The sequence below is a fragment of the Artemia franciscana genome, chromosome 10 (assembly GCF_032884065.1).
Source record: "Artemia franciscana chromosome 10, ASM3288406v1, whole genome shotgun sequence".
NCBI classification, from domain to species: Eukaryota; Metazoa; Arthropoda; class Branchiopoda; order Anostraca; family Artemiidae; genus Artemia; species Artemia franciscana.
In genome coordinates this window covers 9,120,918-9,265,096 of record NC_088872.1, presented here as the reverse complement: position 1 = coordinate 9,265,096, position 144,179 = coordinate 9,120,918, and the positions used below count along the sequence as shown (strand labels likewise).

The 144,179-nt window shown below is 34.2% G+C and overlaps 2 protein-coding genes across 3 annotated transcripts; one reads left to right on the top strand and one right to left on the bottom strand.

Moving 5' to 3' along the window:
• Positions 1-23,149: 23,149 nt before the first annotated feature.
• On the bottom strand, positions 23,150-68,976 carry LOC136031748 (phosphatidylinositol 3,4,5-trisphosphate 3-phosphatase and dual-specificity protein phosphatase PTEN-like). Its single transcript, XM_065711476.1, has 11 exons — positions 68,902-68,976; positions 61,732-61,832; positions 56,197-56,326; positions 52,296-52,470; positions 46,671-46,778; positions 43,585-43,729; positions 39,832-39,989; positions 33,174-33,391; positions 30,642-30,783; positions 28,173-28,458; positions 23,150-23,847 (listed from the first exon to the last, which is right to left on the bottom strand). The coding sequence occupies exons 2-11, from the start codon at positions 61,808-61,810 to the stop codon at positions 23,768-23,770; spliced, it is 1,521 nt and encodes a 506-aa protein (XP_065567548.1). The 5' UTR covers positions 61,811-61,832; positions 68,902-68,976; the 3' UTR covers positions 23,150-23,767.
• Positions 68,977-73,397: 4,421 nt separating this feature from the next.
• LOC136031747 (alkylglycerol monooxygenase-like) lies at positions 73,398-138,168 on the top strand. 2 transcript variants are annotated; one of them, XM_065711475.1, is made up of 10 exons: positions 73,398-73,419; positions 91,770-91,888; positions 94,929-95,056; positions 99,419-99,576; positions 112,723-112,826; positions 117,002-117,164; positions 118,419-118,570; positions 127,085-127,219; positions 131,642-131,755; positions 137,803-138,168. In XM_065711475.1, the coding sequence occupies exons 2-10, from the start codon at positions 91,778-91,780 to the stop codon at positions 138,064-138,066; spliced, it is 1,329 nt and encodes a 442-aa protein (XP_065567547.1). In that variant the 5' UTR covers positions 73,398-73,419; positions 91,770-91,777; the 3' UTR covers positions 138,067-138,168. The 2 variants fall into 2 exon arrangements, with proteins under 2 accessions (XP_065567547.1, XP_065567546.1); XM_065711474.1 differs by lacking the exon at positions 73,398-73,419 and adding an exon at positions 73,438-73,527.
• The last annotated feature ends 6,011 nt before the right edge of the window (positions 138,169-144,179 follow it).

Sequence of the window (144,179 nt, the reverse complement as noted above, 5' to 3'; positions counted from 1 at the left end):
GAAGATTTTAAAGGGAACTCGGAGACTCAAAGAGACTCGAGACAATACATTAATTTAAACTCTTTACTGATGTTCTTTTATCAATTCAAATAAACTCATACTCGTTAATTAATTCGAAGGAAGTACATAATGATTGTTCATGAATATGATTGTTTGAAGCGGTTAAGCGGGAATTTACACAACTAATTCATCTTTAAAAAATTTAGAATCGATTGTTAATGAAAAAAAAAAACCTTCAGGTACAGTTATGCAACTTTTGAAAGTAGAAAAGCCAAAAAAGGAACATTGGTAAAAAATGAATAGAAAATAAGCCAAAAGTATGGCAGCAAACAGCTTTAGAAATTCCAATTATCTTTGAGAGTCGAAAAATTGTAAATGTTTGAATTTTGGACACCGTCTTCAAACATGACTCATTAGTTATCCTTATTTACTTTCAGTTTATCGCGGGAGCACTAACCAGGATGTAGCATTGGCCTAAAATCATTTTTTGAACTTTTTCAAAAAATGAAAAAGCCTCCCCCCAGTGATTTTTCAAATCACTTTCAATTTTGAAATAGCCCCCCTCCAAAAAAATTACAAAATCATCTTTTTCAGTTATAATTTGACCTAAGATGAGTCCAGTGAGCGAAAGATATGATTATTTTAACGTCTTTGACACTTGTGACTTCATTTAAGTTTTGGTTTTGCTGACTTAGTTGACTTAATCAAACAAACACATTCCTGTTAGCAGGAGGTTTCTTCTGGGGCCCATTCTTCACTAGTCCAAATCATTACTCATTTTGTCGGGGTTCATTTTATAATTGTGTTTAAACTAAGAAATTGCATTAACCGGAAGAAGAACAGGAAGTGCCCATGAACAGGTGATATAATCAGAGTCAAAATTCAGAGTCAAAGAGTTGGAGTTTTAGTATTTTTCTGAATGGAGTTGGAGTCGGCATGTTGAATATGCGTGAAGTCCGAATCAGTCATAACTTATAAAATCTAACTGAAGGAAGCTTTAAAACCAGGTTATGGACCTGGAGTCGGAGAGTCGGAGCTTTAGAAAATTTTTGCTGAATGGAGTGTGGTTGGAGTCGGCATATTGAGAATAATTGGAGCTGGAGTCAGTTATAACTTACAAACGACTCCCAAGCTAAGAATTTTCGATTCATTTATTTGAATAATACTCCACGTACACATCCTTCCGAAGTTCTATAGTACAACTATTATTCAAATTTGTTGCAAAACTTTGTCTAATATATAAATAGCAAGGCAAAATCTGGATTCTTAAGAAGAAAAACCAAAATTTTTTTAACGAATATTCCCTTTGATCACCAATAAAAAAAACTTGAACCGAATACGAATTAATTTAAAAAAACGACTTTTTCAACAAAGAAGTTTTTCAAACGAAAGCGAAGGGAACAGAAATAAGGCAAAGCAGTTTTATGTAATTGTAATGGTAATTCTAGCCATTTCTAAGCAGAAATGATAATTCAGGTGCAAGACGAACATAAATCACATAATATGCAGACGAACATAATATCAATGAATAAATGAAACCGAAAACGTAAAGAAATTACAGTAATTAGAAGTTAAACTTAAAAAAACGGAAACTACCACAAACACTAGAATTTCAGGAGCGAATCAAACAGTTCATGGTAACGAGCTGACAGTAAGGAGCGACCCGGCTACATAGTAACCGAAACTCTAAAAACGGAATTTTGATACCAATAGATACATTAAAAGAATTGGATTTTCTTGTTGATTTTGAATAAATAAGTTTCATCAAGTTCAGTCTTACACATCAAAAAATACGAGCCTGAGCTAAATCGATATTTTTATTTTCGATGTTCGATATATCGATTTCGATACCTCTGGTCAGTTTTTGCTCTGATTAACTTTAGGTTTCCCAAAATTTAATAGCAAAAAAATGTAATTAAGGGGTATTTTCCACAATGTTTTCAAAATTTTCAATAAAATACAAAAAACTTACATTATATGAATGAATATTAATAAGATCCTGATTTGGAATTATTCGGGCTCAGGATAAAAAAAATTAGATACTGGCGATTTTTGGATCACTTTTCACGCCAAAATTTCTTTTTGTATTTTAAAAATCTCCTTACTCAACGACTCTTTTGTTTCAGGAGTTTTTCTTAAATAATTGAGAAAAAGTTACAATTAGCGTAAAAAACGAGGTATTCAGAGAAGGGACCCACTCCTCATACACGAGACAATTTTGGTTCCTTTTAACTTTGGATGTTGCTCCTTACTTTTAGTTGGATTTTTACTCTACTTAATTATTTTTCAAATAATTCCGGAAAATCACCGTTTCTTTGTGTGTCTGACTCTGTGTGTGTGCGTGTTTTTTGTCTCTCTATCAGCGTGCCTGATCGTGTGTTTACCTGTCTGTGTGCATCTGAGTGTGTGTTTGTGTCACTCTGGCGTCAACTGCCAGGAGTCCTCAGAAGAAATGCTATTGGGAAGTTTCCTTCAAGTTTAAACAATCGGTTCTAGTGTAAACCGATATTTTCACCAGGAATTGCCTGAAAAATGTTTTATCTCCGATAAAGCACGCCAGAGGGTTCCGTGTGCCACGGTGGAGCCAACTGACAATATATACCACGAGGGTTGGCTTGAGAAAACACGAGGTGATGGATTGAAAGCATGATTTTTATCATGAAAATATTTGAAAAATGCCTTCGGAATGATGAAGGTGCCGTGTGCTACCCATAGTTTACCACGGTTGCATGAACTACCATGGGGGCATCACGTTGGGGTGGATTGCTAAAACACAACCCAATGGATTTATAGCGTAGTTTTTATCAAAAATGTCTGATAGTGTCATAGGAATGATAATATGTATCTTAGAGAAGTCACAGGCCATCCATAGTGTGCCACGGTGGCGTGAATTGACATGGTGTATCACGAGGGGGTGGCTTGAGAAAACACGAACCGACGGATTTAAAGCATGATTTTTATCATGAAAGTATCTGAAAAATGTTTTAAGAATGATAATACGTATCACGGGGATGTCACGAACCAGCCAAATATTGTCATGGTGGCGTGAATATGCAGTCTTTTGGCTCAAGAATCGTGGAATTTTCATTGAAACGTCTCAGAAATATCTCTTAATATGGCTTGAATTTACTTCTTATACCAGCCCCCTGGAATTGCTTGCTAGGGTTTCCGCCTTTCTTTACTTGACGCTTTTTTGCTTCAATTTTTTATCCCTTATCAGATTTTTCACCTTTTGGCTTTCCGTTTGTTGATTTTTGTCTACTTTTTCTACGATTTCAAAATTTTATGATGCTTGTCATAACTGGCAGTCAGGAATACAGTCGTCAGTCAATGGAACGTGGCATTTTCATAAAACCTCTCAGAAATATATCTTAATATGGCTTAAATTTACCCTTCCCCTCTCCCTTGAATTGGTTGCTAGGGTAGGTAACCCACACTTAAGTTGCTTATATTTTACCCTTTATCAACTTTTTCACGTTTTTTTTCAGTTTGTTGAGTTTTAACTGCTTACTTTTGTGATGATGATTGTGATGCTTAGCAATCAGGAATGCAGTCTCGGCCCAAAGAAACAAGGCATTTTTATTAAAAGGTCTCGGAAATATATCTTTATATGGCTTAAATTTAGCTCTAATAAACACCCCTCCTCTGGAAGTGGTTTCTAGGGTTCCCATCTTTCTTTAATTCCCACATTTTTTCTTATATTTCATGCTTTATATCAGCCTTTTTCATGTTTTGTTTTTCTGTTCGTTGAGTTTTAACTGCTTTATTCCGTGATTTCGTGATTTTATAATGTGTTTTTATTAATAAAACTCGTCTGTACAAAAAATGCATGTGACATTTACGCAATGAAATATCTAAAGCCAATTCTATGTAACACGTCCATGATTCAAAACTTAACTTAGCCTGTCTAGGTCACATTAGAACTTTAATACAACGTGGCTAGCAGGTGCACGTAATAGATCAATAGTCAATAGCACTGAGATGGAAACACGCGATCCATTTAATCCTTCTACGAACTGCAGCGAATTCTCTGGGCGGGGAAAGAACTTGTCAGGTAGAAGGTATTTCCCAAATCCAAATATTAAAAAACATTATGGTCCAGCTGTCTAAGGCTCAGGTCTGGTCATTGAAGAAATGTATGGTCTTGCATTCGATTTCTAAAGCGGAAAAAAATCTTCAAAAAACCCCCCTTAAAGCCTCATGTAATACCCCACGTCTGCGCCGTCATTACACAAAATCCCACGTGTGCGCCTCATTACGTAACACTCAGGAGTGCGTCACCATTATGTAATACGCCACGTGTGTGGCTTTTACACTCAAAGAGAAATTACAGACTGGGACACCGGGACACAGGGGATTTTCGATTAGCAATCACCATCAACAAAGCTCAAAGGCAATCATTAGAATAATGAGGTATAGATCTGAATACGGATTGTTTTTCCCATGGACAATTATATGTTGCATGTTCAAGAGTCGGTAAACCTGACAATCTATTTATAGGCACAGACAATGGGACAGCGAAGAATGTTGTATATTCGCAAGATTTAAGTATATAAGGCTTTGTATATGACGTCATTATAAGATGACACTATAAAACGGGACACCGTCCCGTTTTATAGTTTTATAGGCATATATAAGAAACGTCATTATAACGTCATTATAAGATGACACTATAAAACGGGACACCGGGACACAAATGACGACCGGGACACAGGGAATATAAATGACGACCGGGACACTCAAAGAGAAATTACAGACTGGGACACCGGGACACAAATGACGACCGGGACACCGGGAATATAAATGGACACAGGGAATATAAATGATAACCGCGACACTCAAAGAGAAATTAGAGACCGGGACACCGGGACACAAATGACGACCGGGACACAGGGAATATAAATGACGACCGGGACACAGGAAATATGAATGACGACCGGGACACAGGGATACAACTACAACGGGGGCACCGGGGGGCACAGGGAGGATATATAAATGAGGACGGGGACACAGGGAATGTTCGATTAGCAATCACCACCAACAAAACTCAAGGGCAATCATTAGAATAATGAGGTATAGATCTGAATACGGATTGTTTTTCCCATGGACAATTATATGTTGCATGTTCAAGAGTCGGTAAACTTGACAATCTATTTATATGCACAGACAATGGGACAGCGAAGAATGTTGTATATTCGCAAGTTTTACGTAGTTAAAAACACACACACACACACACACACACACACACACACACACACATATATATATATATATATATATATATATATATATATATATATATATATATATATATATATATCTAAATGACGACGGGGACACAGGGAATGTTCGATTAGCAATCACCATCAACAAAGCTCAAGGGCAATCATTAGAATAATGAGGTATAGATCTGAATACGGATTGTTTTTCTCATGGACAATTATGTGTTAAATGTTCAAGAGTCGGTAATCCTAACAATATATTTATATGCACAGACAATGGGGCAGCGAAGAATGTTGTATATTCGCAAGTTTTACGTAGTTAAAAACATATATAAATATATCTATCTATATTCACAGGTGGGACACAGGGACACAACTACAATGGCGCGTAACGACTTACGCGCGGGGGGGGGGAGAAGCGCCTCCCCAACAGCTAGTATATATATACATATATATATATATATATATATATATATATATATATATATATATATATATATATATATATATATATATATATATATAATGAAAAAGATTCTTATATACCTTGGGCTACTTCTCGAAATGCACGAATACCGATATCATAAGTAGAAAACTAATCTTCGTTATCCAATTTATTATAACCTTCGATTTAATTTCCAAATAATTCTTTTTCCTGGTCTAAGAAAATTTGCACTGGTTAAAAAAACAAAACAAAAAACAACAAAACACGAGAGATCTTTTACTCTAAAGACCAACAAACAAAAAATAATCTCTATAATTAAAAAGATTCAAGATTGTAATAAACAATTTATGAGACTAATGAAAATAAGACAGACACTTCTCATGATGACAAACTGGACTGAACAGATCTGGTAATCAGTTAGGATGCATTTTTAAAACTTCAGATTTTTATATTAAGAAAACCTAAAGTTGTACAGCAACAGCTGCTAAAACCATGAAACGAAACACAGAGTTTCAAAACATCCAAAGAGGAATATTTAAATGAAAGTAGATGAAGCTGATGAAACAGAAAAATGAAAAGAAGATAATGCTGACGACCGAAAATGAAGAAGAAGCGGATATTTCTGGTCGATATTCCCGGTGCATATTTGACATCATACGAAGACAAGAAAGATCAAGGACTGGATTGTTTTTATTGTTGTCAAACACGACAATTATTTTTATTGTCACTTATTAGTGTTTCTCCATTCCTTTCCCTTCCTTTGTTCGTTACTAAAGCTGGACATTGGCCAAAAACATATCTACCATTTTTTTTTAATTTACTGGTCTTACCCCTTTTTGGATGTTCTAAAAATTTAGAACATTTTTCATAATTGGTCAATTCGATTATAAGAATTAAGTGACAGTGGAAAATTAAGCAAGGGAACGAAAACATGACTTATTTCGATAATTGCATTTTGTCCGGACTTTTTTCCACGATATCAAATCTTCTTTAGATAATTATAATTTTACACTCCAACTCTAACAGTTAAGCACAAAAGCTTCAACATGAGCATTATTAGCAATAATATCAATATTTACATTTAAATAAAGTACAATGATGATTACTCTAACTATGTTCTGCTGTAAGTTCGGAGGAGTTAACAGTTCCCTGCCTTCTACATTTTCTATTTAAGCTGGACTATTGCTCATTCCCGGAAATATAAAACATTTGAAACTATTTATAATTACAAAGGGCAAAGCCAAAATCCAATACAGTAAAGTAAAAGCATTCAAAAAAGAAGAAAGAAAAGTGTAGAGCTGAAAACAACAAAAAATGAAGAAAAAGCATATATGTTGGGCTATTTATAAATAAACCAGGTAAACAAAAATCCAAACAGGGTAAAGCCGATCTCAAATACAGAAAAAAGAATACCAATGCAAAATCATTAATCCCTAGACCAAACAAATTAGGAAACTGAAGAGAAGCAAATCCTTGGTGGTTTAACCTGGACGCAAGGGTGTCACTAGGATTTTTGTTCGAGGGTGGGGGGAGGGGTTTGGGATACGAAAAACTTTACAAAAAGCAATAAATATTTGTCTTATATATTTCATTACTTTTTTACGAGCCAAGCAAAAATTTCGTGGGGAGGAGGAGTCCGACCAGGTAACCCCCTTGGATACAGGCCTTCATGGACGCATTAATAATTAAAAGATACTACCACCACTAACAGTGCAGTATTGTACGGAAGAGTTAGAAACATTCTAGGAAACATCTACGAATATCATGATCCCAAATAATAGTCAGATTAAAATATATATTATCTATATATTATTTCAATTCAAAGGTGTGTCTTTAGTGGTATCTCCCCTGTGACTTTAAGCGGCCAGCCCCCCCCCCTACTCTTTTCTTTAATAGTGGTTTAAGATTATGAAGAGGTTTTAACAGCGATTTTACCAATGCTACCATCTGCATAACCAATGTCATAGGTGGCGTTATTGTTAAATACGGTCATAGATGGTGATATGTTTCTTTTCCAACGATACATTTTCATATTCTCAGCAGTTTTGCATTGATTTTATGAAGTTTATATCTGATGTAGGAATCAAACATGAGATCAATTATTAACTATGGTAAAAGAACAACACGTTATTCGACCGAGCCAATAAGTCATTGATGATATTATGTTCTTAGAAATACATTCTAAGACAACCAATATATTGTTTCGGGGACACTGGCCAACTGATGTTAAGCATTATTAAATCGTAAAAAGTTAACTGTGCAATCGATTTCACAATTGGGTTTTTGGTGTTATCAGTGATTTATTTCCAGGCACCTTTTTTGGCGTCATCCCGAGAATGTGCAAACCATGATAATTTGAGATGCTTTCTTGACAGACAATGTCTTTAAATGGTTAATGAAACTTGCTTCGATCGCTAATAACTGTAAGGACTGCAACCGGCCAGGTATTTATGTAATGTAATGGTCCTGAGCATATTGGTTTCCATTACCGAAGCTTGCGCATGAATTCCAGTCCCTAAATTCCCCTCCAGGAACCCATGTCCCTCTCCAGAGCCCCAATGACCCCCCCCCCCAATTTTTTGGAACTGAAATTTTTTCAACTTTTTTTCAACACAATCTTTTTTGGACAGAATTTTTTGTGACGTAGAATTTTTCGGGACTTAGTATTTTCTTGGGACGTAGATTTCTCTTGGGACTTCGAATTATTTTGGAACATATATTTTTTGGACTTAAGATTTTTTTTTGAAAATGCATCCTGGTTTCCGAGAATTTCTTGGCATGTTACCGAAAATTTCAAAAATGATGCGTTATATGTAATTGCATAGTCATTCATGTTGTTAGTGAAATGATACAATACATCCTGTGACAGCCCTCACATCTGGCCTTCTGAGATAAACAATTGAGTCAACATTATTTTTACTTTCTAAACAGTTTTTTATTGATTTTATGAAATTTTGGGACTTTTTTGGACTTATAATTTTTGAGATACTGAGGATTTCATGGTAGATTCTGGGATTTCAAGAATGGCGCGTTATTTGATATTGCTCAGTATGCATTCGTGCATGCTTACTGAGTCCATAGAACCTAACTCAGAAACATGCCATGATATTCTCGAAAACCAGGATGTTTATTCTTGGAACGATGCCAAAAAAGATGTTAGCAACTCCGATAGTACATCGGAGGGTTTTCTGCGCGCACGCTTACTGAGCCCGAACCAACCTAACTCAAAATCCGTCAACATAATGTGACTTAAGTGAAAAATTGGTCGTAGTGTCATCTATAACTATAACTTAAAATCCTTGTTCTTTAATTAGCGCCAAGGAAAACTCCTTATAAGCTAAAAATATTGCTGACTCAGTTGTTATCTCAAAAGACAAGACGCGACAAGACAAGAGGGCTGTCACAGGATGTACTACATTGTTTCACTGATAACATTGATGATTACGCAATACCAGGTAGCACCATCCACGAAATTCTCGGAAGCATGCCAAGAAATTCTCCGTGTCCCAAAATAATTCCAAGTACCCAAAAAATTTTGAGTCCAAAAAAATCGTAAATTTCATAAAATCAGTGGAAAACTGTTTAGAAGCTGTTACAGGATGTATTGTTTAGTTTCACTGACAGCATAAATGATTACGCAATACTAGATAACGTATCATTCTTGAATTTTCTTTTAACTAATTTTGAGTTAGGTTCGTTTGGGCTCAGTAAGCGTGCGCGCACGCTTACTGAGCCCAAAAGAACCTAACTCAAAATCAGTTAACATAATGTCACCTAAGTCAAAAATCAGTTGTGGTGTCATCTACAACTTAAAATTTTCGTCTTTTAATGAGCTCCAAAGAAAACTCGCTAGAAGCTAAAAATGCTGTTGACTTAGAAGTTATCTCAAAAGACCAGATGTGAGGCTTGTCAGAGGATTTATTGTCCAAAAGTCCCAAAAACCATAAATTTCGTAAAATCAATGGAAAACTGTTTAAAAGGTAAAAATATTGATGACTCAGTTGTTATCTCAGAAAGCTGTCACGGAATGGGGATGTCTTGTATTGTTTCACTAACAAAATGAATGATTACGCAAGACCAAATAACGGATCATTCTTGAAATTCTCGGTAAAATGCCAAGAAATTTTCGGAAACCAGGATGCATATTCATGGAATGATGTCAAAAAAAGGTATTAACAACTCCAATAGTACATCGGAGTATGTGCTGCCACAGTATCTGTGTCCAAAAAATTCTACGTCGAAAAATTATATGTCCCAAAATAATTCTTTAAATTCTCAGGATAATTCTCGCCGAGAAATTCTCGGAAACATGCCAGGAAATTCTAGAAAACCAGAATACATATTGTTAGAATGATGCCAAAAAAGGTGTTAGCAACTCCAATAGTACATCGGAGTATGGTCTGCCACAGTATCTGTGTCTCAAAAGACCAGATGTAAGGGCTATCACAGCATGTATTCTATTGTTTCACTGAAAACAGGAATAATTCCACAATACCTGATAAAGCATCGTTCTTGAAATTTTCAGAAACATATCAAGAACTTCTTGACGCCCAAAAATAATTCCCCATGCCCCCCCCCAAAAAAAAATTTAAGTTCAAAAAAATTTAAGTCCAAAATAATTCAAATTTCCAAGAAAAGTCTACGTCCGAAGAAAATTCTAAGTCCCCAAAAATTCTGCGCAAGCTCCGCTAATGGAATACCGATGTGCTCAGGACCATTACATTACAAAAATGATACCTGCCCGGTTGTAGTCATTACAATTTTTAGAGATCGAAATAAGTTTCATTAACCATCAAAAGAATATGTCTGTTAAGAATATATCTCAAATTATCGTGGTATGCATATTCTCGTAATGACGTCAAAAAAGTGCACTGAAACAAATCACTGATAACAATTACCAAAAATCCAATTGTATAATCGATTGCGCAGTTAACTTGTTACGATATAGTGACACTTAAAATCAGTTGGCCAGCGTCCCAGAAACAACGCATTGATTATCTTAGAATGTATTTCTAAGAACATAATATCATCGATGACTTATTCGCTCATTCGAGTAACGAGTCGTTCTTTAACCATAGGAAATGATGAGTTTCACGCTCGATTCCTATATCAGATTTAAATTTCATAAAATCAATGAAAAACTCCTTTGGAAGCTAAAAATATATCGTAGGAAAAGAAAAGAAATGACTATCTACGAATAGTTAACAACAACACCATCTATGATTTTGGTTATGTAGATGACAGCATTGGTGGAATCGCTGTTAAACCTTTTTCGTTATCTTAAACCACTATAGAAGAAAAGAGTAGGAGGGACTGGCCGCTTAAAGTCACAAGGGGGGTACTACTGTCTTTGTTTATAATTTTTCGTTTTTATACTTTTGAACTAACCATAACTCATAACTAACGGGGTTTCTCGTTGCAATCTGGGTATGCTTTTTTCGGGTAATCAGTAAAGCATCGATGTTTTAGCATTTTACGAGCATAGAGAAAAACCACAAGTTTACTTGAATTTGATTTTTAAATTAACCATGACTCATGATGGGTTTTAGTGTACATAATTGTGCAAGTTATTAAAGAAAAGTGTAAACAAATATAACCATCGTGCCATTTTTGAAAATAGAATCGGGTTTATGATTTCGCTTGGCAACATTAGATAGCTTTTTCCTTTTCAATATAATGATCAAATGCATTCAAAAAAGCTACACTAGGTTCGGCATTGGACCACACCATGTCTTTTCTTCAAGTTTATTAAATGATGATGACCGCAAACAGAAACAATATAATTTTAACATATTATTTTTCAATGAAAGAAAAAATAAAATCAAAAAAATTTGTACGATAAGAGTTGCTCGGCTATTAAACTAGTGCTTCCCGTTATAAAAAAAAATAAACAAAAAACAGATAATAACATAGACGGTACTGTTCATGTTTGAATTATGATGTATTAATCATCTCGTGAGCAGAGAAAATGTTCAAGACACTTTTTGGCGTTTGCTACATATTTAAGCATAATACAAAATACTAGTCTGAATAGAACTAAAAAAGGAAAGTGACAAAGATGCACGCCCGGTTTTTATTATAATTTACCAGTCCTCTTGGTAAATTATCACGGAATAATTCAGAATTATAACATACGTCAGTTTTTATAACACTTATGTATTGGAAGATTCAACTATGACATTAATCCAATTGCTCTCTTATACAAACACAAACACAAAGTTTCTCCTATTCCGGTGTATTGATCCTTATTCTAGGGAATTCTATCACAAACACCCAAATCTATGGGGTAATCAAGTGCTAGGGCAATATGTTAAGGTAAAACAAAGTGTAGAATGATTCAAATCTGCTTCAGCCAAATTTAAAATCTTCAAAGCGTCAGAAGTCAAAACGTTCTGTCACTTCCAGTATAAAGCCCTTATTTCCCAGAATTTTGGGAATTTTTAAGATGTTTGCTTATGTGTTTTAACATAGGCAATGTGTTGAAGGAAAGTGTAGCATGGAATTTGTCAGACTAGTTTCAGACACTTTTAGAATCCAAATACTAAAGCGTATTTTCAAGGATTCCCATGTGAAGCTGCAGATTTAAGAGTCAATCTACTGTATATATATATACAAGAATCAAAATTAAAAACCAGGCTCATTAAGATCAGACGATTCAATAGGGTACAGACTATAGAGTTTTTTCGGTCTTTTAAATTCCCAACGCTATGTGAACAGTTCGTTTCGCTAATTTGGTATGATTGTTCGCAACTTTGAATTGAGTTCGTAATTGCGACATCAGAATTAGCTCTTAAAGTTTAAGGGGCTGGATCAAGGGGGGATGGGAATTTGAAGCTTGCCCCTATTAGTCCTCTTAATAATGTCCTTTTAGATCCTAGTTCTAGTCAAAATTTGTTTTGACATAGCCTACAAATATCCAGAATTGAATAAAAAAAAATTTATTCAGCGTCCAACATTTTGAAACCTGAAAAGAAAATTTTTTAGAAGAAACCGAAAAATCCCAAAGCCTCCCAGTGGAAATCTTGTGATTCACCCTATTCCTCATTTTCATAATTTCTAGTCAAGTTCCTCCATTTTGGTCAACCATCTGGGGCCTAATTGGGGCGGAAGTCGTAAGGAAGCATTTAATGGAAATTGGAACTTATGGGGAGGTGTGAAGTGGTATGCTGATTTGGGAGGAGGAGGAGCATGCCTAGCATTGTAAGCACCAGGGGTTCGGTACTGCAGTGAGTTGTTAGTAGTAATAGTAGTCAAAAATCCTCATGACCTGGGATACATAAATCCCGAATCGAAAGTTATTACTACTTTTGGTTTGACTTTTCAAAACCTTGCAAAAAAGAAAAAAAATCTCAAATTCCCACGCTAAAACTTCCCTGGTTTAGGAGAAAATTTTCCTTAAGTGGACACACTGAGGCGAAAACAAAAAGAGAAGTTGGTAAACTGGATGCTTAACATTTGGGTACAAAAAGACGCAATCGATGAAATCGGAATCTAATTAAATTGGAAACATTCCAAAAACAAGTCGTCATTCGAAATTTTTAAGATTGATTCTTCGCGTCACTGAAGAATAGTACTTTATATGGTATAGCAATTCTATTCTGTTTAGAAGATTGAGTGCTGATGTATTATACTTTATATATTATGGGTACTTTATGTATTATACGAAACAAACCCGAGAACTTGTATCGCGAACATGAGACATTACCCTTTTTTCCCGTGTTAATACCAGACAATTGGCTTCAGGGGAAAATACATTGTCGCTACATTTTGATTAAATATTTAGTAAGTGTTTTGGTTAGGTTAGATTAGTTTACTTATTTGATATAATTCTAGCTGCAGTTTTCACAGCTGAAACTAAATGTCTGGTTTTAACACCGTGGAAAACGGGTAATGTCTTATGCTCACAACACAAGTTTTCGAGTCTGTTTCTCGTATAATACCTAAGTACAAAAAATCATAAGGACTCGGATAGGACCAACGTGAAATTTTGCTACGTTAAAAATCAGCTCTGAGACAATTAGTTAATAAAAAATTCAACTGTTATATTGAAATAAATTCTTAACTGCAAACAATCAAACCTCTCCCCCCCCCCAAAGATAAATCTGATATTTTATTGTATTTAATTTGGTAATTGAAATAGCTTGTTTTTTAAGAGAATATTAAAAAGAGAGTAAAATTCAGCAGGTTTTAACTACCAAGAGGGTCCTGGGGGGAGGGAGCATTTAAAAATAACGTGTCCGTAATATGTAAAAGGCTTTTTAACTCGTCCTGTTTTGAAAATTGTACTTACTCAGATGAGTACAAACATTGAAAACTCAATAGCGAATGGTTAGAAAAGAGGAAAAAAGTGATGTTCAATCTAAATAACAAACAAATAATGTTCTATAAAAGATCTAAAGCCGAACTGGCCAGCTATGACAAAACAAAGAAATGAATCTGAAAATGAATAATTGACAGCATCAAACGGTAACCATACAATTATGTCGCATTTAGTTTTGTAAATATTTTTATTTAAATTATTTCAGTTTTGGATTCTAGTTGCTTCATTGTTTTTTTTTATGCTGAAGACGAGTCGTTATATACAGGTGAAATATTCGTTTGATTTCTGTTCTCTTATTTCCTTTGCTGGCCATAGACCTGTTTGTCACTTTGGGGCTCATTTCTTTGTTTTGAAATATTGTTCTACATAACAAACAAATAATGCTCTCAAAAATATGTCCTGCATAATAAATAATCATTTTTTTGGAAGTAAAAAAAGTGTACCGTAAAGGCTCAAGTAGACGATACGAATTTACAGGCTATAAGCTGGCTTTTCCACAACCTGCTCGTAAAGTAGTCTAGTGTACTCGATGCATTCGCTCCGTTAGTTGCTATATATATATATATATATATATATATATATATATATATATATATATATATATATATATATATATATATATATATATATATATATATATATATATATATATATATATGCTAGGTAGTCTTTTTTAGTTTTGTAAATATTTTTATTTATATTATTTCAGTTTTGGATTTTAGTTGCTTCATTGTTTTTTTTTTTTATGCTGAAGACGAGTCGTTATATGCTGAAATATTCGTTTGATTTCTGTTCTCTTATTTCCTTTGCTGGCCATAGACCTGTTTGTCACTTTGGGGCTCATTTCTTTGTTTTGAAATATTGTTCTACATAACAAACAAATAATGTTCTCAAAAATATGTCCTGCATAATAAATAAACATTTTTTTGGAAGTCAAAAAAGTGTACCGTAAATGCTCAAGTAGACGATACGAATTTACAGGCTATAAGCTGGCTTTTCCACAACCTGCTCGTAAAGTAGTCTAGTGTACTCGATGCATTCGCTCCGTTAGCTGCTTCTAAAAAATACTCAGGAAAAGGTTGAACTGCCACCGACTTGCCGGCTTTTGAAAGAGCTACCTTGTACACTAGCCACGTGTACTTAGATTAGTGTGTGCACGAGTTGCTCGTATAGTAATACATTCTAGTGGATTTAAGATTTCGACTGCCGGCTTTTGAAAGAGCTAGCTTGTACACTAGCCACGTGTACTTAGATTAGTGTGTGCACGAGTTGTTCGTATAGATAATACATTATAGTGGATTTAGGATTTCGACTGCCGGCTTTTGAAAGAGCTAGCTTGTACACTAGCCACGTGTACTTAGATTAGTGTGTGTACGAGTTGCCCGTATGGTAATACATTATAGTGAATTTAAGGACAATAGCCGTAACAGCAGACGACGACACGAAGTTTCAACATGCCAACAAGTTGTCCAACTGAGTAAGTGGGAAGTTTTGTGTGTACTCGAATACTAGCGTAATCATCGGTATGTTGGAAGCCGGCTTGTACGCTTGTAAACTCGCCTCATAAACTTAAGCCCTGAAATCTTCAGTTCACAGCATTTCGATGCTGATGATAAATAGTGTTGAAATTCTTATATTACAAAAAATGGGCTTTTTCACGACATTTTATTTTTAATGATATAATTTTAGTAACATTTACTGTCATTTTTTTACGTACGTCGTATAGCTCTCGATTGATGCTCAGGTAGTTTCGCAAAATAGGAAAGTTCTTTAAAATGCTATTGAGATTCGTACGGAAAATTACAAAACGACTATTTTTTAACCAAAAATCGTTTTCGATTCAAGTTTCTCAAGTCTATGTCTAAATTATTACAGTCAAAATAGCTTGTTTTTTTTTTTTACAACATACTTCACTCACTGCCATGGGAAAATCGCCAAACGGTATACGTTCTCGGACATTGTAAAAAGAGATTTTAATCAAACTCTACTCGAAAGAAAATACAAAGACGACACTGTCTTTCCTGTATACTAAAATTTAAAAGGAATGGGAAATTTTTGTGAAAAAAAAAATCTTGGATTAAAATAAAAATCGAGGCGAAGATTTTGGCTACATGACTCAGTTTCTTTTTGTTTGCCTTTCTTTTATTTCATCATTATTGGTCATATAGCTGAAAAAGTAGCTTCGGTTTTATTTAAATGACTTTCTCTACAAAAAACTCCTTTTCACATAACTTCTTGGTTTTTATATTTTCAAATCTAAAATAGTTACCCTTGAATATTTTTAGGGTACAGCCCGGTGAAAATAGGCCCAGATAAAAAAAAAGTTTCCCGGCAATTTAAGACACATTAAATGACCATGAAGTGAAAACCCGTTTAAATAGCTGAACTCAGCTATTAAAAGTCTTCAGCAGATAAACGCGAACAAAGAAAAGCTTCACTCCATTTTCAAAACGTAATATATGCCATTGAATAGAAAACCCTTTTCAAAAGAGGAGCAGGCAAAAGTTGAACTCTGCTTCAGAAAGCACTGCACTTGGGGGTAAAAAAAAAGCTCCCTTCCATTAAAGAAATAAAATAACTGCTACTGAATTTTTCAAAATCAGAAAAGGCAAAAGCTGAACTCAGATTCTGAAAGCAGTCTGCAGTAAGGAGTAAAAAAAATTACTCCTTCTATTTTTAAAACAAATTAACTGCTATTGAATCGTAAACCCTTTTCGAAAGCAGAAAGGGCAACAGCTAAACTCAGCGTTAGAAAGCACTCAGCAATTAGGCGTGGACAAAAAAAAAACTCCCCTCTATTTTTCAGACGCATTAAATGCTCTTGTAAAACCCTTTCCAAAAGACGAACGAGCTAAAGCTGCACCCAGCTTTTGAAATCCCTCTGCAGATAGGCGCGAGCAAAGAAAAGCTTCCCTCCATTTTTAGGATGTATTATATGCTACTGAATTACAAAACCTTTTCAAAAGATGAACAGTCAAAATGTCCTTAGTCGTGAACGAACTGACAAGCTCGAGACTTATTAAAGGTTGTTGAATTGAAAACCTCTTTTCAAAAGGCGAACAGGCAAAATCTGAATAATTGATAGAAAAAAGCACGAAAAAAACGTACAACTTAAAAAGATTAATTATTGATTCTTGAATGTTAAATGCTTATGAGACTTTCCATTTAAATATCCTATTTAAAGATAAATATAGAAAACTGACAAATTCAGCTTTCTAAAAACGCAGTTAGAAAAGGGAGTGTAAGGCATACAACAAAAGACAATCAAAATAATTCCAAAAACACAAATTAAGCACACTTTAATGAAAGTTATCTATAATCGAAAAAATCCACCGGTAATAAGCCATAGTGTGACACAATATATGCCTTATATGCCTTTCATATAATACCAACAATATTACAATTTACGACACCCATACAAATTTCGATTGTCAATTTCACTTCTATAACTTCAAGCTGCCTACAGAAGATGAACTAGTTTTACGAAGAAACTTGAATGACACAGATTAATCTAGTCACATTTAACGCTTAAAAACGGACTTTTTTCTCACAATGGAAAACAAAAAAAAACTATATTCACACAAATTTGTTTGGCAAATAAAATATTTACAAAAATATATTTCGTTGCGAAGAATCTATTTTTGCAAATGCTTCCACCAACTTGACTAGATGTTTAAAATATGCCTTTAAAAAAGCCCGGGAATAAGTCACCTCTAAGAGCCGCTTTTTGTGGCTTTTAGACCAAAAGTTTGCTTCTTCTCAGCTTTCTAAATTTTAAGATAATTTCCAAAATCCTAAAAACATATTCTTATGCTTGCCCAAATTATTTTTAACTGGTTAAAAAGATATTAACAAAATGTATCTATTTTGTTCCCGTTTAACGGAAGTAATTTTAGTCTCGCAAAGCTTGCCATCTACTTTGACTAGTCGATGGCAGTTCTGATATTCCCGGCAAAATGAAATTGCTAACTTAGTTCCAGAACTAAATTAATGTTAATGACAATTAATTATTTACGCTCCTATACAGCGGATAGACTAAAATCACAAGCAATTTCCATTACTGTAAGTAATAAGTATTTTAGGGGCTAAATTTGTAATAATCTGTAATTTTTGGGCATAGGGTGATAACAAATAAGTAATTATAATTAAGTTATCGAGTACACGTTTAGTCAGTGAATCGAGTCCGCAATGTTTTTAAAGGAAGCCTTAGTTTTCAATGAATATCATTCGGGTAATTTTATAGTTAATTATTCTCATGTTTAAGCAAATTGGTTTTACCTGCTATATAAAGAATTCGTCAAATGTATTTATTTCTATTATAACAAAACTTAGAGGTAAACAGCCATTATAAGTCTAACAAGAATAGTTGCAATCGATGGTGGTAACAGGGAGGCAGACCTATATATCTCCTTTTGCTTACTTCAAAAGCTTTAGGAAACCATTGTTGGTGGTAGTGAAGAAAAATCAGAAAGAGGTCAGCGAAAGTCACGCTGCCTCCAACATATTATAAATTATTACTTCTATAGGCGCTGCTTAGCTGGAGTTGGGTCAATTTGCTTATTTAGGAAATTTTGTTAATAAACACAATTTTGTTTAACCATATTCTAATTCTACAAAAAAATTTTGTACATGATGACATCTATTTTCCCAACTCACCTAAAATCTTTTGAAATATATGCTGAACGTTAACCTCGAGAAACACCTTGTTTGAAAAGGTAGCATTGATAGTAGCCTCCCTAAATGGTCAAATACACATATCTTAGGGTACCGAATCTGGGCTCCTGTATTATATGTATTGAGGACCCGTACTTGGCATTCAAAGTCCTCCAGCAACAACAGTGTACATATAATGAAAAACACATTCCTGGTATTTCAGCTTACTTCAAAGTCAGCAATTTCATCTTCTTCTAACAACTTTACAGACATAGCGTCTTCAATCTAAAAATAAGTATTCAATACGGGTGTAATTTACCCCCTTGTCAAGGTAGGGACTGCTAAAAAATTCCGACTCATTTTGTATGTTTTTGACGCTGCCTTCAAGGCTGTGTCCGGGCGAGGGGTTAACGGGTTTGAAACTCCCCTCGGAAATTTTTGTGCGAAAACATACAAACAAATTTTTGATGCATTTCGCAGTTTTTTAGTATCCCCCTCCCTCTCGAACAAAAATCCTGGATATGCTATGGCCTGCCTTTATTACTTTTGAAAAGTTGACTTGAACACAACAGAACATTTTTGATTCTAGATTTGCGGAAACACTTACTATAAAAATTTAAGCTCATGCAGCCACAGTTAACATACTTATTGGTGTCTAGTCTAAAAAAAAAAAAAAAAATCTTTTAGCCTCCAAATTCTTCAATTTGAAGTATTCTACGAAGAAAACGCTGCGTCTGTCAAGCCCCAAGATGTTTTCGAACAGTCACTTCAATTTCAGTGTTTATGATCTTGGATACAAAGGGATTTTAGCTTTTGGTTTCACACTTTGGCAGAAATTTTTAAACTTGATATAAAAAAAAAAAAAAAAAAAAAAAAAAAAAAAAAAAAAAAAAAAAAAAAAAAAAAAAAAAAAAAAAACTGAAGATGACATGACCTAGAACTGGTAAATTGGTTGCTTGAGGTTCAGTTGACGGGTAGTTCTTTCATATCTAGAGGCGAGTCTAAAAACATCCATCCTCAATTAAAAGTACCCTTTATTAATCTGAAATTCCGGATAAGAGGGATGGAAGTTAGTGCCGAGAACACAAAAAAAAAAAAAAAAAAAAAAAAAAATCTTGTATACATGAATCGAATCGAGGTCAAAAACTCGATCTTCTGTAATATTTTGGCATTGCAAGCAGAATACACAGTGATTCGGACACCGTACGTTAATCAAGGCGGTAAATATAAATGCAATATATGCAGACAAGGACAACTAAGAGCAGAACATGAAATCTAAAAATCGCATTGGAAACATGAACAAAAAATGTAATCCGTTTGGCTCCTGAATGACACTTACATTGTTTAATCTTAATCTGTCTATTTTCCTCTTTTACATTCGTTTTTCATACAACTAAGCTTTTTGGTACAAATTTAGCTTAACGCTTAGTTTTTGGTAGGAGTTGAGTTTCGTTCCGGCGGCCTGATTTCACGTCCAAGTGAACAATGAAAAAATAAATATGAAAAAGTCTTTTAAACTGAAAGTAAGGAGCAGCATTAAAACTTAAAACGAACAGAGATTATTACGCATATGAGGGGTTCATCTCCTTCCTAAATACCTCGCTCTTTACGCTAAAATATTTTAAATAGCTAAAGTATTAAGTAGCTTTTTACTGTTCAATAAAGTAAATTGAGAGAAAGTCAAACTTTAGCGTAAAGAGCGGGGCGTTGAGAAGGGAACAGCCCCTTTCATACATGGAGTAATTTCTGTTCGTTTTAAGTTTTAATGTTGCCCCTTACTTTCAGTTAAAAAAAAAGTTTTTTTTAATTTAATTTTCTTCTTAGATTTGGCAACCACTATTACCAAAAACTACATTTGGTTTTTTTTTTTTTCATTGAAAATTGAGTTCCAGATTTTGCTAATTTTCTAAGATATATATGCTTGCGGCGTTTTCTACTTCAGCAATTCGAATAATTAGATTTCATCACTATCCTTTGTACTTAAAAAAAAAAAAAAGTTTTCGAACAGTCACTTTAATTTTAGCATTTATCATCTTGAATATCAAGGGAATTTAGCTTTTGGTTTCATGTTTTGGCAAAAATTTTAAATCTGATATTCTAAAAACAACAACAAGAACTTATTGGCGCCTAATCCAAAAACAAACATTCTTCTTTTAATCTCTAAATTCGTCAATTAGAAGAATTCTATCAAGAAAACACAACGTCTGTCCAACCCTAAAATGTTTCCGAACAGTCACTTTAATGTCAACGTTTATTACCTTTAATATCAAGGGATTTTAGGGAACGGTCACTTTAATTTCAGCGTTTATGATCTTGAATATCAAAGGATTTTAGTTTTTGGTTTCATGTTTTGGCAGAAATTTTAAACCTGATGTTTAAAAAAAAGTATATGCATATGGGACCCAGAGATCGAATCACGCAGCAGGAATGCACTGCAGGGCCGACGCAGGGACCTTATTAGTCAAGAAGCGTCGTTAATTCTTAAATAATAATAATAATATGTATATGCAAGAACGCTAGATGGCAAGGGATTTTTCATGGTAAGGATGGTAAAGTGATGACAGAATTTTCCGAAGTCCATAATCTTGCTATTGGAACAATTCATGGTAGAAGCTTGAATAGAATTTAAAAAATCTACGATGTAGTAGAACTAAGACCGCATTGGCTAAACATGACACAAGAAAAAACATATAAAAAGAGAAAAGCTTTCAGTCCATAAAAAAAAGAAAACAATGCGAATATTTCAGCAATGACCTCTGCTCAGCCGTCTTCAGTGCAAAAACAGAAGAAGGAAGAATATAAGATCAAGAACAAATTGCACATGAGGACGAACTGTTTTTTGTATTGAAGACGGCTGAGCAGGGGTATTGGCTGGAAACACTAGCTGAGTGTGTCCTCGTTTATTTGCCCTACGCTTTTTCTCGCGGTAATTATTTTAAGAAAAAAAAACAAAACAAAAAAAACTCAAAACAAATTGACCACGTTCCAGTACAGTCGCCACATAGATGAATTACCATTAATCCCTCGTTTCTTCACCATCATGACTGGTAGTAGTATGTAAGCATGACGGCACTAGACCATCAAGGTTTAAACCGGCAGTGCTGATCTGTTTCGTGGCCCTTCAGTCAGGAAGTGCAATGAGGGATTGGGGCCAGCCATCGTGTGCTTTCGCACACCCTTCCTGCTTACCTTCCCAAGATTTGTCTAGGTACCCATTTAGAGCTTGGTCGACCCTGGCTGAGCTTACAGAGTCACGCCACTGAACCCCGTCCAAAACTAAATAACTGGTCACGCCAGTGATCGAACTCGTGCCCCTAGGGCAAAAGATTCTGAATCTAGCGCGCCAACCACTTAGCCAGTACGGCTCACTGGTAGCACAATTTAAATTTTTTTATACAATTTTAAATTTAAATTTCTATAATCAATTTATCTAACTAGATACACATTTTTACGTGCCGAAGATAACGAGCTTTCTTCCCAATGTTCGCTGTATAACGATCTAAAATTTTGCAATTACCAATCATCTTGATGAAATGGGAGGAGGGGACTAAATCAAATCAATCTGCTAGGGACACTGATCTCGTCTAGGTTTAATTTATACCAAGCTGCACCGCCTTACGCAGTCATCTTTACACTATATTAAAATTTAGCGGAACCGTTGTTAGCCAGATGAGACACATCTCGAGTATTTTAGAGCCAGATAAATATTAAATAGACTTGAATAAAGTATTTTTTATCATTTGAAAAGATTTTGAACCAATAACGGATTTTTTCGGTGTTTTTGTTATTAATAACAAATGAAGTCTTTAGGATAAGCCCAACATTGTACATAACTATAATCAGTGGCAGAATAAAAAGATGTTTAGGGTTTATAATTTGGCTGTCCAGAATCAACACATAATAAGTGGCAAAACCAGTCATAAGCAACTAAGGTGGCAGTCTACCAAAACCGAGTTACTGTCATGATATTACTAAATATTTCCTGGCACGTGGACTAGCGCAGTCAAAATTCCTTCTACAGCAAAAAGACACGGCAGCTCTTTGAAATTGAAAATCTAGTCTTAAAACTATAAAACTAAAGCCCCGTCTTCATTGTGGCTTTCTCAGCAAACTCAGTTGAGTAAAAACAGCTTTTTGTACACCAGATTTGACTTTTGCTAAAAACTATAAAAAAAAAAAAAAAAAAAAAAAAAAAAAAAAAAAAAAAAAAAAAAAAAAAAAAAACACTTGAAGTGCGCCTGATTTGCTTTTAGACCCTTAAAAAGCATCAATGGAGACTGGAACTGTCAGAAAGTTAAAAAGCACAGGTGACTTCACCCGAAAAAGCCATACTGAATATAAAGCTAAATTTTCCGCTTTAAAAAAGCAAATCGTGCTAAATCCCTGAACCATCTTTCAAATTCATGCTCAAAGTCAAATTTCACCAATTGCTTCTTTTTTTAACGGATGTTAATATAGTTGAATTATAAGAAAACGTAGCCTTGATAGTTTTTGTTTAACACCAATCAATCACAATAGTTCAATTTTTTACTTTCACTGATTTTAGGATAATCATAGAAATAACAACAAGTCAATACAGATTGTACGCACGGGGAGAATAGTTTTTCGGGCCTACTCCTCCTTGAAACCGCGCGATTTATGCGTGTATAACCGCGTATATTGTCCATGCAATTCACCGAATTACGCGCTTATTTCCAATATCTACCTCACGACTTCAACAAAAATAAGTTCCAGCATACGTCCTTGAGCAGTAGGTTATCTGTGTTGGTGACGAATCCTTATGATCATGCAAAACGGTTGTCCACCTTCAACAGGTTCTATTCCTGAGTTTTATCACTTTCGGAAAACATGCGCTTCATATGTACATCTGAATCAAAATCATAAAAAAATACCAATTACATCTTTCATTTTAGACCACCGAATTGTCTATTCACCTTAATTGACAACGTAGCTTGTGTACTCTCACCCTACTTAATAGGAACCTTAGCTTACACAATAGGTGGTTTATTCGTCCATTCAGAGTTGCTACTACCAAATAACACAAATTACGAATTGCTAAAGCCAACATACTTGGTCTACTGTGCAACACTACACCGCAGGAAGAAGGTAAAGCATAGGAAGGAAGTCTCAGGAAGGTTCGATTGTCGTCACAGACGATTCGGAAAGAGCCCGATAACGAACTTGGCTTGGCTGGTCCGAGTCATTCGCTGCGAAAAGAAAATAAAAGAAGCTAAAAGTTATGTCCACCTTTTTAAGAGAAAAAGCAAAGCTGTGCAATACAGAAATATAACGCTAAGCTCTGACAGATATTGATTTTTGCATCGCCTACCCGATTTCAAATCGCCCGATTAGAAAATATTTTCATGAAAAAAAGAAGAAAATTAGATCCGCTTTTGTTTCGGAGAATTAAAAAACACGGTCGTTAGACGGTTAAAAGTGAATTTAAAATAAATGAAGTTTACTGTTTCTCCATTGGCAAAAATGTACTATGCTCTTTTTTAAACAGGCATAAAAAAAAAAAAAAAATCCAGAATCCCTTTAAAATTTTTTTGGAATTCACACAACGACGTCACATGAATGCTTTCGCTTGACAAAATTTACTGTCTTCTCAATTAAATATAGCAGTATTATACAGTAATATAAATATTACTATAACACTACCAACAACTTCACTGGAATGCAAATCTCGGCAAAACACAGTCAGGGACAATCCCCCCCCCCCCCCCCGAAAAAAATTGTGAAGAAACATTAATGTCCGCTTTTGTTTCTTCATTTAATACTCGGTCAATGTAGGTGATCCTTGTAATGCGTCTAAAATATTAGCTTCAAATGCGGATTCCCAATAAACCGGACCCCTCCCCCTGAAAAAAATTTAATCCGCTTTTGTTTCGGAATAGAGTTGGATGATTTTTTCTCCGATCGGCAAATAAATTCAAACGACAATTGGAGTCTACAGGATTAAAAGTAGTTCCAATAGGTCTTAACATAAGAGCTTGGGTGACACTCCTTCCCATCAAATAGATATAGTATCCATAGCAACTTTGACCAGGATACTGGACCGCGAGCTTCTTGCAGATGGTGGTGAATGTACTGCAGCCAGCAGTTTTAAACTGACACAAATGAACCACTTATTACTATTTTAAATAATATTACGGGGGTACTTGCTAATCACAAGAAGTTGGGAAGAAGTCATAAGGAAGAATTTAAAGGAGATTCATGGGAAGGAATAAAGAGTGAAGCAAAGAACAGATTGGAGGAGAGAGAGCGTGCACGGCTGTGCTACCTCAGGCAGCTTGGTGACCCAGTGAGTTGTTACTAGTATTTTTTTTTCGCCAATAAATATGTATTTTTGATATGTATACATATATTTTTTTTTAACGTAGCTAATTTTTGAATCCACATCCACTTATTCAGGAATCAAAACACGGTCACGACTATTTGGCGTCACACGGCTGTTTTCGGTTCGTCACACGGTTGTTTTTGCTTAACATAATTTACAGTCTTCTGTCAGAGCAGTCGTTTGACGCCACACGGTTGTTTTCGTTCGTCTAACGGTTATCTTTGGCTTGGCAAAAATTAAATTATTCTCTCAGAACTTAGCTTAAATACCAATTCTACTAGTCATAGAGATAAAAACGGACCAGAGGCAAGATTCTCACTAGATGTTGTCACTTATCCCATTGTGCCATAACAAAAATCTATTCCGAATATATAGCGTGAACTAAATTAAAGGCGAAATCCGATGAAGAAATTTTGCAGAATCCGGCCTCCATTCTTTTTTCAACCTTTATGATTACTATAATTCTACAACTAGATTTACCGGAAAGCAAATTTTGACCAATCAAACAGTCAGGCACATGTTGACGTTGACATGCTAGTGACCAAGTTTAACGAGAACACAACCTAAATTACTCGGGGTCATTCGGTAAAAGAAATAAACAGACGATTTTAGACTATGAAATATTGGAAAAAAGGCGAAACGAGAACAAGAAAAAAATAAGAGGAAAATGGTTTATTTTAACACATGTTATTAACTGTATGTTTATCTAGATTTTATATCTAAAAAGATGTAAAAGTCTACGTGCAAGGTCTACTTTAGCTGCATACAAACATATTTCGGGTTTTGCGTTACTCCTTACTTTTTGGCACCACAATCGTCGCTTCCCAACTCACCTACAGTTACAATTCAGTAGGTCTGAATATTTAATTTTGTCAATATTAACCTTGTTTCTTTTCAAAATGACGACACCCAAGGGGAGGGGAAAGGATAGCTGACCAGGCATTACGATTGTTTACTCTTTTTAAGCAAAAGCCTGTGAACAACCATTCTAAATTTCGAGATAAAGGTCATATACATACCAGAAGCCAGGGGATAGGGAAGGACCCCTCCCCCATAGACGGATCGAAAAGATCACTTTCACACGGAAAAATAACAGCCAAAAGTAGCTTTTTAATTAGACGTTTTTGGAAAAAATGACCATCTCCAAAAAAAATGGGGTATACTGTATCAATTATGTTTCGAGACAGACAATTTTACTAGATTTCTTGAAAACATCCAACACATTTAACCAAAACCACAAACTTTTACACCAACCACCAAATACCAACTGTCACAACACTATAAAAGTGAAACTATCAAATTCTAAATCCTTCACGCTGACAGTGCATGCGCCTGAGAAGTTCATTTACCAAGCAAGGTTGCGTTCACAATGTTTAGCACACATACTATTTAAACATCTTAATTATATACTCAAAAACACAGGGTATGCATCAAAGATTCATTTTCCTCCAGGAAAATGTTGGTAAAACACAACTAAGCAGCATACTTATACTACATATACTTATTAATCAGCCGTCCTACTCTTTTTAGATAATAATGCCCCCCCCCCTGGTATCCTTGATAAATCTCCCAAAGTTGCCATCTCTGGTTTTAAATTAATAACCAAAAACTAGTTTTGAGAAAGCTATCAACGTAGTCAGGGGACTGGCATTGAACTTCACAGTCCCTACTAACCGTACTGATCTTCGTTTGGTGGCCCGTCAATCAGGAATTCCAATGGGGCCTGGGGGTCAACCACCCTCAACTTTCTAGCAAAACCTTGTTTACCTTCCCCAAACTTTTCCGGGCAGCCATTGAGAGCTGGGGCGACTCTGGCTGAGTTTACAGAGTCACACCGCTGACCACAATTCCAAAATTAACCAGCAAATCCTGAATCTAATCCCTGTCATTGGACAAAAGATTCCAAGTTTAGTGTGCCAACCACTCGGCTAGGAGCGATTTGGTTCTAAACACCGAGAGCGTGGAGATTTCGGGACTTGATTCCCTCTTTTCTCACATCAAAGGAGTTAAATGACAGGCACTAACCTGTTTTTACAAATACTAAAAACTTCAAAAATTAAAAAAACTTCAAAAAAATCAAAAACTGTTTGGCTCCGGGCAAAAGAGGATATACGTGTGAGGATCTTTCCACGAAGGAATTTTTCATGGGGGAAAATTTTCCATGGAGGGGATCGCGATTTTCTAGCATTACTTAAAAAACAATCAAAAATTAAATTAAAATAAAACAAGCTTTTTCAACTGAAAGTAAGGAGCAACATTAAAACTTAAAACGAACATAAATTATTACGTATGTGAGGGGAGTTGCTCCCTCGTCGATACCTCACTCTTTACGCTATTATTTTTCAGTACTTTTAAAAGAGCTATTCATTATAATTAAACGGTCTTTGTGATTCAAGTTTCGTTCATAAAGAACTGGTGCAAAATTCGAACTTTAGCGTAACAGGGGGCATTAACAAGGAGACAACTTCCCTCGTATACGTAATAGTTTCTGCTCCTTTAAAGTTTTATTGTTGCTACTTACTTTCAGTTGAAAAAAATTGTTTTTTATTAATTAATAATGAAGACAAGTGACCACTGACTCTCCTTGCATTTTTCCCATTTGATTGTTTCTACCGACTAATTGGAATTACTTAATAATATCTAGTCCTTACAAATTCTTCTTTGGCTCAGAGTGAAAAAAAAAACCTTACGAAATAAAATGAAAGTCACATAAAAGTAAAAATAAACAAAATATAAGTAGCATAAAAAGTAACTTAAAAGGTAAAAATTAAAAGAACATTTCTAATAAATCCGAAGAGAAAAAAAACTTTTATCACTAATCTCTCTGACTGCTTTGGTAAAACAAAGAAAAGATCTAAACGGAGATATGGCTTTAGTAAGTCTAATATTGATATTTTTTGGACGATTTTCTGAATGATTTCCTCCCCAGAAACAGTGGCAACCTTTGCAGTTATGTCTAATCCAACATTAAGCATTCTCATTGAAGCATACATCTACTTTATTCGGCTTTGTCTATTTGACATAAGAGCAAAAAAAGAAAGAAAAGAAACAAACATAAAATTTGGCCAACAAAAGACGCCTCCCACCCCCAACTCCAATTCACTATGCTACATTTAGTTCTATATTTAAAATTTAAGATATCGCTACTGAGACAAAGTAAATTTCCCCAGAGCCATAGAAGATAGTGCATACCTGAGTCCCAGCCTCCTCCTTCGCTTTCAGACTCTACTGTGGAGCTTGAGTCGGATAATTCTTGGCAGTTGCAAGCTCCATCTGAGTATTCTTGAAGAAAACATACGGGCCCACAGGTAATTCTAGCTTGGGGAGAACTGCTCAGGCTTGTTGGTGACAGGGGAGGACGGAGTTCTTTCAGGTTTGAATTGATGGCGTGACCCGAAAGGGCCCGGGTGCGTCTATAACCAACATTGCTACTTTGAGCGCTGTTATTATTCGACGGCTTTGCAAATATACATATCACCTGAAACGACGGATCTATCATAGCATATGCTAAAGAAGATTTTAGAAATATTAATGACGATAATTTATGACGACATTTTCTAGTTCAAACAAACTTGAAACAAAACAAGTTGACTCATAAGACCTGTCGAAAGAAGACTGTGGTAATCCAAAGGTGGTACGCCACACAGCATTAATGTTACCAAGGTAAATGTAAAAAATACGGCAATTCCTGCTGGTAGTGCTGATTTCCGTTTCATGGCCCTTAGCCCTATAATATCCAAGTCTAAATATACACAGAAGAGAAAGCTAAGAAGAGGGAGAGAAAAATAAAGGAGATTGATAGAGAGAGGGAAGGGGAACAAAACGAAAACAAAAATGATTTAATTTATAGGCATGATAAACATGGAAAAATTATAAAAGGAGAAAACTCACCAATGTTTAACAATCCATCAGAAAAAATAAATGAATAACACTTCTTTAGCATCAAATGTTAAATCATTTCATTCCTTATATTTTTCATTAGGTATTAAATTGAACACTTTGTTTCTACAACAATAAAGAATAATGTAAGAAAAAACTCTGTCTGGAAAAATTTTAAAAACCACTATAAATTTACACAAAAGCAGTCAAGAAACAGGTTTAATTCCAGAAAAATTATTTAATTAATTGAATTTAAAGTTTTATTATGAGATTTTTAATTTCCTCTTTCTTCTAACAATTTAAAGTTAAAGAACAAGTCAAAAATTGGACAAGATTTCCACTAGATTAAAAATTTGTTTAAGAATGTTCTCGGAAAATATATTCTCAAAACTCTGGTTAATCCAGCAGAGGACATATCTCCAGGGACCACCAGGGCAACTTTATAATTGTAACTGATACCCTTAAAAAGATTTTGGTTTTTCCCTGTGGCTTACAAAACTTGACGATTATTAGTGAAATTCTCTAGCAATTTGAAACGTTGTAAAAGACAACTTCAAAGAATTCAGCAAAAAGGTAAAAAAAAATCCAAAGAATACAAATTAAAACTTGTAATTTTTCTCATTCAAGAAGTAACTATGGACGGCTTTTATGTTCTATAGTTTTTGTATTACATTTATGTACTTGTCTTGAGGTGTAAGTGTTGTTTTAAGATTTTCCCATTTTTAATTTATCAATATTTGACGAGTTTCTGTGAACTGGTGACACCAATTTTTTTTATTTAGTAATTGTTTTTCTAACTAAAAAACCAAAAACCGTTAGTGACGCAGTCAGTAATAACTGGAACAGCAGAAAAAGATCCATAGCTTTAAGCTAAAACATGATTGGGACTTTGACCTCGAACTTAAAATAATTGACCTAGATGAATTCAGATACTATAACGGAGGATTTTATATCTTACTTAATTTTACTTAATTTATCTTCAATTAAAGCGAATTCCTCCATAAAGAACACATGCACGGAAGTCGCTTGGAATAGAACTGTATATATTTTTTCATATTCCTAAAAAAATACTTTGGGAAATGGTTTTCCAAACGAAGTGTATTCCAGATAAATCTTAGTGGGATTCTTCCCCCCCCCCCCTATCACCAAGCACAATTAAAACTATTAAAGCAAGAAGAGCTATAATTTTGGGAAAATGAAACACCCTTTGCAAATAGTTGCAAAGCTGAAAGTCAAATGAGCAGAAGATTAAAACCATTAACCATTGTTAAAACGATTCAAACTCTTTTGAAATATTGGAAACAAGAAATTATTCTTCCCCTGAGAGATCGTAATAACGATACTGACTCTATTTTGGTTTATAAGGTTCTTAATTGTAAGGTGCGTGGTGCCAAAGGAGACATCATACCTGTTGGATTACAATGTTTTGTTGTTGCACTGGAGGTAATTTACAACCCCATCGGACAAGCTATTTAGTTCTCAGGGTGGCCGTTAAACAGATTTTGTATTTCTTTATTTGATTTTAAGAAATTTATATCTCTATTAAGTAAAATATTTTAATTAAAAGCATAAGATTAAAACCATTAACCTTTAGCAAAACGATTCAACCTAAAACTATCTTTTTTAGATATTGGAAACAAGAAATTATTGTTCTCCTAAGAGATCACAATAACGATACTGACTCTATTTAGGTTTATAAGGTTCTTATTTTGGTTTTAATAAATTTCACTCTCTATTAAGCTATATATAAAGTCTACCTTGCCTTTTGACTAATGGTCTTACCTTAAAATTTGCACCAAATCTACTATGCTTGTCTTTGAAAACTTTATCCAGGTCACAAGTTACAAACTCCATTTTTAACCTTGGTCCCCGGGTAGGTTCATTACTTGAATTAGCTGGTAGCGATGCAATCATCGTTGAAGATCTAAATAGAAGGAAACGAGATTAGTGGAATAAAAAATCCCTATCAGAAAATAGCTGACGCTAAGAACTCTTTACGGGAAATAAACATGACTTTGTCACCTTTCCTATGAAGAGGTTTAATCGAAGTTTTCCTAAAATTTGTAACATGAGAGTTTAGGGACGGGGGAGGGACAAAATATACTTTTGTAAAACTGAGGGAAGGGAGGAGGGAATTTTATGTTCTTTCCAATGAAAACACAAAAAAAACACATTTTTTTTTAACGAAAATACCCTCCAAACAATGTGTTTTTCAAAATAAAGGGGGGAGGGGGGAAGGTGGGCCACCTGGGTAACGTTTCTTTCATCCCAAATAGACACCACAGTTTACTAATCCCCTGTGGCTGCCAGATGGAAACAACCACGCGACCGCCCAAGAACAAGATGGTTAGATAGTTTGCATCACTTCCTAAGCAAGACAAGAATAAGACATGAACATACACCCGCGGCGGCTCTAGGTCCGGCCTACTAGAGAAAGATGGCATCTGCTCTCTCCACGCTGGCGCCAAGTCAGCAGGAGAATTAAGTAAATTAAGTAAGTAAGTTAGCTAATTTGCTCCTTTTTTAAATTCCTATAAGTGATCCTCAGTATCTTATCTCTAACTTCGTTGCCACGATATTTCCCATTTACCACTCCATCAACAAATGAATACACTTGGCACGAGCTCTGCTCCCTACCAAAGGAAAAACGTAAAATTTTGCAAATTATTGGCATTTATAATAAAGAGCCTTGAACCTTCAATGAAGCCTTATTATTTTTCGATCCTTTTAGTATTGTCTCTTCTTCGTACTGTCATTCCTTTGTTATCTCTTACTTGCCAAATAAACTTTAATTCACTTCCAAATTGTTGAAATTCGTTTTATTTCTTAATCATTTCCTTCAGCTTTATCACGATTCAAACGCTTACAATACCAATTCTCAAGAAATCTCTAATCATTAAAAAAGTATAAAATACAAACTGAAAATACCTGTAACTTTGATAAAATAATACAGCTGTTTTTTTCGACTAATAAATACACAGAAAAAAACAAAACAAATACAACCATACATTTTGGCCAAATCGTATTTTTATTAATTACCTTCTCGATCCACAATTCCCTGTAGGAACCTTAATTATGTTTCCTTTCATAAGTCGCCTACATCAAGAAAAGAAGCGACAGTATATTCAACAACAGATTTTTTTTTTCCAAAGGAACCCCAAGGCCATCCGACCACCAAACAGTGCAAAAATGATGTAGGTTTTACCTAGGTATGGGTGGGATGGATTATGTTGAACACAAAAAAGCAACAATTAGATACCGTACTTTTTAGCTATTCAGTGACAATAAAGTCTTTTGTAAATTTGTAGCAGAAAATCCTCGTAGCAAGACCCTGGAAACTGCCCTCAGAATATAAGTTTTTTCTTATACCTTCTCGCCTAATTATGCCTCGACAGATTTCAAATTTTACCTTTTAATGACTTTTTAAATAATGAAGATCATTGCAGGTTTAATTATGTGGTTTATCTGTAATTTCTAGTTTTTCTTTCACAGATTAAAGTAATCCATCGGTGTGTTCCAATTTAAAAGCATGAAAAGAACAAGAACTCGGTAATGAACAATTGATTCGATCTACTATTTTTATATACTATTTATTCTCCTCCCCCCTTACCAAAAATAGTATTTATTTACCAATGACAAAAAATTGCCAAACCAAAACTTAAACACGTTCAAAATTAAAAGGCACATTCAAAAACTTTACAATGAAAATACATGAAAATAATCCTTCGATGTATATATATATATATATATATATATATATATATATATATATATATATATATATATACCTCACCATGAATGCTCAATGTTCGTGAATGTCAACACTCACCGGTGAAAGTCCGAAGTATCTTTTTTTCTCCTTGGATTTAGTCAGCGTTGCCAGTCAACTTTTTCAATTTAATGCATGGTTTGATGGCGACAGGTTAGGTTAGATTAGGTTTGGTTAGTTTAAGTTTTTAACCCACTTCTGACATCTAATTTAACCTTTCCTAACATATGCTAACCTAATCTAACTTTACTTTTACCATCATAGCTTGCATTAGACTGAAAAAGCTGACTTGTAAAGCTAATTGAATCCAAGCAGAGAAAAAGGAATTTCGGACATGCACCAGTGAATGTCGACACTAACCAGATTTGAGCATTAAGAATATTAAGAACATTTATTATTTTATTAGAATATTAACTCATCCAATCAATATTTGAATCTGCCCGGAACTAAAAAGCACATTCAACAGCTTCACGGTGAAATTACATGAAAATAATCCCCTTATATATACCAAATTAATTAATTAATAAAAACAAAAAAAAACAGACCTTTGGGCAAAGAATCGATTTCCAAGAATGGTAGGGGTCATGGTTGGCTGGTGACTTGAGCCCCTATTACTACGAGAGTCTGCAGGGTGGGCAGTTCCAAAGGCAGGTACACGAGTAGCACTTCCATCTATAACAACTATTGAGGAATCTGAAGGTAAAGGAGCATCCAAAACTGTATCAACAAATGCCGTATTAAACCAAAAATGAAATAACGTCTCCTTAAAATAAAAAACAATTCATTGACAACACTGCGCTACTCGTGTTAAAGTCATTCGTCCACTCGTAATAAAGTCATTCATTGACAACACTGTAGTATACACTGAAAGCGAAGATCTTCGAATATAATAGACCCCAAAATACCGATACTTAAGGCAATATCCGTAAATTTTCCTTTGTGGACGAAATACACATTATGCACAGACCTTAGAAGAGACGCAGCGACGCCAATTGGGAGGGGAGGGCAGGGAAACATTCTTTCCTGATATTTTTGCGCTCACGTAGATTTCAAAAATACATTCTTTGTTTTGGAATTTTCATTGAAAACTACCTTTTTTACTATTGATCATCGAAAATAATACTCCTCCCCCTAGACTTTGAAAAATATACTTTGCCCACACACCCCCATTTTCCAGAATTGGCGCCACCGAAAAAATACAAATAATAGAATACCCATAAAGTAAATAACTGGGAAGACCGCACATTCATTGCATCAGACAAAAAAAAGAGAGAAAAAAAGAAGACAACAAAATGAGGATACTTCAAAGACAGTGAATTTCGGATGCAGATTAACTGCATATTTCGACTATATATTTAATAGCCATCCTCAGCAAAACAAAATAGTAGAACAAAAGTAAAATTCAACTTGTGACAAAAATTCTAAAAATAAAATCAACAATAGCTTCATTTATCTATAAAGGTTCAGCTAAAGCTATTAGCTTAAATTTCGTCATTGCATTACTTAGACTCAGAAGCGGTTTTAGGGGAGGGGCAGAGTTTTTGTTGCACCGAGTGCAAAAATTTTAGGGGGCGCTAAATTTGAAATAATAATCTAATTGTGATGATCATTTTGTAATTTTTGAAATATTTGAAATTCTTGAAATAAAGTAGATGGTGCCGATAATATATGAAAATAATTAATAAATAAGTGATAGATAAATTATTAACTAATTTATAGAATAGAAATAAATTAAAAACTAAGAAAATAATTAAATAATAATAATAATTAAATCATTTAAATAAATTAAAGACAGGGGGCGCTAATCAAGATTTTGCCCCGGGCACAAGAGAGGTCATAACCGCCACTGCTTAGACTTAAGTCTTCCCACGACGGCTGGCGCACAAGGTGACAACAATGCCTCCCCAAGACGACCTCTCCAGTGTTGCAGACCGTACATTTTTCGCTGATACCTGAACTGCACAGCATTACCCTCCATAAATCGGCCTAGCTTTACCTTTGATGTCTACGCTGTCGGGTACTAAAAGAGAATCAGCAACAAACATAGGGAGAAGATGAAGATGAAATCGTAATTTGGCATTGCCGGGAAAATTTCAGTAGAATACATTTCAATAGGAAAATTAAATATTAAATTATTATTATAACTTAATATTACATTTATATATCACGTAAATAATTTATATATTTATATAAATATATATTAAATAGATAAATTTCATTAATATTAAATATAATATATATTACAAATAATAAATATATATAATATTATAATATAGATATATATATTATTGTATATTATTTATAATAATAATTAAATATAATAAATATATTATAATATAAATATTAAAGACCTATATTAAATAATTTTATATTTTTATATTATATATTTTAATATATTTAATATAATATTAAAAATTATTAAATACTAAATTAAATATTTAAAAAAACATTTTAATAAAATACATTTTAATTAGAAAAATTTCAATAGAAAGAATTAAAAGATGTTTCTTCTAAAAATAAAAACGGTAATCATTTGTATTTCTATGTCAGCTTATTCAAGTCTTTGGAATAGCAAATTTCAGTAAAATAAATAATTTCCCAATAGAATAGCTTTTTCAAATTTTCACATCTAATGACAATGATTTATTACATTCTCCCAATCTTGAATACTTGAATAGTCATCTCTACATTTTTGGACTCGAAATTTTTAGAAATTTACTTCTCAAATTTTAGTGGTTGATGTCCTACCTCCAAAAAAAAAGAGATAGACATGAGAATGTAATATCAATAAGAATTATACACCGCCATATGTAAATTTTCTGAGCAATGGGAGGAGGGGGCAAAGGGTGTCAAACAGAAAAAAAAATCATTAGGCACTACGAAAAATTAAGGAAGCAATAAAACCATAGCCACAATTCAGGTGTTGAACTACGTTCAAATTGTAGCATCCAAGGAGCTGGACTCGTTGGAGAGGATTTAGTCTAGAGCCTTAGTAGCAGTATTTAGGTAGCACAAGGTTCCTTATCTGGAGTTGCTTCATGATTTTTTATGGGATTGCTAAAAGACTTTTTTTTTCTGGGGTTACTTAAGGACCTTAAGCTTGAAGTTGTATCCGACCGCTGTCAGAAGCTCCACTAAACTTTTCATTTATACTTTCTAACCACCCTTTTCATCGACATACCTTTCCCCCTTTTATCATTCCTTTATACCCAGGCTCCCTTACCTAGTGGTAAGGGAGTAAGTGGTAAGGGAGTGGTTCTTTAAAAGTACAGCCAATTGTCACGCAACATGTGAGTTATGAGCAGAGTTTCGTTTCCACTTTTTTACAATATTATAATTCCGAAATATGAGCGTAATTATGTCATATATTTTTGAATTTAATATTGTATAGACGGAATGGGCTTTTTTTCATTTTTTTTTCTTTGTAGATAAAGTATTGCGACAAAAAAAGTTTTGGCTTATTGCCGGTTTTATGTTTTTTTTTTGGTTTTTAAATCGAAAGAATTTAGATTTAATGGTCAAAATTGTAATTATATTTATTAAATACTTCATGTTGCAGTTTGAATGGCAATATATTTAACTATAATTTTGGTATCAAACAAATTTCACAAAAACAAATCATTTCTTTACAAGAAGCGGCAAGTAGATTAAATTTCTCCATCAGTTTGCCTCTCAAAGAAGAAGTAGAAGACAGGAAAAGACATAAGTATTTAGCATACAATTGCCTACCTTGACAATTGATTTGTGCTTGAGTACAATTTTGACGTCCCGTGATAGTACAATGGGACAAGTGAAAATGAAAAAAAATTATCTAACACATATTTAACTATATTTAACATACATAACATAGTTAACATATTTAACTATAATTTTGGTGTAAAACAAATTTCACAAAAAATCATTTCTTTACAAGAAGCGCCAACTGGATCAAATTTCTGCATCAGTTTGCGTCTTAAAGAAGAAGTAGAAGACAGGAAAAGACAAAAGTATTTAGCATACTATCGCCTACCTTGACAATTGATTTTTGCTTGAGTACAATTTTGACGTACCGTGATAGTACAATGGGACAAGTGAAAAAGAAGAAAATTATTCGATACATATTTAACTATATTTAACGTATATAACATAGTTAACATATTTAACTATAATTTTGATGTAAAACAAATTTCACAAAAAAAGAGAGAAAAAAAGAAGACAACAAAATGAGGATACTTCAAAGACAGTGAATTTCGGATGCAGATTAACTGCATATTTCGACTATATATTTAATAGCCATCCTCAGCAAAACAAAATAGTAGAACAAAAGTAAAATTCAACTTGTGACAAAAATTCTAAAAATAAAATCAACAATAGCTTCATTTATCTATAAAGGTTCAGCTAAAGCTATTAGCTTAAATTTCGTCATTGCATTACTTAGACTCAGAAGCGGTTTTAGGGGAGGGGCAGAGTTTTTGTTGCACCGAGTGCAAAAATTTTAGGGGGCGCTAAATTTGAAATAATAATCTAATTGTGATGATCATTTTGTAATTTTTGAAATATTTGAAATTCTTGAAATAAAGTAGATGGTGCCGATAATATATGAAAATAATTAATAAATAAGTGATAGATAAATTATTAACTAATTTATAGAATAGAAATAAATTAAAAACTAAGAAAATAATTAAATAATAATAATAATTAAATCATTTAAATAAATTAAAGACAGGGGGCGCTAATCAAGATTTTGCCCCGGGCACAAGAGAGGTCATAACCGCCACTGCTTAGACTTAAGTCTTCCCACGACGGCTGGCGCACAAGGTGACAACAATGCCTCCCCAAGACGACCTCTCCAGTGTTGCAGACCGTACATTTTTCGCTGATACCTGAACTGCACAGCATTACCCTCCATAAATCGGCCTAGCTTTACCTTTGATGTCTACGCTGTCGGGTACTAAAAGAGAATCAGCAACAAACATAGGGAGAAGATGAAGATGAAATCGTAATTTGGCATTGCCGGGAAAATTTCAGTAGAATACATTTCAATAGGAAAATTAAATATTAAATTATTATTATAACTTAATATTACATTTATATATCACGTAAATAATTTATATATTTATATAAATATATATTAAATAGATAAATTTCATTAATATTAAATATAATATATATTACAAATAATAAATATATATAATATTATAATATAGATATATATATTATTGTATATTATTTATAATAATAATTAAATATAATAAATATATTATAATATAAATATTAAAGACCTATATTAAATAATTTTATATTTTTATATTATATATTTTAATATATTTAATATAATATTAAAAATTATTAAATACTAAATTAAATATTTAAAAAAACATTTTAATAAAATACATTTTAATTAGAAAAATTTCAATAGAAAGAATTAAAAGATGTTTCTTCTAAAAATAAAAACGGTAATCATTTGTATTTCTATGTCAGCTTATTCAAGTCTTTGGAATAGCAAATTTCAGTAAAATAAATAATTTCCCAATAGAATAGCTTTTTCAAATTTTCACATCTAATGACAATGATTTATTACATTCTCCCAATCTTGAATACTTGAATAGTCATCTCTACATTTTTGGACTCGAAATTTTTAGAAATTTACTTCTCAAATTTTAGTGGTTGATGTCCTACCTCCAAAAAAAAAGAGATAGACATGAGAATGTAATATCAATAAGAATTATACACCGCCATATGTAAATTTTCTGAGCAATGGGAGGAGGGGGCAAAGGGTGTCAAACAGAAAAAAAAATCATTAGGCACTACGAAAAATTAAGGAAGCAATAAAACCATAGCCACAATTCAGGTGTTGAACTACGTTCAAATTGTAGCATCCAAGGAGCTGGACTCGTTGGAGAGGATTTAGTCTAGAGCCTTAGTAGCAGTATTTAGGTAGCACAAGGTTCCTTATCTGGAGTTGCTTCATGATTTTTTATGGGATTGCTAAAAGACTTTTTTTTTCTGGGGTTACTTAAGGACCTTAAGCTTGAAGTTGTATCCGACCGCTGTCAGAAGCTCCACTAAACTTTTCATTTATACTTTCTAACCACCCTTTTCATCGACATACCTTTCCCCCTTTTATCATTCCTTTATACCCAGGCTCCCTTACCTAGTGGTAAGGGAGTAAGTGGTAAGGGAGTGGTTCTTTAAAAGTACAGCCAATTGTCACGCAACATGTGAGTTATGAGCAGAGTTTCGTTTCCACTTTTTTACAATATTATAATTCCGAAATATGAGCGTAATTATGTCATATATTTTTGAATTTAATATTGTATAGACGGAATGGGCTTTTTTTCATTTTTTTTTCTTTGTAGATAAAGTATTGCGACAAAAAAAGTTTTGGCTTATTGCCGGTTTTATGTTTTTTTTTTGGTTTTTAAATCGAAAGAATTTAGATTTAATGGTCAAAATTGTAATTATATTTATTAAATACTTCATGTTGCAGTTTGAATGGCAATATATTTAACTATAATTTTGGTATCAAACAAATTTCACAAAAACAAATCATTTCTTTACAAGAAGCGGCAAGTAGATTAAATTTCTCCATCAGTTTGCCTCTCAAAGAAGAAGTAGAAGACAGGAAAAGACATAAGTATTTAGCATACAATTGCCTACCTTGACAATTGATTTGTGCTTGAGTACAATTTTGACGTCCCGTGATAGTACAATGGGACAAGTGAAAATGAAAAAAAATTATCTAACACATATTTAACTATATTTAACATACATAACATAGTTAACATATTTAACTATAATTTTGGTGTAAAACAAATTTCACAAAAAATCATTTCTTTACAAGAAGCGCCAACTGGATCAAATTTCTGCATCAGTTTGCGTCTTAAAGAAGAAGTAGAAGACAGGAAAAGACAAAAGTATTTAGCATACTATCGCCTACCTTGACAATTGATTTTTGCTTGAGTACAATTTTGACGTACCGTGATAGTACAATGGGACAAGTGAAAAAGAAGAAAATTATTCGATACATATTTAACTATATTTAACGTATATAACATAGTTAACATATTTAACTATAATTTTGATGTAAAACAAATTTCACAAAAAAAAAAATCATTTCTTTACAAGAAGCGGCAACTAGATCAAATTTCTGTACCAGTTTGTGTCTCAAAGAAGAAGTAGAAGACAGGACAAGACATAAGTATTTAGCCTACAATTGCCTACCTTGACAATTGATTTGTGCTTGAGTACAATTTTGACATCCCCTGATAGTACAATGGGACAAGTGAAAATGAACTTTACACCAGTTGCTCCTTTCCTAACTTCACTGGGAACGGTTGTATGTCTCCGATTTTCATTCTCATAAACAATCACTTGAGGAGCTAAACAGGAAAGATTAATTTGATGAAAAAACTTAGAAAATGCCCTATAAATACTACTTCTCAATTTTATTGAAGTCCAGACATAGACCAGTAATTATAAACGCAAGATTATTAGGGTTACCACTTTGATACCTCTATTGATTAACTATCCCCAACCTAATGATTGTTGGAGATAGTGATCGTCGGAATTGTTGAAAAAGTGATTTTCCTATACTACTTCACAATTTTATTGAAGTCTAGAAATAAGAAAGGTAATTATAAAGATTATTTAGATAAAAGATTATTCAGGGTTACCACTTTGCTACCTCTATTGATTTACTATCTCCAACCTAGTGATTGTTGAAATTGTAGGAAAAACTGATTTTCCTATGCTACTTCACAATTTTATTGAAGTCTAGACTTAAGAAAAGTAATTATAAACACATTATTATTTAGGGTTACCACTTTACTACCCCAATTGATTTTCTATCTCCAACGTATTTCAAGAACTTATCACAACATCTTAGTATTTTTGTAGAACTAATATTACAAATATACAAATTACTTAAAAGAAAGAAAAAAGATAAAATAAAAGAATGTAGCTACATTTAAAATTAGCTATTCTGCTATGATAATCAGCAAAATTCTCAAATTCACATCTGCTACATGTTGGTAGAGAAACTCAATAGCATCTACAGTGTATAAAGGGTTAATTGAGCTGGAGGAAAGCCTTTGGAGGGTAGAGCTAATCACACCTGCCTAGCAAAGAAAGATCGATTCCGATCAGATCAAGAACCTTAAAAACTAAATAAAACCACCCCAATGCTTCCTTTTTTGGGGAGGGGGGATAGAATACCCTGCACATGTTTTAAACAGCTTAGGATGGTCATTGAAATAAGGAAAATCCAAAATCCAGTAAAAATTTTCAATAGAACCGGGTAAAATAAGGCTAAATGAAATTTCGGACCTCCCACTGTACAAATTAAAGATACCTATATTTCATTCCGTTCTTTAAGAAACAACAACCCGACTTCTTTTTGTGTGCTTTTTTTCTATTTCTTTTGTCTTGTTTTTCATTTCCGGTGTTTATTCTTCTGGACGCTTAGTGATTTTATTTCTTGGCTCTGTTTTGACAGAGAATTTAAATAAGAACAACCCTGATGATGACATGACAGAAGACCCGTCGAAATATTGCTTAATTCGCCAATTGATGACTTTTTCGTTTTCGATGTCTATTCTTCTGTACGCTTAGTGATTTCATTTTTGGCTCCTGTTTTGGCAGAGAATTTAAACCAAAACAAGCCTGAAATTGACATGACAAAAGACCCGTCGAAATACCGCTTAATTCACCACTTGACGCCTTTTTCCTTTTCGGTGCTTATTCTTCTGGACGCTTAGTGATTTCATTTCTTGGATCCTCTTTTGGCAGAGGAGAATTTAAATCAAAACAAGTCTCATGATGACACAACATAAAACCCGTCGAAATATTGCTTAATTCGCCACTTGATACCTCATAATCAATGAACCACTGTTTCCCAATTGTCTGATACATAGAATTTAGACGACAAGAAAACAATTGAATATCTCATAATGAAACTTGTGCCCATGAGAGTTCTAAACAATATCAGGTTTCTCTGCTGATTTTATCCACAGTTGGTGTTAATATAAGGTGAGTTTCTACCGTCCTAGACTAAATTTTTAGTACTAACTTTATTAATAATTGAGTTTCCAGGAGCAAACACGCAATATGTTAATACAAATTTAGAATAAGATTCCCTAACAATTCGAAACACTGCTGATAGTTTTTGAGCACCAAATTAAAATAAAATCGAACAATAAAAATAAAAGTTGCGAATTCCTTCATTTAAGGAACACCCATGCTTACCGTCTTTTCAATTTTTTTTTTTACATTTTATACCTATTCTGACGTTCGAGTCTAAATTCGAAGTAATTGTTAAAACTTCAAAAAAAAAAAAAAAAAAATTCAGCCTAATTAACTTCATAATTTCCAAATTTCCAGGCTAAGTAAAATATTTCCGTCGAATATTATTAACAAATTTTTGCTAGCTGTTAGATCTCTTCCTCCAAGATAACAACCAAGAAAACCTAAGAATATTTTTTTTTTAATTTGTTCTGAAAAACATAATTACACCTGTTTCATCATCATTTTCGATATTTCGAATATATCATTTCGATATTATTTCCAAAGACATTTCTAAGATAAAGAAAATAAAGTGCAAGTTTTTAGCCAAAGCCTTGCAAGTTTTTCTAAATTTTTCATTGTTAGAAATTTTTTCTGAGAAACTCTTAATCCGCTTGTGCTTTCGTAAATTCTGTGAATAGTTTTTGCGTAAATTATTAAATTCTAAATCTGTATTTTACTATTTCTCAAAAGAAGGGTGAAATAAGGCCTTAAAATAAGGCTGTAAAAATAGGCCCCTATTAAAAATAAAATAAGTCCTAAGGCCTTATAATAAGGCCTTAAAATGAGGCTGTAAAAATAGGCACCTATTGAAAATAAAATAAGGCCTAAGGCCTTATAATAAGGCTTTTATATATAATAAATAAGACTGTAAAAATAGGCCCCTATTAAAAATTAAAATAATTTTGTTTAATAAAAAAAATTAAATAAATAATATAAAATATTATTATATATAATAAATAAGGCCTTAAAATAAGGCTGTAACAATAGGCCTAAAAATTCTAAAGATCATTTTTAAGTTCAAAACTAAGAACCAAGTGCTCAATCTGTAATTAATAACCGGTCAAATCGGGAGGGTCACCCCCCTACTTGTTTGCAGGCATAGCATACAAAATAAAAATTTAAATTATGGAAAAAAGCACTACAAAATATAAACGTTTAGTTTTTCAGTTCTTTTTTCTTTTTTAGTTTTCTTTTTTCTTTTTTCAGTTTTCTTTTTTTAGTTTTATTTTTTAGTTTTACTTTTTTTCTTTTTTAGTTTTTTTTTTCCTAGTTTTTTAGATTTTTCAGTTTTTTCCTTTTAGTTTTTTACCTTTTTTAGTATCTTTTTTTAGCATTCTTTTTCTTCTTTATTTTTCAGTGTTTTTTCCCTTTTTTTACAGAAGATAGTTTAACAGACGGACATACAGACACTACATTTATATATATATATATATATGTATATATATATATATATATATATATATATAAATGTAGTGTATATAAACATATAATGTATATAAATATATATATATATATATATATATATATATATATATATATATATATATATATATATATATATATATATATATATATATATATGTACTAGCTGTTGGTGCGGCGCTTCGCGCCGCACTCTCCTCAACAGATCAGCGCAGAGAATGAACGAAAATAGCGTCCTCCCTCGTTCTATAAAATCATACATTTTTTTTTTAATATGACTTATTTTCCTAGGGGTATTAAGCCCCCTCCCCTTCCCGCTCGCCTCCGAAATGATTGGATGTTTCCTCGTCTGCTTAAGTTGATTAGACAAGCTAAATTTTATACGATTATAGAAAACAACTTCAATAATAACTTCCATTACTTTTAGACCAGCCTTAGACCAGAAAAGTATGAGATTAAGGAATCAAATTAAACTTAAAGAGGACTTACCAAAAACTCCTGTCACAATAGCAGGTAAACATGGCAGAAATATCTCTTGTAGTTCAAGAGCAACTGGCTGATAGGAACAATTCCGCTGCACTTTTAGCTGCTCAAAGTACTTCACATACCGTCGCTGTGAAGGTATGGTAACTCCCTGAAACAACAGATAAATACCAATTTAATAAAAGGAGTAGAACATGCGAAAATAGCAACAAATACAACACTAAAAAATGATTTAAAACAAATACAGAAAGAAGCAATTTTTACAAATAGGATAAGAGCTAGCAACGGCCAATTCAATATAACATTGTGCCAAGTCAAAATTTTTAAAAACTTTGCAATTCTCCTTCATTGTCTTACAATGCTTTTCACTAGTATAGTTTTTAAGCGAAATAAAGGTATTCACGTTCTATATTTTTGGGCAAAGAGCTAAAAAAAAAGTTTTTTATTGTTATTTGCTCTCTAGAGGATGCCTATATTTCTATCTTTACTGTTGGATCTCCATTAATCAAGCTACCACGGCTACACCACTGAAGTCCGATGAAGGGCTTAAGAATATACTACTATGTTCTGCTATGTTTAGCCAGGTTCATTATATAAAAATGGAGAACAATCAAAGGAAACATGGAAAACTAATTAGTAGAAACATGCTGCATATCATAAAGAAACGATTTCACTTTTCGATGTCTTCTTTCAGTTTTTTTTTTTTATATATATAAAGTATAACAGTTCAAAATAGGGATGAAACCTTTTAATCGACAGTGAACAGATACAAAATTTTTTAACTGGATATTTTGAACACATATAAAGTGTTCATCATCAGCAGTAACACTTTTGGAGTTTTACTGCTTTTAGTTTTAAGTTTTACTGTTTTACTGCTGATGATGATGAACACTGAATATGTGTCCGAAATATCCAGTTAAAATTTTTTATATCTGTTCACTGTCGATTAAAAGGTTTCATTCCTATTTTGAACTGTTATACTTTCGTCATGGAAAGGCAGTGTGGTCTTCGGAATTATTTATCTTTATGTATGCTAAGGCTATATCTGGGACTATCAGGGGGGGGGGGGTGTCAAAATTACAAATATGATATTTGAAAAGATCATAAAATAAAGAATCTAATGCCACTAATTTTGATTTATTAAGATGTTTTCTTGTGTGGAACTACCAATCCAGGATGTCGGGCAACCAAGGTCAGCACTCTTTGGAGGGGGTGGGGCGAAGAAATCATTGAGACTCCGCATCAATTCCTGAAAGTTTTGTTCACCTAACTCAACTACTTTCCAGGGTAGTGAAAAACCCATCATCTTGAATTTTATCAGATACAGTATTGAGATTTTGAAGGTAGCCTAGGCTATATTTCTTTTCTTGCTTTCTACTTAAATTATAAATAATAATAATTTATTTATGCCCTCACTAAATAAATGAACGTATACAGAGGAGTATAGGAAATAAAAAAAAATTAAAAACTAGAAAACAACACATCTGAGGAAAAGTTCAATTACAAAATCCATAACAAAAGGCCCAGTTTTGCTAAGGTATTACTCTAGTCCAAATAAAATATTTCTTCACTGTTTATCACATGTCATGTCTTCTTTGTTAAAATGGGTTTGTTGTATTTTTAAGCCAAAAGATACTACCAAATTATGGCAATAGCGCTGTTTAAATGCCTCGTATTGTCGAACTGCCTCTTATTATTGTTTATATATATATATATTGCTCCGTCCTTTTCAATTTCTTGTAGACGGGTTTTCAATAAATAAATAAATAAGTAAGAGTTTCAGTTTTTAGTGTTTTCTTTCCGGTTTTTGTACATCCTAGGGTATCTGGGACCATGAGGGTCTATTTATCACAAAAGACAAACAAATTGTTGTAATAGAATTACTGACACAAAAATATTGTTTAAAATATGGATGGCAATGGAAAGAAACGTGATAATGTAATTAGTACTGCACATTATAAAGCAAGAGTTTCACTTTTTAGTATTTTCTTTTCACTTTTCGTATATCCTAGGGTATATGGGACCATGAGGGTCTGTCTATCACAAAAGACAAACAAATTGTTGTAATAGAATTACTGACACAAAAATATTGTTTACAATATGGATGGCATTGGAAAGAAACGTGATAATGTAATTAGTACTGCACATTATAAAGTAAGAGTCTCACTTTTTAGTATTTTCTTTTCACTTTTCGCATACCCTAAGGTATATAGGACCATGGGGGAGTAGGGCGCATTATAAGGGTAGCCTAATGACCATTACATGAAAAAAACAGTATGAAATAAGGAATATAATGGTACTTCTTTTATTTTATTAACATATATCCTTCAGAAGATCCATAACACTCTATCATTACCAAGGACTGAATATTACCAAGGACAAAAGTTTACCACTATAACATCTTTAAGAACATACCGCTGAAAGGTACATAACTGCTGTTTTCTGAGGTTCATTATCAAAATCTAGACCTTATTCAGTGTTATTTCTGTATGTTTAGTATTTTTGCGTTTTTGGTATATTTTCAGTACGTTTAGTGTATTTTTTTGTGTCTTTCTGTATGTATGCATCTTTTATTTAACTTTTCCAGCAAAAGAGGGAGAAACAATAATTAACGAAAAGAAGGACAAAAAAATGCACTAAACACACTAAAAATATACGAAAAATACAAAAAACACTTTACATACCGAAAGAACACCAAACAAGGTCTAGATTTTGATAATGAACTTGAGAAAACAGCAGCTGGAAAAACGATATAAATCATCTGCAAAATTTCAAAAATTTTGCGTTGAGTTTACGAATGAAAAGCAGAAACTACAGATTATGCAGTTTGTGCAGAATCTAAAGTTATAATAAAGTGAAATTATTTTTAAGCCTTACAATAAGAAAAAGCATCGCTCCCTAACAGAAGGAGCACCAAAACTCAAAAAACAACTATGTGCCTCCTTTAAAAGAAAGCAATGAAGACAAAAAAAAAAAAAAAAACAGCATGCCTCTACTAACGGAAAGCAACGATGAAAAGCAAAACTAAAGACATACTTCCTTAAATAGAAAGCAAAAAAAAGGAAACAAGCGCATACTAACGACTTAAATACCTTTCTATCAGAAGTCCTAGCTTTACCATAAAATTCCATTGCATCTTCTGCAGTTTTACATATTCCACTAAAAAGAAGGTAACAACTGATCATCAAACCCGTGCGACCCTATAAAAAAAGGAAATAAGTCATAAAATGTGAGTAAGTCAAAAATGAAGAGCCAAGACACATGTGGTTAGGAGACATGCGACTGCGACACCGAACATGTGAGCGAGTCAATGAAGATCAACCTGGACAGTGAGAATTAAAACGTGTCGAAACTGAAAATGATAGCGATGGTGATTGGGTTTGTAATTTTCACATGGATAAGGTCATCAATGCCTACTATACCTTGGTAAAAAAAAAAAAAAAAAAAAAAAAAAAAAAAAAAAAAAAAAAAAAAAAAAAAAAAAAAAAAAAAAAGGTTCGGTGATACGTATTTCATAATGACAAAATTATAGGACAACTATGAAAATAATTATAGGACAATAATGAGACAATAGGACAAATTATATAAAAGGATACCTTCGCGGTTTGGGCCCCTTCTCCAAATACCATATATCACCCCCGTCCAAACAAGCTGTAAAATCGTTCCTGAAGCAAACAGCTGGTGTTATTCAAGGGGTATGTCTCGCATTAGGGAGAAGGACAGCCTCAACAAGCTTTGGGACATGGCTGATATTGTTAAGTGAGAAAACCCGTTCCCCCATTCAGTAGCAGACTTGTTCGTCTAGACGACCATAGCTACCATGCTCTCGATGCCACGATCAAGCAGACAAGAGCTGCTGATCAATATTTTATTTAAAATCTTCCGTCTTGTTGATGAGTTAATAACTCAGACTTGATGGTTTTTCTAAAACTAAAGTAACATTTTTGGCAGTATTTGCAGCAGCAACAATAACAATAACGAGAATATTCTGATTGTCTTGACAATTATCTTTTTTAACAGTATAAAACATTTGAAACTCAGTTGAATAGAAACTTGTTTTCACCTTGACTCAAATGTTTTTCTTCTTATCCAAAAAAAGAAACAAAAGAAAAAAAAATTAATATCTTGTTGCCCCAACTAAGTAACTGTTTGACTAGCCCTGTGTGTGTTTTACAAAAAAAAAAAAAAAAAAAAAAAAAAAAAAAAAAAAAAAAAAAAAAAAAAAAAAAAACAAGAGCTAAGAGCCAAGAGATCATATGGTATGAGCTCTAACAAAATTCTATGAATCAATAGATTGATTTAAAAAGGAAAATAACAGGCTTAATGCCGGTCAAGATTTAAAATAAGAGCTCTGAGTCACAAAGTTCTTCTAAATATCAAAATTCATTAAGATCCGATCATCCACTCGTAAGTTATAAATACTTAATTTTTTCTAATTTTTCTCTCCCTTTTGCCCCCCCCCCCAGATGGTCGAATGTGGGAAAACGACTTTATCAAGTCAGATTGTGCAGCTCCCTGACACGCCTACCAATTTTCATCGCCCTAGCACGTCCAGAAGCACCGAACTCGCCAAATCACTGAGCCCCTCCCCCCAACTCCCCCAAAGAGAGCGAATCCAGTACGTTTCTGTCAATCACGTATCAAGGACATTTGTTTATTCTATCCACCAAGCTTCATCCCGATTCCTCCACTCCAAGTATTTTTCCAAGATTTCCCCCTCCAATTCCCCCCAATGTCAAAAGATCTGGTCGGGATTTGAAATAAGAGCTCTGAGACATGAATTCCTTCTAAAAATCAAATTTCATTACGATCCGATCATCTATTCGTAAGATATAAATACTCCAATTTTCTTGTTTTCCAAGAATTCCGGTTTCCCCCTCCAACTCCCTCGAATTTCACAGGATCTGGTCGGAATTTGAAATTAGAACTTTAAAGCACAAGATCCTTCTAAATATCAAATTTCATTAAGATTTGGTCACCCTTTCGTAAGTTACAAATCCCTCAATTTTCAATATTACCCCCCCCCCCCCCAATTCCACCAAAGAGAGCAGATCCGGTCAAGTTATGTCAGTCACGTATCTTAGACAGGTTTCTATTCTTCCCATCCAGTTCCATCCTGATCTCACCGCTTTAAGTATTTTCTAAGATTTCCGGTCCCCCCAACTGCCCTCCCCCCCGATTACGCTTGATCCGGTTGAGATTTAAAATAAGATATCTGAGTTACGGGGTCCTTCTAAATATGAAGTTTCATGAAGATCCGATCACTCCTTCGTAAGTTAAAAATACGTCATTTTTTGTTATTTTTTAGAATTACTCCTCCGCCCCCCCCCCCCGCAATTGAGCGGATCCGTTCCAATTATGTAAATCACTTATGCAAGACTTCTGCTTATTTTTCCAACCAAGTTTCATCCCAATCCCTCCAATCTAAGCGTTTTCCATCATTTTAGGTTTCCCCATCCCAAACTTCCCCCAATGTCACCAGATCCGGTCAGGATTTAAAATAAGAGCTTTGAGACACGATATCCTTCTAAATATCAAATTTCATGGAGATCCAATCACCCGTTCGTAAGTTAAAAATACCTCATTTTTTCTAATTTTTCAGAATTAACCCCCCCCCCCCCAACTACCCCAAAGAGAGCGGATCCGTTCTGGTTATGTCAATCATGTATCTAGGACTCGTGTTTTTTTCCCACCAAGTTTCATCCCGATCCCTCCACTCTGAGTGTTTTCCAAGTTTTAGGTTTCCCCCTCCCAATTCCCCCCCAATGTCACCAGATTTTGTCGGGTTTAAAATAAGAGCTCTGAGCCACGATATCCTTCTAAATATCAAATTTCATTGAGATCCGATCACCCGTCCGTAAGTTAGAAATACCTCATTTTTTTAATTTTTCGGAAATACCCCCCCCCCCCCCCTACTACCCCAAAGAGAGCGGATCCGTTCCGTTTATGTCAATCATCTATCTAGGACTTGTGTTTATTTTTCCCACCATGTTTCATCCCGATTCTTCCACTCTAAGTGTTTTCCAAGTTTTAGGTTTCTCCCTCCCAACTCCCCGCCCCCGTCACCAGATCCGGTCGGGATTTAAAATAAGAGCTCTAGGACACGATATCCTTCTAAACATCAAATTTCATTGAGATCCGATCACCCGTTCGTAAGTTGAAAATACCTCATTTTTTCTAATTTTTAAGAATTACTCCCCCCCCCCAACTACCCCAAAGAGAGCGAATCAGTTCCAATTATGTCAATCATGTATCTGGGACTTGCGCTTATTTTTCCCATCAAGTTTCATCCCGATCCCTCCACTCTAAGTGTTTTCCAAGATTTTAGGTTCCCCCCTTCAACTCCCCCCAATGTCATCAGATCCGGTTGGGATTTAAAACAAGAGCTCTGAGACACAATATCATTCCAAACATCAAATTTCATTGAGATCCAATCACCCGGTCATAAGTTAAAAATACTTCATTTTTTCTATTTTTTCCGAATTAACCGGCCCCCCACTCCCTCCCCCCCAGATGGTCAAATCGGGAAATCGACAATTTCCAATTTAATTTGGTCCGGTCCCTGATATGCTTGCCAAATTTCATCGTCCTAGCTTACCTGGAAGTGCCTAAAGTAGCAAAGCCGGGACTTTAGGTTTTCCCCCTCCAACTCCCCCCAATGTCATCAGATCCGGTCGGGATTTAAAATAAGAGCTCTGAGACACAATATCATTCCAAACATCAAATTTCATTAAGATCCAATCACCCGCTCATAAGTTAAAAATACTTCATTTTTTCTATTCTTTGCAAATTAACCGGCCCCCCACTCCCCCCCAGATGGTCAAATCGGGAAAACGACTATTTCTAATTCAATCTGGTCCGGTCCCTGATACGCTTGCCAAATTTCATCGTCCTAGCTTACCTGGAAGTGCCTAAAGTAGCAAAACCGGGACCGACAGACAGACCGACAGAATTGGCGATTGCTATATGTCACTTGGTTAATACCAAGTGCCATAAAAACTCATTTTACAGGGTTCTTCTTCTTCTTCTTTTTGATATTTAAAGTGGCATTCATGTTTCACCAATTGCAAGAGAAGAACGGTCTGTCAAAGCATGATACGGCCTGCTTGGCCCAATGGTGCAGCCTGTCAAGCGTTCTTAGTAAGTAAAAAAAAAAAAAAAAAAAAAAAAAAAAAAAAAAAAAAAAAAAAAAACCTGGGACCTGAGTTTGAATTTGATGCTATTGCCTGTCAAAGCTTTTAATTTGTGGCAGTCTCCCTGCCAGGGACAGTATGTCAAAAATATTGTTATTATGTTTAGTAACAATAAGGAGCTTACACATGACGTGTGATTGTCACACCAAATAAATAATATAACTAATTGAGTTATTTGAGTCATTTCACAAACTCTCTATGAGAGGTTATGTGAGGTAATATAATGAGAGGCTATGAGAGGTTATATAATAGATAAATATGAAAGGAGTAGGAGGAAAATTCAACCCTTAGCCTTCCTATTTTCTGACGATGCTTTCGGACTAAGCCTGCAATATGTCTAAGCCTAAAGTGTGATTACGATTGTTGTGACTTTTAAAAGTTTTAGAAAAAAGTCTGTGAGTTTTAGATAAATGTTTTACACCTATACAACCTTTATAAAAGGATCTAATGACGTTCTCTATCGTAAAATATCTTCCGCTTAAATATAAAAATATGCCTTTTTGAAATAAACATGAAAGACGACGTTAAAATTTTGTATTGTTTTAATTTGAAAAAAAAATTGTTTCCTCCTCCCCCCTTTATATTTTCGTCGCTTTGCATCACTGGTTCTATGGAATTAATGGTTGACTGTTTTAGATGCTGGCGGATATCCTTTGCCAACGGTCATAAACCGTTGTGCTTCATAGATTTCTTGGGGCAACACCCAATATTAGCTAGAATGCATTCTAGGTCCCACCCTTATTCTGGTGTTTATCAATGACCCGGGGAATTATCTTATGAATACGCCTCACCATTATGGTGATGATGCAACGACTCGAATCGCTTGATTGTCAGCCCAAAAAAATCACAAAGATATGGCTAATTTTGTAGATTTTATTTTATTCACGGACAAAGTTTACAAATTCGTCTTTTACAAATAAAAGAAAAAAACCTTGTTTTAACCCGGAAGATACTTTCACAGAGGGTACGAAACAACTTTTTCTTTTGTGCAAGCAAATAATAGGCTTTCAGACAGGGGTGAGGTTGTCCTTTTGTACAATCTTAGGTGAGGAATGTCCTCATTTACAAGCATACTATCCGAAAATATAAATCCCTAGACCCTTCAAAAATCTCAAAATTTATATATATATATATATATATATATATATTTTATAAGAAAAAAAAAACCTCTTTTTAACCCGGAAGATACTTTCAGAGAGGGTACAAAACAACTTTTTTTTTACGCAAACAAATAATAGACTTTCAGACGAGGGTGAGGTTGTCCTTTTGAAGAATCTTAGGTGAGGAATGTCCTCATTTACAAGCATGCTGTCCGAAAACATAAATCCCTAGACCTTCCAAAAATCTCCAAATTTTATTTTAGTAATTTCTTGATCATTCTTATATATGAACTTGAATTTTTGAAAAGTATAGAATTCGTGGTTATGACAAACGACAATGAAGCAGTTTGATCCCTACACAATCAATTAGGTCCAATAGCTACTGTAAATAACTAAAAGAGAAATAAATATAATTACGGCTAACCTTTCCTGCTTTACAATGAACAGCAGCAACATTTTCTGGGTTTGATCGAAGCCATTCATCCACATCCCTGCAGAATGGTAACATCAGTTCTAACTTAGGTGGGTTATGGTCTTCAAACGGGTATGTTGCTACTCGATCTTGAAACTTTTTAACGTCATATTTTCGTTCTGAACATCTTAAAAAAAAAATAACTCGATTTTAAAAAACAACTTTTTTTAAATGTAAGTAAAGAGCGAAATAAAACTCGAACAGAAATTACTCTGTGTGTGAAGAGGGCTGAACCTCTCTTTATCCACATCCCAACCGACAGACAACCTGAATTCTAGCGTGGGTGGTTTATAGTTGTCAAAAGGGTATGCCACTACTCGATTTTGAAACTTCCGAAAATTCACATTTTCGTTCTGGAGAACTTATAAAAACCTCTACTGAATTAAAGTTGAAAAGCAAAAATTCTCCTAATGAAAAAAAAAAAAATAATAATGACATCAGGACCAAAAGAAATGACAACGTATTTGATAAGTTTTCCACTCCCCTCATACTTCACTCACTACACTCAAGTTCAACAGGTGTATAAGCGAAAGTATTTTTAAACTGCAAAAAATATAGCCAATCGGTAATTGCAAGTGTTTTATTTACCAATTGCCTTCCAAAACTATTAGCCGTCCTGGCTGAGTGGTTGGTGCGCTGGCGTGGGAATTCTGTGTCCAAGGGGCACAGGTCCAATCCCAGTTGTGACCAGTTATTTAGTTTGGGATGGTGGTCAGTGGCGTGACTCTGTAAGCTCATCCAGAGTCGACCCAGCTCTAAATGGGTACCTGAAGAAATCTGGGGAAGGTAAGCAGGAAGGGTGTGCGAAAGCACATGATGGTTGGCCCCCAACCGCCCATTAAAATTCTGGCTGAAGGGTCATGAAACAGAGATCAGCACCGCCGGTTTGGACCTTAAGGGTCTGGTGCCGTCTTACTTACTTTTTATTTCAAAACTATACTGATCAGTTTTTTCTACATTACTATCGTGTCGGATCATTCTTTCTTTAAGCATAGTTCACAAAGTTATAGCTTTGACGTAAAGAGTGGAAAATTGATGGGCGAGACAACTCACTGCCAATAAAGGAAAGTTCTCGGTTTCAGTTTTGATGTCCCTCTTTACTTTCATCGGGGAAAAAATATATACATATTTAATTTTCAGTCGTGTCGCAGAAAAACGCTTTTAACCTGTTTGAGAAGATTTTTAAGATTACTTTTACCGATTTGGTCTAATGTACAAAAATAAATAAATAACGATCAGTACTTCCTGATAAATTGAATCGAAAATACCTTACCCCTTCTGCAAAAACTACTTATTCTCTCCCCCTTTCTGGTGTAAAATATTTTATTTATTTAATTATACAAGTATATATTTAATTTCTCTTAGGCTCTAATATAATATTCTGCATATTTCAGGAAGTTTTCCATCCAGAGTTTTTGCATACTCCGTTTTTCCCATTGGAATAGCTACACCGACCGTTCAGTCTAAAAATCATATCTAGCCATGATCGGGAACGAACCAAAAGCTAAGGGGGAAGCCTTTTTACCCTGCGATTAGTGAGTTTATCAGCGATCAGTCAGTGAGTTTATTTATTCATTTTTGTTTGCTATTATAATTAGTCTGCTAATTCTCTATCTAGTTTAGAGGAGCGACGCTAGATGGTAGATATTTTTTTTTTTCAGTTAACCATCTTGTTAAGCAAAATCTCTGATTGTGTACATACTATGTGAGAATGTTCTTTATGTCTTCAAATCATAAGATATCTAAACCTGAACTGACCTGCCATGACAGAAAAAAAAAAACACTTTGAAAACATGAATGGGTCTATGGTCAATAGGAGGAAAATAGTGAAGATTATATAAAAATTTCGCCGGTATTAATGCATCCTCAATGTAGACAAATAAATAACCTAAAGCATAACAACTAAGAAAGAAAAGGGGAAATGTTAAATCAAAGAAGAATAACGATAAAACGATCATACCAATATATTTTTTTTTGTCTCTTGTTTGGTCCAGGATAACTATTAGTATAATTTTTCTGCTGTTTCGTTTCATAGAATCGTTTTCAACTCGTAAAAAAAATGGCACTAGAACTTATAGTTTCCGCTTGATCGAGTTTCCTTTTAATATTCTACGGCAATCGGTTACATTCAATCAGCCACCTGTGATTATAATTTTAGGCAGATATAAAAGGGAGGAAGGGGCTAAGTAATTTGATCCCGTAGGACTATGTCATATCTTTATTTTGCATTCAAAATGTTACAATATTATCGCCTTTCATCATCATCATCTTCCAAAGGCTTATGAATGGCCCTCAAATATCAAATTTCCATTATTAGTTCATTTTTATAATTAAATGAAGGTCCTTGTCCTAACACTTCTTATTCAGATTCTAACAGGATTTCAGAAAATATAACACTCAGTGCACTTCCACCGCATATATTCCAAGCATATTCCAGTGCGCTGGAATATGGAGTAATATATATTCCAATAATATATAATATATATATATATTACTCCAATAGTATATATTCCAATAATAATATAATAATATAATATATATTCTAATAATAGTATAATGATGTACTTTTTTTTTCATTTGGACTTAGTCATTTTCCCAAGTTGGACCGGATACTTTAAACTAAAAATATGTTAGCTATTAAACAAAATAGTTACTCTGTTATTTTTTTTTTCTTTTTTATTGTAAAATAGATTTTTGGATATGGTAAGAAAAGGGTAAAGATAGTATAACCGACATTTAATAGAAAAATTAGAAAAAATTGACATTAGCAAGTTGGAAAGAAGACTAAGCCTTCCTTTGCAGTTTTGCAAGAGCATGTGAGGAACAAAATGCTACGCGGGAAATTAGTCTTCTACTTCGCTATAACTTACATAAACGGGCTGAATATTGTTTTCTTAATCAGTTTAAACGCATTTAGCGCAGGCTATATAACCCACTACCAGTGATTACTAAAAACCTCAAAAACAGCCTGTAGTTTATCAATAACTAACAATAACAAATGCCAAGAAGCTAGTGCTGGTGAAATGGTAACCCACAAGTAACAGGCACCTTAATGGAAATAGTACACAATTAGAAGAAGTGCGTATGTTTAATAGCATTTTTTTTTCGGGAAGGGGGGGGGGGGCAAGACATATTTTTCTGTTGCCTTTTTTATTTTTATTTTTGCTCTCGAAAAATCCCCAAAATAAAATTTCCAAGGAGATAATACCAACGACCTTAGGTACCGATCTGGTACTATAATAGATGCCAGATACACAGCTATTAGAGCAATCTACGAGCATCTTTTCTTTGTGGGCAGGGCAGGAAAACAGGGCAGGAAAACCATGATGAAATTGTGTTGGATAGATTAAAAATAAAGTGTAAATTAATCGACGTCATGAAAACTCATAATAATCAAAATACTTCCCTTACCCTCCTGGGCGTATGCTTGCAAAGGTAGCTACATTTAGTAGCTACCTGAAGTAGCTATATTTTAAATAAAACTCAAATTGCGTTTTCGATATCTTAAGTGATTCAGAACTAATCTTCCAATCAAAATATTTTAATCCACAGATTTTCATCAAAATATTAAAGCAGATAGGCTAATACAAGACAACATCAAAGATCAAGCGTTAAAACATTAAATAATTAATTGAACATAAGTAACAACAGAAAATGAAAAGATAATATGAAAAAATTGACCTCATGACAATCTATAATGGACAGAACGTTGGGGCCCCAGCCCTCCTGGGCCCAGTCATTCATAGGTGTATTTCATAACATAACCTAGATGTAACCCAGAATCAATTGTTGGACATATTTCATCAATAAGCAATAGATAAGCCAATGCAAGAAAATAAATGTCAATACTTACAAGTTATAAATACGGTAGTGGTTTTTATGCTTTTCTTCTAAAAATCTAATAACTTCGTCAATGTTATTCCGATAGATGGACTCTAACTTAGCAGCAGGGTAGCCCATAGCAATCAAATTAGGTAAAATATCTAAAAAAAAAGTATATAAAACCTAAAAATAATTTAAAACCTAAAAACTGAAAAGAAGTAAACACTCGCAATCAGAGTTAAGCTTTGGTACGTAATAAAATAGACGTGAAATTGGGTAAGAGATCCTTTACCAGCAGGACTCTCCTTTCTTAACCTCTACTTTCTCGGGAGATATACCTACCTACTTGGTACTCCAAAACTTTTTATTGTTGTTGAGTGGAGGCGGGGGGGGGGGGTTTATCCAAGTGATATAATTACTCTTAACAACTGTGGCCTTTTTTCTTATTAAAATTATGTTTCGTTCCAGAATGTAACCGCTTTCTTCTAAAAAAGGAGGAATGACATTCCCAAATGGCATCTATTTATAGAAAAATTCCAAATTATTAGATGGCGATGTTTAAACTAACTTTGAATTTTTTTTAAGGTGGCTATTGTTTGGAATACTAATGATTTCTATTTTGGGATAATCAAAATTACAAGCAATGCTGTTTATGTAGAAGCGTGAATTTTTGAAACTCTAAATGTCCAGCTTCATTTTTCTGCACAAAAATTCTTCATGGCGTATTGTAAAATGCCTTTAGGGTAACTGGCTCTACTGGCTATCTAGTGGCATTTTTTTCTATTTTTCTTATTTCCCTTCCCCCTCACCCTGTAGAGGATGATTATGTCTGGCTATGTATCAGGATCAACCTGGACTTTCTTACTTTCCTACTTTCCTTTTTTCCCTTTACTTTCCTACTTTTCCTTTACTTTCCTTTCTTACTCATTCTAACTTTCCTTGAAGTCTGATGTGATCAGACGACCTGTTCAAGTTCGTGGCATGACTCTATTAACTAATGGTATTTTTTAAAAATTATGTTTCTTTGATTTTACATTTTTTTTTCTTCCCAGAAAGGATCGAAATGACAGCTATGAAAAAATGTAAGGCTTTCTTATTGCAAACAGAGTTGAAGCTGACCTTTAAAAAAAAGGTTTAAAAAAGTTGACATTAAAGATGAAAAAAAAATCTATCAAAGAAGTTTTAAAGAAAAGAAGAGGGCTACACCAAACCTGAAAATCAGACATAAAGTCAAATAGTAACTGAAGAGTAATACTAATATAATTAATATCAGTAAATAATGCCCAAAATCACCAACGAATAGAAATTATAATCAATAATCAAGTCCAAGTTAAAACGAACAGAAAATACCATAAACAGGTGTAGGGCTACACCCCCCCCCCTGCCTTCCAAAGACCTGAACGTTATTTGCGCTGATTTTTCTCATTTTTTAAAGCTTTATAAATAAGATGAAAATACACGGATAGGTCCATAACGGGTAAAAATTTCAACCAAGACAATGAGTATACTAACAAAAATAGCTCATATATTTCAACTTTACCTCTGGACGCCTTTATAAACGAAAAAAAAAAATCACAAAAGAGAACAACATTAAATAGCTAAATCAAACAGGGAACTAACATAAAAAGATAAAAACTCTATAAAGAAGAAAAAACGAAAATGGAGATATATGCGATCTTAGACATCATTGTTGATGCTAAAATCTGGTATAAGATAATATATTTTAATTTCTAGGATATTTAAAAACTATTTTAGTTTTATCAAACTGTCTACTAAAAGAAAAAGTAAGCCATAGGCTCGTTTATGTTGCAGAAGATCAAATAAATGTTTACCAACAGTAGATTCAAGTTGCTCAGAAGCTTTGTTAGTAAGATTACCATTCCTGCTTAGTGAGACTATTTATCGACTTTTTTATTAGCTTTTTTTTACCTTTTTTAGCGCTTACAGATGACGAAGCACTTTCGATTTTCAAAAAGCTGAAAGCAACCTTGATTTATGTTCTAATTACGACAATCTTTTTGATCCTATTTGGTAGACATGAAGTGTTGATTAAGTAGGGGAAAGAAGAACTAGCTATTTATAAGAACTCCTAATTGGTAGACATGAAGTGTTGATTAAGTAGGGGAAAGAAGAACTAGCTTGAATGATAACGGTGACAGTTATCACCAATGAAAGTTCAGACACTGATTGCATAATGGTAATTCCTCGCTATGTAAAATGGTTTATGGTGCACTCTATATATCGTTATCCCATTGCTTTCAAACCAAAGAGCTACGAACCTTAGTCAATGATGCACGTAGATAGACTCGAGATCACAACAAAGACTAGGATGAAAAAAAGAAATCATGGCTAAAAACTAATAAGGAGTTTGAGCCTTTAAAGTGTCTTCAAACGGTATCGCACGGATCAAATTTTACAGCTTGTCGCCAAATCTGTCACTAGACGATTAAAAATGACAGCTCAATTCATGGGAAGATTCAATATTGCGTTACAGTCTATAACCAACAATTATTTCGAAACAATATTCTTGTTACATGTCATTCTTCTTTCTGTAAAAAAAAAGGTGACCATACTGAAAAAAACACGAAAAAGGACCTCTTTCATAAGCTAATGTCCAAAGATGAACAATGCACAGACAATTCCTCTTGAAAATATCTAGGAAACCCTACTTCGTCTTTCGAGATGCCCACGTTTCAGAAACATAATTCTTGGTAATGTTAGTTTTTTTTTTACCTGACAAGAAACTTTCAATGCAACAAGTGCCACAAAACATAAGGCCAAAACCAAGAAAATAGGTGGTGATTGTGGAAAAGACCAGGTTTTTATTGCTTGCTACCAATACAATTTTAAAGGATTCTTTAAAGAGACTACCTCTGCTATGAACCGCCACTATATGAAAGAAAGTGAGAGTAATACATGAAAGAAAGAAGTATGAAGAAATAAAGATGGAAATAAGATGTAGTTAATAAGAAATAAATATATGAAAGAAGAAATATGAAAGAAGTACGAAGAAATAAAGAAGGAAATAAGATGTAATTAATAAGAAATAAATATATGAAAGAAAGAAGTCTGAAGAAATAAAGAAGGAAATAAGAAATAAATATATGAAAGAAGAAATATGAAAGAAAGAAGTATGAAGAAATAATAAGGAAATAAGATGTAATTAATAAGAAACAAGAAAGAAATATATGAAACAAGAAATACGAAAGAGAGAAATAAGAATAAATAAAAGAAGGAAATAAGCTATAATTAATAAGAAACATTAAAATAAATATACGAAAGAAGAAAGATGAAAGAAAGAAGTATAAAGATATAAAAAAGAAATAAGATGTAATTAATAAGAAATAAGAAATAAATACATGAAAGAAGAAATATGAAAGAAAGAAGTGAGAGTTGCATCTAGTATCATTTCGCGTAAGCTAAAAAAAGTTATGGGTATTGTGATTCTCATTTGAACCGTCTTGCCAAGGTCTACAGCCTTGGAGAAGTGAACACAGTATCAGAAAACACCTATTCATTTTAGTAGAACTGCTCACTTTTGTCATGTATGACGGAACATCTGATGAGCAAAGGTCAAATGCCAAGCTTTGAAAAGTTACTTTAAAGTGAGTTCAATCTGTCATTGTTCCAAGAACTCTTCAGTACTCCGTCAATGAACAGATGGGGTCATCTCATCGACAAATCAAAGTAAAGGAATATGTACTGAATAAGTCACATTCCTTGAGCTTAGAAAAATGGTTCACCTCATGGACTAGTGCTAGATTTCGGAATTTACCTGAAAAACAAAATCTTTCCTCCAGGTTCCTTTCCTTTCCATCTTTCCTGCAGCACCAGTTAAAAAGGAATCGGCAGGAGCTCTGTTGTTTTCTTAGCTAAGACTAAACTAAGCATTTCCAATTTATTTTTTGATCGGTATTCCCATCTGGTATTTACCAGATCCATCCGGTATTTACCCTTCATACGTTACATCCATCCGGTATTTACCCTCCTTGAAGAGCAGTAAGCTCGAGAAATCAATGCATCTGCAACAGACATCAAAAACCGATTGGGCAAAGTTCTTATGGAAGGGGAGAGATGATGGGTAAATAAAGTTAGGGGTGACAACTGTTATAAAAGTGATCTTGCTGCAGCTAGGGCCCAGTGGTAAAATGATAAGCCAGCGTTAATGGCTTCCAAAGGTACTTGTAATACAGCTGAGACTTTCGTCAAGCATTGGGATAAGAAACAATCAAGAGTATATACATGTATAATGCTCATAGGTGGTCCAGAACTGCATTCAGTACATGGGCAGAATAAACCTCAATGACAGAATGAAACCTGGCTACTGCTCCCCACGCAGAAGGAAGTGGAAATATTTCGTGAATCTTGTACGAGCAAACGGGTAGTTGCACTACAATGGAATAGCTAATAATGATCTGACTATGCCCTTGTTGAATTTCAGGTTTTTGGTAGCATGAAAAATGGATGAGGTCTTATCGATGTAGGACCTCGAGAGGGCAATGATAAATACCGACTGAAGAATTAACGATTACAACAATTCAATGCAAAATTCCAGATCTTGCTACAATAAAAGGGGAATTAGGCTATTTGGCCACGTGCAATTCTGAGTCAAAGAGTTTACTAGCCTACAACCAAAAGTTCAAAATACCTCTCTACCTCAACTTCAAAAGAAATTGTTTCAAAAAAAAAAATCCCTAGCTATACCTATGTACTTGAGCAGAGTATAAGATGCTGAAGTCCATTTAAGCATGCAACATTACCAAACTCCCTTTTAAAAACTAGTTGATAACCAAAAAGAGTGTTGGTCTTGTTTCTGGTGTTAATTTGAGTGACGTCTTGTTTTTTGTTTTTAGCCCTCATTTTTAGAGAATTTTAAGGATGATTAAAAATACGATAGGACTCATTTAATTAACTGGCTTTTGTGGTGGTTAAAACAGACTTGACATTCATATCTTTCAGCTAGCAACATATCTTTTAGCAAATCCACAACATCCTTACAAGAGATCATGCCATATTTTCTTATTTTAAGGCTTCAATTAACTTAGTTGAGCAGGAAAACATCAAAAGTTAATGAAAGCTAATAGCCTATATTCTTCAAAGGAGGATGGCAGCACAAATTTTACATCAAAGATGTGATTAATTCAATTATAGCTAGTTTAGCTTAAAATCATGTGTGTATGTGTGTGAGAGAGAGGGAGGGGTGGGGGGAGAGATACTGAGATATATGAAAAAGAAAGAGATACAGAAGGAATATTCCGTTTCTTTTAACAGAGGAAGCATTACATTTCATTGATAAAAAGTTTTCACTTCATTCATAAAAGTATTTTGACAGTTGTCCAAAGCAGTTCAACCTGACCTTCTCTTTGAAAATGGGAAATTGGGTAGTTTTTCTCTCAAAATCAGGATCAATAAAAACAGAAACCGTAAGACAATAAAACAGTAAGAATAAAACATAAAACAGTTATCAATACAAAATAAATAAATAAATCATGTAAGAATGGTCAAAGAAGGTAAACATGAGACAATTATAGATTTTTAAAACAATCATAAACTTAAAAGAACTTACAAGTTAAATCTAAGTCAAAACCATCCTGTTTATATCGTATTTTTTTACGGGACACTATTGCCCTTATTGGGTTCGCCATTTGGAGTATTCCCAGTGATTTCCTGAAAAATAATTTTTGTTTACTGGAGTTCAAATACACTATACCAGCTGCACATTGAAAGACCAATCTTGGGGAAGAGACTCTTCTGGACCCATTTGGAGGGGACACCCCCCTTGTATGTTCAAGCGTTTATGTACATGATAAACATATAATAATAAATTAATTTCACATATTCTGCCCAATTCGGCAAAAGAATGCCTAATGACATTACTGACCATCCAAACATGCAGACAGCTGTTGAAGACTTATTTCTAGCACAATTTCCTTTCCATAACATCCAGTGAAAAAAAAACTATGTAAAAACAAATACCACTTTAAAAGGAACATTAATCCTACTATTCTTTGTTTTATACTGACTGTTTGCTTAGAATATTCCTTCTTATTGCAAGGATTTTTCCCTGTAAGGATGTATACACTGTTATGTTTGCCTTAGATGGCTTCACGTTTTTAGTAGAGGTTACTTTCAGATCATCATTTGAAAGTAAATTTTTCTCCAACCAAATTCCCCCCCCCCCCAACAAAGAAAGAGAAGAAACCAATGTGTGGTTAAGGTGCACTCTCTGGTTGTATCACACAATCTTTCTTGTGGAAGGGGTTATCAACACAAAAAGTGTTTTTGAGCTGCAAATCCCTCATTTTTATTGGAGAAAAGAAAAACATCTTATTCTTGGGGGGAGTGGGTTCAGATGCTTTCTTTAAAGCTTGAATATAAAGAAAACTAATCAAAGTGTATTGTTTTAAGTTCAAATTAAAATATTGAAAAACAAAGCAAATATTTAGGGAGGACAACTGCTTCTCTTCTTCAGCATGAACAAAAAAAATTTTTAAGGAGACTACCAAAAATGTGTAAAGACAAAGAAAACCAAACCAAAGTGGAAACACAACATGAAAAAAAACAAAACAAAATCTAACAAAAAAAAATAAAATCAAAAAAAGAATGAAATTCAATAAAAGCCAAAATTAAAATAATTAAAACCAAATACCTAAAAATCAAAGGTGAGTCACTCACCAATACCCACAGTTAGCAAAAATTCAAAAACTTCTGAACCAATGTCAAAGGATACTAGTAAATGATTGGCAAGTGGAGAAGTTTCATTTGCCCAAGCCAATGACCAGCAACTAAATACTTGGAAAACTTGTTACTTTATTTCTGATCTTAATAATTGCATCCCATGCAAAAGCACTTTGAGATCTGAGGAGTTGATGATGTGATTCATTTTGTGAATGCAAAGGTGATTCAGTGATGATTAAAGTATTGACTTCTCTTTTGAGAAAACCAAATATGAGTCACTTATTCTTAAGTCACCAGTATTGCTGCTCAGATCTATACCTAAATTTTTGTATTTATAAACCCCAAGAGCCTCTCCATAGTGCTGAACAACATCTTTGTGATATGAAATTAGACTCGATTAGTTAAATAAAATAGTATGGTCTGGGTGGTCATAAATCTGTCTGCAAGGGCTGAGCCAAAAATTTCTATTTTTCTGCTTTTTAAGGATGTTATCAATTGAAGTAGTGCTTAGCTGTTCTATCTACAAGCTATTGATTGGCCCTTCCAATGTGCCAAAGACCACAAGAGAATAGAATTCTGTAAACACCAGAGTTTTCACCTTTCAGGATAGGGCCTTTACCTTGTCTGGTATCATAGAGAGGCTGTCGAGATCTTTAAATACCAAAATTTAGGTCTAGCTCTGAACTGAGATACTAGTGACTTAAAATAAGTAAATCATATTTTGATTTTTCTCAAAAGAGAGGCCAATACTTTAGTCATTCCTTAAATTATCCTTGAATACACTTTGCATTCACAAAACAAAACATGTCATCAACCAAAACTTAGTTGGACCTTGGTGTTAATGGTGGATTTGAAAAGCTTTCTAGAATGTCCTTGTGTTTGTCTTTGGTGGGAGAAGAAGGTGAACAGCTTCTGGTCTACTTGCTGGAGGTACCTGTAGGTGAGCATCATGTCATAATGCCTATGATAAAAAACGGGTATTGGGAGGTTAGCAGATTGCAGTAGGGCTGACTGCATAAACCATCAATGCATTTGGTTAACAAGCTGGATGTTGCTCTGGTAGAAATGATCAGCAAAAATATTCTAAAATCCAGGACTGGCCTGACCAGAGCTTTGTATAGTTTCAGAAAAACTGTGGAGGATTGACTACTGATGGTTCTTTTCAAAAGTCCCAAATTTGGGTCTGCTTTCAAAACTGTTTTTACAGTGTGCTCATGGAATTTTAAACTGTCATTCAACAGGACTCCTAAGTCTCTACCACTACTAGGAGTAGGAAGCAAGATTGTCAATGATGTTTTGCCATCATACATGATATACTGGTGCTGTGATTTGCCATGGCTGAAATGAAGAGTGATACACTTTGAGACGTTGAAGGAGAGAAGCCTGAGCCTGTGCTTGAATTTGGTTAAGGTCAGCTTGTAGGCTACTGTTGTTCACAGTACCAAATAGCTTGGAGTCATCAGCATAAAGATTCAGGTGGTTTTTTGTTTAAGCTACCAGGTCATTGATGTAGATGAGGAATAAGGTAGGTCTGAGGACAGTTCCTTGAGAGACACTGCTCAGAACTTGGCAAGATGTTGAAAAGACTTCTCTCCATCTGTGGTAAAGAGCCAAACCTTTTGTTCTGCCACCAAGGACGTCCATTAACCAGTCAACTAGCTCTTTGTTAATGCACACAGCTGTAAGTTTGGAGCAAAAATGTCTACAAGGGACTTTGTTGAAGGGTTTGGCAATGTCTAGTAGAATTAGGTTGACAGAAAATCCTCCATCAAGAAGCTGAGTAACTAGCTCATAAGTTTTAAGTAGGTTAGTTTCAACTGACTTCCAGGGATGAAAACCATGTTGTTTGCCTGAGATAATGCTGTAGAAAACAAGCTGCTTGAGAAACGCATCATTGACAATTTTCTCTAAAAACCTTAGTAACATCAGACAACAGACTTATAGGTCTGTAGTTTTCAGCTTTAGACTGGTCCTCCTTTTTCAATATAGGTGTAATATAAGTGGTCTTCCATTGTGAGGGAACAACTCTGCTGTTGAGAGAAAACTGAAACAGATGGCACAAAGCAGAGGAAATTTTGGTGGCTGTTTCTTTGAGCAGCCTTGAGTGGATTCCATCAGGACTGGCTAACTTGTTGGCATCAAGGTTTTTTAGCCTCTTTTCCACCATAAGTACAGTGACAACAACCATGCTCATGGGAGATGGTATATTGTGTTTAGGAGTGGGTGGAAGCACACTATCTGGTTCTGTTGTGAAAATAGAAGCAAACTGCTTGTTTAGTAAGTTTGCTAGTTTCTGGGTGTCAGTCACTTTTCTTCCATCATCAGTAGTGAGGTGTTTAACACAGTGCCTAGTGTAGTCTTTACTGGACACATAATTCTGAACATTTTTAGGTTACTTTTGCATTCATTGGCAAGTTTAAGCTTGAAGTTTTGGTACAGTTGTTTTGTTAAGTTTTCTAGTCTGTTCCAAGTTTAGATGTACTTTTCATAGTGACCAGGCTTATCTCATTTTTTTTCCAGTGGTGCAGTTTCCAATTTCTTTGTCTTGTAATGCTAGGGGTCATTTATGGTAATGTCTTTGGAACAGGAACCAGACTTTCTGTCATGTTTCTACTCTGAATATTGGTGACAGTTAGGAATTTCTCCTACTGGTTGTTGACATTGCCCTGAAGTAGCTCATTCCAGTCAATAAGTCTTAGCTCCTTTCTAATTGCCTTGTACTCTGTGTAAACCTCTCTTTTGTATTTACTTTTCACAGGATGTCTTGTGGTGATTATAACACCAGATCTAATACCATGGGTTGTTGAGAAGGGCAAAACCAAGTGGGTTGGTATACTAGTTGGTAGGCAGAAAGGTTTTGTATGATCTCAATGAATGGTCTAGCTTAAATCAGGCTATTGGCAGTAGAGTTGTATGGGTACCCATCCTTCCAGATCAGTTCTGGGAAATTGAAGTCACCTCTAATAATAAAATCACCTTTAAAGTTTTCAATAGCTTTAATTAAAGTTTTCAGAGCATTAATGAGAGTCTTCTCAGTTTTGTCACAGTTTATTCAATTCATGGGTACATGGGTTGAAACAAGAGATCCATTGGCAAAATATATGGGAAATATATGTTGGCACATTGGGGGGGGGGGGGGGGGTAAAGGCACTAAGTGTCCATCTATATTCCTTCAGGATAATCTTGGATATTCATTAGAAAGGAAATGGAAAGTTTTACTAGCCTGTTGAAGTCAGAGGCAATGCAAATTGCCTATAGTAAACAGGCATAAGGCTTAGATAAAATATTTTTTTTATTTATTCCCAAAGGCACTTCATATTGAAGGGAGGGCTGTATAAACTTCAAAAAAGGCTCATTCAATTGCAAATTGAAAGCTCTAATGCCCTTAATAAGAGTAAGAAGTGATTGGAGGGCAATAAGCCCCAAGCCCATCCTAAGTCTTGTTGAGCCTTTGGGTAAATAAGAATTAGTTTCAAGGAATGAGCAGGCAGGGAGGGGTTTGGAGGTAGAAATTAATATTAAATAACTCTTGCTTTCTGGGAATATTTTATGGAAGTAAAGACTAACACTAAACACCAAAATGAGCAGCATATATTCTGTCCCTTCCCTATCCTAACCTCCCCCTCATAGTTGTAGAAACTTTGAAAGATGCTCATTTGATTGGAGACTGAGAGTTCTAGCCCTTTTTTATAAGTTGGCAGTGATTGGAGACCAACCAGCCCCTGTCCTTAACTAATTTTTGATATATGATCCTTTTGTTGCCCCTTAGAACATCTGATCAACATTCTCAGGTATATTCTGCATATTATGAAGTAAGAATCATTTCTTAAAATGTTTCCTTCTCGATAGCCCCTAATCTAGACCATTACCAACTGTTTTGCCCTATGCCAGTCCCATAGCAAATTACACCCCTGGTTTTGAGCCTCACAATGTTACTTAATCTAGACTTGTACTTTTTTTTAGAGATTTGTAAATTTATCCTGAGTTAGAAAAAAAACAGAATAAGGATTAAATGTCCTTAACTAATTTTTGATATATGATCCTTTTTTTTACCCCTTAGGACATCTGATCAACATTCTCAGGTAGCTATTCTGCATATTATCAGGTAAGAATCATTTTCTTAACATGTTTCCTTCTCAATAGCCCCTAATCTAGACCATTACCAAGTGTTTTGCCCTATGCCAGTCCCATAGCAAATTACACCCCTGGTTTTGAGCCTCACAATGTCACTTAATCTAGACTTGTACTTATTTTTAGAGATTTGTAAATTTATCCTATGAGTTAGAAAAAAAACAGAATAAGGATTAAAATCTGCCTAAAATATTAGGAATTGCATTTAAAAAAAATTTTGGCCAATGAAACAGACACTGAGAATACAAAGCTAAGGTAAAATGTTTTTTGTCAAAATTTTGAATGGGCATAAGCCTATAATGTGGCTATGCAATGTTCTCAGCACTAAAAATAAGGAAAAGATAGAGATGGTAACTTAGTAATACCTTCCAAGACTGTACTATAGGCTCTGTATTCATTGCTGAAAGCTTTATTTATCTAACTCAACTACTTTCCAAGATAGAAAGAAACGTCTTTAGATAATTCAAAATAATCTTCAGATAATTCAAAATAAGACAATTAGAATTCTGGGTACTTTTGTTCATTACCCTGTTAGACTTAACAATCTGTCAGAAACCCAAACTTCATATTTTTCTCTCAATATACTAAAACTCAAACAACTGAGGGACATGCATACAGCAATGTGGTATCATAATATCCAATCCTCAACAAATTATTTCCATGATTTGGGTATGATTGGGACTCCCTAATGTAGGAATTCTGGAAACAACTTAAGAAATATTCTAAATAGCCTAGCCTACTTATATCATTTCTAAAAGTACTTCACTTTGCCCCTTCCCTAATATTTATATATATTACCCAAGTTATGCATTTTGCTGCTTTTATCAAATTAATGGCAAAGAAGCACCATCAGCAAAATAACAAGTGGAATGTGTATGAAGGATAGCCTATAGCCTACATTTTGCATTTTATTCTGAATGGTGTGAGAATAAAATTAATGCTGTTTAAAGAATTTCTGATAAAGATTTTAAAACAAGGAATAAGGTATCACTTTAAGGGGCTCAAAACAAATTGTTTAATTGAAGTGGTATAGAAGAGCATGGAGAAACATCCAGTTGTATATATGGTAAAATTCTAGTTAATTGACTTTTTGTTATCTCAGCAAGGGTTTCGGTTAGGAAAGTGAAACTTTCAGGGATGTGTCTACAGGCTAAAGTATGTCCTGGGAATTTACTTTAAAGTACCCACCTCCACTCTTCTTCCCTCTAGAGAGCCCTGAAATTTGCCTCCATGACAGGTCTATACCTATTGAAATTTTGACAAAACAACATTTTATATTAATTTTCTGTTACTAGTTGCTTTTTCTCTGCCTTTAGTTTTGAAATGCAATTCCTGATATTTGAGTAGAATTTTGAGCCATATCAATGTTTTTTTTCAAAATTTAGGAAATGTAGTTGCATATCTTTAAAACCTTATAAAATGGAATTGAGCAAAGTTATGAAGCTGAAAACAATTTTGTTGTACTTCAATTAAGCAGAAGATCTATTTTGCAAGGTTTCACTTTTATAATACACACATTTTTAAAGGTCATCAAAGGTCAAGGCCCACAAAAGGGAGAAGGAGTGGAGGTAGTTGCTTCAAAATACCTTTCCGGGACATAATTTAGTCTGTAGATTCACCCCTGAAAGTTTCACTTTCCTAACCTAAACTCTTTCTGATATAGCAAGAAGTCAATTAACTAGAATTTTACCATATATATGCCGTCTGTCAATTTAAGCAATGGGTAAATTCTAAATTTACTAATATTTGAGGTAACAGAATAGAATTCCAGCGTCTTCTGAGACCTGCTGGTGCTGGGCCTATACAGGCATGATACTAAGCTATGGGCTATGCATATAAGTATGCAGTTCTTAAAGCTCAAATAAAGATATTCCGGTTAAATCCTTCACTAATGACAAATATACAGAAGCTTGGCCATGTAACATACGGGATGCGAGGAATTTTGGATGCCTTGAGGTTTCAATTGTATTCTTTGTCTTGTTTCCTCTTTTCTTGAATGCATGATGAATGGGATGTAGTCATGATAGTTACCATGCAAAGATTTACTTACTTGCCACTTCACTATCAGAAATGCCGAAATGGCAAAGTTGCTGTCATTTTGGCTAAATGATTGCCTTGGAAACTCCTGCAGGTACAAGGAAAGTGATAGGATGGTTTTTAAATGAAATTATTAAAGATAATCATTTAAGTATTCTCAATATGTCTCTAGTAAATACTTAAATACACTTATAGTGCAGTATTGAAAATAAGTATGTATGTACTTTTTCCTCCCATTCTACTATGTAGATTTCAAACACTAGGAGATAAGCAAACACGGGAAAACCATTTCAGATATAGGTATGGCAGTGGATTCCCGAATAATATTTTTGTCCATCTCCTGATCATGGAGCAATGCAAAAGACACAACCATCCCTATGTCAACATATTTTTGTACTTTGGCGTCGCCTTTGATTCAGTTGAACGAAAATCTTTGCGGAAATCCCCCGCTTGAAAAAGTGGACGCTTTCGTTTATTTGGGACCCGAGGTACACCCAAAGGGAGGATTTCATCAAGAAATAAAGAAAATTATGTCAAGAGATCACGGAGTTTCGCTTAACTTTGCAAACATCTCTGGGTCTGTCGAGAAATCAGCTTGCAAACGAAGATAAACATATGTGCCAATAATTAGGGAACACCTACTGTATGGCGTTGAATCAAGGCCCATCATAGGAGCTCACAGACGTGCTCTAGAGATTTTGGACCACCACTGCCCACGTTAAATTTTACACTACCGGACGTCAGAGCAGACTTCCAACAAGGCTGTTTACCGATATATCTTGAGAAGAAGTATGCTTACACATTCAACGATAGCTTGAGACAAAATCTCAAGCTTCATCAAGTTTTGATAGCTCCACTGGCTTGGTAATGTTTTGCTTCGCTCCAACGACCGCCTCATTAAACAAGACAAATCGTCGATCCTTACCAACATGACGTAGAGGAATAGGAGAGCAATTTAAAAATATGTGGTCACTCTTTAGACAGGATTGTTAGACAAGAGTCTTCTATGGACTTCTAGGGTAAAACCTTGAGGGAGTCTGTAATTTCCAATTTCCTACCATCTCTATTTCTATACTTGGCAGCTTTCAGTAGACTGAAGAGCAATCTTGAATGATTATCTGCTCATAGAAATGAGACTTGTGGTTACAGTTACTAAACGAAAGGACAAAGCGAAAGGTCTATCTGACGTCAAAGATTAAAAATACAAACAAAATTGAGCGTACAGAGGGTGTTTTCGCTTATGGAAGGGGAAAGTCTTAAAGATGATACTTAGTTTAAACTTGTCAACTCTTGTTTTTAATTAGAGATTCTACAGTTCCTTGAACACAAGAGGAAAAATGTTGACTCACCAATGATTTCAAAAACTATTCACAGAATATATCATACAAATTGCGTTGTCTGCTCCTGTAGAGCATCTTTTCTCAGTTGTAAGTGCCATTTTGACCTACAGGAGAAAAAAAACTTGCAAATGATAGATTTGGAAAACATTGATGTTTAAAGTATACGAACACATTGTATTTTAAGTGAAGCAGATTGACAAGGTTTTGAAATTACTTTTTCTTGTTTTGTTTTTTTGTAGTGTTTTCTAATGAATAGAGAATAACCGGAATGAAACCCACGTGGCTACTCTTATAATCCTCTTTTGAGCATTATTCTTTACATGTTTTAATTCCAATGTTTTGATTATTTAAATGTGTATTTCACCTATTTAAATCCAAAATATTTTCTAGGTCATGGATCGGTTAATACTGTAGTTCCCATGCAATTAAATCCTTATTTAACTCATCTTCATTTAATTCAACCCGCTTAGATCAACCCTCGTTCAACCCATTCTTTGTATAACTCATCCACTTTAACTCAATCCTCTTGTAGCTTGACTTGCGTTTGATTCAACCCCTATTTAACTCAACCAGATTCAACTAGACCCCTATACAGCAACTAAGGCTACGTAAAATTGAACCCTTACTTAATTCAACCCCATTTAACTTAACCCCATGTATCTCAACCCATGTTTATCCCAATCCTATTTAACTCAACCCCTTGAAACTCAGCCTCCATTCAATTCAACCCCCATTAAACTTAACCGCTTTCAAATCCAACCTCCTTAAATCAACACTATAACTAGAAAATGTAACTCAGTCTGTTTTGTCTGAAGTGATAAAAGTTAACTCGGATGAGATAATTTTTATTCATTGGTTAATTATTATGTAACCTTTTTAAAACAAAATAATTATTTTCCTTCTGCTTTGTATATTTGAATACATAAGACAGGTAAAAAAGCAAATTTTCAAACAGGAAAACATAATACAGGTAAATATAATATATATGACAGTAAAACGATTCGTGCCCAGGGCTCGAACAGACATCAGAGTAGCCCACGGCCCATAGGAACAAAAATCTGAAAACGCATTTAAAAACAAAAGTGAAAACAAATTGTCTCGTAAGGAAAATTTTTCTTTGATACTGATTCTGAAATGGCAGTTATTATTTTGATTCATCTTAACAGTAAAAGCTTATTGCGGAACCAAAATGCGCGGAAATTTCGTGTGCCCGCAAAAATGTCCAAAAACAATTCCGAAAAAAAAACATGTTTTCCTTCTTTTTCTTACAGCACTAGCGGGTCACTGGAACACCGCGGGAGTGTTAAAATGATTTTATGTAAAGACTTGAAAAGAACAAATTACGATGTCATTTTAATTCAAAAACCTTTTGTAGATAAGCAGTGTGAAATTCCACATATCAATAATAAATAAAGATGTTACTAAAAAAAATTAAAGAGTTAAAATTCTTTCAGTGCTTCAAATCTTGTGAAGATAAGTCATAAATTGGCTACCATATCCAATCAAACGGTCAATGAGCGTGTTACGGTCATATTTTAATTAGAAAATAAAGAAATAACCATCGGTTCTGCTTATTCTTGAAGTAGAAAACTTCCTGGCTTCTAATTCCTTGACCATCGTAAACAATCCATCCGATATTATTTATTTTTGTACTTCTACAGCTAACCCTTCTATAACGACCATTAGATATCAGCTTATAAGGTTTTTTTTTTCAAAAGTAGAATCTACTAAATTGCTCTATGTTTATCTGACTTTATATGCAAGTCGTTCAGTCGTAGTTTTAGCGAAGATGTATTTCAACCTTGCCCTAGCATTGAACCATATGACTTTAAAACCCCGTTGAAATATTTTTAGACATTTGCTTTTGGAAGATATTGATGACTTTGAAATCTCTCAGTAAATTATACAAATTAAATTAACCGTCATATTTTGCAACTAACAAAATCTAAAGAACATTAAATTACTCTAAAAACCGTTTCAGTAATAGCAAATTTACTCGCTAGTGGAAACCAAAGCTAAGTTTCTTAAGACAGAACTAGCGAAAAATTGAGAGAATCTTCAGAAGACCAAGATCATATCTCAACAGAAATACAATGCTAAATACAAATAAGATCAACTGAAACCAAATCAGATGATCTAAGTTACACGATTCGAAAAAACAAAACAAACAATTATGAGGAAAGAAGCAATGTAGACGCATGAAGAACAATACATAGAATATCTCGAAAAACACCCCTCATACTTTATCAATTCATGTACACAAAAGCAAAAGGTCTCTGTGTTCATTTCTTAAGGAAGTCGGTAGAGTTTAATTGATAAGCAGTGCTTTATTTGATAATCAGGAAACCCTGGTTTTGAAGGCGTTCGTCCTACTACTTTTACTCCATTTTCTCAAAACTGTACGAAGGATTCCTTTCTGATTGGCTAAAGAAGAAAATCTCACCTTTTACTGACCTGAGTTAATTTGAGAACCTAAAATCCACTTCTACTTCCCACTACCTCGTTTCTCTTATTGACCACATCGGGAAAACCTCGAAAAGCCTAATTCCTGGCTATATTTAATTTTTACCCCCCTCCCTCTGTTTTTTTTTAGTTTATCTTTTAAGCAGTTTTCAGAAGAGCAATAGTCCCACTTTAGGCATTATGAGGTTTGAGAAGGTCGCACTTTTTCTCTTATTTATAGCAATTCATGTTTGTCTTGATTTTAATCAGATTTACATTTTAATTTCCCTCCGTTTTAAGATGAATCCATTTGTCCAAAGCAGTATCTGTGGCTTTTATGCTTAGTGTAATTATCCCTTTTACACCACCTTTCACTAATAGTAATTTCTAGTTTTAACTTATAATTATTAAATGGCTTGGTTTTAGACGTTTTAGGTTTCAATGTAACTCTTTTACTTTTCTTTGAAAATTTCCTTTCTGGAAAATTTTTAAAAGTAAATTTATGAAGATATTAATACACATGATGCAAAATAAGTAGAATACTAGCATAAAAATTTAAGTATTTAAAAAACTAACTTTAAAGTTTTCGTACAAGACTGCCATCTATATTTGTAAAACACTTACCAGTTAGTCATATAAATTTTCTGTTCTCTTATTTTTGCCAATGCCATTGGGATAACTTGATAATATATTTAATTCACGCAATCGTAGATAGCTTCTTTTTTTATTAAAAAGCAAGTATTTAGGTTAGATTTTCTTACTCAGCAATCAATACATGATTATTTCAATTTATGTGTTCGTTCTAATGTTTAAATAGATAGCAGAGAGGCATCTTCCAAAAAAAAGTAAAAAAATTAGTATTTGAGCCTGATTCTAATAGATGAGTTTACTAACCCTAAATCATTTTTGAGCTTTTATATTGTGGTGTAGAGGGACGTAGCTTTTTTCAAGCTATAATTGACCATATTTTCTTAATAATTATAAGGCCATACATTGGGCATACTTTTGAAGTCAGAAATTATTTTTCTGAAAAGTCCTCATTTTGAGGTTTCTTCACGCTGACTTATTCGAAGCTGGGTAGATGCGGTGTTTTTCCAGCTATAAACCCTTCTTTACGCTAGCCTTTGAAGTAAGATTTCTTTTTACATTAACGCTCATGCTGAGCTTTATTTCTACACTGACTTGTTCAAGAATAAGAGACTATCTCGAAAAGTGCTAATTCAGTATTTGTGAATTTACTTGCTGTAAAGGTTTAAGCTCTTGCAATCTCAGCTAACTTGCTACTTAATGGGGTGGCCAAACGAAGTCTCGGTCTTGATTGTTGAGTTGAGTTGATTTGAGGTCACCACATGTCTTCAAAGACCTTGTAACCAGATTTCGGCTTGTTTCTCATTCTTCAATGTACAGGAAACTTCTGACTGCTATAAACTGAAAGTCGACACTATATAAAATTTTATAGATAAGGCACTACACATTTCCAAGTTTATCAGTCTTGGACAAAAATTCCAATATGAGACCAATTATTGTTAATGAATGTTCACTCTTCTATGTAGCACGGTTCATCTGCATTGGTGAACCATTCAATGCAAAAAAATCCTGAATATTTTTTCTATAATTTACATATGATGGACAATCAAACAAAATATGTTCCAATGTTTCATTTATTCCACAATTTTCACAATTGGGATTTTCACCATAAGAACGTCCCATGTACCCTGTGCCACAATGTCCTGATCTTATACGAAAAGCAGCTCTTCCTCTTTGTCGGTTAAGATGATGGTATTCCGAGATTTGATTTAGTGGAGGTCACGCTGTCATTGCTTATTCTGCTTGTTGCTGTGTTACATAGCAATAGTTGGTCATTCGTTGTTAGCTTTTGTATTATGTTAGCAATTTGGCATATTTCATTTGGTGTGTCTGGCATTGAAATTTCACCATCTAATATGGGAATTCTCGGCCTTGAGTGACCATGCTCATATATTTAAAATATCTGCCTAAACTACGCTGCCTTTTCTAACAGTTTGTGGTAACGAACTGTTAGTAAGGAGCGACATTGCTCAGTAGTAACCGAAATTCTAAAAAACTGAATTTTGATACAAATTGATACATCAAAACAATCGGATTTTTATGCTCATTTTGAATATATAAAATTTGAAAATCGGAGGAAATTTGCCTTATTTTCGAAAAAGGGGAACCCCCCCCCTATAAGTCATAGAAGAATCTTAATGAAAATCACCCCGTTAGATTCTACGTATCAGAAAATCCTTCTGTAGAGGTTTCAAGCTCCTATCTGTAGAAATATGGAATTTTATATTTTTTGCCAGAAGAAAGATCACGGATGCGTGTTTATTATTATTATTATTATTATTTTTTTTTTTTACAGTGGTGATCGTACCAACCCAGTGGTCTTAGAATGTTGTAACATTCTAAGTTACCTTTTTAAGTAACTTTTCAAGGAAAATTGGAGGGTACTTAGGCCCCCTCCCACGCTCATTTTTTCCCGAAGTCACTGGATCAAATTACGAGATAGCCAATTTGTTCAGCATAGTCGAAAATCTAAAAACTTTGAGGACGACTTAATCACCCACAGTCCCCAAGGGAAGGGCTGCAAGCTATGAACTTTGCCCATTGTTTACATATAATACTGATTATTGGGAAGTATGCAGACGTTTTCTGGGGTAGGCGATTTTTTCTAGTGGGGGTGGTCGGAGGAGGGGGTTACGTGGGAGGATCTTTCCATGGAGGAAGGGGGTGCTGGATTTCTCAGCATTGTTAAAAAACAATCAGAAATTAAGAAAAATAATCAAGTTTTCAGCTGAAACTAAGGAGTAGCATTAAAACTTAAAACGAATCGAAATTATTACGTATATGAGGGGTTCGTTCCTCCTCAATACCTCGCTCTTTACATTAAAGCATTTTTGGTAATTTCCAGAGATCTATTCATCCTAATTAAACCGCCTTTGTGATTCAGGGGTCATTCTTAAGGAATTGGAACAAAATTTGAACTCTAGCGTAAAGAGTGAGGTATTGACGGGGCGGCCAGCCCCCTCGTATACGTAATAAAATTATAAAAACGTAGAATTTCTTTACGTAGGTTAATTCCTAATTTATGCATATTTGTTACTAATAAAAATGTTCGTAAGTCAAATTAGAGTTCTAGTACCCTTTTTAAGTAACCCAAAAAATTAGTGGCCTACTAGGCCCCCACCCTGCCGTTTTTTCTCAAAATCGTCCGATAAGAATTTTGAGAAAGCCATTTAGCCATAAACAGTAAAATTAATAGGAAAATTTTGTTTTAATAATTCATATGCGGTGAGCCAAAATCAAAACCTTTATTTATTAAAAAAAAGAAATTAAACTAAAAACAAGTTTTCTATAAATGAAAATAAGGAGTGACATCAAAACTTTAAACGAACAGAAATTACTCCGTATATGAAAGGGGCTGTCCTCTCCTCTACGACCCGCTCAAATTTCTCAAGCTGCTTATCCGGAAGGTACATTAAAATAGGCATAGTGACAAACGATAGCCCATGCAATGCAATCATAAATACATCTTTCAGTTTTATTGTCCAATCTGAATGATAGATGGTTTAAATGACATTTTCTGAGATACTCTTGGGCTATTCTTGCCATATATTGCCTCGGATGTGTGCTCCATTTCCTCCATTTTGTCTTAGTTCTAGCCTGTTGTGGCCTTAGTTGTGGCCATTTAACTAAGTTTCGGTAAGACTGATAACCTGAAAGATAGAAAGTTCAGATTTCTTGTTTGAGAAAACTCGAGGAAGAATTTGATCATAAGCAGTTAAGGTGGAAAACTTTGAGGCCTATCACTTCACCTTCGCCATAATCAGATTAAATTTAATTTTTATACAAATACTTTAATATAGCTGCTTCATAAACATAGCCCAAAAAACTGCACTTGAAGCATCCAAATTTGAAAACAGCTAATGATCTGGGAATAGCCGTCGTAACTACCCAAAGTTATTAGATTTTAGAAACCCTTTAGTGCATAGTTTCTTTTCTCAACCCTCCGAGAAAAATAATAGAGTAAAAAACAAAGACAATTTAACAAATTACACTTCAGAATACCAATGAAAAAATACAGGCCATAAGAAATTGTATCTTCTGATGTTGACTCTCCTTTGGAATCTTTATAGAAAGCTTACGAAGAGAAAGATCATCATGAAAAAGTGAATAGATACTCTTGCTGAAAATCGCCATTTATTTTACATTCAAAAAAACATTCGAAAGTAGCAGTAATAATAATAAATATAATAATAAATTTTATTGCCCAGCATTATGCACAAAAGAATAAAACTGACGGAGTAAAAAAAAAATATGAAAAGTCTATAAAAATACGTTCAGGAAAGTAGAAGCTTAATGCAATTTAAAGTTTTTTTCGGCAATTTAATGCTGTGAAAGTTCGTTTCAAATAGAACATCATTCATTCATTCATAGAATCAAAATCTACACGCTTTGAAAACAACTCAGTTCTTCTTCAGATAGTATCTAAGGGGCTTGTGACTCCATATCTGGTCGACATTGTGGTGTTGCTAGTCCAAAAGGGCAGCAGTAGTAGGTATTTCACATTTTGTAAAACACTCTCTAATATCAGCAGCGTCACTTCGAATGAAAAGCTGCCAAAAGGCGAAAGAGCGATACACGCGATCCTTGGATACACGCGACTAATTTCAAATATCATACCAACTAAAAGGACAAAAGCTTTCTCTTTTTCACAAAAAAAATCTTTCAACAGACTTCGTGTTGCGCGGCAACTTTTTCCAATTGGTACTCCAAGGTATGTAAGGTGATCTTGTTCATGAGCGACACGGACACCAACAGACAAAAAGACTGGCTCTTTGATACAGTGTTATAAAACAAGGAATTCAGTTCTATTCTCGTTTAACTTTAGTCCGAAATGGTCACACTCCTCTGACAATATACAGAAATTCTCATTTATTTTAGTGTGCCTTAGGCTAATGTATAGAATATCATCAGCGTAATTTGCTACCGAGACATCAACCCCTCTAAATATACAAGGCGTCACAGCTAGATGCTGAGGTTCAGTAATACTATTATTGAATCGGGTGGAGAAGCCAGAGCTCCCTGTCTAATAAATTTCTTAATCGGGATTTGCAGAGTAAGTTCATTAACATCTGGCAATACATTAATTTGAACTTTAGAATTCAGCTTCCTACACATATCCCGAAATGCCTTTACAACTGAAGAACTTTACAACAGCTGAGCTTTGGTAGTCCTTTGCCTTCCCGAACTTGGGATCCTCTAGAGTCCTGCCAAAAGAGTTTTGGTATCTATAGGATTAAGTGGGTAGCCTTGTCTGGCAACCGTTCATGTGCTGGACTTTTAGATAGTTGAGGTGGATGGAAAAACCTTTGTGAAGTGAACAATTATTCGAAGCCTTCTAGCGAAGGAACGATTTTATTTCTCCAGAGACCTAAAATTTTAGAAATAGTTGTCACCAAATTTTGGAGCTTCTACAAGTTTAAAAGTATGTTTATCTCTAAGTGAGTAGAAATTTCAAATTTGTTTTCATAAACTCATTTTTTGTCGTAATTGGTCGAACCGGTATGAGGTATTAAAGTTTCATCAAATTAAATAAAACTGCAACTTAGCTCCCGTCCAAGTGCCTTAATCCTTAGTCCTCTGTTAAACGAATTTGCTAATTTGGCCTTTGCTAATAGGTTTTTCCCTTAGGTAGACTATTTGCTGGTAACCAGTATCACGAAAGGTAATTTATGTTATTATCTGGAAGTTTAAATTAATAGTTCGCGTGACTACCCGTAATAGGGAATGAAAAAAGGACGAAGAGCGAGTTAGTTATATTATTTTGGTGAACATTTTTCACTGCCTGCAATTATTCCTTCTAATTTATAACATGAACGTCGATTAAGGGAGGGGGACAATTGCTCAACCCCTTATTTTGAAAAATACTTATTTTTATATTTTAATTAAAAACTACAATGTCTTTTTTGCATTTAATCAAAAATCGATAGAACCAGAAAGTTGAGCCCTCATAGACTTTTCACACCCCTCCCTATATTTTTCACTCGATTGACGCCCATAATCATTAAATTACAAGTTGTGTTTCATAATTTTAAGTAATCTGATTCAACAAATCAGTGCTGTAAGTCTGATGGTATCCGTTATCCTTAAAAAAGAAAAGACAGAATTTTACTTAGCAAGGAAATCGTATAATTCCGAAATAAAGTTTTGAGGACTAACGCTCCTCTGTATCGATAAAAGTTAAGTCAGCGGTCTCACCCCCACACAGGAGATTGGGTGTGGGGTTGTCCCTTTTTTAAGAAACCTCTGGATGAAATTGCTGATGTAATGGCAAAAGGTTGTATCCGACATTTTCAAACTTGTGGGATATTATTTAGTTTTCATTGATATTATGTTACTATTATTTGATAGCATTGATATTATTATAAGATATTATGAGATATTAGCCAAAACTGATTACTAAGCTCTTCTGAAAGATATGATCACGATCAACAGAATAATGTTAATCAAAACGTGATTAAACACACATTGCCCTGCTGATCCTTCCTTTGAGTATAGCATAGTCAAAGGTGACAATGATCTTGGAAGGATAAAACTGTCATATTTGACCTTTATGTGTGATAGGGTTAAGATAGTAAATATACCAAAACAGACTTTTACATAATTAGAAAACTTCAAAATAAACAACGAAACATATAAAAAGAAAAAAAAAATCAGACAATTGACGAAGCAACTGAAAACGGAAAAACTCTCAATACTGAATTAATGAAACACGACGAATAGCCGAAGGTAAATCTGAGGAGTGTAAGGTTTTTGAATCACAAGGATATTTAGGTAAACGCAGTGTTTTCATATTTTCTTTTTCAATAGATCCTCAACGTGATTAAGTAGAAAAAGTGAACAAACTTTGATTAGAGTACCTAGTTGCTGGATAGCATAGACAAAAAAAGTGATCTTATATGTCCCAACAAATTTAAAGACTACTATGATCTTCTTTTTAGCTCATCAAGAACTGATGGGAATCTGACAGGGATTACATCAACAATTGAATTTTTACAAAAGATTTTAAGGGATAGATCTTTATAAATAACTCTTTTGTTTCAATAGGGTTTATCCAAAGTACACGGTCCTCCAGTCACCCAATTCAGAAAGAGGACAGATGTCACTGTCGTCATCATGCAACTTCAATTATATCAAGTTTAATTCCCGTTTTCGTCTTATTCTAAATCTTTTTTTTTTATCAAACAAACAAAAAAAAAAAAAAAAACACACAAATAACCTGGCTTCTGCTATTTTATATTATTTGCTTATAAAATAGGAAAACAGCATGCCTGAAAACAAACCTATCAAACAGTTCGTGGTAACGAACTGTAGTAAGCAGCGACCCGGCTCAATAGTAAACGAAACTCTAAAAAACCGAATTTTGATACTAAAAGATACATCAAAAGAATCGGCTTTTTATGCTGATTTTAAATATATAAGTTTCATCAAATTTAGTCTTCTTCATCGAAAGTTACGAACCTGAGAAAATTTGCCTTATTTTGGAAAATAGGGGGAAACACCCCCTAAAAGTCATAGAATCTTAACGACACACCATCGCATTCAGCGCATTAGAGAACTTTACTGTAAAATTTTCAAGCTCCTATCTACAATTAAATAAAAAAACAAGTTTTTTAACTGAAAGTAAGGAGCGACATTAAAACTTAAAACGCACAGAAATTACTTCGTATATGAAAGAGGCTGCTTCCTCATCAGCGCCCCGTTCTTTACGCTAAAGTTTGACTCTTTCTCTCAATTCTTCTTTTTAAAACAGTAAAAAACTTTAGCGTAAAGAGCGGGGTGTTGATGAGGAAGCAGCCTCTTTCATATACGAAGTAATTTCTGTGCGTTTTAAGTTTTAATGTCGCTCCTTACTTTCACTTAAAAAAAATTGTTTTTTTTATTTAATTTCTAAACGTTTTTGAATCAATGCATGTTTTGATTTTGGCTCTCCGCAGAGAAATAATCAAAACGAAATTTGCATATTTTTTTTTTTTTTTGGCTAAATGGCTTTCTCATAATTTCGATCGAATGATTTTGAGAAAAAAAGAGCGGGGGACGAAGCCTAGTTGCCCTCCGATTTTTTGGTTAATTAAAAAGACAATTAGAACTTTTAACTTTTTACGAATCTTTTTATTGGTAAAAGATTTACGTAACTTATAAATTAGCTTACGTAAAGAACTTTTGTATTCTCATGTTTTTATTACATATATGAGGGGATTCACCCCATCGTCAGTACCTCGCTCTTTAAACTAAAGCTTAAATTTTATCCAGATTCATTAAGAATGACCCCTGAATCACAAAAGCCGTAGAATAAATAGTTGAAATTACTAAAAATACTTTAGCGTAAAGAGCGAGGTGTTAGAAGGAGGTGAGCCTCTCATATGGGTAATAATTTCTGTTTGTTTTAAGTTTTATTGCTGTTCCTTACTTCCAGCTGAAAAAGCTTTTTCACATTTATTTTTTAATTGTTTTTTTTTAAATAATGCTAGTAAATCCTGCTCTCCGTTCTTGGAAATTTTCTTCTCCCATGACAAACTCTCGATGGAAAGTTCCCCCAGCATATCCCCCTCTTCTCAACCCCTCCCCCCAACCAAAAAAATCCTCCTGAAAACGCCTGTATACTTCCCAATAACCATTACTATATGTAAGCACAGGTCAAAGTTTGTAACTTGTTGCCCCTCCCACGGGGACTGTGGGGGAGTAAGTCGTCCCCAAAGACATAGTTATAAGGTTTTTCGACTACGCTGAATAAAATGGCTATCTCAGAATTTTGATCCGTTGACTTTGGGAAAATAATTAGCGTGGGAGGGGGCCTAGGTGCCCTCCAATTTTTTTGGTCACTTAAAAAGGGCACTAGAACTTTTAATTTACGTTAGAATGAGCCCTCTTGCAACATTCTAGGACAACTGGGTCGATACGATCACCCCTGGAAAAAAAAAACAAAACAAAAAAACAAATAAACACGCATCCGTGATCTGCCTTCTGGCAAAAAATGCAAAATTCCACATTTTTGTAGATAGGAGCTCGAAACTTCTACAGTAGGGTTCTCTGATACGCTGAATCTGATGGTGTGATTTTTGTTAAGATTCTATGACTTTTAGGGGGTATTTCCCCCTATTTTCTAAAATAACGCAAATTTTCTCAGGCTCGTAACTTTTGATGGGTAAGACTAAACTTGATGAAACTTATATATTTAAAACCAGCATTAAAATGCAATTCTTTTGATGTAGCTATTGGTATTAAAATTCCATTTTTTAGAGTTTTGGTTACTATTGAGCCGGGTCGCTCCTTACTACAGTTCGTTACCACGAACTGTTTGAAAATGTTTTTTTTTGCCAGAAGACCGATCGCGGGTGCGTGTTTATTTGTTTTTTTGTTGTTGTTTTTTTGTTTTTTTCCCCATGGGTCATCGTACCGACTGAGTGGTCCTAGAATGTCCCAAAAGGGCTGATTCTAACGGAAATTATAAGTTGTAGTACCCTTTTTAAGTGACCAAAACAATTGGAGGGCACCTAGGCCCCCTACCACGCTCATTTTTTACCCAAAGTCAACAGATCAAAATTTTGAGATAGCCATTTTGTTCAGCATAGTCGACAGCCTTAATAAACATGTCTTCGGGATGACTTACTCCCCCACAGTCCCCAGGGGAGGGGCTGCAAGTTACAAACTTTGACCAGTGTTTATATACAGTAATGGTTATTGGGAAGTGTACAAACGTTTTTCAGGGGGGATTATTTTGGGTTGGGGGGGTCGACGGGAGGGGCTATGTGGTAGGATCTATCTTTGGAGGAATATGTCATGGGGGAAGAAAAATTCAATGAAGGGGGCGCAGGATTTTCTAGCATTATTACAAGAAAAAACAATGAAAAAATAAATATGAAAAGTTTTTTCCAACTAAAAGTAAGGAGCAGCATTAAACTTAAAACGAACAGAGATTATTACGCACATGATTGTTTTATCTCCTCCTAAATACCTTGCTCTTTCCGCTAAAGTATTTTTAGTAATTTCAATTATTTATTTTACGGTCTTTCTGATTCAGGGGTCATTATTAAAGAGTTGGGACAAAATTTAAGTTCTATTGTAAAGAGTCTGGTATGAAAGAGGAGACAAACCCCCCGGTATAAATAATAGAAATATAAGTATATAAAAGTTCGTTACGTAAGTTAATTCTTATGTTACGTGTATTTTTTTTCTAACAAAAACGTTCGTTAAAAATTAAAGGTTTTAGTTGCCTTTTCAAGTAACCCGAAAATTGGAGGTCAATTAGGCCTCCTCCCCCTCCCCTTTTTCTCAAAATCGTCTGATCAAAACTTAGAGAAAGCCATTTAGCCAAAAAAAGAATTAATATGCAAATTTCATTTTAATAATTTATGTGCGGAGAGCCAAAATCAAACATGCATTAATTCAAAAACGTTCAGAAATTAAATTAAAAAAAACTAGTTTTTTTGACTAAAAGCAAGGAGCGACATTAAAACTTAAAACGAACAGAAATTACTCCGTGTATGAAAGGGGCTGCTCCCTTCTCAACGCCCTGCTCTTTACGCTAAAGTTTTTTACTGTTTAATAAAGTAGAATTGAGACAAAGAGTCAAACTTTAGCGTAAAGAGCAGTGAGTTGAGAAGGGAGCAGCCCCTTTCATACACGGAGTAATTTCTGTTCGTTTTAAGTTTTAATGTGACTCCTTACTTTCAGTTAAAAAACTAGTTTTTTTATATTTAATAGTTAAAATGTATAACTGTTGGTATTATGTTCATACAATAAATTACTCATAAGAAAAAGATGAACCTTAAGACGTTGTTTATCTTTTAGTACGCACATTTTTTCGATCTTAGCAACAAGAACAATTTAATACAAACATTGCGTTGCTAAGTAGTACACCATTATCTCTAAGCCTAATTTTTGTAAAATATTACTCACGGTAAATATATTTTAGGAACAAATTAGCATAGACTTAAGAAAACAAAACACTAATTGAACAGAGTAGGCACTAAAGTTAAAAAATAGGAAGAGGTAATGCTAAAGTAGAAGAACGAGGAAGTAGAAAATGAGGAAGTGAGGAAGTATTTACATAATTTATTGCATCATGTACGCCTGTACAAACTTTGCCAAATTGAAAGGGGGGAGTCATTAAAAAAATATTAGTAAAAAGTATAATGGTTTTCCATGTGTGACAATATTTCATGCTTGGTGTTCATTTTCGGTCTACAAGAGTGGAAGGAGGTAAATGGAACTCCTCTATCTACAGTTATTATAATTACTATTATCATTTTTATTATTATTGTTATTATCATTATTATAAAAGTATTATTATTATTATTATTATTATTATTATTATTATTATTATTATTATTATCACTACGGGCGGATTAAAAAAGATGAGCTGGAACTCAAGCCACAAAGGCTCATTGCCTAAAAAAAGTAAAGAAAGCCATTGGGCAGTTAGCACCCCTTCTGGCTTAGTATTCTGAGATCGGGCTTGCCTATATCTTTTTCTCCCCTTTGTAGAAGAGCCGTCATTGCTATTTTCAATATGTCTACTACTGTTTTCCTTCATCTCAGCCTCCCCCCACTTACTAGATTCAGACCAGCCTTGATAGGCTCCTCCCTCAAGGAGGCGCACTCGTGCCTCTATAAAGAGGCGAACCACGACAATGTTAAGCGATCTTCGGTTCCAGTAGTCGCAGAGGGATGGGGAGGGATGCATTTTGTAGCCCGAGCTCCAACTAAGAAACCTGCCAAATTTTATCCCCCTCCGACTTTTCCTTCATGGGGAAAATTTGGCCGAAAGTTTCGACCCACCAACCCCAGCCCCCCTTTAACGTTGTCTGATCGGGCTGAAATTCACAAGTTAATGTCCCCTAGGGCCCAGGAGCTTATCCGCGAAATTTCAGCTCGATCCGATAACTCCTTCCCTGTTTTCCAGAAACCACGCATAACCACTTAATTTTCATATTCTTTTTTTTCTGCCACGCCTACAGGTCACAGCCGATATCGGATCTGGGTGTACGAAGACTCATTCGATGCGGAATTCTCCGAGTAAGTTTCCTTGAAAGTTTCGTAGGAAAATCTTAACCCCCCGAAAGTTTCGACCCCCCAACCCCACCCCTCCCCCCTTTAACGTTGTCCGATCGGGCTGAAATTCACAAGTTAAGGTCCCCTACGGCCCAGGAGCTTATCCGCGAAATTTCAGCTCGATCCGATAACTCCTTCCCTGTTTTCCAGAAACCACGCATTAGCCACTTAATTAACCCATTTCTCCATAAGAGCCCATGTTAATTTGAAATTTTTAAAATTTATTTAAAAGTTATATTTACACACATGCTGGTGGTTAGCTCAGTCGGTAGAGCGTGGGACTTTTAATCCTCGGGTCAAGGGTTCAAGTCCCCTATCGGGCGGTTTTTTTTCACAAAATATGAAAAAAACTTCGTTTTCTTAAAGAGTTAAAAAGTCAAGATTGTGAATGGATGTGTAAGATGCTTCGATGTGGGCAATTTCCCCCATTCTGGTAGCTGTAAAAAATTTATAAATTGTGCACAAGTTGACTCTGGAGCTGTAAGAGCATGGGTCTATACATGTCCAAAAGAACTGACTTTTGACCCTGTTGGGGGACTTTGCAACAGGAGCAATCCTCAGCGATGTCCGAAATAAGTGTGATATAAATATGCTTTAAGTATATATTTTATAGCCTTTAAGTGCTCATTGCCAATTTTTAGGTGAATTTTCAATTGTTTTGAAGAAGTTTAAGTTTTTCTCGATTTAATGAACCGTGGATATTTACTTATTTTATATAAATAGTTGCTAAATAAGATAAATAATATATAATTTACTATAATTACCTAAAGATGTTTCCTATATGAGAAGGCATTTTTAGAATAAATTCTTTATTATAGGCTTTTGGACGTAGCGATCACAATAAAAGTGTATAATTTTGATAACACCTGGACTGCTTATCATTTGAGAGATAACAGAATATTAGCTTCTTACGAGCAAAAGAAACATTTCGGTCATTCTATCTATTTTTTTTCTATTTTATACAATGATTTAAAAGCGGGGGGGTTGAGGGGCAGCAGCCCCCCAACTTCATCTCCTAATTCATGTACGAGGAGTACAGGAATTATTAAATTACATCCACCATGGATTGTAGAAAAACGTACAGAAATAATATGAAAAAACTTCGTTTTCTTAAAGAGTTAAAGAGGCTGCGTCCCAAAGTCGAACCTTAAAACGTACAGGAATTAGGAGAGCCAGTTGGGGGGCTACCGTCCCCCAAACCCCCCGCTTTTAAAGACTCTTTTGTACAGGTTTTTTGTTGCGGGGGGACTTCATTGTTACTAATTACTAGCTTCGGCGCAATGGTTCTCCTGCCCTCTTGTGTTTAACATTTTTCGAAGTTATTCCATTATTCATTCATTTCAATTTTTTGTTAATTAAAAGAGGGCCTTTCCGAAGCCAAGAGTGGGGGGTTAGGGGGGCGGCAGCCCCCCACAACAAAAAACCTGTACAAAAGAGTCTTTAAAAGTGGGGGGTTTGGGGGGCGGCAGCCCCCCAACTGCCTCTCCTAATTCCTGTACGTTTTAAGGTTCGACTTTGGGACGCAGCCTCTTTAAATCTTTAAGAAAACGAAGTTTTTTTTCATATTTTAAAAGTATAAGGAAGCTCATATGCTACAGTCCAGCTATCAGTGTCAAGCGAGATTGAATCCTCAGGGCTTATACTAGCAAGAGAACTTCTCTCTCACCGCAGATTGGTCTCTCAAATGGTCTTCCTTATACCACAGTCGACGCTTCATTTATTCAGGGGATTCAAACCTGGATATAATTTTGAAAGCCATTATTGGGTTCAGACCATCCAATCTCGGCTGCACATTCCTCAAAATTCTCAGGTTCAGATACCGGGCAGAACGGCGAGTGGCTGGGTGGTGACTAAAATTAACATTAGCATGCCTCTACTTGTACCTAGTACTGTCAGAGGCACAACAAAAAGATTGCTGCAACTCCTCCCTTTAACCACCCATAAATTACATTGAAGGAATTTGAACAAGGATTTAGATGTTAGCCTAAAAACTGAATAGCTTCTAGAAAAGCTAGCTTACAGACGAGCATAAAGAATCGTTAAAATATACGAAAAACGAGAAATAAAAATTCCTCTCAGGTAAAACTCTCTAGCATTGTCTTAGTAAAAGGCCAAGTGCCTTCAGAGTGCCATTATTTTATTTCTATTTTTTTACTATTTTTCACACCGTCACCTCGTATGAAAGGATGGTCTTTGAAACTTAGAAACGGGCATGTTGGATTGAAAATTGGAAGTTTTAATGCCCTTTTTAAGGGTTAAAAATTGTCTAAAAGCAACAAGCCCACATCCCGTGTACTTCTCTGCTACCCCTCCTTTAACTTTTTATGACATCCGATCAAGATTTAGAGTAAGCTATAAAATCGAAAGGTTGAAAATAAGCATTCGGGGATGAAATAAGACCCAGGAACCCCTAGGAAAGGAGGCGTAAAGTACACAAATTGCCAATTGGTTTACAGATAGGGGCAAGAAAACTGCGAATTTTGTTGGGCGAGAGGGTTATTGAGCCCATAGTTTTTTCTCTGTTTACCTTGAAAATTAAAGCCGTACGTTCTTTGATCAAGATGAGCCTAACGTGCAAACGATAATGTGTTTGGGGCCAGGGGCTTTCAAAAATGAGATCCGGAAACAGGTAAAAATTTGTTCACCAAGTGGCTTATGTTCTTTAGTCCTTGGGGTAAGGGGACCCAAGTGCAGAAGAAATTGGTACTCCTGAAACGGAACCTGAAAAGAGTAAAAAAAAGGGCGACAAAACTTGCTGTTTTCTGGACAGCTTGACACTTAAAAAATTTAAGTTCCTGGACCAAATTACTTCGATATATAGTTTGCAGGTATGGGCTTACAAGAAGAGAGGCCTTGAAATTTTTTTTTCTTGTCTATTGGATTTGAACTTACATCTGTAGGTCTATGGGTCATGGGGGACTAAATGCACAAGAAAAAAATGAAAAAAGTGTATTCCTTCAAAAATACGGCCCAAAAACCTTCTTTAGCTGTTTCTCGGGCTCAAAACATCAGCTTGATTCCTAATCCACTTCAGGCTTGTAGCTGTAAATACCTGACCAAGGGGGGACTAATATAAAAAAGAAGAAAAATCAACTTTGTCGTAGGTCCCCTGAATTTTGGTCCCAAAAGGGTCAACAATTTATTTTTTCTGGGCTCAAGACTAACTCCTTGGCTAGGAAGAATATAATTCACACAAATAAAAAAGAAGAAAATATCGGGTTTCCCAGAAAACGGGCCAAGAAACTTCTTGTCTTCAAATAGCTGGAAACTAACAGCCGTAATCCGTGGGTTAAGGGAAGCCTCATGCGAAAAGAATATTTAGGTTGGGAGTACGGGCATTAAAAACTGAGGCCAAGATTTGCCTAATGACTTGATAGATACCTTTTTATCATTTAAAATTTCAAGGGTCACTGCCTCGGCAAACGGTACATGAAACTTTCGTTTGGGGGGAGTTTTAGGGGCACTTCCCCAAATGGAGCCCAAAAAGGGGCAAAAAGTTATAGGTGAGCTCAAAGCTTATCGAGGACCCTATAGTAGAGAAACATAGCCGGGTTTCCCCGAAAAAGAGTAAAGAGCCTTTCCTCTCAACAGTTTGAAATTTACACCCGTAAGTTCCTGGATGAAGGGTACCCCAATATGCAGAAAACATATTGGGGTCATGGGCTTCCTGTAAGTGAATCAAAGAGCTGTTTTGATTGGCTTTAGACTTCGCATCAAATACCTTCGGCAATGTGATCCCAATTTACAAAAAGAAAAAATGCATAGAACTATTGGCTTGCCTGAAAGTTGGGCCTTAAAAAAGCCAACGAATTAATTTTTTGAACAGAACGGTTTCCTTTTCTTAATCAGATGCTAATTTGAAAAAGTACTTCGCAAAAACATAAGTTTTTTGAATAAATTAAATAAGACGGATAAGAATAATGCAATATGATAGTTCGAACTTAGAACGAACAGAAATTAATATAAATGAATAAGGAAAATCCAAAATGAACAGAAATTGAAATAAAAAATCATATTTTAATTTTATAATAAATTTTAACATGGTATAGTAAATACATAAAATATAATATAATATAATGAGGCTCACAATAAATAAAATAAAATTTAATAAAAACAAATTAATAGCTATGAACAAAAATAGATTTTCTTTTCAGGTGATAAAGTGCAGAAGATAATTACCTGTTACAGATTAAAAGAAGGAACACCAAACTCTAAGTTTATGTCATGATCTAAGTCTTTTAAAGAAATGTCAACTGTCAATGTGAAAAAAAGGAAATTATCAATGTTGAGTCATGATAAAATTTATTTTCAAATTATGAATGGATTGAAAATCTGTAAATTGAACGCCACATCAATGTTTCATAAATATCTCCTAGTTGGCTAATTCAAACAGTTCGTGGTAACGAACTGTAGTAAGGAGCGACCCAGCTCAATAGTAACCGAAACTCTAAAAAACGAAATTTTGATACCAATATATACATCAGCAGATTAAAGGTTTTATGGTGATTTTAAATATATAAGTTTCATCAAGTTTAGTCTCACCCATCAAAAGTTAAGGCACTGAAAATGTTTGCCTTATTTTCAAATAGGGGGGAAACACCCTCTAGAGTCATAGAATCTCATTGAAAATCATACCATCAGATTCAGCGTATCTAGAGAAAACCCTATTGAAATTTTTTCAAGCTCCTGTCTAAAAAAAAGTGGTGTTTTGTAGTTTTTGCCAGTAGAAAGATCACGGGTGCTTGTTTATTTGTTTGTTTTTTTCCCAGGGGTGATCGTATCGACCCAGTGGTCCTAGAATATCGTTAGAAGGCTCATTCGAACGGAAATTAAAAGTTCTAGTGCCCTTTTTAAGTGACCAAAAAATGGAGGGCAACTAGGCCCCCTCCCACGCCCATTTTTCCAAAGTCACTGGTTCAACATTTTGAGATAGCCCTTTTGTTCAAGATAGTCGAAAAATCTAATAACTATATCTTTGAGTATGACTTAATTCCCCTACAGTCCCTGAGGGTAGGGCTGCAGGTTATGAACTTTGCCCATTGTTTACATATAGTACTGGTTATCGGGAAGTGTACATACGTTTTAGGGGGGATTTTTTCTGGTGGTGTGGGGGGTCTAGGGAAGGGGATTACGTGAGAGGATCTTTCCATAGAGGAGCTTATCATGGGGGATGAGAATTCCCATGAAGGGAGAACTGGATTTTCCAGCATTGTTTAAAAAAAAAAACAATGAGAAACTAAATAAAATTTCAACTGAAAGTAAGGAGCAACATTAAAACTTAAAACGGACAGAAATTATTAAGTATATGAGGAAGTTCTTCCCCTTTTCAATACCTTGCTCCTTACGCTAAAGTATTTTCAGTAATTTCAAAAGAGCTATTTATTCTAATTAAACGGCCTTTGCGATTCAGGGGTCATTCTTAAAGAATTGGAACAAAATTCGAACTTTAGTGTGAAGAGCGGGGTATTGAAAAGAGGGTGAACCCCTCATATACGTAATAAAAATATGAGAATATACAAGTTCGTTACGCAAGTTAATTCGTAAGTTACGTATATTTATTACTAATAATAACGTTCGTAAATAAAACTTAAAAGTTTAGAGGCCTGTTTAAGCAACCAAAAAAATGGAGGGTAACTAGGCCCCCTACCTCGCCCACTTTCCTCAAAATTACCCGATGAAAACTTTAAAAAAGCCATTTAGCCAAAAAAGTAAAATTAACATGCAAATTTCATTTTAACTGTTCATGTACGGTGAGCCAAAATCAAAACCTACATTAATTCAAAAATGTTCAGGAATTAAATAAAAAAACAAAAACAAGTTTTTTAACTGAAAATAAGGAGTGACAATAAAACTTAAAACGAACAGAAATTACTCCGTATATGAAAGGGGCTGTCCCCTCCTCATCGCCCTGCTGTTTACGCTAAAGTTTGACTCTTTGTCACTGTTCTACTTTTTAAAACAAAAAAAAATTAGCGTAAAGGGCGGAGCGTTGAGGAGGGGACTATCCCTTTCATATACGGAATATTTTTTGTTCGTTTTAAGTTTTGATGTTGCTCCTTACTTTCAGTTAAAAAACTTGTTTTTTTATTAAGAAATAAGACACTAGGTTACTGTTTAGATTAATGTCACAAAGAATAATGTTCAAATAAAGGTATCATGTTTATAATTAAGTTCTTTGTTTTCTTTGCAAAAGCTATTTTTTTTTCCAAGATGAAGATCAAAGTAAAAGATTATTAAGCCCCTGTACCCAAGCACAGATCAGGGGGAAGCAGGACTCCTAATATTTTTAACTCATTACTCCTATAGAACAGCCAACTTCCGGGTTCAGCTTGACTAAATATCCTATGATCTAACTACCATTCTTTGCACTAAAATGTCAAGACCAAGGGGCCAAAGAAGAAGGTTTTTGGTCATTATTAACTTAAGAGTTTATTACATAAAATTAGGTAACTTCTTTTAGAAAGGTGATATTTATTTTTAGTATTTTATATGAAGAATAAATAATACAATTTCTAAGCCCCCATCCCAGCAATGAGTGTAGACTTTTGCCAAAATTTCAACCCTACAACAGCTTCATTTTTAATGTTCTATATGAAGAATAAAGAAGACAATTTCTAAGACCTTGCACCAACAATCCGTGTAGGCTATCCAATTATTTTCAACCCCACCCCCCTTTTTCCATCATGGAAAACCATCTAATCAAATCACCACTTATTTTACTAAGTCAAACGACATTTTTATTATTGACACGGACAAAAATTATCTGAAACTAGAAAAAGATAACATATTTCTAATTAATTGCGCTACTCTCTTTGGCATTGTAATGTCTATTTTCTAGTTTCCAAGATGGATGCTGTATCAAATTTTCTAGTGAAATTAGGAAGATTGTTCTACGTTGTTAATCCAGCATCATCGACTTTTAAAAATGTTCATGAAGTTCCACCATATGTCGTAGAGGTAATGTATATCTTTTTTGATTTCTGCTAGGAACACTAATCCATTGAAGCCATGGAGAGGGAGCGTTGACAGAAAAGGACAAAGGGGCTAATGAGCCAAATTGCTAGTTACTTCAAGGTTGCACACCAACTATGAAAATGAACTTTAGGAAGTATTTTTTTTCGGGGGGGGGATAGGGGGTAACTAAAGTCTTAAAGTCAAAAGTCTTGTTGCTTTGGACACAAATTATATAATTGGTTGTAAGAGGTGCTTCAAAACGATATGGGATGAGGAGGGTGGTCAGCCCCTATGTTTTTTTCATTTTAACGAGTATATTTGGACTAGTTTTACGATATGGATTATATTAGTAACAGACTTCCTTTTGCGTAAATTGAGTGTAATATTGAGTTGTAAATTCATATGCCTTTTTCCGTGGAAAGTGAAGGGGGAGGGTGGGGACTAGCTTCCCATAGGAACAGGACCCCCATAGAAACTAGGAACAGGGGTTGTTACACAAGGGGTTGTCGTGTGAACTTTAGGAGAGGCTCATTTGATTGGAAAGGTATAGTTCTAGTTCCCATTTAAGAGTCAAACATTATGTAGCATCACTAGCCCCTTAACATTCTTTTTCCGAAACGCATTCCATTGAACTTGTGAGATAGCTACTTTGTTACCAGTAGTTTAAAAATCATTTAACAATGTCTTTGGGGTGGGCACAATCCCCCAGAGCCTATGGACAAGGGTTGCAAGTTATACCCCTAGCCATATATGGCTTTAATGAAACGGGTGATCGTATAAACTTTGGATCAGATGGAGCTCATTTGATTTGAAGTTGGAAATTTTAGTACCCTTTTTAAGAGTCAAAAGTGAATGGAGAGTAAACAGCCCCCAATCCTATTATTCCCCAAAACTTATCCGATCGAAATTTTAAGAGAGCTATTTTGTTCAGCATTGTTGAAAGGTCCAGTAATTATCTCTTTTGGGATTTTAACCTCCCCAAAGTCCTCAGTACAAAAGCTGTAAGTTTGGCAATTCGTTCGTTGTTTATACAGTGTATGTTTTTGAAAAAGGTATTCATGTTTGTACTTTACTTTCCAAGAAGACGAAGGGCACTCAGGTGAGCCTTTCAGAGAATGTTGAGGGGAGTGTTGAACTAAATCAAAACAAGTTATGTGTATGCAAATTATCAAAAGGGTGCAACACTGGAGTAAATTAGTATATTAACCTGGAGAATTCAGGAAATGATAAGGGGTATGATCAAAAAGGCAATATTCGCATGCTACAAATATTACTACAACTACCACCACTACTACTTCAACACTACTCCATTTACAATTTTGAGGGGAAACTTGAACTAAAACAAAAGACGCTATGTACAAGCACAGTGTCAAATTAGCGTATGTCAAGAGTTGATTTGGGTATTAAGTTGGAAATTTCAGAGAATGCTTAAGGGGGAATATCATCTCAGTAAAAGGCAACATGTGAACACTAACTAAACTGTCAATTAAACTGTCCACGTTCATTTCTTTTTTTTTTTAACGTAACGTAAATTAGTATGCTTGCTTACTAAAAAATCATCAAGAGTTTGTAGGCTTAGCAGGTTTGGTTTGGACAACAGGGTTGCCAAATTTATGGTCCAGGAATTTGTCCACTGAGCATCCAAAAATGTGACATTTTTATGGGTCCATCTTGAAATCTCAAGAACTAAAGACTATTCATTTTTTATCAGTTGTATTATTGACCAAAATATACTTTGTAAACTACTTTCAAAACGGCCATATAGTATCCAATATAATGAAAACGAAAAAATTCTTTTAAATAATTGATACAAAATTACCAATTGAGAAAAACACGAGATTCATATAAACATATAAACCCCTTACTTTGGAGAAAATGCTTTACTTACGACATCTCTGGCAAAACCTGGATGTTAAAAAAAAGGAAAAAAAAAACACTGCTTTAGTGACAAGTGACATTTGTCTTTGTTTGTCAAAATACAGCTCCGATTTGAAAATGTTTCGTTTCATATAAATTTACATAGTGCATCCCTGTTTCGCCCTTTTGTGTCCCAAATTTCTTAAATGTGTCACGATTTTTCCCTTTTATATGATTGTTTCCCGGCACATGGGAATGTGTCCTTTTGACACTAAATGTGTCCAGTTGTCAAACCCTGTTACTCAACCCTCAATATATGTCCAATTTTACTCCTCAGAATTTAGTTAAGGAAATATTAAGCAAGAAAAAACGGGTTTCAATATCAACAAAGCAGTGAACAAAAAATAAAACAAAACAAAACCTGAATTAAAAAAACATTCCGAATATTTCGGCCCACGTTCGGGAGCCTTTTCTCGTAAATTTCTCGTAAATGGAAAAACAGTTTCTTCTAAGAAATTATTTAGTTAATGAAATGTCTTAAAAGTTTAAAAATCATTTATAGGCTTTAAGCATGTTTAGGCTACTTTTTGTTTTCATACTAAACAGAAGCTTTCCAGCCCAAACCCTATTCAATTTTACAATTTTTATTTTAGGCTGCCTATTTACTGCCTATTAGGAAATAGATATTTATCTAAAGGGGAAAATGCCAAAAATAAAAGGCAGGGTATCAATCTCTCTAAAAATAAAGCATAAAAAAAATGCAAAGCTTTATTTCCCTCGAAAAACGAAACTTTTCGTCAGTAAAACAACTGTTAGAAATGTTACCCCTCCCACTTGAGGTTGTTGCTGCCCACCATCTCTTCACTCGAAAAATATTACTTACCAAATGGTTTATTCATGTAAGTTAAGATAAATTTTGGATTTTTAGAGATACTAGTTATTATTCTAAAGGCAAAAAGTAAAGAAAATCAAGAGCTCCGCAAGAGAGGACAGGGGTTCAGGCCTTTAAGAAAATACAAAAAAAAATAATAAACTTTATTGCACTCAGAAAAAAATAAGAGGCTTATCTGGCAAAAAATACCTGTTCTCAAACACTACCCCTCCTTCTACCACTACAATATCCACCCCTCTGACAGAAAAATTTTACTTATCATTCATGGAAGTTTAAAGAAAATTTTACTTTTAGGCTGCACATTTTTTCGTTTTGTTTATTGTGCTGGAGAGGATCATTCTTATTCTAAAAGGCAAAAACAAGTCACAAATAAATGACTCGATTGCTTCAGTGTCAAATGGTCTATTCATGGAGGTTTCCAAGTAAGTACCAATCATCAGTTGATTAAAATAATCTTTAATGTAAACAGGTAGACGTACAGGAATTCGATTCTGGAGAGGGGGGATCATGTCAGGGAGAAGGAGTATAACTTTGAAAAAATTTCACAGGATAGACAAAAATACAAAAAGTTAGGGGTGACGGACAAGTGCTCTGAAGTCCCCCCGCTGCGCAGGTATGGGTTTACAGACAGTGTCAGCTGTGGTGGAACTGTAGGGTCATGTATCGCTAAGAAAAAAATAATGAAAAGCAAAATTCCCCCTGATTGGCTCTTCTGTATGAAATTTAAGTCAGTAAAAAGTACGGATATTTTCAGTCACAAGATTTTTACTGATAAATCCTCTATTTCCGTATGCTATAACTATTAAACTTATCAGCAATTATGAAAAAATAACCAAAGCAATCTGGCACAAAACATAACTTGCAGCCTATTCGTGTTGGTTTCTAAGAAAGTACTTTGTCATCTTCCAACGTTGATGTCCATGCCTAGGAAAAAGGGGTTCCAGGTAAAGCTGCTGTTTCTTGCCATCCGCCAAGTTGTTGAGAAAGGGGGTTGGAGCTCTCAGGATTACCCTACAGCTCAAATTAGAACCCACGAAAGTGGCTGCAAAGATCTAACTCCAACACTTTCCTGCTTGCAATGGTTTAATAATTCCGTTTAGACATATCTATAACTGTCTCGACTTCGAAAAAACTTTTTTCTCATATTTTGGTTAAAATTTCAATACCATAATAAATTCAATACCATAAAAATGCTGTTCCCATTGACTACTGGAATCGTGAGTTAGCTCGAAAGAGAAATTGTGGATTTAGATTTTTAATTAAATAAAAAAAAACTAATTTTTTTTAGCTGAAAGTAAGGAGCGACATTAAAACTTAAAACGAACAGAAATTACTCCGTATATGAAATGAGTTGTACCCTCCACAATCCCTCGCTCTTTACGCTAAAGCTTTTAATTGTTTTAAAAAGTAGAATTGTGGCAAAGAGTCAAACTTTAGCGTAAAGAGCGAGGGATTGTGGAGGGGACAACTCATTTCATATACGGAGTAATTTCTGTTCGTTTTAAGTTTTAATGTCGCTCCTTACTTTCAGCTAAAAAAAATTAGTTTTTTTTTATTTAATTTCTGAACGTTTTTGAATTAATGCATGTTTGGTTTTGGCTCTCCGCACATAAAGTATTAAAATGAAATTTGTATATTAATTCTTTTTTTGGCTAAATGGCTTTCTGTTAGTTTTGATCAGACGATTTTTAGAAATAAGGGGTGGAGAAGGAGGCCTAGTTGCCCTCCAATTTTTCGGTTACTTAAAAAGGCAACTAGAACTTCTAATTTTTAATGAACGTTTTTATTAGTAAAAAATATACGTAACTTAAGAATTAACTTACGTAACAAACTTTCATAACCTTATATTTTTATTATGTATACGAGGGGGTTTGTACCCTCGTTAATACCTCGCTCTTTACACTAAATCTTAAGTTTTGTCCCAATTCTTTAAGAATGACCCCTGAATCAGAAAGGCCGTAGAATAAATAGTTGAAATTACTAAAAATACTTTAGCATAAAGAGCAAGGTATTTATCTCCTCCTAAATACCTCGCTCTTTATGCTAAAGTATTTTTAGAACCCCTCATATGCGTAATAATCTCTGTTCATTTCAAGTTTCAATGCTACTTCTTCCTTTCATTTGAAAAAATGTTTTCATGTTTATTTTTCATTGTTTTCTTATAGTAATGCTAGAGAATCCTGCGCCCTTGTCATTGAATTTTTCTTCCCCCATGACAGATTCCTCCAAGGAAAGATCCTCCAATATAGCCCCCCCCCCCAGCCCCATCCCCAAACAAAATAAAATCCCCCTAAAAACGTCTGTACACTTCCCAATAACCATTACTATATGTAAACACTGGTCAAAATTTATAACTTGCAGCCCCTCCCCCGGGGACTGTGGGGGAGTAAGTCATCCCCAAAGACATAGTTATTATGGTTTTCGACTATGCTAAACAAAATGGCTATCTCAAAATTTTGATTCGTTGACTTTGGGAAAAAAATGAGCGTGGGAGGGGGCCTAGATGCCCTCCAATTTTTTTGGTAACTTAAAAAGGGCACTAGAACTTTTCATTTCCGTTAGAATGAGCCCTCTTGCGACATTCTAGGACCACTTGGTCGATACGATGACCCCTGGGAAAAAAAACAAAAAAAAAAACAAACAAACAAATAAACACGCACCCGTGATTTGTCTTCTGGCAAAAAATACAAAATTCCACATTTTTGTAGGTAGGAACTTGAAACTTCTACAGTAGGGTTCTCTGATACGCTGAATCTCATGGTGTCATTTTCGTTAAGATCCTACCACTTTTAGGGGGTATTTCCCCCTATTTCCCTAATAAGGCAAATTTTCTCAGGCTCGTAACTTTTGATGGGTAAGACTAAACTTGATGAAACTTATATATTTAAAATCAGCATTAAAATGCGATTCTTTTGATGTAGCTATTGATATCAAAGTTCAATTTTTTAGAGTTTTGGTTACTATTGAGCCGGGTCGCTCCTTACTACAGTTCGTTACCACGAACTGTTTGATTTTGCCGGTTTCGTAGGTATTAGACAGTTGGTTGACTAAGTTTTGGTTTTCTGTAGTTTGCGATGTAGCAAACCAGTTTTATAAACAGATTTATGAACTTCTTTTTTATTCATAATTCTAAATCTTGTTTCAAGAATCTGGTTTGTGATTGTACAAGGGATAGAATCAGCTTTTAGTTTGCATTATTTTGTCTTAAGTATGTCACTTTTAGCTTGCTAAAAGTGGTTTGTAACGTCGACTATTATAAACATTTTAATAGACTTAAGTATTTTTTTTATAAACCTTTCATTTTTTTTAAATTGATTTCACTAGGCTAGATTTAAAACTATGAGGGACGGCTTATCATTCAAGATAAGTGTGACGGTATTCTAGCATATTCGATCATCGAGAAAATATACTGGCCATAAAAATGGAAACCGCCCATCCATCATAATTCCAATCTTCAAGAAAGGGAACTGGATAAAATCAACAGGATTGTGGCATCCACTTTACTATCTCAACAACTAGCAAGTTATTTATAAAGTAATGAGTAAAGAAGTTAATGAACGGCTTTATAGAGGGATGATTTTTATTCCAATTGCAAAAATAAGAACATGTCCTGAAAGAATGAAAATGAACATGTACTGGTCCATACTTCCATGTCAAAAAGTGTGTTTCTATTCCATAGAATTTACTTTAGTGACGTTTTTTTCATTCTTTAAGCGTCAGTTAGAAATAGAATTTAAATAGCTCTCCCTCTTTTATAGTGGAGGAAAATAAGGTTTGACCTCGGGGAAATTGCAACAGAATTTTCTTTTACACCAAAGTGATCAGAAAAATCAACTTAATCACACAGAGCTCCCCCCCCGAATCCCCCTTGCAGAACTACCCGAAACCCCCGTTTGAAGAGGGAAAATAAGGGGGGAAGTTGGAATTTCCATTTGGACGCATTTTTGGGTTTAAGTGGTCGTTTTTATTAATTCAAGCATGAATAATCTTAATCTGACGTCAGAAATCATGTTTTCCGTACCCCAGTATCAATTTTCACCTTCAAAGAACGGGGGGAGGGGTAAATTACGCAGATCATTATTTGTAGGATTGCTCCGGCTAAAGGATCATTTTATATCAAATAAAGTACCGTATTGCCAAATATAAGGTCCGAAAGCGTTTTTTTTTACTATTTACATCATTTCCACCTCTAAGGGGCCTGTAATATGAGGGGTTGCTAAATGTAACATCTTGAAAAAACACTTCTTTAATTGAGATCAAAATTTCATATCAATCAGTTATAAAAAGGAACGCTCAGAACTCAGGTAAATTAATCACAAGAACATTTTGATTTTGAAGCACGACCTGAAGCTGATTATTCTTCCTACTCCTCTTTGTTTTCTTCCTCATCCTGTCTTGCTGCAGTGTTAGCGCATAACGCTCCTTTACACTCCCCGCAGTCAAAGCTGCAGGGCAAACCTTTCCAACGACAGCTGCGTCTGAGCGATTCGCACCCGCTGATGCACTGACACCGTATCATCTTCAGCAGGTTCTCTGGTGCTGGTGAAGCATCTGTCATTATGGGAAGATACATATTCTGTGACAAAGAGAGGCTCCAACCCCACTCTTCGGACTTTAGTGAATTGGACGTGTCTCGCCACTTCATTATTTGCAAATATCACCTTAAGTTTGCTTACAAAACTCTCTGACCCGACAACATCTTAAAAATATCCTGATTTTGCATAATCTCTAACATGCATTTTGTGCTAATAGGTACGGCAGTGTTAGTTCATTTTTATTTATAGGATATTGTTTCATGGCATCGAACATGTTGCTTATTTTTACATATACGAGAAATGGGGAAAGGGCAATCTAGAACTGCCCTGGGATTCAACCTGGACTTGGGTAATAGCTGCAATTGGGATGGACTTCGGCTACTACTGGGCCCACCGAGCAGGTCATGGTAAGCCGATAGTCTTCATTGTCTGACTGTGATATCCTGATTAACAGTTCTTTATTGCTCTGAGAAAAGGGAATTGGTTCTAATAACGTGTGCGGAATACTTTTATACTGCTAAGTAGAACAAAAAATCATTTTGATGGAAATTTAAATGAAATAGATGATTTTGAAGAGCACACCACTTTCCATGGCGATAAATAAAAGTTTAAATAGGGATAAATTCTTTTAATAGACAGAGATAAATTTCACAAAAATACTGGATATTTCGGTCACCTATGCAGTGACCGTAATCTGTAATAATACTCACTGATGATCAAAATATCTAGTATTTCATCTCTGTACTAGTATTTCGAAATATCTAGTAATACTGTTACCGTCATCAGTATTACTACTGATGACGGTTACTGTATATGTGACCGAAATATCAATTATGTTTTGTGAAATTTATCGCTGTCTTTAAAAAGGATTCATTCCTATTTGAACTTTTTATTTCAATTAAATAAGAAAGTTTTCTCGAAGGGGAGTAAATTGACACATTAAGAGAAATTATGCCAAATATAAGGAGGATTGTTCTCTCCCTGATCCACTGCTCTTTACGTTGAAGTTCCATAGTGCTTTAAAATTACTTCTTATTCCCATTCAATGGCACTTGTGTTTGAGGAGTTGATCGTAAAGGATTGGGGAAAAAGTCAAACTTAAGCGGAAGGAGTGGGGGGATCGCATGTGTTGCAATAGATATTTTTTATAGAGTTTGGTTTCATTTTTCAAATATCAGTGTGGCTGCCCTCCCCTGTACTCCCACTATTTACGCTAAAGTTTTATAATATCTTAAAAAAAACTTTTTATTCCTATTCAATGGTTCTTGTGTTTGAGCCTCAAATCTTAAAAAAAAAAACGGGACAACAGTCAAATTTTAGTGGAAAGAATGTGGGACTGAAAGGGGACTGCCCCCTGATATTTAGAATAACTGTCGTTTGTCTTAAGTTTGGAAGTTGCTCTTTATTGAAAGTTGCCCTAGATTTTTAAGGTTATGAAAGGAGGCAGTAACTAACTTCTTGTTTGTAGTGGAAATTTGTCGTGAACGGTCTTGGAAAGAAATAAGGCAAAACTAAGTATTTGTTATATAGTGATATCATTTGCTGAAAAGCCCATCAGTTCAAAATTTGATTTTACTGTAATTTCGTTTTTTATTTTCAATGTTGTAATAAATACGTAAAAAAATATTTGTAATAAAGTGCCATTTTCAGTAAAGCGCCAATGACGCAGTAGGTTTTAGACTTTTACAGTTAGGGAAGGAGGCAGTGCCCATACTCTTCTTTGTATTAATTTTTGTTCGTTTCAATCTTGATTCGCTTCTATAATTGAAGCTTAATTCGTTTTAAGATTTATTTATTCATTTATATTAGCTGGCCTACACGTTGTATGTTTATTTGCTATGATTGCTTCTATAGTTTCTGTTCGTTTTGGGTTTCATGTATGCTACAATAGTAAAATATTTATGTTCGTTTTAAGCTTGATTTGCATATTCAATTTAAGCTGTGCTCTTTTGCTCTTTTAAGATTTATTTATTAATTTATATTACAACATTTATACACAACAAAAGAATAAAAACAAAAGCAATACCAAACCAGAAGAATGGAATAACAAGAATAATACAAGAAGAGATAGGGAAACTTGAAACCACATGTTTGGAAAGGAAAACCAAAAAAAATTGACCCCCCCCCCTCTCGCAAAAAAGCAAACCAAATGTATTTAAGCTACTCCAACCAAATCCAGGTAATAAGATTCCAACCTAATACAGGTTAGATTTTAATTACTTTTAGTTTTAATGACGAACAATTCAGATTTTGACATTTTCTTCTTCACTTGATTAGTCGCAATCCCTTTTTTTTGTTGTTAGACGTATCGGTTCTTTTCTGGCTTTTATTGGCATTGAACATGCCTCGTTTGATGCGTATTTTTCACTAAAAAATCACCGTTCTTTTTTTTATTTAACTTTTCCTTTTTTGGTGACTGGTATTAACCCCCCTGGAAAATAACCACTCCCTACAGAAAACACCACCGCAGAAAATACCCCCCAAAAATAGCTCTCCACCGATCCCCCCTGGAAAATTCCACACCACGCAAAGGACTGAAGCTTTCAATTTATGATCTAATGAGCAGACTCCAAAGTTTCTGCGACCTTGAGGTGGAGGTATGGATGAGGAAGGGACAGTGCTCCTACTCTACGGAATAAATTCTGTTTATTTTAGGGTTTAGTGTTATTCTTTACCATCATAATAACAGCGTAAACCAGAAAACTTCCCTGAAATCGTAAGGGAGTAGATATCAATTTCACGTTTTCGATGCGTTTCTTAAAGTTTTTTTTGCCCCCCCCCCCCCTCTTAACAAACCTTTGCTGGAAAACACCCTTGTGCTGCCTTTTTGCTGGGAAACTTTTTCCACCGAGAGGGGGATGACCAGCATGATTTTAAAAACTCAGAAATTAAAGTCTTTTCAAATGAAAGTGCACTAAAAAAAATTTTTCACCTCAGATCATTTGCAAGAAATTTTCTTGGTAGAATTTTCAGCTAGAATGGAATTGTCTTGGGGGAATTCTCATGGGAAGGGGAAGGCAGTTTTTACGTGAAAACAACTTTCCACGGTGGATTTTTTCCGTGGGTGAAGGAATTTTTCATGTAGGGGGGAGCCGGATTTCTCTGTGTTATTAAAAGCGATCAAAAATTTAAATTATAAAAAAAGTTTCTTCTACTGAAAGCAACATCAAAACTTAAACGGACATAAATTATTACGTATATGAAAGGGGTTCCTTCTCCTCACGACCTTGATCTTTGCACTAAACTTTTGACTTTTTGTCCTAATTTCTTAAGAACAACTCCTGAAACACAATGGTTGTTTAATAAGAATAACAAGCTTTTTTTTTTATCAATTTGCAATCACCAGTTATGAAAGAGTGTCGATGGGTGCAGAATGGGTGCGATGGGTGCGGAAAAAGGATGGTACCTGAAACCACCTTGAGCGAGCCGGATTTTCCGGCATGATCTGATTAATAAACAGAGACTAGAATTCAAAAATGCGTTCATTGCGTACATTGAAAAAGACAAGAATTAATCCACATATGAATGGGGCAGCACCCTCCTAAATCCTTTGCTCTTTAAACTGAAGTCTCTATTGCTTTGACAAAGCTTTTTATTCTAGTTAAACGGCCCTAATGTGTATGAAGTCATTCTCAAGGAATTGGGGAAAAAGTCAAACTTTAGCGTAAAGAGAGATGGATTTAAGGGGGGGCTCATATATTGAAAAATTTTGTTTATATAAAGTTTTAATGTAGGTCCTTACTCTTAGTTGAAAAACTTGTTTTTTTCAGTTTAATTTCATAAATTGGGGTACTGTATTGAAATAAACAACACACCATTAACCAGGATTCTGATTAATGGACTATTCTTCTGGGCTTTGTCTGTTTTGTTGGGCGTTTTCAAGCTGATCTAGCCAATTTATCTGCTATGGACTACCTCCATTAGTAGCATAATATTTATAGGTATGAATATATACTTGAGACTATATACTTGAGGCAACAGCCTTGAGACTGTCTGTGCAGGATTTCAACTCTTGCTGGTAGAAGAGCATTCCAAAGTGCTAAAAACCATGTTGTGTCCCCCAGCCTTACGAGCTCTGCTCTCTGTTGGGGCAAAATATTGTTTCTGTGTATTTTTACTTTGAATTAATAAATATTGATTGAAAAATATTGATTGATTGACAAAGAATGGGCCGAACATTGCGCAAACGATCCCTTCATGCTGGAGGTCCCATGGACTTCTTGCTGTTCGGTTCTAAGCCGACTTAAAAGCTTCGGTATAGATTTGAGAAGAGGTATTGGTCCTCCCTGCATTGATATCCAGGACAATTGCTTTTCCTGAGGCCAAATAAAATAAAAGTTGGAATTTTTTAACGTTAAAAATAACTATCGTATCGACGTTTTGACGGACGAATTGAGACAACTCACTCTGGACTTATTAGGAGTTTCAGAAAATTATATCCCAGGGATAGGAAGCATGACATTAGGTAATATAGAATTTGTTTGCACAGGCCGGAAGGATAGGGTACAAACACAGGGAATAGGGCTCAGGTAGGATAAGAAAGCTGCTAAATCCTGCTTAGGCTGGGATGGTAATAATAATGTGAATATTTATCACTCATTTTATGACTAAAAAGCTCAGGATATCAGTTGTAGCAGTAAATGCCCCTGTAAAGCCAATTGACGTGATTCAAGTGAATTTTACTTACAGTTACAGATGTAAATAGACAGGGTCCTAGGTAGAAATATGGTGTTTTTATTAGATTTTAACGCCCAGGTCAGTAAAAATAGGCACAGATTGGTATCCTAACCTAGGTAAATTTGGTGTAGGAAAAGAAAACAGTAATGGCTACAGACTGTTGCAATTTTGTAGGTATAACAATCTAATTATAACCAATACGGCGTATTACAAAATGACCCATCAGTTAACATGGTATTCACGTGTTTGTAAGACGGCAATTATTGACTATGTTATTGTAAACAAAGACTGACGTGATCAATACAAGATATTAGGGCACGTAGGAGTGCCGTTATTGATGTTAAAAGTAAAGATCACCATCCGGTAGTGTCTAGGGTTAATTTAAAGTTGAAATTTAGGAACAGTAATAACTTCCAGGATGTTATGATGTTCGTAGACTCGAGGATGAGAATTTGAGAGAAACTTTTCAGGAACAGTTGAATACTAAACACTAAACTGGAGGGTTTAAAATTTGACAGTATGAAAGAGGGACGGAATTGTTTTAGGAAAACAATTTGTGAAGTTGCTAATGCTTTTTCAGGGTAGAAAACTGGGACTGCAGCTAGGAATATTAGTGAAAATATCAATAGCTACATCAAAAGAATCGTATTTTAATTCTAATTTTAAATACATAAGTTTAATCAAGTTTAGTCTTACCTATCAAAAGTTACGAGCCTGAGAAAATTTGCCTTATTTTAAAAAATAGGGGAAAACAACCCCCTAAAAGTCATAGAATCTTAACGAAAATCACACCATCAGATTCAGCGTATTAGAGAACCCTATTGTAGAAGTTTCAAGCTCCTATCTACAAAAATGTGGAATTTCGTATTTTTTGCCAGAAGACAAATCACGGGTGCGTGCTTATTTGTTTGTTTGTTTTTTTTTTGTTTTTTTTTCCAGGGGTCATCGTATTGACCAAGTGGTCATAGAATGCCGCAAGAGGGCTCATTCTAACGGAAATGAAAAGTTCTAGTGCCATTTTTAAGTGACCAAAAAAATCCCTCGCTCTTTACGCTAAAGTTTGACTCTTTGCCACAATTCTGCTTTTTAAAACAATTAAAAACTTTATCGTAAAGAGCAAGGGACTGTGGAGGGGACAATCCATTTCATATATTGAGTAATTTCTGTTCGTTTTAATTTTTAATGTTGCTCCTTACTTTCAGTTAAAAAAAACTAGTTTTTTTTATGTAATTAAAGATAAGAACGGGGCCAAAACTAGTGATAAGGAAAGAGTCAAAGAGAGATGGGCAGAAAATTTTGAGAATGTGCTAAACCGAGACAGAGTTGCAGGAAAAGATACAGAAGAAAACGAAAAGGTTTATGATACTATAGATGTGAAGGAAGATTTGTTTTGTGAGGAAGAATTAGCACCAGTACTAAAAGTATTAGAAATAGTATGGCTCCAGGTGCTGATAGTGTGGTAAATGTGTTCTTTTATAGAGGCTCTGACGTTAGAAATAAGTTGTTGAAAATTATGAATTTGATTTTTGAAGAAGAGGAAGTATTTAGCGATTTATGAAAACCTTAATTAAAGTAATAGTGATAAGAGTGAGTATGGTAATTATCGGTAATTAGTCTGGTCCCTGTAGGTAGAAAATTACTTAGTAATAAAATGCTTTTTAGACTGAGAGATTCTGTAAACGAAGTTTTAAGAGAAGAACAGTGCGGTTTTAGAGAAGTTAGAGGATGTGTAAACCAAATTTTAAATCTAAGGTTAATAAGGTTAATTCTGTTTATAGAAGAGCTTTAGTAAAGGTTTTATCCTTGCTTGGTATCCCCCTTTGTATGGATCATTTTGATGGATATGTCTTAAGAAGCACTGGAAAGGCAATGTGAGGCCGTGGAATCAAATGGGGAGGAAAACATTTCCTGGACTTAGATTATGCTGATGATTTAAGTATCCTGGATCAAAATGTGAGCAAAATGAATAATGTCTTAGAGCTTTTGTGAGTTCAGGGTTCTAGAATACGTTTGAAAATAAATGTTAAGAAGAGCAAGTCAATAAGGCTAGGAATAAGTAAAGATGAAAAGGTGACGTTCGGTAGCAAAAAGATTGATCAGATGGACAGCTTCACTTACCTTGGTAGTATTATTAGTAAAGAAGGTGGGAGCAGTGAAGATGTTAAAAGCAGAATAGCCAAGATTCAGGGTGTTTTTTTCACAATAAAAAAAGTTTGGAAGAATAGGAAGAAAGGTCTGCAAAACGAAATTAGAATAATGGAAGCTACAGTGATGATAGTGGTCAAATATGGCTCGGAATCATAGATTCTCCGAAAATCAGATGAAGATTTTCTAGATGTTTTCCAGAGAGATTGCCTACGGATTGTTCTGCGTATCCGGCTAACTGATTGTATTTCAAAGAGTATGCTCTACGAAAAGTATGGTTCAATCCCACTTTCTAGGGCAATATTGAGAGACGGGTTGAGATGGCTAGGGCACATTCTGTGGATGAATTATGACAGATTATCAAAGATTGTCCTTTTCGGCCAACCGTCTAGGGCTAAAAGGAAAGCAGGTCGACCGCGGTTGGGGTGGAGGATCTCATAAACAAAGATAGAAAGGGAATGGGATCTTCATGGGAGGGTGTACAGAAGGAGGCTTTGTATAGATATGGATGGAGGAGGAGCAGGCATAGCGGTGTTGGCCTCAGGCAGTTTGGTGCTGCGGTGAGTTGTAGTAGTAGCATCGAATACTATAAACACTTTAATTACAAATATTAAATTATTGAAAACATCAGTGCCAGTGGAAATATTACAGTTTCTGTCAATTTGTCATGTGGAGATGTTCTGGGTGAATTAGTTGGAGGCTATTTTCTTGTGTTTTGGTTTCTGGAAAATTATCTCCACGGAATGGCGCATCTCTGGAGGGATCGAGAAAATTTTCAGGCTGAATCGTCCGTAAGCGATTTTACAGGGTGGGGGAATTGTCTGGAAGGAATTTGATTGGGGGAAGCTTTACTTTAGGTTGGATGAAATTTCACCAAAGGAGATTTCCTTGAGGGGGAGGGGTGCCCCTTCCATATGTGAAGGGTGTTCCCCTCCTTACCTTGCTCTTTACACTGAAGTTTGACTGTTTGTCCCGATTTTGTAATAGTGTTTACTGAAAAATTAGGGCTTTTTAATTATTATAGGAAGCTTTTTAATAGTGCTACCAGCTCTAGCATAAAGAGTAAGGCAATGAGGAGGGGGCATACCTTCATATAAGGAATAAATATTCCGAAATTAATTTTCTTATTTTTATTTTTCATGTACGTTGAGCCAAATTCGAACCTGAATTAGTTGTAAAACGTCCAGAAATTAAATAAAAACAAGTCTTTTAATTGGAAGGAGAGAACAAAATTAAAACTTAAAACGAACAGAAAATATTCCATATATGAAAAGGGGCTGTACCCTCCTCAACGCCTTACGCTTTACGCTGCAATATTGTCAAAATATTAACTCATATTGGCAAAATATTTTCGAGTGCACTCAAAACTAGTCTGATATTATTCAAATCTAGCTTGGTGCTATCAAAATCGTATGTGGTATTAACAAAATTTTGCCAAGTATATCAATATCTCGTGTGGTATTAGCAAAATCTTGTCTGATAATATCAAAAATCTTCCAATATATTATAACAATATTACCTGATATTACCAAATCTAGTCTATTATTATCAAAATCTTGTCAGATATCATGAGAATCCTTTCTGGTGTTATCAAAATGTTGTGTGGAAACATTAAAACCTTACCTTATATTAACAAAGTATTTTCTGGAAGATGGCAACATAACTGAATTTTAAGATAGAGTAATTTGAGCTAAAACAATGAAATAATGTATAGTTAAATGAATAAAAAAGCGCACATGAATATTATTGGTACCATTGATCGTATATCAACAGATACAGTCAATGAACTCAATAATACTAATGTCAAGACCTATATTAAGCCACCACAGTAAAAATTGTGTATGACTCAAAACAGACTAATGACTATTTTACTGGTTACGAACTAGGAGAAGAGAATAGCTACACTACCAAAATAGAACCCGATCAATTATTTTATGAAACCAATTCAAAATGTAAAAGTTGTCCAATGATGTAATTAGTGTATATATATATATATAGTGTATATATTGTATGTAACATTGTTTCAATAAAAATGTTCTTTTGCAGTTTGGTGTTATGGTAGTGATTTTTAGCAGGTTCGTATTAGATTTTCTGAATAAATCGCAAGAATTTGGTACTACTGTATAAGATTTTGATAGATAAGATTATCTGTATAAGATAAGATTTTGATAATATCACATACAATTTTGATAAAAACATGTTAGATTCGGATAATATAATACAAGTTTTGATAGTACAAGAAAACATTTTGTTGAAATATTTTCGTTCTCATTATATCTGACAAGAATTTGGATGGTACAAGAAAATATTTTGTTAAAATGTGACAACATTTTGATAATACCACACAAAAGTTTGTTATTAGCTTCAAAGATTTTGGCAATACCAAATTTTTGATTAGGTAAGATTTTGATTATACTATGCCAAATTTTTTATTACCTTAGGATTCCCACAATATCTGAAAAAATTTTGATAAGACTAGACAAGATTGGATTATACCAGGAAAGATTTTGATAATGCAATAAAAGATATTTTATAGCATCTGGTGAGATTTTGATAATACTAATCAAGATTTTAGTAATACTTGGTAAAATTTTCGTAATACCACACAAAATTTTGCTATTAGCTTCGAAAAGTTTGATAATACCAAAGAGGATTTTCATAAAATTTTTGAGAGTACTAGAAAATATTTTGTTAATATGAGGTAAGATTTTGATAATACCACATGAAATTTCGTCATTACTTTGCTATATTTCAGTAATAACAAAGAGGATTCTCATGATATCTGACACGATTTCGATAATATTAGACAACATTTGGTAATACCATGCAATATTTTGATAATGCTATGCAAGATGTAAAAGATGTAAAAGACGTAAAAGATTTTGATGATACCATCTACGATTTTGATAGCACCAAGCTAGATTTGAATAATATCAGACAAGTTTTGACAGTACTAGAAAATATTTTGCCAATATGAGGTAAGATTTTGATAATACCACAGAAATTTTATTATTACCTTGCAAGATTTTGTCAATACCAAAGAGGATTCTAATAATATCTGATATGGAAGTTGTATGATAATATGAGACAAGATTTTGATAATATCAAAATGATTTTGGCAATGCTTGACTAAATTTTGATGAAATCATCTACGATTTTGATAGCACCAAGCTAGATTCGAATAATATCAGACAAGTTTTGACAGTACTAGAAAATATTTTGTCAATATGAGGTAAGATTTTGATAATGCCACACAAATTTTTTTTTACCAATACTGAATTTTATTGCAATACCAATAAAATAGGTTTTAGCAATACGAAAGGGGATCCTCATAATATCTGACAAGATTTTGATAATATCCCGCAAGACTTTTGCAATACTTGGCAATGTTTTGATAATACCACATGTAATTATGATAGCCACCTGTTAGATTTCGATTTTCATAATATCTGACAAGATTTTGATAATATCAAGCAAGATTAGGTAATCCTTCGCGAAATTTTGATAATACCCCATACAATTTTGATAGTAGTATGCTTAGTTCTGTTTATATCAGACAAGTTTTGGTAGTTTCAAAAAGTCTTTTGTCAATATTATGTAATATTTTGTTATTTCCAAGCAATATTTTGTTAATAACTCGCAAGATTTTGATAATACCAAAGAGGATTCTCAAAATATTCGACAAGATCTTGATAATATCACGCAAGATTTTGGTAATACATGGCAAGATTTTGATAAAACCACACATGATTTTGGTATCGCCATGTTAGATTGGATAATATCAGGCAAGTTTTGATAGTAAAAGAAAATATTCCGTTGATATAAGGCAAGATTTTGATAATACAACATGAAATTTCGTCATTACTTTGCTAGATTTCTTTAATCCTAGGAGGATTCTCATGATATATAATAAGGTTTTGATAATGTTAAGACGAGGTCTGGTAATACCGTGCAACACTTTGATAATGCAATGCAAGGTATCTGATAATATCAGACAAGATTTTGATAATACAAAACAAAATTTTGGTAATACTTGGCAAAATTTCGATAATAGTTTCTACGATTTTGATAGCACCAAGCTATCTTTGAATAATATCAGACAAGTTTTGACAGTACTAGAAAATATATTGTCTAAATGAGGTAAGGTTTTGTTTATACCATATAAAATTTTGTGAGGATTCTCAAAATATTGAGAAAAAGATGATATTCATAATATTTGACAAGATTTTGATAATACAACATAAGATTTTGGTAATACTCGGCAAGATTTTCATAATACCACATAAGATTATGATAGTACCGTGCTCGATTTTAATAATATCAGTCAAGTTTTGATAGTACTAGAAAATATTTGTTATTATGAGGTAAATCAACTCAAATCAACAAGTAAATCAACTCAATTAAATCAAGCTTTAAAATGAGATCCGATGTTGGTCGTTTTAATTCATATAGGAACATTATAAGGTGTAGAATTATCCATGGAGGAATTTTTCGTGGGTGGGGGAATTTCCACGGATAGGGAGGTGGGTTTCCTGGCGTTATTTGAAAAACAATTAGAAATTAAAGAAATAAAAAACAGTTTGTAAGGTAACGAAGTAACAGAAAGTGAGGAGCAACATTAAAACTCAAAACTAAAAAAAAATATTTTGTAAATGAGCGGGGCTACCTCTTTCTCACCGCCCCGTTCTTTACACTAGATTTAGGCCTTTTGTTCAACATCTTGAAAAAGGATTTTAATTAGGACCGTTCAATTAGAATAAGAAACTTTTTTTAAGGTGCTTAAAAACTTTAGTGTGAAGAGAGTGGTATTGAGGAGAAGACAGCCCTCTCATATAACAAATCATTTCCGTTGAAAAACCTTCAGTTGAAAATATTTGTTTCTTTTTAATCACACGTCAAATCCATCAGATATGCCATAAATTTCAATTGATAGCAATGCTGACATTTTTGGGGCAAAATCGTATTTTGGTGCCACAAAATGGCGAATAACGTCGTTTTTCTGTGGTGCAGTCTTTCTCATCTCTTCGTCCTCTCGCTAATTCCTAGGACCATTGGTTAGGTGTAAAGGAAGAAAATCAAAACAAACGAAACAAAGAAATAAACACATATCCGTGATACTCTTTCTGAAGAAAAAAAATTTACAAATTTACGCACAGTTATATATAAGAGCTTGAAACTTCTACAAGAGGGTTCTCTGATATGCTGGATTCGTTAGTGTGATTTTTTTAAGATCACTTGCCTTTTTGGGGGCGTTTCTCTAATTTTTGAAAGTCAGGCATATGTTCTCAGGCTCAGAAGTTTCGCTGGGTAACTTTAAACTTTACGGATTTTATGTGTAAAATTCATAAAGCGTGAAGAACTTTATGGAGGAGTGGCAGGCCCCCTCTTATACAAAATAATTGTTCTTGTTTTTAATTTTTTTCATACTGCTCCTTACTTTCAGTTGAAAAACTTGTTATTTTATTTAATTTCTGACCATGGAAGGAAAAAAAATCCTCCTTTGTTCATCTTATCACTATTCAAGCCTATATTAACCGACTCAGATAAGAAAACGGTTTGATCATTGTACTTTCGGTAAGCTCATTTCTTGCTTTGCGTCTCCCTATGTTCTGGAAACGGGGAATTCGTCTCATCGTACGAAATAGACAAGCCAATACGGGAAGTTCATCAGCGAAGTTCGATCTTCATGTCTAAGCAAGATTCCTCCCATACTTCACAGATCACTGATCTTCGCTCCTAACTTCTGTGAGAATGAAATGAATCGTTGTGTTGCATTATTGTCTTATACCTTTTATTTCTTTTCACTTCTCTTTCTTCTTTCTTTCAGTCTTTTCCATATTATTCTATTGTAATGATTTTGTACTTTTTTTTGCGTGATAAATTTGTTACTTCAAGCTTAGTTTTGAAGTAACTATCAAACTTGGTTTTGAACTTCCCTATGCCTAAGTTAAAATTCATCTTAATACCTTTGAATTTAGAATGAAATAAGCTAATCTTAAGCTTTCTTTATTTTTATATAAAATGAGCACTGCATATACATTACATACATATTACCATACATATTGCTACATATACCTGTTTATACTTGCACATATTTCTGCATATTCCTAGATCCCTTCCATACTTTTCACTGACTTTTTTCTTAATTTTGTTTGAATGTTACCACTAGTTGTGTTGTATTGGCTTGTTCTATCTATTTTTTTCACCTTTTGTCGTTCTTTATTTTTTGAATTACTCAAATGTAATGCTACTATGTTTCTTTTTAAGGGATAAAGTTGTTACATACTTACTTACTATACATTACCTACCCAGCTGAATGACCGTATTTAAAACAGTGGGCCGTGCAAAACGTGTCGTTCAATCCTGCTTTCTAGGGCTATAATATGAGAAGGTTGAGATGTCTAGGGCACGTCATGTGGATGAAGGCTGACAGATTACCGAAGGTTGTCCTTTTTGGCCAACTGTCTAGGGCTAAACAGGAAGCAGTTCCTCCGCCATTGGGGTGGAAGAATGTCGTAAAGAAAAGGCAATGGGAAATTCCTGGGATGGTGAAAAAAGGGAAGCTTTGAATTCATTAGGATGGAGGAGGAAGAGGAGTGTGCGCAGAAATGTTAGCCTCAGGGGGCTTTGCGCTGCAGTGAGTTGTTAGTAGTAGTAGTATATAAACTTACATCTACCCATACATATACCTAAATATTGCGATTATTTGATTTAATAATTAATTATTCTAGAAATTAATTTATTCTGGGCTGCGCATCAAGTTCATCATAGTTCAGAACATTATGATTTGACAACGGCTTTGAGACAAAGTGTATTTCAAGGCTGGTGTACCTGGGTAAGCTCATTTTTTATTCACCATTACACAGTCTCAAGACCATAGTCATTGTCTTTGATATAGGTGAAGGCTAATTCTAATGGAATGCGTGTAACTTTGGTTTCAAGGATCGTCAAACTTGGTTTCCAATTTTAGTCACAGGAGAACTGAACTTCTTGTGATGTTGGCTTATATGTACTGCTTTTCTTCAAAGCGTACTATATTCGGGAAAAAAATTTGTGTACTTAATGTCGAAATTGTTTCTTTTCCACCTCAAAAATTCTTTCGGAGGCGACAAAAACTAATCTGCTTAAATGTTCATGATTTGGTGTCAACCCTTTTTTTTAAATGGTCTATGCTCAGAAAAAAATTTACACCCCGTTTCAAGAAACCCTGTAGGGAAACCTTCCTTGTATCACAAATTCTTTAGGAGGCGAAAACAATAAACAAAATACTATACCTTAGAAAGTTACATTTTCTCTCTTAAATGTACAATATTTGTATTTAGAAAATATGTAATATTTTTTTGTAATGATAAATTCAAATAAAGAAGATAAAGGAGGGGGGCTAAGGCTTTTAATCACATTCTAATTGTAAAATAATCGCATTATAACCACAAATTATCAAAATTCCAATGAGAGCTCTTTCAGACTACTTTGAATAAAGCTGAATTTTGCCTCCTGACCTCAGTTCATTTGGAGAAGCCTATTTGGCTCAATAGTAGATTGAACGTGAAAAGTTCAACTTTCACGCGATGAACGTTCAGTTTAAATACGAGTGCACTTTGTGTTTAGCTATTTTATTGTGTCAAACTTACTTTCTTATGTCCATAAATAAATTTAAATGAGCCTAAGTTGTAATAATTCCCAAGTTGCATTATACAAAAGTTGAATTAATGAAAAAGGACTGCAAAGATCAGTCCTAAGCTGAGAGGTAGTCCTCCTCACGCTTAGGAATATTGTTAAAGATGTTCTTCAAGTGCCAAGGACATTAAAATAACACGATTTTTGCCTCTTGGACTCATCTAGGTCCTTTTTACCATTCCCGAGATTTTTCTTTTTATTGTGTCAAAATTATAAAGTTTTTAGAGCAGCATCACCTTCTCATCAGTGTTGCCATTTTGAAGAATGAAAATGAATAAACAAAAATAATTAGCTAAATTTTCAGAGCATTTCGTCCGTAAGAGTTTAAACGTTAACAATCTGTTGATTCCCATTTAGTTAGTAACTACAAAAGTTAGTTGATTTCCTTATGCAATATTTTTGTTTCACTGCACAATAAAACTAAGAATGTAGACAATTAAAGAATTGTCTGCGCTACAGTAAGTCTGCGTTGTGGCAGCGCAGTGCATATAATATCTGCTTAGAAATCCCATTTTCTATGGCTCAATCTCACTTGTTACAATGAAACAAGTCAATGAAGTTTCTCAATGAAGTTTCATCAATGAAGGCTCGATGAAGTTTCTCAAATTTGTTTTATTCTCGCTTTTATATACAGATTAATGAAAGATGGAATTGTTACACAGAGATTCCACGTAACTTTATCTTTGTTACCTTATTAGTATGTAGTATTTAAACTATAGTATTTAAATATTACAACTAGCCAAGCTTAAAACTAACAGAAATTATTACAAACGGGAGTTTCGTAACTCCCCTTTCCTAACAGTAAGCCTTAAAAAGTCTATTGCGTTGTTTTCGCTTTACTGAAAACCAAACATATTTTAAGCACTTTTTTAATAATTAAAAAATTGAAGGAACATTACCGTTAGTAAAGTCTAGAATCTTGAATTACTAAGATTTTCAGGAATTATTGTCATTATATATTAAGCATTCAGTTTATTTTCATTTGTTCTTTCCAGTAATTTTAATTATTATAGTTCATTATTTATATTCTTTTTCAGTCTGCTTGATTGTTCACTTACATCAAATTTTCACTCGTCTTGGGATTTTGTTTTTTGGTTTTACCTATACCAGTATTTGTTATGTCTACGTTTGATGTGGTAATTTATTTTAGTATATGTTCGTTTTTGGTTTCATGTACTCTTTGATAGTAATTTCTGGCGGTTTTAAGTTTGAATTAAATAAAAAAAACAAGTTTTTTTTAACTGAAAGTAAGGACCGAATTAAAACTTAAAACGAACGGAAATTACTTCGTATATGAAAGGGGCTGTTCCCTCCTCAACGTCCCGCTCTTTACGCTAAGGTTTGACTCTTTCTCTCAACTCTTCTTTTTAAAACAGTAAAAAAAACTTTAGTGTAAAGAGAGGGGCGTTGATGAGGAAGCAGCCCCTTTCATAGAGTAAGTAATTTCTGTTCGTTTTAAGTTTTAATGTCGCTCCTTACTTTCAGCTAAAGAAAACTTGTTTTTTTTTTATTTAATTTCTGAACGTTTTTGAATCAATGCATGTTTTGATTTTGGCTCTCCGCAGAGGAATAATTAAAACGAAATTTGCATGTTTTTTTTGCCTAAATGGCTTTCTCATAGTTTTGATCGAATGATTTTGAGAAAAAAGAGCGGGGGAGGAAGCCTAGCTGCCCTCCGATTTTTTGGTTACTTAAAAAGGCAACTAGAACTTTCAATTTTTTACGAATGTTCTTATTAGTAAAAGATATACGTAACTTATAAATTAGCTTACGTAACGAACTTTTTTATTCTCATGTTTTTTATTATATATATGAGGGGGTTCACCCTCTCGTCAGTGCCTCGCTCTTTACGCTAAACCTTAAATTTTGTCCCAATTCATTAAGAATGACCCCTGAATCACAAAAGCCGTAGAATAAATTGTTGAAATTACTAAAAATACTTTAGTGCAAAAAGCGAGGTATTAGCAGGATGTGAGCCCCTCATATGCGTAACAATTTCTGTTTCTTTTAAGTTTTAATGCTGCTCCTTACTTCCAGCTGAAAAAAATTTTTCATATTTGTTTTGTCATTGTTTTTTTTTTCAAATAATGCTAGAAAATCCGGCGCTCCCTTCACAGAAATTTTCTTCCCAATGACAAATTCCTCGATGGAAAGTTTCTCCAACATATCCCCCTCATCTCAGCCCCTCCCCCAACCAAAAAATTCCCCTGAAAACGTCTGTACACTTCCCAATAACCATTACTATGTAAGCACTGGTCTAAGTTTGTAACTTGTAGCCCCTCCCACGGGGACTTTGTGGGAGTAAGTCGTCCCCAAAGACATAGTTATAAGATTTTTCGACTACGCTGAATAAAATGGCTATCTCAGAATTTTGATCCGTTGACTTTGGGAAAATAATTAGCGTGGGAATAATAACATGGGCCTAGGTGCCCTCCAATTTTTTTGGTCACTTAAAAAGGGCACTAGAACTTTTCATTTCCGTTAGAATAAGACCTCTTGCACTATTCTAGGACAACTGGGTCGATACGATCACCCTGAAAAAACAAAACAAATGAACACGCATCAGTGATCGGTATTCTGGAAAAAATGCGAAATTCCACATTTTTACCACATTTTATATAGGAGCTTGAAACTTCTACAACAAGGTTCTCTGATACGCTGAATCTGATGGTGTGATTTTCGTTAAGATTGTATGACCTTTAGGGGGTGTTTTCCCTATTTTCAAAAATGAGGCAAATTTTCTCAGGCGTGTAACTTCTGATGGGTAAAACTAATCTTGATGAAGCTTATACATTTAAAATCAGAATTAAAATGCGATTATTTTGATGTAACTATTGGTATCAAAATTCCATTTTTTAAAGTTTCGGTTACTATTGAGCCGGGTCGCTCCTTACCACAGTTCGTTACCACGAACTGTTTGATTAATATGGGACTTCATTTCTGATCGTCTTAACTTATGATATAGCTCCTTACTTTCCTTTGATAAACTTTGTTGTCAGATTAAAAAAAAATTGAAAAAAGAAACATAAACTAATCTCTTAGGTTTGTATTTTATGCATCCTCTATATCCCTGTAGATTTACACCTCTGTCATATATTCAAACCTAAGATTCCAGTGTTTAACCCGTATTTATAGAACATCTTTGTATCTAAAAAATTAAGACTAGAACGCAAATCAGATTCCCGAATATGTATTTTAATTAAGTTGTATGTATCTCTCTAATGTTTTCTCTTGTTTGTGTATCAGTCTAGAACTCATAGATTTAATCCATATATACAGGTATATTGTCTATATAAAAAAAAGAAATTAATTATCTATATACTTGTTTTACAGATGTTCTACGTACCTCTGGCATTTTTCATTCCACCTTCCCATTTTTTGGTACATGGTAGTTTCAATCTTTTATACCAATTCTGGATCCACACAGAGCTTATTGACAATATAGGACCACTAGAATATATATTGAACACACCAAGTCATCACCGTGTTCATCATGGTTTGTGTCTTGCTCACCTTTTTTTTTTATTTTGCATTTTATTCCAAAAGTGAATCTGTCTCCAAAATTATTTTTTTCGTTGTGATTTTTTTTCGAAAAAAAGAAGTACTAAGATGTTATCGCTCCTTCTTTTTGATGCTTATGAAGAATAAAATTTGATATTATGATTTATGAAAAATTTAATGTTTACGAAAAACATTACTTCTTTTATTGCGATGTTTCCTTAGAGAAAAACACCAAAATGTTGTCTTTCGTCGCATGCGAAGTTCTCTATTCTCCCTCAGAGTTCACCCAAAGAGAAAAATATCATGTCACTATTATCACATCACATGTATCTATTAAAGCAATACACAAGCGTATCGAGTGAATCAAACTCTGTAATTCTGCCTAGATGAGACATTCCTAACATTCGAGCACCTAACCTGATCACTTACCAATTCAAAGGGGAAAAACTTCTGTAGGCAGAATTTATCGGCCTAGAGAGGTATGCTTCAAATATCGGTAAAATTCATTGAACAACTTTTTCGTTAGTGTAGATTGGGCTTAGGTACCACATGAAAGAAAAGAAAAATGTACCATTTTGCAATTTTTGCAAAAATTATGATGATGTTTAGAAAAAAAATCTAATTTTTTCGGAAGTCTCTGGAAATACTTTTGCAGGCTTACCCATTCCCTGGAGAAATTTATAATGATATCCATTTGCTGCAATGATAATTATTTTTGAGAAACTAATAAAAGGAGAACATGACATTAATGCTCTTCAAATACTAAGAATAGACAAAAATCTGAAAAGTATAGAAAATTGCACGGATAAACGTTTTACTCTTTACTATTTCTGTGTTATCGCTCAGGCTGTGATAATTTTAAGGAATTCTGAACAGAGGTGTACGATATCGGTGTTTTTCTTAGTATTTTTTATTCCAATTAAGATAAAATGGGGGAGACACATCGTTGTTTTCTAAGTCAAAACTTCTGAATGGTTATTTTTGATGAAATTTCAATAGAAAGATTTGATATCCTTAAAATAAAAATAAAATGATTGTTTTAAGCTGCACATAAATTTTAGGAAAAATCATGCAAAGGCCATTAAACCTTTTGAAAAAGAAAGTTCTTTTATACATTTCTTTCAATTTCCCCACAGACACTTTCTGGAAAAGTTCAAATAGGATTCGAGAGGATTTGACTGATCAATCATAATTACCGTTCGTCAAGTCTTGACATCTCTTCTTGTACGCATTTTCCTTTGTTTTTCAGGAGCAAATAAATATTGTTTGGATAAAAACTACGCTGGAGTGCTGATTATCTGGGATAGGATTTTTGGAACGTTTGAAGCTGAACGACAAGAAGAAAAACCAATCTATGGGCTTGTAACTCCTGTTGAATCTTTCAACCCGTTACATAATCAAGTAAGTAAATATAATAGCTTTGGTATTGCATTAGGCTATACTTACTGCCATGAAAAGTAATATATACATTTCCTAGTGATTAAGATATATGCATATACACTCATTTACCTGGCACGAGTACGTGGAAGGGCTTGTATATATTTATTCCATTTTTTGCTTGTCTTCTAACCGCAGATAATGTGATCCTCTTCTTCATGTCTTGGCGTCGCCATAGGTTTGACCCAGCCACGCTTGGAAAAATACAAATTCTTCCTTAACGTTTTAACCTTGTTAGATTGTTTTTGTGGCCAGAGATTTCAATATTATTATTATTATTATTATCATTATTATTATTATTATTTTTATTATTATTATTATTATTATTATTATTATTATTATTATTATTATTATTATTATTATTATTATTATTATTGTTATTATTATTATTGTTATTATTATTATTATTATTATTATTATTATTATTATTATTATTATTATTATTATTATTATTATTATTATTATTATTATTATTATTATTATTATTATTATTATTATTATTATTATTATTATTATTATTATTTATTTATTTATTTTTGACCCACCTATATGAAAGTATTACACATGGAGTAACACGAAGAAAAACACATAAAAATACAATGCAAATCAAAATAGAAATCACAAGGAAACTATGTACAGAGTAACACATAAAAAGTAAAAGACATTAAAAAAAAGAGGAAAGACATGAAAGGAGGGGAAAAAGAGGAAAAACACCAACAAAAAACTCACACCTTGCAGAATCTAAAAAAGCAGTAATATAGAGAAATATGGAAGCACGCTGTCTTTATTGTTATTATTATTTAATTGTTACTCACTCTTCATAATACTAAAAAAAACGTGGAGCAGCAAATGAGAGAAAAACAAACAGATAAATAAAGAAAACTAATTTACGACTGAAAAAACATGATAAGGCAGAGAGTGGTGCGAAGAATTATGGATACACGGGGTATTTGAAAGCGTTTTGTGTAGTACTTCCGACAAAAGAAGCCAGTTTTTTGTCCAGGGAGGAAGAAACAACAAAATTTACAGAATCTAAAATAATCAATCCGGATTCTTTTTAATTTTTTTTTCTTAAGCAGGGAAAAAATCCCAGAAGAAAAAAAATTGAATCGCCACAAAAAGTTGAGTAGAGCTTGGCCAACGCAAGTCCATTGTATTTAACTCAATTGGCAACAATCTTAACATATCCTAATTGGATTTTCTTACTAATATCGAAGACTATGCGCTGGTGCAAGCTTGGAAGACTATTAGTAATAGAAATACTGACCCATCGAAGAGAGCCTACGAGAGGGATAGTAAAGCCACTACAACGACGGGGAGTACTAGAATTTTTGTAAAAAAAAAGAAATTCAAATTTATCTACATTAAAAGATAGGCCTATATTCGAACAAGAAGTAGGAAAACGAGAAACCATGTTAGATAGGACAGTTTTAGTACGGCTTTTAAGAAGCCAGTCATCAGCATAGGCAAGATATGAAACATCAGAAAAACCAGAGACTTAGGTCGCCGATATCTTTGCCAGAACTCCTGAAATACAGAACGTAAATAAGGTCGGAGATAAAATCCCACCTTGCCTTAAACTTTAATGATAGTAGCTGGGGCCGATTTTAGCAGAAGAAAAAAAAAATTTGAGTACCAGTAATGAAAAAGAATTATAACCTATAGATTGACACCATAACCATGAAGAGCAGAAAAAAGGTGACTATGATCTACACTGTCGCAAGTGTTCGATAGATCTAGAACACAAAGATAGATACTATTTTCCTTAGAAGAGTTTTCAAGGAGCAAAGGAAATGTAAGCGATGCTCATGCCGACAACCTACTCTGGGCCGAAATCCAAACGGGCTATTTCCCTCAATATAATATTATTAGTAAAAAAAACGTAGCAATACAAGCTCAAGAACTTTACTAGAAGTGCAAGAGACAGTACTAGGTCGGTAAGAAGAGTAATTTGAAGAAGATTTTTCCCCTCTATAAAATTGAAGAAACAGTACGACACAAAAAACTCTCCGGTACACTAGAAGTACAAAGACACATCTGGAAAAGTAGGTACATATGGTCAAAAAGGGGAAGGGGTGCAATCTAATAAAAGGTGAAATCTATATACACCATCATTATCAACATTATCTGATTTAAGTTTCTTAATTGCTTCAACTACGGACGAAAGAGATGTTGGAATACAAAGGCGTCGAGATAGGGGGGGGGGGGGGTACTAAAAACAGCAGAAAGGGAATGAGCGTTTAAACACGGTAATTAACATTAGAAAAATAAACGAGTGATGGTCATGCCAAGCAGATGGAGGAAAGCAATCACTATTTGGCGTATCACTTCTAATCGACTTAGAATTAATTACTATTCGCCATTCTCTGTTTGACACAGGAAAATCCATACAATGATAACGCATGTAAAGAGAGAATGTGTAGGCTACCTACGGCAGTGGTACACCTTATCCTGCCCGTATTGCCTGGTTAGATATGGTCTTTGTGAGGGAATCTCATTGCCTTGGTTTTATTTTGAATAAGATTTTGATGGACGATGCTCATATTCACCATGTGACGTGGCTAGTTTATCTCGTAAGTATCATCTTCTATATCAGTTTAGCCGTTGCTGAAATGGTATTAAATTTCCCTTTTTGTATCAAAACTACACAAATATGCTTGGATTGTCTATTTTTGTAAATTACACATCTGCGTTATCTCAAAGTGGCATATAAGCATTTCCTACAGAGTTTACGTAGCCTGCCTCACTATACTAATACTGTTGAAGTGTTTTTGATGAATTTTGTTTTGCCTACTTTTCGTAAGCTTAACATTTCTTGTGTTTACCTGCGTTTCTGCGTAGAAATTTATAGCGAGTGTGTTGCTGCTTTATGTGTACCAAACTTAAAGCACCAAGGATAATGAAAATTCAATCTGATGGTTGGAATTGGTTGAGTCGAAACTTGCATATCATTTTCATCTTAAAAAATTAAGAAGAATATACAAAAAAGAAACATTGAAAGAAAACATTTTCACATCAGCAAAAAAAGAGGTAGAAATATGTGGCACCAAAAACCTTAGGAAAGTGTAGCTGTTTTTGGAAATTAACCGATTTATAATGCTTGAATTCTTATAGACACAAAAGCATTGTCAAATTTAAACAGTTAATTGTTAACTAATTGATTTTGTAAATTGGTTGTGCGGATATTTAAAAAACCAGTATGTGGTTTTTGGTAGTAGCGGCAGCCAAATTTAAACAAAAAAAAGATTGGTGAAAATTCAACAAAACATAAGGTAGGGATATGGTGCACAAAACACCTTAATAGAGTGTTATATTTCATTTGAAGGTGACGCTGTCTTTCAAAATTAACAAATTGTTAATGCTTGAATAATAGCCGACAAAAATAATTGTCAATTTAAGTAATTAGCTTTGCTTATTTAGTTTAACTGTTCACCGTGGCAACACTGACAGAAAAACAGTTATGCAGTTTTTGGTAGTAGCGGCAGCCAAATTTAAACATAAAGAAAGATTGGCGAAAATTCAGCAAAACATAAGGTTGAGACATAAGGAACAAAACACCATAATAGAGCGTTAGCTTTCATTTGAAGGTGAAGCTGTTTTTTGAAATTAACAAATTGTTAATGCTTCGATATCCGCTGACAAAAATATTTGTCAATTTAAGTAATTAGCTTGCTTATGTAGTTTAACGGTTCACCGTGGCAACACTGACAAAAAAAACATTATGCAACTTTTGGTAGTAGCAGCAGCCAAATTTAAACAAAAAGAAAGATTGGCGAAAATTCAGCAAAACATAAGGTAGAGACATGGTGCACAAAACATGTTAATAGAGTGTTAGCTTTCATTTGAAGCAGTAGCTGGCTTTCGAGATAAAAAAATTGTTAATGCTTAAATATACACTGACAAAAGATTTGTTAATTTAAGTAATTAGCTTATTTAGCTTAACAGTTCACCGTGGCAACACCGACAAAAAATAAATAGGATACTCCCCTAAAAATCTCATTATTTCGAAACAACCGAAAGAAAAATCCTAGGAAATCGTATTGATTTTGATATGCTTGTTACTTTAAGGTTTTTAACGGAGTTCAGAGTTTTATTCACCAATAAATACAAAATGAAAATACAATACTCTTATTCGTCCTCGAAAGGCTCCATGGCCAGGGATACAAGGGGAATACAAAAAAAAATACAATATAAGCAACAACCAAAAAAAGAACAATAGCCAAATAACATATAAGATGAAAAAGAGAACATACCTGAGGCGTGGGAGTCAAAGCGCAGAGAGGACAACGATACACCATGAACAAACACTCAGGGGCCGTCAACTCCTCAGAGGAAAAGGAAAAGGAAAAAAACATTAAAAAATGCTATTCTGTTTGATTCTTTAATAAATGATCCTTGAGAATCCTTTTAAGAGTCCCAAACGAGTGGCATCTATGTACTGAAGAAGGTAGTGAATTCCAGACCTGTTGACAAGCTATGAGGGGATTGAAATCTGATTGAATAGTAGAGGTAGGCGGAATACAGATATTATATGAAGAACGGAGGCTATATGGAGCTGAATCAGAAATAAACACAGGAGTTTTTTGAAGAGATTTTGGAAGATTGCCGTGAAGCTGGTGAAAGACAAAAGAAGCACAATAAATAATGTAAATAGACTGTAGACTTAAGAGCGGTGTTGGTGAGGAAGGGTTGGTGTCCATAAAGAGACGTCGTGCTTTATTATGTATGAAGGAAAGTGACCAGAGTGTAGACGGAAAAATAGACATCCATACAATGGGGCAATAAAAAATACATGACTGGACAAGGCAGAAAAAAAAAATTCAGAATAGGTCCTTGAGATGTGTGTCTAAGTTTTCGAATGATACCTATACTTCGTGAGACCTTAACCCTAATCATGGCTATATGGTTTCTAAAGAGAGATTCTCATCAAGCAGGATACCAAGAAACCAGACCAACCGATTCTCTCGTCTACACAAGGAGCCTTGTGACACCTGAAGGTGTGTAAGCTGAGGGAAAGCTACACCAATTCGAGAAAAAATAAGAAAATGTGATTTACCAACATTCAAGACCAAGTAATTGGCATTAAACCATGACATAACTCTCTCAAATAATGCCACAAGGTTAGACTTGATATCACATTCCGTCTTCCCAAGGGTCCCAAGAGTGGTATCATCAGCAAAAGCAACAAGAAAATCTTCATTAGAAGAAGTATTGGAACACGACTGAGCATCAGGCTGACACAGCTTGCAACATGCCAGAGGCCTGGTGTTTTTTACAGCCGAAATCAGATCATTAACATAAATCAAAAATAAAATGGGACCAAGAACAGATCCCTGCGGGACGCCATAATATACTTCAGAAGGGCTCCGGAAAAGCGGATCAATTGAAATAAGCCTACCAGAAAGATACGAATCAAACCAAGAAAAAGCTTTTGATCTTATACCAATATGCGATAGGTTCCAAAGGAGAATCCGATGAGTCAAAGAATCAAAAGCTTTACGTCCAATCAACATCCAATAATAAAGCTGCCGGGATATGACCAGAATCTATTGCCGAATGAATGAATTTCAAGAAAGCTGCGCAAGCATGCTCTGTAGAGTGATTCACTCGGAAAACAAACTGGAAATCTTGCAAAAATTCTTTTGCACCCAGAAAACTATTAAGTCTGGATAGCATAGCCTTCTCAAAAATTTTGCTGAAAACAGATAGGAGAGAAATCGGCCTATAATTAGCAGCGTCACTCCGAGAACCGCCTTTATACAGCACGATATCCTTAACTCGCTTAAGAGGTTCAGGGAAAATTTGTTTCTCGAACGACAGATTGACAAACATAGTCAATGGTGAAAGAATAGCTGGCAGAATGGCACGGATAAAACTTTTTAGGAATTTTATCTGGTCCTGAAGACGATGATCCTTTAAGAGTATTTACTATACGAGCTACCTCAAATTCAGAAACAGAGTTCAAGACCATTGACTTTAAGCATGAGGGTCCAAGATAGGCTCTGAAATCGCAACGAAAAGTTACAGAGCTTGCTGAGGAAGCAGCTGTTTTCCCTATATTAGTAAAATAAGAAGTCAGCTCTAGCTGAACGTCTACTTCTCCTTGAACGGTTTTACCATCGATTATCAGTATTGCTGGACCTGAAGGCAGAGGGGATGTAGGTCTAAGAACTGAATCAATTAAATACCATGTCTTCCTAACATCCTTTCCACATTCAGAAATTCCTATAATAATGCTGAAACTTAGCCTTCCGACGCAAAGAATTAATTATACCCCTATAGACCTTGAATCGTTCGTGATGAGCTACAGATGATGAAGTCTTGTGAAGCTTCCGCAAATAATTTTTCCTTTTCCAGCTTTTATTGTGACCTGAACTCATCCATGGATTCAGTGGTGCTATCCTTTTCGAAGTATGGGGCGTTGGACCATGATTGCAAACTTCCAGGATTCCTTCTTTCAGTAAATCATACAAGAAATCAAAAGAGCGGTTAAAATCCGATTCATAAATCAAACTATCCCATGGCTGATTTGTCAGACGAGAATTAAGTAGACTTAGCTCAGTATCAATATAACAAAAAATGGGAGATTACACGGTGATGCTATATGCTGCGCTTGATATATCAGAAATATCACTAACCAGCACCGAATTATCTAAGGCATCTAGTGAGAAAAAAATATTACAATAAGAGATACATGCGTGTCAGTAACTCAGGTTGGTATACAAACTGAAGGTAGAGTTCCCGTTGAGAGCATCGCCGACAAAAAATCTATATCTGAAGCAGAATTTTGATCCAGCAGGTTGAGGTTGAAATCGCCCATAAGAATTAGTTCACAGGGATGCTTTTGGACTGAGTCCAAAACTTCTTCCGGAATTTTCATAAACGAAGGAATAGATCCAGTGGGGGACCTATAAACCAAACCCACAGCTAAATACTTACTCACTGACTTAATCTCAATAAAAAGGGATTCAAAGATTCCTTCCTCATTTCTGCTCAAATCACTATGGACATTATGTGCAAGTTGATCAGCGACATAAAGGGTAAGGTCACCTCTTTCAATCTGTTTCCTGTTCAGCCTCTCCATCCTATATCCTGGAATATCTAAAAGGATATTCTTATTTGAGTCCAGGAAAGTTTCACATAATCCAATAACATCAGGAGTTTCGCCAGTAACAATCCGTTTCAGCTCATCAAAAGAAGAGCAAAGTCCCTGAATGTTAAGGTGAAGCACAGAGAAAATATCGTCTCGTTTAGAGGAGGCAAAACCATTTAATTGCGAAACGTACCTACTTTTACTAGCCGAATTAGAATCATTATTCTTCTGATTTCTGCTTCCAGTTCTTGAATTATTAACTATACTTTCAATATCTAAAGGATTATTTTGTGATTCAACTAAACGCTCACCCAAAGAGTTGATACCAACCTGGTCACCTTTACTTACGGTGGATGGCAGATCCGCTCCGCGACCAAGCCCACCAGACCAAAGGTTGTCAACATCATAGCAGAGCTATGGCATCTATACAGAGGTAACGCTGAACTCATTCTTATACACACATGAAACTGAAAAACAAAAAAGAAAAGCCGAAACAGTTGAATCTGAAATAAGGAATAGCGGAGAGGAAAGAATATAAGAAAAAAGAAAAACAAAAAGTAATATAATAGAGGCAAGGATAAGTAAAAAAAGCAGGGAAAGAAAAGCAAAAAGAAATAAAGAAAAACTAGAAAACACTAAGACCTAAACAAAAATAAGGAAGAGGGATTGTCGATGGATTTATTTGAAGATCAATACACACACACGCAGGAGCATTACCATATTATAATGAATATAACAATAAATAGACCAAAAAAATAATAAAAACAAAGGAAGGAACCAGACGAAATAATATAAGGCAAATAAACAACAAAAATAAATTTTCATTTTCAACTGAAGGGATAATCGCATTAGACGCACTAATAGATATCTTAAACGGATCAAATCAGGTATCCTCTACTCGTGTCCTGTTCTTCGCTTTCGAATTTTTCTTAGCTTCAAGCCTAATGTTAATCTCTTTCGAAATAACTCTGGTTTCAGTCACTTTTAATAGCGGAGTAGCAGAAGTGCGTAAACTATACCCGTACGCTAAAAGTTCTTTGGGGCGACACGCTAGGTCACGAGGTAAATCATAACTGACACTTTTATGAGAGCCTTTAAGCTTTCTAAAATTCCGCATAATATTATCTCTATCACTAATGACAACTAAAAAACAACATTGAAAACAACAATTTTCATTGACATTGAAAATTGACACTATTATGTGTATGTAATGTTTAGTCTTTTTTTGTATGTGAGTGTTTGTTTTTTAGCATTAAGTATTTTTGATAGGTACAGAATTAACTTTAAGGCTTTTGAACACTTCTTATTATCACGATTTCCAAGCACAGATTTGGTTAACTAATTTTTCTCTGGTAGGATAATCGACAATATACCAACTTTTTCAGGTGTTTTACTACAAAGCGATTTTTGACAAAGTATTACAAACAGACAGCTGGTCAGATAAGTTCTCAGTGATCTTCAAAGGACCTGGATGGAGTAAAGGAACCAAATGGACTGGAGATCTTTCTACTTTCCCTGATGTAAAACTATTTTTGCTATTCTTTGATAAACTTTAAAACAACACATACAAATCCGTTTTATTTACATGTTACCAAAATTTATGTAAATACAAATTTTGGTAATATTTAAAATTTGTATATAATTTCAACTTCGTCCTATGTTTTTTTTAAGGATTATATCTCTTTTTCATCCTAGCCAAGTGGTTAGCGTACTGGACTTGGAATCCTGAGAAGAGGGATTCGAGTTCTGATGTCGCTGTTTATTCGGTTTTGAACGGGGGTCAATGGCGTGACTCTGTAAGCTCAGCCAGGGTCGACCTGGCTGTTAGTGGATACCCGGAGAAATCTGGGAGAAAAACACGGGAAGCGTCGGATGGTTTGCCCGCAACCACCCATTGCACTCCCGGCTGAAAACAGAGAATCAGGAGATGGATCGACCTTTGATCAGCTTGCAAAAAAGTTTTTTTCTCTTAATTAATTTTTCTTTCTCTTTTTGTGTAAAATACTGTCTTTGTTTCATTGATTAAATTGAAAACCAAGAGTTTTCCACAAAAAAAGAACAGCAAGCGTCAACTTAAGATGAACATAAGTTAGCTCGAAATTTGAATTTCAACTTACAATGAAAAATTTTGAAAAATTTTAAAAATTTTGATGAAAATGTAGCATTGCCGCCCTTTCCAACAATCCACAGGGCTGCAGTGCCATTTATGCTGTTAAAGGATCAAGATGTCAAGAGATAAAGATGTCAAGAGACTAAAATAAAATCCTTAAAAAAGTTGCCCTGCGTGTTGGTTGTTAGAATTTTAAAATTGGAAAATTCTATTTATTTTTTTTTTTAAGTGTTTTGTTATTCTTTCTATTTCTATTTCAATACCTGTCTCTTCTTAGTTTCTATTTCCCCTCTTTTTCTGTAAAGTCCTTCTCTTTTTCCTTTACTATATTATGAAAAACCAAAGGAATTCGCAAAACGTAAAGAGCGAAATTCAAACTTTAAACGAACAGAACGATGAACAGAACAAACAGAATATGAGGGGTTTACCTCCTCGTAATACCTCGCTCTTTACGCTAAAGTATTTTTAGTAATTTCAACTATTTAATCTACGGCTTTTGTGATTCAGGAGTCATTCTTAAGGAATTGGGACAAAATTTAAGCTTTAATATAAAGAGTGAGGTATTGACGAGGGGTGAGCCCCTCATATACGCAATAAAAACATACGAATATAGAAGTTCACTACGTAATTTAATTCGCAAGTTACGTATATTTTTTACTTATTAAAACGTTCGTAAAGATTTATACGTTATATTTGCCTTTTTAAGTAATCAAAAAATTGGAGGGTAACTAGGCCTCCTCCCTCGGTCATTTTTTCTCAAAATATTCCGATTAAAACTATGAAAATGCCATTTAGCCTAAAAAATTTCGTTTTAATTATTTATGTGCGGAGAGCCAAGATCAAAACATGCATTAATTCTAAAACGTCCAGAACTAAAAACTAAATAGATCTGTTCGGTACAAAGTTGGTTTATTTGATTGATTGTCAATATATTTCATTGGACCATTTGCAAATAAAAGGAATGAAAAAAGATGTTGAAAAAAAAATTAGTTTTCCTAAATTCCAAATGCACTTTGACAGTACAAACTGAGAAAATTACACTTCTCAATTTTGTACGGGAGAGACACGCGCAACATTTTAATCCTGGCTCGGGACTAAAAAAAAATAAATGTTTGAATTCTCTCCTTTTCACTGCATGTTTTGTAAAATGTGGTACTACTGCAAATAAATAAGATAGTTCGTTGGAGTAAAAGACAGCATTGGTAGGTGGAAGACGCCGTTTCTTGGTTTTATTGTATACATATTTTCACATATGTTTAGGTAGCATATTCTTTTTTAAATTTAAATTTTTTATTCATTTGAGAAAATTAATCCTAATAATTTTCGAGATAAAATTTTCCAGTTATAAAACAAAGAAAAATTTAAATTGTGATAAATTTCCATAGTGAAAAAAATTCATTAGGGATTTAGTCTTCCCCCACCCCTTGAAGACCCTACTCTTACAGTAACTGCAGTTCTTTATCGATAAAGCAGTCACATCTAATCAATCCATTTCATGAACATAATGCATCATACTAAAACAATATTCATTATTTTAATAATTCACAGATCCTAAAACAGATTTCGTTTAACCCATACGATAGAGATGTAATTATGTTTCAATGCAGTTTCTTAATCTATATTAATTTTGTTCATGCATAAAACTATCTCAAATTTTGTAATTAGAGTTAAATGAGCTGTCTGAGAAATCAGACTTCTTATTCATATGATTCCATTGCCGTGACTACAGAACTGAAGAGTGACACAATTTTCCACATTGATGAACAATACTACGAAGCATACTGCGAAGGTGAATGATCGCATTAGACTGTTATAAAACAGAAGAGGATTTAGCAGCATGATGGTTTTGTACCAAATCAAATTATGTATAAAAAGTAAAAATATAATTTGTGATGCATAGAGGGGGTTTGATCCTCTGTCTAATTGTTTGATCCTCGATTCTAGGCCTGGACAGGGGAAGGGTAGCTTTCCTCCAAGTTTTTCTGATATTAAAAAGGAGCCAAACAAACAGTACATTATATTTGAATGGAATGAGATGAGTTTACAATAAATAATTTAAATTAAATTATATAAACTATTTTATATTTATATAAAAGCAGGTTACAAAATCTTCGAAATAAAATCTCCCCAAAATTGTCAAAATAAAACAATTAAAAATCTATTTTAATTACAGTTTTATTCATCAGGCTTAAAGATTTTGATGTTTCCTAAACATAAAAGAAAAGAATGAAAGTTAACAGTTTCTATTTTTGTTCATTTTTTTTTTTTTTTTTTTTTTTAAAGCTATGCTTTTTTAAAAGAAAACTAAGTAGCCGTGGTTTTGATTTTTAGCTGTGGCTGCATAATTTGTTTGCAACTATATCAAAATTTTCCACTGTTCCTGTAGTCAAAATTACTGTAAAAAAAATTTGCAATGCTTTTTTTTTGCATTTTATAATTATATTTATTTTTAAGCAAAGCCAAACGATAAACTCCAGATTATTTCTAAGGCTTTAAATTTTTAGCTATTTTTTCATATTTTGGGCTATGGCTTCATCACGGTTTTAGCATAATTTGTGCTAAACCTCGTCTTTCATGTGTTTTTGTGATTTACAACTAAATTCATTTTTGGGTGAAGGCTAGAAAGAAACTTCACATTGAAATTCCAGCTTGGCAGAAGTATTACACTCTTCTCCATTTCTTGATTCAATTTTTAGCTACGGTTGCATATTTTGGGCTATGGTTTTATCACCATTTTTCTGTGGTTTTAGCATCATTGTGCTAAACCTTGTTTTTCATGTGTTTTTGTGATTTACATCTAAATTCATTTTTGGGTGAAGCCAAGAAAGAAAATTCACGTTGAAATTCCAGCTTGGCAGAAGTATAACGTTCTTCTCCATTTCTTGATTCAATTTTTAGATATGATTGCATATTTTGGGCTATGGTTTTATCGCCATTTTTGCTGTGGTTTTAGCCTAATTTGTGTTAAACCTTGTCTTTCAGGGGTTTTTGTGATTTACAACTAAATTAATTTTTAGGTGAAGCCAAGAAAGAAACTTCACATTGGAATTCCAGCTTGGCAAAAGTATTACGTTCTTCTCCCTTTCTTGATTCAATTTTTAGATATGATTGCATATTTTGGGCTATGGTTTTATCATCATTTTTGCTGTGGTTTTAGCCTAATTTGTGTTAAGCCTTGTCTTTCAGGGGTTTTTGTGATTTACAACTAAATTAATTTTTAGGTGAAGCCAAGAAAGAAACTTCACATTGAAATTCCTGCTTGGCAGAAGTACTACGTTCTTCTCCATTTCTTAATTCAATTTTTAGATATGATTGCATATTTTGGGCTATGGCCTTATCACCATTTTTGCTGTGGTTTTAGCATAATTTGTGTTAAACCTTGTCTTTCAGGGGTTTTTGTGATTTACAACTAAATTAATTTTTAGGTGAAGCCAAGAAAGAAACTTCACATTGAAATTCCAGCTTGGCAGAAGTATTACGCTCTTCTCCATTTCTTGATTCATTTTTAACTATGATTACATATTTTGGGCTATGGTCTTAACACCATTTTTGCTGTGGTTTTAGCATAATTTGTGTTAAACCTTGTCTTTCAGGGGTTTTTGTGACTTATAACTAAATTCATTTTTAGGTGAAGCCAAGAAAGAAACTTCACATTGAAATTCTAGCTTGGCAGAAGTGTTACGCTCTTCTCCATTTCTTGATTCATTTTTTAGCTATGATTGCATATTTTGGGCTATGGTCTTAACACCATTTTTGCTGTGGTTTTAGCATAATTTGTATTAAACCTTGTCTTTCAGGGGTTTTTGTGACTTATAACTAAATTCATTTTTAGGTGAAGCCAAGAAAGAAACTTCACATTGAAATTCCAGCTTGGCAGAAGTATTACGCTCTTCTCCATTTCTTGATTATGATCCCTGCTTATGAAATGTTTGCTGGCAGCGTCAAGGTATGGAAACATATCAAAAAAACATATCATAACATATAAAACATATCAAAATATAAAAAGACATATAAAAAGACATATCAAAAACATATCAAAAAATGAGTTTTATCATAGCCTTATTAAGAACACTAATCTTTTTTTTCACGAAAAGTGAAGATCAAATATAAAACCAAAAATGAAGAAACGTAAACCCAACAGAAATTACAATGAAAAATAAAAAAAAACAAAGAAAATTAAAGAAAGAAATGAAACCTAAACAGAAGAGAAATTACAGCTCCCTACTGTTGACACTCCCTTGAAGTCCCTAAGAGACTAGATTAAAATTGCCTGGACTGATTATCTGAATTATAAGTCTTGCTCATCTTTTAAATTTTCTAACTGTTTTAAGAGTTTTTCTAGTGACTTTTTAAGAGATTAGATTTAAAATTAAGTAAAGAATGACCAAAAACAAGGGTATTTTTGAATTAGTAAAAGTAAGTGTTTTTAGTGGTGTTAATTATAATATTGCCTTTGGGGGGGGGGCATTTTTCCGCTTTTTTAAGGAAACAACAAAAAACATTTGTTTCATATTTAACTTGGTTTGATTTTGGATTTACAACGGATTGCATAAGTTAAAAAGTTACTTTGGTTATTAAAAATCGACGTTCCTGAAAGTTTTAAGATATTGAAATTACTATACATTTGAAATGAATGGATTCACTATTTTTAGATATTCAGGGTTAAGTTGTCAAAAGCTATAAAATGTGCACGATCAAACAGCTTAAGAAACTGTAGCTTTGATTTGAAGGTATATATGTCTTTGTGAATAGACATGTTATGAATGTTTGAAAGTCATGGGCGAAAAGTGTGGTCAAATTTAACTATTTATTTGGGTGATTTACTTTTACAGCTCATCGTTTCAACACTTAAAAAATTTGGTAAAGACTTTTTAATTTTGAATAAAAACAAAAGAAAATCCCTTAAAAAATCAGGGTTTTCAGGTGTGAATCGACCTAAGATGGACGGAAAAAAATGTGCTTGACACTTAAATGTGTTTAAAACCAAAACTTCCTGTATATAAAAGTGCAATTTTGATCACAAAAAAAATCCCCTGGTGTCAAATTTCATGGCTTCTCAACCTCGATCGGATAAGGGTTTACTCGAGTAATGGTGTCTTCCTTAAAACAATGTAGTTAATTAGAAAAAAATAATCTAGGATAGAGAAATACAAAAATAATACCTGAAAAGCAATTCTAAAGTAGAATAAAAAAAGATAACTTCTAAGACCACACTGCCTTTCCATGACAAAAGTAAAACAGTTCAAAATAGGGATAAACCTTTTAATTGACAGTGAACAGATATAAAATTATTTAACTGGATATTTCGAACACATATACAGTGTTCATCATCAGCAGTAAAGCAAAAAGACATGAATAAAAATAAACAAAATTTACACCTAATAATCTAATTGCATATAGTTTATTGCTCTTATTTTTTTCAATGCAACAGCCGAGGCAAATCTCTTTAACCTTTTCGGTTCTGGTTCATTAGATTTATCTGACATATTACGTGGACAGAGGTCATAGCTCTTAGGTGATGTGATATTTACTTTATTTGACCTCAGTAAATTGTCATAAATTGAGTTCAATCCGAATTCACCTGTATCTCTGTTTATGGAATTATTCTTGAATAATTTTTTTTTAATTTCGATTGTTTCCCTGAAAATTTGCTTTAAACATTGGTCCCTAGAAATCAAAGAAACATTTTCAAACAAAATAAAAGGATTTGTAAATTATAGATATGTTCTGAGAGGGCCGACGTGAAATCTTCAGGTTTGGTATTTTGCTTTAAAGATGATGAAATAGAATTATGATGTTGTAGCAATCTCATTTTTAAGTTCCGGTTAGTACGTCCCTCATAAGAGCTTCCACAAGTACATGGGATTTTATAAACCCCACTTTGTTGCTCTACGGAAGTCTGATCCTTTCCAGAATTTAAAAAACTAGCCAAAGTATTACTACCTCTTAAAGCTACCTTTTAGCCATTATTTTGTAAATTTTTTTTTAAGTTTTTCACTCAACCCTGGAACATATGATAGAGAACAAAAAATATCTTTCTTTTCTGTTGTTTCCAGAATATTGTCAGAAAATCCTAGAAATTTTTTCCTTCTTTCCGAAAAAGTCTGGTCAATTAACCAACCCGGATAATGGTTACTTATTAAAATCTCTTTTAACGACAATAATTCCTCCTCAATGAATTTTGGAGAGCAAATTCTAAAAATGCGGTCAGTTAAAGATACGATTAAACCAATTTTTACTTGGCGAGCATTATCGGAGAAAAACGAAAAAAATCTGTTATTGTTAGCAAAAATCGGTTTTCTGTAAATCTTAAAATCCAGACTATTTTCATTTTTTAAAAGAAGAACATCCAGAAAAGGAAGATTATTATCCTCTTCTAATTCTATTGTAAATTTTAAATCACCTCCCCAAAAATTAAGATATTCTAAAAAAACTTTTTAATTCCTATACCGAATAATTCCATATTGAAATTATGTCATCCATATATCTCCCCAAAATTTATGTTTAAAAAAATATGAATCTAACGCTATTATTTCAATATTTTCTACAGATCAATTTGATAATAAAGGACTTAAAGGGGCCCCCATGGGTAAACCATTTACTTGTTCAAAAACCCCCCTCTGAATTGAAAAAAAATAAGAGAGTGTGTTGCACAACCTAACTAAATTCATTATTACACCGACTTCCAAAACTGTTTCACCACTAATTAAGTCCAAATTTCTTAGTATCTTTCTTTCAAGAAGAATTTCTGCGGCTTTTACATCAATGCTCGTATACATTGACACTATGTCGAAACTTGAAATTATAGAATTTGAAGAAATCTTCACTTCTTTTAGTTTTGTTTTACAAGTTCTGACGAATTCTTAATGTAAGAAATTTGTGTAGACATGAGTTGTTTTAGATAATGACACTAACCACTTACTCAGAGTACTTGTTGGTGACTTTGTACTCGCAACAATTGGTCGTAATGGCAGATTTGGCTTATGTATCTTTGGAAGTCCATATAATTTAGGGCACAAAGAACTTCTTGGTAAGAATTTGTAGAAAAGTTGAGGTGTCATCTTCCCTTCTTCCTTCAAACTCTTTAACTCGTTCTTAAACTTCTTGTGTATGAGTCCGTCGGGTCAAAAGAAAGTTTTTTGTACGTTTTTTCATCTTTCAGTAAACAGACTTCCGTAGAGCAACAAAGTGGGGCTTATAAAATTGCATGTACTTGTGGAAGTTCTTATGTGGGACGTACTAATGAGAAATTAAAAATGAGATTGCTACAACATCATAATTCTTTTTCATCGTCTTTAAAGCAAAATACCAAACCTGAAGATTTCACGTCGGCCCTCTCGGAACATATCTATAATTTTCCAAATCCTTTTATTTTGTTTGAAAATGTTTCTTTGATTTCTAGGGACCAAGGTTAGAAAGCAAATTTTCAGAGAAACAATCGAAATTAAAAAACTGTTATTCAAGAATAATTCCGTAAACAGAGATACAGCTGAATTTGGAACTCAATTTATGATAATTTACTGAGGTAATATAAAGTAAATATCACCTCACCTAAGAGCTATAACCTCTGTCCACGTAATATGTCAGATAAATCTAATTAACCGGAACCGAAAAGGTCAAAGAGATTCGCTTCCGCTGTTGCATTGAAAAAAAAATAAGAGCAATAAACTATATGTAATTAGTTTATTAGGTTTAATTTTTTTTTGTTTTTATTCATGTCTTTTTGTTTTACTGCTGATGATGAACACTGTATATGTGTTCGAAATATCCAGTTAAATAATTTTACATCTTTTCACTGTGAATTAAAAGGTTTCATCCCTATTTTGAACTGTTTTCTTTAGAATTAAAAAAGAGCTATTTTCTTCTAAACATCATTTCAATCTGTGACGATGGAGCTTATTAATCTGCAAATTGTGAAGGTGCTCACTGACGACTTGCATTAATTCAACCCCTGTTTCAAGACTTTTGACTAATCAGCCTAAACTTGGGACATTTTCCCAAGAAACAGATGTGATATTAACTCGTTTAGCTGGGTTAAAGTGATTACGGTGATCATTGGCCGCTATGGGACACATTTCCCTTTTTTCAAATTTTCAACCAATCAGATTGCATGTGGGATCTCTAAGGCTGCTGCTTTTTACCCAAGAAAGCAATGTAATTTCAACTGTTTTTTTTCTAATTTTGTAACTATAAGAACTTAGAAAAAATAATACTTTTCTGAATTATTTCCCAATGGTTTTGATGGGGCTCATTGAACCTTCAAATCATGATAGTACTGACTTAAAATAAACCAGTTCTAGTCTAAATTGTACTGCTTTGAAATTGAAGTCAGGTTTAAACTATTTTATCTGATCAGAAAAAATGCGGGATTTTAAAGGTCAATATCGTTTTCTTTAATAACAAAAGTGATCTGAACTCATTTAAGCCTGGTTCAAGTGATAATATACTCATTGGCCACTCTGTCATACATTAACTTTTTTCTGAATTTCAACAAATCCCTTTTGATGTGGGATATTGAAGGCTAGTACGTTTTACTTAAGAAAATAGCAGTTTGCTTATAGACAAAACACCACCGGAGTACTGTTTATTTTTGGTCATATGGATTTTGAAGAATCCAGTCATAAATTAGATTTTAAGTAAACACAGACTATAGAAGTTAGTTTGATCCGCGTATGAAGTTTCATCCGTCCTTTTCTTGAATATTCTTATCTATTTTTGCATTTTGGCTTAACTACTTCCCAATATTATTCAATATAGACGGTTCTGAAGCGAACACTAAGAATTATCTATGGTCAAGGTAAACTCCCATATCACTTTCTTCTTAAGCATTCCCAGCTCATTACCCTATCAGAGAGAAGAAAAAAAAGGTAAAGGATACGGCATTAGACTTTACAGTCCGTACCGGCGGTGCTGATCTCCGTTTCTTGGCCCTTCAGCCAGGAAGTGCAATGGGGGGTTGGGGGCCAGCCATCCTGTGCTTTCGCACACCCTTCCTGTTTACCTTCCCCAGATTTTTCCAGGTACCCATTTAGAGCTGGGTTGACTCTGGCTAAGCTTACAGAGTCACGCCACTAACCCCGTACTCGTTGTTTTGAACCCTCCTGTGTACTCGGTTTGGCTATAATTTAGGAATATGGTATTTTTGGAATATATTCAGTATAGATTTTCCATTATTTTTTTTTACGATCCAAAAATTACACAGAAAAAAACTTGTGTAAATGGTTGAAATAATTATCGATTTCTCTCTTTTGTGCTCTCAGTTTCAATTTTACGCTATGTTTTGACAAGAGTCAAATTTGCTTTGAAATCTGATGTTCCGTCAGCCGCTAAAAACTGTCTTCAGGTGTCTGTCTCCCTCCTTAATCTACTAAATAAGTTTTCCTTTCCCCTTCCTATTCTTAAAGGATTTTTTTACTGCCTTGTCTGCCTGCATTTTGAATATGCTCGTCCAGCTGGCACAATGGTGTCTCTCGAGAAGAATCAGATGAGAATCGTCTCTCATCGAGAAAAATCGTCTCTCTAGAAGGTGTTCAAATATTTAAATCGTCAATGATTCAGATCTGAGATAAAAATCCATTTTTCTTGCAGACAAAATTTTTCAGGAAGTTTGAATGAATTCTGCTTTCAGTTGGATATACTAGCTGAAGCACACATAACGACTTTGCTTGGTTGTTTTGAATAACATAAATAGTCGTTCCTTTAAAAGCTTGTCAATAATCACAGACAAATGGCATGTAATACCGATCTCTAACGAGGCTTGTCTTAATAACCATAAGTATCCAGAAGAAAACATGTGATTTTTCGTAAGCTATATTTAAATCTGTCGCCCCGTTGTTCTGAATAAACTTGTTTCTAGCAGCAACCATTACCACAAGCATCAAATTTATTGGCTACCAAAATATTGCTCATTTGGATATCTCTACCACATATCTTTTGTCTGTGGCTATAATCTTAGAATCAGACTCTTATTTATTTATTTATTTTATTTTACAGCTGTTGACGACCATCCAGATAATAGGATTTTCTCTTTATTTCTTATTTTCGTTGACATCTATTGGTATGATCTACGACAACCACCCTATGAGTGCCATCTGTGAAATTGTACGATCTGCCGTATTTATGGTGCTTACAAGCATTTACACATTTGGGATCAATTCAAGCGTACTCATGGCGTTCCGGATCTATTTCTTTTTGTCTGCCTTGTGCTGGTCTGTTCTTATACAAGTCAATTTGAGCGAAGAAAAGAAGGATATTTAGGATATTATAACATAAATTATTGATGCTGTTTTATTATTTAAAAGGTATGGCTATAGTATGGTTCATGTGTTAGTCGATTGTGAAATAAAATGTCATCAGCGATTTTATTTGCTTAAGTAGCATTCCGAGCACAAGTCTGAAGACCAAGCTTTTTGTGTCATCTGGATTTCTCTTAGTGAGGCAGAAGTCAAAATGTGAAAGACTGAAAAACTGATCAGCATATTACCTCTGCTGCAAAATATTATAATTACGATATATAACAACGTAATATAATTATTATTGATTTACTATAATTACTGATACATTAGTCAAGAGTCAAAATGACTTTTCTTAGTCAAAATGATTATCTTCACGTCAATACACAGAAGGGCGTTAAAAACAATCTCTAAGAGAAATTACTTTATCCTGATATACATAAAACTTACGAATAACACAATCAGAACTAACCTATTTAAACGAAACAGTAAAAATTGACATTTTTTGGCATGCTATACGAAAACCATCTTACGAGTGCCATCTTTGAAATAGTGTGATCTCCCATGTTTATGGTACTCACAAGCATTTACACATTTGGTATCAATTCAAGCGTAATCATGGCAATCCGTACCTATTTCTTTTTGTCTGCCTTGTGCTGGTCTTTTCTTATGTAAGTCAACTTGAGCGAAGAAAGGAAGGGTATTTAGGATGCTACAACACAAATCATTTATACTGTTTTAATTTTTTTTTAAACGTGTGGCTACATTATGGTTTAGATATTAGTCAATTGTGAAATAAATGTCATCAACAATTTTATTCTTGTTTATTCTTACCAAATCTAAGTCTATTAACCAAGCTTATTGTGTCATATGGATTTCGGTTAATGAGGCCCAAGTCTGATATGAAAGATTTATTAAACTGATCAACAAATTATCTATGCTAGAACATATTATAATTACGGCATATAAAAACGTACCATGATTATTATTAATTTGTTATAACGACTAATACACTATCATTTATTACAATATCAGAAAAATTACAATAAATTACGTATGCTACTGTTTTGCTTATCAAACATTTAGTCAAAACGATTATCTTCGCGTCAATATACAGAATGGCGTTAAAAACAATCTCCAAGGGAAATTACTTTGACCTTTGGCCCATAATATTTACAAATAGCGTAACCGGAGCTAATCCGTTTTGATGAAAATAGTAATAATCAAAACAGTTTAGTTTAAAAATTGAGAATGTCGAGGAAGTAAAACGTGGAAAGATAACAGAACTGACAAAACTCATCATTAAAAGGCGTTTTTAACTGACAAACCTGATGAGAATCGTCAATGGAATAAAGAAGTTCGTTAAAATGAATTCGAGATCGCTGAATTGCAAACTGTAGAACATTAAAATATATGAACCCAGCCAAAATTGACAAGTCATTTTTTGACTGCCGTTGTGGAATTCCCAATCACAATTATAAAACCTCGGTTCTGATTCTTGGCAACCAGCTTACACATGATGCCTTTTGATTTAGTTTTAAAGCAATATAAACTTTTTACGAAAGTGCCTACTTCATACCTTTGCTAGGGTATAAGCTATACCCTATACAATTTATTCTCGATACCCTATGTGAAGTAATAGTAGGAGCAACAGGAGTAGTATTAGCAATAGTAGTAGCAGCATTAGTAGTAAGAAGTAATGGCATTCACATTGTGCCTTTTTGGTCTCGTACAACATCACTTCCTCATGTCCTAGTAGTTTCAAATTAATAACCCTGAAAATGCTCTGAAAGTTTCAACCTAATGCTCTATGCTATTCTTGATGTACTGTTTATACGGCCGCTTGATAGCCTGCACACATAAAGCGTTTTCCGAATTAATTTAACATTCCCCAAATATTCTCTGAATATGTCTCATTAATACCCTTAGCCTTAATACTAGTATTAGTAGTAGCAGAAGAGGTAGTGTAGATATAGTACCTCTTGTTTTATTCAACGTATCGACCAAGTGGTCCTACAATGTTGCAAGAGGGCTCTCTAACGGAAATGAAAAGTTCTAGTGCCCTTTTAAGTGACCAAAAAAATTGGAGGGCACCTAGGCCCCCTCCCACGCTCATTTTTTCCCAAAGTCAACTGATCAAAATTTTGAGATAGCCATTTTGTTCCGCATAGTCGAAAACCATAATAACTGTGTCTTTGGGAATGACTTACTCCCCCACAATCCCTGGGGGAGGGGCTGCAAGTTATTGAATTTTTTGCTTTAGGGGTGGGGTTGAGGGGAGAGGGCTATGTGGGAGGATCTTTCCTTGGAGGAATAGGTCATGGGAGAAGAAACATTCAATGAAAAGGGTGCAAGATTTTCTAGCATTACTATAAAAAAAAAAAATGAAAAAATAAACATGAAACGTTTTTTCAATTGAAAGTAAGGAGCAGCATTGAAACTTTAAACGAACAGAGACTATTACGCATATGAGGGGCTCTAAAAATACTTTATCATAAAGAGCGAGGTATTTAGGAGGAGATAAATACCTCACTCTTTATGCTAAAGTATTTTTCAGTAATTTCAACTATTTATTCTACGGCCTTTCTGATTCAAAGGTCATTCTTAAAGAATTGGGACAAAACTTACGATGTAGTGTAAAGAGCGAGGTATTAACGAGGGTTCAAACCTCACAGATCACGGGTGAGTGTTTTTTTTCCTGGGGTCATTGTATTAACCAAGTGGTCCTAGAATGTCGCAAGAGGGCTCATTCTAACGGAAATGAAAAGTTCTAGTGCCCTTTTTAAGTGACCAAAAAACTGGAGGGCACCTAGGCCCCCTAGCACGCTCATTTTTTCCCAAAGTCAACGGGTCAAAATTTTGAGATAGCCATTTTGTTCCGCATAGTCGAAAACCATTAGAATAATGTCTTTGGGGATGACTTTATACCCCACAGTCCCTGGAGGAGGGGCTGCAAGTTACAAACTTTGACCAGTGTTTACATCCAGTATGGCTATTGGGAGGTGTACAGACGTTTTCGGGGGATTTTTTTTTGGTTTTGGGGTGGGGTTAAGTGGAGGGGGCTATGTGGGAGGATCTTTCCTTGGAGGAATATGTTCATGGGGGAAGAGAAATTTAATGAAAAGGATGCGGGAATTTCTAGCATTACTATAAAAAAAAAGAAAAAATAAACATGAAAAAATGATTTCAATTGAAAGTAAGGATTAGCACTAAGATTTAAAACGAACAGAGATTATTACGCATACGAGGGGTTCTAAAAATACTTTAGCAAAAAGAGCGAGGTATTTAGGAGGAGATAAATACCTCGCTCTTTATGCTAAAGTATTTTTGGTAATTTCAACTATTTATTCTGCGGCCTTTCTTATTCAGGGGTGATTCTTAAAGAAAGGGGACTAAACTTAAGATTTAGTGTAAAGAGATATACACGTTAATACGTTAGAGTATTAACGAGGGGTCAAACCCCCTCATATAAATAATAAAAATATAAGAATATAAAAGTCTGCTACGTAAGTTTATTCTTAAGTTACGTATATTTTTTTACCAATAAAAACGTTCGTTAAAAATTAAAAGTTCTAGTTGCCTTTTTAAGTAACCGAAAAATTGGAGGGCAACTAGGCCTCCTTCCCCACCCCTTATTTCTCAAAATCATTTGATCAAAACTAAGAGAAATCCATTTAGCCAAAAAAGGAATGAATATGCAAATTTTATTTTAATAATTTATTTGCGGAGAGCCAAAATCAAACATGCATTAATTCAATAACGTTCAGAAATTAGATAAATAAACTAGTTTTTTTTTAACTGAAAGTAAGGAGCGACGTTAAAACTTAAAACGAACAGAAATTACTCCGTATATGAAATGGCTTGTCCCCTCCGCAATCCCTCGCTCTTTACGCTAAGGTTTGACTCTTTGCCACAATTATACTTTTTAAAACAATTAAAAATTTTAGCGTAAAGAGCGAGGCGTTGAGGAGGGGACAACCCATTTCATATACGGAGTAATTCCTGTTCGTTTTAAGTTTAAATGTCGCTCCTTACTTTCAGTTAAAAAAACTAGTTTTTTTTATTTAATTAGTAACTGAAATGCCTAATAGGCACAGATAGTGTCATATTCCTTGCAGTTTGGATTCTCATACTAACCCATAAATGTAGAACTTCCTCTAACTACTCACTGAAGAAGATCTCAGTGACTTCTCAAGAAGGGATTACGGACTTAGGATATCAAATTGGAATGTAGAACTAAATCATAAAACATGGTCATCCATGGTACCCTCGTATGAAAGAAGAAGTGTTGGGAACTTCGGAGGGACTCACTCAATTAGAAATTGAAAGTTCTACTTCCTATCTTAACAACCAAAAAGCGGTTAAGGGGCTTCCAGCCCTCCCCTCCCCTCCCCCTCCGTATGCCTAAGACAAATCAAATGGAAATTTTAAGACAGTCAATTTGTTCCAAATAGTAAAAAGGTCTAAACAAATTTCGTCGGAGAGAGAATGACCCTATCAAACCCTGGGTAGGGCTGCAAATAATATAAGTTTGCAATTATTTAAGCATATTTTTCATAATAGAGATAGGGGGTGGTGCACTATTTCAGGAACGGCCAAGAGTTTTAGTCAAAACTTTCAGGGAAGTTAGAGGAGGATGTTAGATTAAATAAAAAGACACTATGCTTATCCAGGCTGGTAAAGTGTTGTGTCTGGAAAATCTCAGAACTGTACATCCAATTTGTCAATAGGCCCTATCTGCAATTAAATAAAAGAGAAGTTTTTTTTTAACGGAAAGTAAGGAGCGACATCAAAACTTAAGACAAACAGAAATTACTTCGTATATGAAAGGGGCTGCTTCCTCATCAACGCCCGCTCTTTACGGTGAAATTTGACTCTTTCTCTTAACTCTACTTTTTAAAACAGTAAAAAACTTTAGCATAAAGAGCGGGGCGTTGATGAGGAAGCAGCCCCTTTCATATACGAAGTAATTTCTGTTCGTTTTAAGTTTTAATGTCGCTCCTTACTTTCCGTTAAAAAAAACTTTTTTTTTATTTAATTTCTGAACGTTTTTGAATCAATGCATGTTTTGATTTTGGCTCTCCGTAGATGAATAATTGAAACGAAATTTGCATATTTATATTTTTTGGCTAAATGGCTTTCTCATAGTTTTGATTGAATGGTCTTGAGAAAAAAAGGACCGATTTCTTGTGTTACTTAAAAAGGCAACTAGAACTTTTAATTTCTTACGAATGTTTTTAGTAGTAAAAGATATACGTAACTTACAAATTAGCTTACGTAACGAGCTTCTGTATTCTCATGTTTTTATTACGTATATGAGGGGGTTCACCCCCTCTTCAGTACCTCGCTCTTTACACTAAAGCTTAAATTTTGTCCCAATTTCTTAAGAATGACCCCTGAATCACAAAAGTCGTAGAATAAATAGTTGAAATTACTAAAAATACTTTAGCGTAAAGAGCGAGGTATTAGGAGGAGGTGAGCCCATCATATGCGTAATAATTTCTGTTCGTTTTACGTTTTAATGCTGCTCCTTACTTTCAGTTGAAAATACTTTTTCATGTTTATTTTTTCATTGTTTTTTTTAAATAAACTAGAAAATCCTGCGCTTTCTTCCTGGAAATTTTCTTCCCCCATGACAAATTCCTCCAAGGAAGGTTCCCCCAACATATCCTCTTCTCAACTCCTCCCCCAACCAAAAAATACCCCTGAAAACGTCTGTACACTTCCAAATAACCATTACTATATGTAAAGCACTGGTTAAAGTTTGTAACTTGTAGCCCATCCCACGGGGATTGTGGGGGAGTAAGTCGTCCCCAAAGACATATTTATGAGGTTCTTTGACTACACTGAATAAATGGCTATCTCAGAATTTTAATCCGGTGAAAATTTGAGAAAATAATTAGCGTTGGAGGGGCCTAAGTGCCCTCCAAATTTCTTGGTCACTTAAAAAGGGCACTAGAACTTTTTATTTCTGTCCCTCTCACAAGATTCTAGGAACACTGGGTCGATACAATCACCCCTGGAAAAAAAAACGAAAAAACAAACAAACAAACAAAAACACATCCGTGATCTGGCTTCTGGCAAAAAATATAAAATTCTACATTTTTGTAGATAGGAGTTTGAAACTTCTGCTGTAAG

Excerpts from the sequence above, each read along its gene's own strand:
- LOC136031748 (XM_065711476.1), bottom strand. The coding sequence starts at position 61,810 with ATGGCGAACCCAATAAGGGCAATAGTGTCCCGTAAAAAAATACGATAT. Across the intron at positions 52,471-56,196 it reads CACTACCGTATTTATAACTT|ATGTTCAGAACGAAAATATG; the intron begins GTAAGTATTGAC and ends TTTTTTTTTAAG. Across the intron at positions 28,459-30,641 it reads GATTTGGTGCAAATTTTAAG|GTGATATGTATATTTGCAAA; the intron begins GTAAGACCATTA and ends CCGTCGTTTCAG.
- LOC136031747 (XM_065711475.1), top strand. The coding sequence starts at position 91,778 with ATGGATGCTGTATCAAATTTTCTAGTGAAATTAGGAAGATTGTTCTAC. Across the intron at positions 112,827-117,001 it reads TTCAAGGCTGGTGTACCTGG|ATGTTCTACGTACCTCTGGC; the intron begins GTAAGCTCATTT and ends CTTGTTTTACAG. Across the intron at positions 127,220-131,641 it reads ATCTTTCTACTTTCCCTGAT|GTGAAGCCAAGAAAGAAACT; the intron begins GTAAAACTATTT and ends ATTCATTTTTAG.